The sequence below is a fragment of the Dendropsophus ebraccatus genome, chromosome 1 (genome assembly GCF_027789765.1).
Source record: "Dendropsophus ebraccatus isolate aDenEbr1 chromosome 1, aDenEbr1.pat, whole genome shotgun sequence".
In the NCBI taxonomy this organism is placed as follows: Eukaryota; Metazoa; Chordata; class Amphibia; order Anura; family Hylidae; genus Dendropsophus; species Dendropsophus ebraccatus.
The window spans coordinates 69,328,969-69,473,147 of record NC_091454.1 but is presented as its reverse complement, the minus strand read 5'-3'; the positions used below and the strand labels follow the sequence as shown (position 1 = coordinate 69,473,147).

Here is a 144,179-nt window from a genome sequence, read left to right as displayed (position 1 = left end):
GCAACCTGACTGGCAGAGAGAACAGTCTATCAGACTAGCTAACCAGCATCAGAGTTAACTCCGGAGTGGTCAGGAGTATCTCAGGCAAAGCGGGTGTGGCTGAACACACAGAAGGAAATAGAGCAGTGTTCAGACAAGGTTCAGGACACTGCACAAACATACAAAAACACTGAATATCAGCGCCATCTCAGGCGCGCAGCACGAGCCAAGGGGCGCACGGAGTTCGGTACAGGCACATTCATGACAGCGCCTCAATTTTCTAGCACCAGGGTCACTTTTTTCAACCTGGTAGAAATCCTCCAAAATGTCGATCCATGTCACAGCATTTAGGGTGTTAAATGACCAGCATGAGTGTGATTGATGCAGCTTTGGAGCCAGGGAGATGAGTGCATGTTGTTTTTTTAACTCCTTCTCCCTGGACACATACCATAATAGCTCTCCTGCCCAGGCAGTCTTGTTTTAGACATAGTTATTATTTTGGTGCAGAGCACAAAATAAGTATGTCCTAGTCTCCAATTAGATGCACCAGAAATCTATCTAATATGGACAGAAATTTCCCTGGATCATATACAGTGGTCCCTCAATTTAGAATATTAATTGGTTCCAGGACGACCATTGTATGTTGAAAACATTGTATCCTGAGACCAAAACTCTATGGAAAACTGGTAATTGGTTCTGAAGACCCTGTAATTTCATCCCAAAATGAGAAAAAAAAATAAGATAAGGAAAATAAGCAGAAAGAGCTGCTAGAGTCTACTTTCTTTATAGGGGACTGGAGCATTTTCAGAGTCCAGTACAGTTCCGGAAGGGTCCCAGAAAAATAAAATGAATCCTCACCTGGTGCCCAAAGAAACAAAACATGCTGGTACAGGTAAAGAGCAGTACAGAACATGTAGTATCACACTGTACTGTAGAGAGGCGCTACTAGACAGCCAATCACAGCATGGACTTCAGTAATACTGGGGGTTTACCAGTAAAATGGCCACTTTTATTGGTCAATTATCTAGTTATTCACATGTGCCCCAGATCCTGACTCTCTGTAGCATTATATGTTGAGTCTGATCTCAAGTAACGATGGTCCGTGGTCCAAGAACAATTGTATTTTGAAAATATTGTAACCTGAGGCCAATTTAAGTTGAGGAACTACCTAGAAACCATTCCCACATGCCTCAATTTGGACAGGAATTAAAAACTTGCAAACGCGTTCTTTCTGGTGGTCTACGATACAATGCACTATTTTTTTTATTTTTGCCAGAATTTAAACCAAGAATGTGTTGTAAGCAGATGAATAAGTTCTCCTCAGTACTGCATATTCTCCCTCTTCGTACTGGCTAAACCTCTAGCTATGCAGCCAGGCATTCAACTTTCACTTTCCCTACTGTGTGACCACACTGTTCACTTATTGTGAAGCTGTCAGAAATAAGAACCCTTAATCCTTCACCTCTGTCTAACACAGAACTGCCAATATGATACTTAGAGAGGGGATTCCTTCCCCCCAAGTGCATTATATTTAAAAACATTGAACCAGTTTCCATAGTTTTGTAAAGCTGAATTTTAGAGACATCTTTAGGAACAATAAACCTATTATGCATACAAACCTTGCCTACCAAACCTTCTTCTTTGTCACTTACAAACATTTTAACAAATAAGCTCCAGAACATGACCTTGTGGTACGCCGTTTGTTCACACCATTAACAACAACCCTCTAATATCTATCTTTTTGCCAACTGCAAAGAGCTATCCAGGAATTAAGCCTAATTTTACATAACTTCTTTATCAGCTCTTTATGTTGAACTGTATCATTGTTGAAGGCGATAAAGGCTTTGGCTTTGATATCCACAGCACCACAGTCATCCAACTTAGTCAATGATACCATTTATACCTTTCCTTTATTGAAGTTTACCTGCTATATTAAAATTGCATATTACAACATTGAAGGCTGCCTTCTCCAAATACTGAACAAAAGTAAGTATGCAAATGGTCAACAGTTACCTTATCCCCATTAACATAGTTAGTTATAGTACTTATTTGATGCATTAACATTAAGCCTATGTTCACACAGTATTTTTGTAGGATTTTGGTCAGTCTTTTTTCAACCAAAATCATGAGCGGATTGAAAATACAGGAACTGTGCAGATCTTTCATTATAATTTTGCCCTGTCAGTTCCATTTCCATTTTGGTTTAAAAAAGACTGACCATAATACTAACGGGAATACTGTGTGTTAACATAGCCTTATAGTGTTATTTGGTAAGATAATTAACAGAACTAGAGGTGAAGTACGGTTAGAGAAAGAACAGGGGAAGGACACAGATTGTGAGCCCTAGTCTGATCTAAGGGCTCGGCCACACTAGCGTTTTTCTTTGTTTCTAACGGATCCGTCTATATTAATTAAACGGATGAGCAGACTGATGCAAACTGATTGCAAAATGTTCATCTTTTTTTAATGGTCAGTTTGTATTTTGGCTTAAAAAAACTGACTTTTGTACATCAGTTTGCATCCGTTTGCATCAGTCAGCATCCGTTTTTCTATCCGTTTATTTTTCTTCTTTGGTTTCTTGCTGCTTCTGCGCATGCTCAGTGCAAAAACGGATGAAAAAAACGGATGTGAACGGAAATACCTTCCGTTTTAGATCCGTCCTCATTGACTACAATGTAAAAAAAACGGAAGTGCACTTTCCGTTCGTGATCCGTTTTTTTAAGCGGAAAGAAAAATACTGCAAACGCTATTTTTTCTTGCGTTCAAAAAAACGGATCTTGAACGGATTGCATGCAAACGGAGCACAATTAGGGCAAACGGAGCACACTAAAATAGCATGGGAATCTATGGGGATTTTAACGGATCCGACAGTTTCCGTTTTGCTTACTCTAAAACAGAAAAGGTAGACGGAATGGTGCCGGGTGGTCAAAGGCTAATGTGAATGTAGCCTAACATGTCTAACATCTTGCTTCCTTCTCACATTGTGGCATGTTATATGGCCTTAAAAGCGCAGTCTCAAAAGTATATCACTAGCATAGGACCGCGCCGAGGTCCGAACAGGCACAGTCATAATAATACTAGACTTATATAGAGACAACTGTAGCCCCTGCCTGCTAGAAAAGAAAACATCTTGAATGACAATAGTTTATTGAAGTATATTTTAAAGATGTAGTTGTAGTGAACGACATGCACATTCATAATTGCAGCTGGTAAATGAAGGCTGCAGACAACCTGTCTTTGACTCTTGTTCCTAATGACTCAAGTACCTAACACCAGCATTGTGCACTAATCTCCCTCTCCACTTTGCTCTTGCCAGTTGTTGTAAAGGGTCATTCTGTAATAATCATGAGGTCTGACATATGCTGCAGTTTACTACTGCTGAAAAACAGTCTGACAATGTAATGTATTCTACAAAATGAAAACCACCTGTTTTGTGACCATTTCTAACTTACTATTAACCAAGCAATTGAAGGTCAATAATCATGAAATGAGCATGTTAACCCTTTGTCATGGGCAGTAGCAGTCATTCAGATATTTAAGCCTAACTTTGATTTGCACCTAGTTCAGACAATTAGAACATTCGGCACCAATCTACTGGAAATCTTTGCTATTAGGCATAGGTTAAAGGGGTTATCCAGCGAAAATCTTTTTCTTTCAAATCAACTGGTTTCAGAAAATTATATAGTTTTGTATTTTACTTAGAATCTCAAGTCTTTCCATACTTATCAGCTGCTCTATCAGTGCCCATAGAGAGACAACCCAGTGGTCCAGCGACACTACTGCCGCCAGACCTAGCCCCCTCCACAGCAACAATGGCTGCTGCACGCCACCACACCAAATTCTTCTGATGATACTAAAGATGATAAATTTATTTGACTGATCTACGAAAAGCTTACGAAAGCTACAGGATTTTGTATGCCCTATAAAGAGGTAATCCAGCAAAAAAAGATTTCATTTAACCCAACTGGTCTCAAAAAGTAATAAAGATTTGTAATTTCCTTCTATTTAAAGAAATCTCAAATCTTTCAGTACTTATCAGCTTCTGTATGCCCTGCAGGCAGTGGTGTATTAATTCCAGTCTGACACAATGCTATCTGCTGCCACCTCTGCCTGTGTGAGGAACTGTCCAAAGCGGAAAGGTTTTCTGTTTCAATGTTTTTATTAGGTTTTTTAAGAACAAATTACAAAAGGTTTTCTATGGGGATTGGCTCCTGCTCTGGACAGTTCCTTATTAGGACAGAGGTGGCAGCAGAGAGCACCATGCAAAACTGGAAAAAAAACTATACTTCCTACCCTTTAGCCTTGGTGTTTAAATCCGACCAAGGGAAACATCTGTAAAGTTTTCTCTGCTCTCTGTGTTTGTGTGAGTTTCCTCCCAAAACATACAGATAGGTGAATTTAAATTGTTAGCCCTAATGGGGACAGGGAGCAACACTGTGAATCTGTGGAATATTATTATTATTATTATTATTATTATTATTATTATTATCATTATTATGTTTATGGGATCCAAATGCTGCAACCCCACACCAATTACAAGAATACGGCTTCCAAGTCCCCTAGAGCATGTTTGCTATCACTCCATTTAAACTCTATGGTGCTAGTAGAGCCCTTGGTGGCTATCTTCTCCACTTCTACATGGTGACAGTGTGTATGCTCAGCAGCTGTGACACTGAACTAGAGACATTTGGCACTGACCAACTATTTAGTAGATAAGTAATACGTTTTCATCATGGGTAAACCTTTTTTTATGTATTTTTGTATTGTCATTGGTCAAACTTTTACCAACACTTACCCTATCCCGTAGATTGTTTAATGGTGCGTTCACACCTACAGGATCTGCAGCTGATTTTCTGCAGCAGATTTCATTTAAATAACTGAACACAGCAACAAATCTGCTACAGATCCTGTAGGTGTGAACGCACCCTAAAAAGGTTTCCCCATAAAGAGTTTAAAGAGGTTTTTCCATATGCAAGCGTAACGAATATAGCTATACCAGCTAACAGCAGGGACCTTTCCGATACAGATCCATAACACAGCCAAGTGCATGCAGCCTAAAAGTACAGAGAGACATCTAAAAAAAAAACATAGGAACTAGATTTAGGTTAGCAGTCTTAGTTATATGCAGTCACCATTTACAAGTATCTTGTGTTCCTGGTTGTTTCCCACTAACTCTGAGGACAGTGATGTGGATGTTCTCGTACAAGCCACATTGCTTCAGTGTGAAAGCTTTACAATGTATCTGCATCCTGGTATCCAGGGAGGGTAGACACAAATATTTAGCTGGCATTTCTTACCGCAGGGCTGGATTAGTCCTTAGAACAACAGGACCACAGCATGGGGAATGTTCTCATCTGTGTATCTGGGAGGGAATATGTAGGTCATCCCAAAATGAACAAATGTCCAACATTGGTGATTACAACAAAATACATAGATGATGAGGGAATACATCTAATGTGCTTGAGAACTGGCAGCCGGTTGGCAGCATACAGCCCTGCTTGAAAAAGACCCTAATGTTGGATTGAAACATTGCAGCTTAAAGTGTTACTGTCGTGATTTTTTTTTTTTTTGCAGAAATCAATAGTCCAGGCGATTTTAAGAAACTTTGTAATTGGGTTTATTATCCGAAAAATGCATTTTTATCATGAAAAAGCAGTTTGAAGCTCTCCCCCCTGTCTTCATTGTTCTCCTATGGAGAGAGCTAAAGAAAAGACCAAAACAGGACAACAAAGAATTAATCTACAAATCCCTCACCCGTTATCTCTTCTGACCATCACCAGTGACCTGTCTGAGCTCAGATTACAGCTGTCACCCAGCTCCGGGCCTGTAATCCTCTGTTATCTGCTTTCTGCTGCCGGCTAACTCCCTCCTTCCTCCTCCCCCCTCCCCTCTCCCTAGAGCAGACAGGGGACGACTCCTGCAACAAGTCACAATTTTCAGATTTTTCAGAGTGGATGAAAAAGAGGAAGGAGGGGGGGACCTGGGAAAAGGCTTTTTACATGCAGATAATGGCAGATTTGGCTAATAAACCCAATTACAAAGTTTCTTAAAATCGCCTGGACTATTGATTTCTGCAAAAAAAAAAAAAAAATACGACAGTGACTCTTTAAATTTGAGTGAAATAAACACGTATGCCTTTTGAAAATCGGCCGTGTCACAGAGGGGGAGGGGGGGATATTGGAGCGCTGGGCCCGGCAACAGTGCATAGAGCAGGCCCAATTGAAGATTAAGAAAGCGGGAATCGGGTGGCGGTTTAAAAAATGGACTGCGCCACCAGGTTGTACGTGCAGACCAGGTAGTGTACATTTATTTTTCACTAAGCCAAGTGGTACAATTGCTGTAGAGAGGACATTACACCCCCCCCCCCCCCCCGAAATATAAACAACCCCCAGTGCTTGATCAGTTGAATATTAGTCAGACAATAGGGGAGTGACATCCCTGATCACAGCAAAGATGGCCAAGATAAAGTTTTATCTTTCCAAACGCAGTGATCAGGGATGTCACTCAAGCCAGTGTGGGAGGAACAGTGGTGCGGGCAGCATGACTGGAAAGAGAAGGGTAGCATAAGTGTGACTGTATAAGGCTAATTTACATATGGTGCAGGCATCCTTTAAATGCAATTTCTGTGGATTGTGCCATCTAATTTACAGTCAGAAGACATTGTCTGAGTAATATGTACCTGATCTATAATAGGGGCTTTGTATATCGCTCTGGGATGGTGACAGTTCCTCTTTAAGTGAATGATGGTCTTTCATGTTTTGGTAGACTAGGCTGTTATGGTACACTTGGGACTGCATGCCCTAATAGCCCAGCTTCAACCTACTGACCATTCCTAAGCAGGATCATGCTGGCCCACCAGAGTAACAAGGAATCCTCTCATGGGCCAAGGCTCTAACACAATAACAGGCCCTAGTTAAAGTATTCAATTCTGAGCCCATCACTTACCATTACGAGCCATTTTCAATTAGTTTTTCTTATTGATTATATGTCCTGTATTGCATTTATGATGCAATAAAGAGAAGACATGGACATGTTCTGTTTAAATGGAGTGTGAGCCCTGACACAGTTTTCCTGTCTATGCCTTACTCTTAAAGAGGTTTTCCAGGCAAAACAGATCGATGGCCTATCCACAGGATAGGTCATCAATCACTGATTAACGAGACAGCACCCCAAGACAGTGAACAGGACCAAAAGCAGTTGGCTACATTCACTCCATAGTGGTGGAAAGGGTAACTGCAGCTCAGTTCCTGCTCAAGTGAATGGCAGCTCAGCTGCAATAACCTGACCCAGCAAAAACACAATGACCAGAGCCAACTGAGTAGTGGTAGGGATGCTGGTTGTCGGCACCCCACCAATCATTGATTAATGACCGATCCTGTTGATAAGCCATCAATACTGTGTTTCCTTTGTACATGGCCGCACAGTTTCGAGGTATGCCTCAATCACTTTATTTTTAAGCCCTACTCACCCTTCACTGCATCTGCGTTCTCCTTACATAGATGCAGAAAAGTAGAATGGCAGAGCAGGAAATGTCAATGTCAGGGCAGGATGGTACGGACGCAACAAGACTGTGGGCCCTGAGTCTGAACCCACCCACTGTCCCTACCTACTTGCCTCAGTCGGCCCTAGGCGGCCGTGGACAACCCCAAAGGCGTTCCCTACGCTGTATATGTGGAACACTCAACAGGACAGACAAACAAACACAATAAAGGATAGTGAACAAGCCAAGTCAGAACCAAACGGACAACGCGATACAAAATCAGCAAACAATCGGATAGTCAAAAAGTCAAGCAGGAGGTCAGATAACAAGTCGAGGAAAACAGAGGGATTAGAATGGGGATCGCAGGAGTAGACAGGGAAGCTGGGACCAGGGAGTTAACCTAATAGCCAGCGATCAGTAAATGACCACTGGCTCTTTAAATACAGGACCAGGAGCCTAGACCAGAATGTGATTGGTCCGGACTCCTGAGTCCTGACCACAGTTAGCTTCAGTGCTGCAGAATGAGTGGCAGAGACGTCTGCCACTCACCCTAAGCACTGATACCGTCCAGCTGAGCACTACACCGCTCAGCTGGGCGGCCTTACTCACTGGAGCCTCTGTACTCACTCACTGGAGCCTCCGTACTCACTCTCTGTGACGCCACGCGGCCCCGGCCGGGGAGGCAGCACTGCGCTCCAGCCGGGACGGACGTCGCTGGAGAGTTGTCAGGTAAGTTCCTGATAGTCAGCATCCCAATCCCCCTTTTATTCTCATTGCCTGGAGACCTACAGCCTGTGGTGAGGTGATCACCTACTCTGGTCTGCGCTATGGTATGACACATCTGCCTGGAAATACTGTTCCTGCAGCTTACAGGCTGCAGGCCTGAAGCGAGGGAGAGACTTACTCATGCATCGAGAGAGCCTGGATTAGGTGAGAATTGTGGGTTTTTTTTCAGTTGGTCACAGGGAGGCGTTGTTACTATATGGAGGCATAATTACTACGTGGAGAAGCACAGCAAGGGCATTATTAGTATATGGGGGAGGGGGAACAGCAAGTGCTATTAATACTATATAAGGGACACATCAGTGGCCATTATTAATATATGGGGGCACAGCAGGGATATATTGGTTGGGGGGGGACACAGCAGGAATATATATCAGTTATATTTGTGTCGGGGGGTCAGGTGGGGTTGTGTGTGTGTATGTGGGGGCGAGGAGTCACATTGGGTGGTGTGTGTGGGGGACTACAAAGCCATCAGCAAAACCATGCAGCAAGTCACATTAATGGTAAGAAGTACTTTATTCTACATTAGAAGCAACAGCAGAACAACAGTATTAAAAAGGATTCAGAGACTTATTGTACTTTAAAAGTGTTGGTCTTACATAAAATGCACACTTTTACTTTTATTTAGTTATATTCAGATCGTGTAGCTCTTTTTTTCACGGAATTACGTTTTAAAAAATTTGCCATTTTTGGCTCTCTCAGCCAAAAAGGTTCCCTACCCCTATACTGAAGAATAAAAGCATTTTCTATGTTTTGGAAGCACAGTACACAGTACAATGTGTCTCCCTGACCTAACAGCTATCTAAACGTTTCAGCAATTTGGAACCTTAATTGCAGATGACAGATTCACATTAATTCATTAACTTTTTTTTATTTACCTGTGGTCCTATTGCTATCTTGTTCTCTCTCTCTGTAAGTTTACTCAACAGCACAATCATGAGACACAGACTGATACCTTTAGCAAGTGGAACTTAGTTTGCATTCAGAGAAGTGCTTGGGATTTTTGGAACCTGATACTACCACTATTGTTTGCTAACCCTCCTGGTCAAGTGGTGTCACTGACCAGCAGTGATGTATTCACCCAATAGGATCAGGTACATGAAGGTTACGACTGAACGCCACCATGCATGTGATTTGTATAACGCATCATATATTGCCTAACATGCTCTTCACAAATCATTGTCTGTCACATTCTGTTACTTATTTCACTGATAAATACTTTGTTCCCGGTTCATTTACTCTGGTCAGGTCAGTGCATTTATTACAACATGTTTATAAAAGTGAATCTGTCACCCCGTGACCACCTAGCAGGCTGGCGGCACCATTGGATAGATATCAATAAAAGCATTCAGTACATGCTTTTGTTACTTGTGTCTTTGTTTTTATTTTTGCCTCTATTCAGGCCTTGAATAGTATCAAGGAGGCAGGCCTAGGGTTCTCTAAACCCAAAAATTGCTACTCCTCACTTTGCAGTAGTTACAGTGCCCATCAGTGATTATGCAAAGAGCAGGGCATACCACACTATGAGATGTAGTGGTGCTAGGGATCAGGGAATGATAGGCCCCACCTCCTTGACCCAAATAGAGACCTTTTTTAACAAATGTATCCTTTAAAGGCTTTTATTGCTATCTATCCAATAGTGCTGCCAGCTTGGTAAGGGGGCCGAGGGTAGCAGATTCATTTTAACATCATTGAAGTATTACTGTCTGCAATTTATATAATTTTTTTTAGTTAACATGGAAAATACAGGACTTCCTGTGTTTAGACTTTTTTTTTCAAAGAGTCTAAACAAAGAAAGTCCCGTGTTTTCCAGGTCACCTGAGCGCTCACAGAGAAGGCAGTCGTGTGATTGATGGACGCGATGAGCTGTGACACTCTGTACTGGCCGGGACTTAGTTGTTTTTTTTTTTCAACCAGCACAAGACTAAAAATCTGCCTTCAGTAGACTGGACATGGATTTCAGAAAAGTATAGCTTTGTTTTAAGGTATAATAAAAAAAATAATGAATGTAAATTGCATAAATGCTCTATAATACATCACCTGTAGATTTAGATTTTAAAAGTTAGAAAGACAGTGACACTTTAAATCTTACTTTTATTCTCAGTATAGTTAAATGACCAAGAAGATGTAAAGTTGTCCCTGCTAGTCTAAGTACAAACAAGGAGAAAATATACAACATACGTTGTAGACAGATTTAGTTGGATTCAAACTAATTTTTTTTGCCACAAATTTGGATTAAATTATCCAGTAGACAAGTGTTGTGAAGTGGGGCCCCAATGTCAGGGATAAATCCGTATTGAGCCCTGCTTATAATCACTGGAGACTACTGAGTCAGGTGGGAGTTCCCCAACACTCGATATCCAGAGTATAGTCAGGAGTATAGCCTTATGAAGATAGGATACAGATAAGATGTTACACATTGGGAAATTTGCAATATCCCACCCAGAACAATTACAAAAGAGCACAGTTGTTTGTGGTGATGCGGTATATAAGCACACTTTTTTGGGTTCCCATTATATAATTACTACGGTTCTTCAATGGGATTCTATTCCATTTCCAATGCATTTCCCCCAAAATCGATGGATGGGTTCATCAGGGAATATGTGAAATACGTCATGAGCAGTTTTTAGTCACTGTCTCACTGAAGCGGTTCCACCTTGTCTCTGGTATTGGTATACCATTGGGTAGTAACCTGGTGGGTCTTTCTTATTGAGGATGTGATTGAGGAGTAAGAAGATGCTCAAGTCCATCAATGTTTTGTCAGGGCTGGTGTAAGTCCGATCAGGTCATCAGGCTATGATGAAAGCTGGTGTCTGTTGGCGTCAGATAAGAGTGCAGTCTCCAGTTGTGATAGGCCAGGCTCAACAGGAATTCTTATCTGACATCTCGAAACACTTTTCTATTACATATTGTGCTCCCACTGTATGGGAATCGACACCAATTACCTGTAAAGTGTATTCACCAAATTTTTTTTGTTTGAATCCAACTACACTTTTCTACCATGTATGTCATTGTTCTATGTTTTCTCCTTTTTTCATTCTTATATGAGGGGTGGTTTATGCATGTTTTGGTCAGTGCTTTTCTGTCCTGCTCTACACATCTTTCATACTTTTACTTATCTCAAGTGTCTCCTTTATCTTAAAAATATCTTAAAAACACCGACAGCTATGTCTTCTGGTGCTCAACCAAGCATGAATGTTTATTTCAATGGTAAGAAGGCAATAAACCACTGCCTGATTCTTCTAGCGGCAGCTGGTCTTCCATAGCTAATCTCCCCCAGCCCTCCTCTTGCCTGGTGAGGGGCTGCTGGCCATTGCATCCAAGCAGTAAATGAATGAAGATGCGGGGGCACAGCTGTCTCTATTAATGTCTATGGGAGTTATAGCTGAGGAAGAACAGCTGAGCCATCTTGTAGAAGGCGTAGAAAGGCTGCCCTCTTGTCTTTTGCGTCACTTCGGAGAAACGGCTCTTTATATATTTTTCATGGACTAGTAAAATATTTTACAGTTTAATCACACACTAATGGTTGAAAGTTTGGGCAACATGAATATCCTGACACACTCCCTTTAAAGAGGTTTTTCCCTCTGAGACATTTATGGCAAATTCATAGGATCACCAGATGTGCAACCAAGAAATGCAACCCGCATCCATCAGACTTTTATAGCATTTCCTGTAGATATGCAATAAAATTCTGAGACGGGAATACCCCTTTAATCTCATACTGTTTATAAATAGGGGCAAATACAAAGGCCTTAGTTCTGACACTTTGGGTACACCACAATGGTTAATTTAAGTATGAATGATAGACCACAACTCTCTGCAGAAAGTCTTAAAAGGAGAAAAAGAAACCTCAGGACTCCCCTTGTCTTTAGAGTGTTTCTGTCCACTCTAATTTAGGATGTTCATCTAGGCTAAACTAATTCTTAGTTCCCAAATAGACATAGATACATGTAATATAACTTCATGTGTCATTTGAAATCTCTTCTACTACCGTATTAGATAGCCTGATCACTATAGTAAATGAGCGCCAATCTGCTAGATCAGCTCTGGCTTACAGAGCCTATTACACGGCTCAACCATCGTGCAGCAAGGGCTGCAGCTTTTTACTTCAGTGAGTGGCTCTGAAGTTGCATTGACGGCTGTGGGGAGCAGGGAAAAGACAGGAAGACACCTGGGAGGTAATGTATGAACTTTATTATTTTCTTTATAGATTCATCAGTCGTCAGCTGCGCATCTCTATTACACATAGGGATGTGCACCCGGCGGCTGATGATTTTATGTCAGGACCAAAAAAACATGATCAGCCGATTGTTGATCATTGCCATCAAATGTGAAATTTTCTCAAATGTATTTTCTAGTTTCACCACAAGGTGTCAGTGTCTTATATATATGCTTTTATGTACTGCACAGCTGAAGCCAACAAAGGGTTACTGTTTCCTATATATTATGCATTTTTTATTGTCTAATATGCTCTTTCTTTCTAGCCTATCACTCGTCTTCTTTTCTTGCACACATTCCTTTCCACTACTCGCAGGGTCTCTTACATATCCCTGTGGAAAGTAGTCACTGTGTGGGAGGAAGTGTAGCTGCAGTCTTACCCAGATTCTTGTGGGAGAAGGATACACAAAAAGACGTCCCTGCTGCAGCTAAGCCAGGGCCTGGCTCTGTACCACCCTATTAGGATGGGAAACTCGATACTGTAGGGCAGAAGGTGGTCAGACATTATTCTAAACACAAGTACAAGTAAACTTCTCAAACTCAAGTCTCAAGTATCTATCTAAAGTTTTGGCAGAGCACAAGTATTACATTCTGAGCGGCTGGCACTCCCCTTTATGAGACCCATGTGACCCAAATTAGCAGGATATACCTGTGCTCACATGTCAGTACCTCCATGTTTTTCCCATTCTGTCTGCAGCAGCAGTGGTGAGTGTAATACCATAATTATACTTGTGTTGTTTGGGGGCAGCCTTCTCCGCCGGTGGTGCCGGGTATTGGTGGGGCATTTTGGGTTTGGTCCTGTGACATTGGGGTTGCAGGGCCATTCCATGGCCTCCCTTCCCTGCATGTGCACGCTTTGCGGGGTTGACAGTCGCTGACCGACACAGTGTGGAGTTAGCGTAGGGACTAGTGATGAGCGAATACTGTGATGAGTGAATAGTGAGATATTAGAATATTCGATATTCGTATGAATATTCAATAAATATTTGATAAGCGTTCAAATCCCCCAGCTTCCGGTTTCATCCTCCAAATGGTCAAATAGATGTTTTTCACTAATTGAATACTTGTTCCCATAGACTTTAATGGGATCGACTATTCGATCGAATATTCGAATATTTGCGGAATATTCGTACGAATATCGAATATTCGAATATCTCACTATTCGCTCATCACTAGTAGGGACCCGTGTGAACCAGGAGACCTGCATGTGGTACACGGGGCAGTGTGGTTTGATCAAATTATATACCGACATCCTGGCGTTGGTTTGTAAAATTAGCCGAGCAGTATTAGTATCAGCCATAGGTGTGATGTGCAGTAGCTCCCTTCTCTCCAAGTCACATATTACATTGGGTTGGGACTCCCTTGACAAACTCCTCTCCTTTATGCTGCTCCACTCTACAAGCACCGCTACAACTACCTCTACTATCTCCTGCTCTTCCAAGTATCTCCGCAGAAAAAACCAAGTTGAGCACTAAAGTCTGTGTCCATATTATCTATTTGCAGTCAAAGTGTTGTATATTATTCAGAGACTGCACAGTAAAAGCTGTTCTATTTTTATCACTGGGACTCAGTCATCTCTCCATCCGCACCAGCACCTATACACATTCGCTACACACCTTGGATCATTTCCCCCTTTCTGTGGGTGGGGGTACCAATAGCCCAGGTGGGTCAATTGCCACTCCGGACTACCGTGACAGGAGCCCAAGGGACCCATTAAAGCCCGGCAGGTCACCTACCCTTTGGGGGAACAGTACAAACCGTCCAAAACCGTACAAACCATCACTGACTAAATACTATACTGCCACATATACTAATACTTGTCAAGAACTGCAGGGCTGTCTAAATGATCGCTGTGTGGCAGACTCTACACAGCCAGTGGTAATTGCTATCAACGCTCATTCTGCTAATAGTACAGTGAGCTGTAAGTTAAATGATAGCTACAAAACTATACATTTATTTTAATAAAGTTATATTACAAAGCAATATAACTTTATTAAAGCAATGTATTAGCAAAGAAAACGTTTTTGAGCCTCTGGAGCTCTCCTTTGATGCTGGTTAGCCTTGATATTATTTAGTTATGTCTATGGCTTTTTTTCTTGTAAATTAAATAAAAACTGATTCACCATAAACAGCTTGATATAATTCTTCCAAAAAATTGATATTCTGCTATAAAATAAGGAACTGAGAGTATGATTTTATGGAAGTTCTTGCACATTAGTCACAAATTTCAGCGATTTTAAATGATCATGCCTTACTCTATAACTGACTCATCTCAGAGAGGAAGCCTAATATGAGACATTCAACACACCTCTCTATAGTGTAGCATGTAAAAGCTAGAACAAGCCAAATCTAATACAACTCCAAAAACAAAGTTACATCTAGTACATTCTGTACATGCCAAGGCTGTAAATGTTTTTTTTTCTCCTTAATAGTCCTACTATATTCGGAGTATGTAGAACTTTGATAAGTGTTTGAAACAAATGTAACTATAATGGCATGGTTAAGACATCTTAAAGAGATTCTTTACTTGTCAGTTTGTGTAATAACTTTCCTGGGTGCAAGGCTTAATGCACAATGAGACATTTCAGGCAAAATTTAAGCTGATATTGTGGTTGATTCTGCCTTAAACAGAGTAAATCCACATCATTGGTCGTATAGTGGAGTAGGTCGCACCTCCCTGTGACAAGATTGTAGGGTAGCTGATCACTGTCATAGTAGCTCAAGGCCTGCACTAAGGCTCTGTTACTGCTGACATTGCTCTATTGCTAAAGCATGCCAGGCTGTAGCAATAAAGTACAGATCTAATGGATCAATTTAATACTATAGTATTACATTGATACCTATGAACAGTTAAGCAGCTGCCCATAGGGTAACTGATATCAAGACAAAAATGCTAATTTTTCTTATACAAGTGTATTGTAAAGTAGAAAAAGGAACACACATACTAAATGGAAAATTCTAAATTAGATATCTTCAGTCAACTTAAGGAGGTTCCACCAGATTGAACATAGATGGTTATCTTACTAATAAATAAATTGCACCATACAGAATCAGTAGTAAATCATACACAGTTGATTAGGATTGTCATAGAACAAACCACAATGCTTAACTGTGCTGTACCCTTCTCACAAGCTGTCACTGTAACCATGAATGATTCTGCCCCACTCATTTACAATGTGCTCACAGTGTGCTGTAAGTGACATCTCAGCATGATGAACACAATGATCATAATTAAACCTTGCACAACAACTATTAACTCTGCACATTAGTCATTAATCAGTAAATGAGGATTTTACCTAATAAAATGACAAGGTTTATTTACATAATTTTCATTTAGTCAATGATGTCTGCATATTGCTTCAGTAGAATTCTAGTCTGTGTTGTCTTCGTTATCCACAGAGATCTATAGCATGCCCAGCGTCCATAGAAGCGATTTGTCTATGTAGACCTTTCCATGTTTGATGCCACCAATAGAGAGGAAGCAGGGGCGTAACTAGAAATGGCTGGGCCCCATAGCAAACTTTTGATTGCCCCCCCCCCCCCGACTGACCACTAAACGGTCAAGTGAAGTCATAACTACATAACTGCTAGCTCTGGTCAGGAGTGCTTGAAGTTAAAGGGACATTTGCAAAACCCAGGAGACCAGCAGGGCCACCCGGTGCTGCAAATGATGACGGCTCAGGGGGCCCAGTGTATTGCAGGAGCAGGCCATGGGGCCCCCTGATGCGGTGGGCCCCATAGCAACCGCTATGGCTGCTATAGTGGTAGTTACGCCCCTGAGAGGAAGATCCTCCACAGCAGGACAGGGACAGTGTAGGGATGGAGAAGGGATTGTGACCTACGTTACCATTACTACGTCATTACCAAATCTACATTTAGTGTCGAGCCTTGGAATATTACCAAGGCTGAGTCCATATAAAGCTATCACGATTGACATTCTCTCTATGATATAAGGGAGCAGGCAGTAAAGCAAGAGCAGTTCTACATACTGAAAAGAACATTGGTCACAAATAACATCATTACACATTATGCAAATTTTACAAAGACAACACAGTGGGAAACCTGTTTGTACATCACAAGAATCTTGAAACAAAGGCATAGTATATGGGATAAGTGCCTGGTGCATGAATACAGCTCATGTCATGTTGTCAATGACCTACCTCTTGTCAGTACCAACATAACATGTAAGTCTAGAAAATAATGTATATAGGATGGAGAAAAATATTCAGATAAACCTGTCATCCAGTAAGTAAATAAGTAAGGGACGCATACACCTAGCCACCTGAAGCTGCGGTTGGAATGATAAGATAACAAAAGTAGTAATGCTAAATAAATCAATTGTACCATTAACAAATCACAGATGCAAAAGGTATTAGCTCTAAATGACACTGCCCAAGCTGCAATGTAAACTAACGCCAATTGGCTTGGGCTGCACGAACATTCAAAAATAAATGTAACTGCCCATGATTCATAATGTAATTTCACATGCAATAAATACATACAATATATGTATATGTATAATAATTGAAAGTCTATTCGACCCATGATGGCCAGAGAGAAGACCAAACATGATGTACAAAGGTATAAATTATGACAAGGCATATTTGATTTGGAACTATGATGTGCTATCACATTCAGAGAAAGGGTGGTACCAGGGACTGTCCTTTCCTTGCAACATATTTAATGTCACCCTGTAAAATAGCAGCTAATATGTCTTCTTGTTGGAAGATAGGCAAATTACATTTAATTATACCAATTATTTGTTTGTACCAACTATAGGGAGTGAAGAAAGTAAAAGCACATGTCTGTGATCAGTCTAGCTTTCCTGTCTTTGTGGAGCATGCCACACCAGAATTATTTACACATTTACCTTCCTATAGTGAACATCTGGAAAGATATGGCTTCTACATAGATAGCTTTAGCATAAGATAAAATCATATGGTGGTCATTCTTCATTCATTCATTTTACATCCCACTGGGACACCAGCAGTTTTGGATCCTCCGCTGTAACTGCTGTGTGTGGGTGTGTATGTCTGTGTCAGTGGAGTGTGTATTAGTTTAGATCCTGGTCACAAAATAAAATGGGATGGTGTTGTTACATTTTTATATGGGCTAGAAATATACATAATACGGACTTCACTATTAACCTGGGGACATACCTTCATTAACTTTGATCATTTCAGGAAGCAAGTATTTCTTGATAAACCTAGCACTTATCAGAAGGCAAATTGTGTCCTTACTTGGTATAAAACACATACAGACCCTTCTGAATAAATAAAAATTAGTGAATTTCATTTAAAGTCAGTAGGTTTTCCGGATTTCATTGGTGAATCCACTTAGTTTTGTTTCTGGAAAATCTGGATTCCATTCCAGGTGTGGGGCCCACTACCTCAGTGACAGAAAATATTAACCCTATGGTGTCTCCTATAGTGTATCCATGCTGTTCAAATATCCCTTTTTCATTGTGTGTTTTGATAAATGTCCCCAAAAGAGTTGGACATTGAGTAGGGACGGGGGCTTATTCAAATGTTTGATATGGGGCCCAGCTATTTCTAGTTACACCCCTGTACAGGGATATCATGAATAAATACTGACTTCCCAGAAAAGGATACTATATAACATTCTACATCTAGTCATTCAAAACATACCATCAAAGCTATTCCCGTTAGTGAATAAACAAGAACTGAACAGGCCTGTGCAGATGCACATATATTTCAAGAAAAATCCAAACACGTATTCCAGTGACTAGTTGACAGGGGAATAGCCAAATGGTCCTGTAACAGAACAGCCATAATTTGGATAAGCAATCCTTACATGGCATAATTCACAAATACGGAATGTCTAACTGATAATTGACTTACAGATAACCAGGCAAGTTCTATTACTGTGTCCACTCCCTTTATTTGGTACAAACAAATTGGTGTCATTAGAAATAATTTGCCCATTTTGCAACAAGATTCTAGCTGGCATTTTACAGGATGGCATTAAATATGTTGCAAGGAAAGGTCATTTGGTGGAGGTCACTTGGTGCCACCCTTCTGTGAGCAATTGAACCCATGTAATCGTTGCCAACAGGAAGAAATTGCAATGGTTGTCTTTTCTAGTGGCATTGCCAAGTTCAGAATAATGAGTTAAGGCCCTATTACATAGATTGAGAAGATAAGAAAACGAGTGCCGATCTTACATATAAATTGTAATTTACCTACTACAAGGTTCTACTAATGTGTAGGGAGGGCCACACAACAATCTAGCAATCAACTGAACAATAAGCAAGCCTTGTTATAGGCTCTGGAAATGTGCCTTTTGCTGCAAAACCTCTATTGCACAGATAAATGTGCAACCAATAATTTTTTAGCATATTAAAATAAAGCGATCAGCTGACAAACAAGCTGGCCCTATTACACAGGGCGATATCTCCCTGTTCGTCTTGTGTAATGGGGCCCTTACATTAACTATTTCCAAATTTGTGGTCTATGTCATGAAGTGCATATATTCTAACTTACTATATGTTGCGTGTACTTTATGAAAACGTAAGGTCGGGATATCTGAGCACATCATTGTTATTGCCGAAATAAAAGTTCCTGATGTTTTAGGTGCTGCCAGACTTTTTGATTCTGTCCACCATGGTGATCTAACCCATTTTATGCCATTAAACAAACCCATAGGCCAGTAAGAAACTGGGTTCTCAGGGATCTGCTGCAGTGTGAAGAATTCAGGACTTCTCAGATTCACCCTAAGGGGCTTAATTTGAATTCTAATTTTTTAAAATTATTTTTTCCAGGATGTATGGCTTTATCATTTTTATACTTACACTGCTTATTGCTACAGTATGTGGTTTATCAGTTTTCTACTTAGTTGTAACAATTTAAAGGGAATGTTCCTATGATAATTATTGTGTATACAAACTATAATTGGTCTTGATTGTAGATTAGCTTGCATGTATTTTTATGGTTTATTGTTTTTTCTCTCACCTTTTTTATTTGTGTGTTCTGATTCTCTCACAGGTAGCTTAATATGAATTTTGTGATAACATACCTTTTATTTTGTATTTTCTCTTATAGGGTGCGTGCACATTATGGAATAAATATTAAGAATCATTGGCAATTCTATTTCTATTTAATTTTTTTGCGATGTTTGATGCACTTTCACAATGAAGATTACTTTGAAAATACCTTTGGTAAAGGGTGAATAGGCTGCTTCATTCGATTGTTTCATATGCATGATATATGTTGCTTTATTTTCTCTATGAAATGCCTAACATACTTATACATCTTCAATTACTATATAGGCCAATTCCATCCTAGATAATACACCTTCAGTAACTGATTACTGAACGATTGATCGGCCGACAGTTATCTCTTCAATCCGGCCCCCGTCCTCCCTGTACAAAGGAGCATTCGGCTCTGGCTGTGGCTTATCTCTCCCAGAATAAAGGAGTCAGGCTGGTGATTTTCCAACAAGCACAACCCCTGTCTCCACTGACATCATCTCTCGGTGGTGAATCAGGAGATTGCCCTTACAGCAAAATCTCAGTTATCTTGTGATTTATTCATAAGTGTGAATTGATCGTTTATATTACTACAGTTTGCATAAGGGATCCCCTTATATATTGTACAATATTGTGACAGATATTTGTGACTGTTGTTCTTTTAATAGTTTTCAGGATGTAGGACTGCTTTAGTTTAGTTTTTTTTTCCTTTCTTTTTATGGTTGTTAATATTTACTTCTATTTTTATTTGGTTTTACTCACCTTATTTTTCAGTGGTATTGGGAGTTTCAATGTTTCAAGTTCCGCCCCCCCCCCACACACACACACATGTGACAGCGCACCAGTCAGAATTTTCATAGTGTACCCCGCCATGCCAGTAAAGTGATCGGTATTGTTTGAATTCATGTTTTGCCATACGTCCTTCTGATTGGATAGGTTTTACATTTTACCCTCCCTATTTCTCACACTCTATGACTGGGAGCAGTAGCACTTGAAACACATTAGAGGTTTGGGGAGCTACTAGTCAGCTTTTTTAATATGATATAATAAAGTTCATTGTTCTTATTATGAATGGATCAACATTCCAACATTCCAAAGGCCATTAAGCTCCTTCTTGTTTGTCTGTCGAGGCTTTACGCACTACATTATTGTTTGGATTACAAAATTTAGCTCAGGACTTAGGCCACATTTTAGTGAGTTGTCTGTAACGTTTTTTTGTTCTTTTGGTCTGTAGATACCACTGAGCAGTATACTTCAAAAAGTATACATTATTTTTTGTCAAGTTTAGTGTTTCAGAGAATATCTCCAAAGCACCTTGAAATACTTGACAAACATTTATTAACTAAATACTTAAATGTTGTCCAGTGGTATCTTCAGGCCAGTTTGTACTCAGGGGACTATAAGAGGTGTCCAATGACCCCCTTACTGTGATGTGTCTTCTCTACCCCTGGTTAAGAACCAAGATATTGCTTCCAGGCTCTAGCTGATCTGTGTTGTTATCTAAAAACGATCATGTTGCAAAAGAGGAGTGTCTATACTAACAGAACTTCTGTAGGCCATGTTCACATGGTGTAAGAGACCGGCCGTTCCGTGACCCGGCCAGGTCACTCCAGTACCGGCCGGATGATCTTTCGGCCCGTAGTGTTCTGATGCGGGTGCATCTGTGCGCCCGCATCAGAACTTACCACTGCTTGCTATGAAGCTTGCGGCTCACAGCTTTCTGTCAGCTGTTTGCGGCGCCGCTAGGGTCCCGGACGGAGTATATACTATGTGTATAAGCTCAGGCCGGGACCCCATAGGCAGCAAGCCAACATATTTTTTCATATTGGCTACGGCCGTTGTTGCAATCGGCAACAACGGCTGTAGAAATATGAAAAGATATGTTGTGTGAACATAGCCTAACTGTTAGGAACTGGACAGCAGGACAAGACAAGACAGTGAGCCCTAAGCTCAGCCCCGCCCACTGTCCTCTACCTACTTGCCACAATCCGCCCTAAGATGGCGGCGAGCAACTGGGCGGCAGTCCCTGCACTGGCTAGGTGGGACACAAAGACAAGACAGACAGACAAAACACAATAAAGAATAGTCGACAGTCCGGGTCACAACAATCAGGCAGCACAGTACAAAATCACAATCCTATAATCAGAGTCGACAAACAAGCGATATGGTCAGGGGCAGGCAGCTAGCAAGGATAGTCAGAACACAAAGCAGTAGTCAGGAGATGCAAAGAAACAGAATCCACAAGCAGGCAGAGACTAAGTCAATAACCAGCAATGATATCCAAGACTGAGGTAGTTATATAGGAGGCCAGGGTTCTGATCCAGAACAAAATTGGACCATCCCCCTGATCTCCAAGCACAGACAGCTGAGAACAAAACAGATCCACTGGCAGGAAGACCTGTCAGTCACAGCAGAACCAAAACACAGATTAACCATGACATGGCCAGACAGAACTCAGCAGGTGAAGTCGGGTGTGTCTTCCAACCCAGGTGAGCAATAAACCAGAGTTCACACACAGCAAAACAAAACAAAACACAGAAACAGGATACAAGAAAATCAGCGCCTTCTCGGCCGAACAGCACGTGCCGAGGGGCGCATAATGCTCTGCAGAGATACCATCCTGACACAAACATTACACTGTAAGCGAGATTGGCCAAGCCCATACATGGCTCGATTATTGTCCAGAAAGGGCATATATATATATCATTAGCAATGTTCGTGCAGCCCTTGCTTTGGTGTAAAAATAATTAAAATATGTACTTACCTGTCCAGGCTCCCCCGATGTCCTTCAGCCTTGTTCCTGTGTTTCCCTGTCATCACAGCCACCTCGGTGACTTCTGATCCCGTCTCTAAAGTGACAGGCCACCCAGCTTATCACTGGCCAGTCATTGGCTAATTGGCTGAACCCTAGCATCAGCTGTGCATCATATAAACGTGTCGATGTGCCGCCGAGGGACAATGATTTTTAAACGCGTTTAAAGGACAACAATCAGCTCTTGTTTATTTCTTTGGCTGATTGTTGCCTTTATTACATAGAGCGATAATATGCTGAATTGGCCCGATTCAATCGCCTTAAGTCTGATTGTTCGCCTTAAGTGTGTCTATTCCACTGCTAGATAATACCGTGTCGGTTTAAACTCCCCTGCCCTATGAACACCTGTCTCTTTGTTATTTCTATATACCATTTATCTGTGTCTGGATATTATGTCAGTCTTAAAAGAGAAGCCTGGACAACAATGTCTATTTTCAGTAACATGCTGCATTACCACAGACTTACCCTTTCACAAATTCATATGTTCCTTTCTGTTCCTAAAGGAATGATGGGACATGAATGACCGTCCTGTTAAGATTGTCCATAATATAATGCTCAAACACAAGTGGATCTGGAACATAAGTTCTAACAACAATTGATTCATTAAGTGAACCTCACAAGTGGTCAGCCTTTTAAGTAAAGACATTAAACATCTGCCAGATTTACAAGAGAACAAATGAAGCCCTTGAACGGAAGAACATTTAGGGATATGTGTAATAGCGGCTATGCACTGTATTATTGCCTTTTAGTTTAATTACAGCCTAAACAAGAACTAATATAAGTGTCAGTTATGATGACATAATTGTAATTCTGCATACTGATCCTCCCTCTGCAATTCTACACCTTGAAACATTAGTTCCCAGGGCACTTAATATAACCTTCAAAATAAATGAATCATCTCTGCAGTGTGTTCTTTACAGCAGATGAATACTGTCTTTCAATCATAAGAAAAAACACACCATAGGCCAAGGCTTTTAAAGTTTATTGATAACATATTAAACATATTAAAATGGAAGGTATAAGCAAAATAATGGGCAGGAGCAAAGGTGTAAGTGAGAATTTTTATGCCTTTACTAATGAGTATTATCACTGGAATATCAAACACTGTCTAAAACCTTGGATATCCCACCCAGTGATTTCTATGGTTGTCCACAAAGTTTTAAAAAAAGATAAATGGTCTCTCATGTAGTCTTTTAATGAAAAGATTATACAATGCATACCATCACTTCTGCTTCCAGCATACATCTTGAAGTTGATCTTAAGCTATCTGGAAATTTGTAAGTTGGTCCATTGCAATATCTGTTGGGTTCATCAAATTCCTGCACTTCTGGTATTTAATAGGATTGTATGCTCTAAAGCTATGCTAATAGGCAAACATATATTGCTTATATAATGGTTTTGTATTATACCTGTGCTACAATAATATACATTTTGTGGTGCTTTTCTTAGGAGGAAACATTAGGAAGACCCCTTTCGTCATGTTGAGTATGTCATGATAATTTGTGAAGCCATTACAAGATGGTGCTGACCTTCTAAATGCGGACAAATGTGGACCCCATGATCCCCATAATCTTGAAAGGTAATTGTATACCAGCAGGATCTACTAGTAATATGTTGGGTATGAGATCTAAGTAAATACTGAATCGTATCTTTAGAATTTTCCGAGTCATGTTTTAGAGGTTTACATCCGAGTACCAGTTTTTTTGTACGGGCCTGTTGCTCCTTTGTTCTCCTAGTTCCAAATGACGTCACTTGTGCGCCAGGGAGCTGGGAGAACAGACATCAGGGGACTGCACCAGGCCAGGTGACTATGTGTAAGGGGGGGGGCCTCTTGTGGCTGGAGGTGCAATGTTGCCTCCAGCCACAAGAGAGACTGTCAGGGCAAAGCCAATGGCTTCTTGCTCTGTCAGTCAGAGCGCCGCAGCATTTAACTGTGAGTGTTCATCACAAGCTTTCACAGTTAAAGGGCCTGTGGGCCCCCTTATTGCGCAGGCCCCATAGCAGTGTCATAGGCTGCTTTTATGGTAGCTATGCCACTGGCTGCTCTGCAGGTATGGATTATAAGGAGCCGCGTTCAATGTAAATAGGCTAATCAGCTGGTGTCTTTCAATGTGGAGCTGAATCCCTGAATGGGAGAAGATCACAAGTGCCTCTCTTACGCTGAAATATATTCCGTGTTTCATTTCATATTACTAAAAATAACAGCAAGTAATCTATGGTGTTGTGTCATTTATTGTTGGATACATGGATTATAAAGAGGGCACATGAGACAAGTCTCCTGGAACACCATAATTTTGAGGTCCAAGGGGCCTCCACTACTTACTGTCTCTGGCCAGGTTGGTTCTTTTGATGTATGGCACATTTTCTAGTTATGACCCTAGTAGTCACTTTATTTAGGTAGCGTTAATAATGCTCACCTATAGGATAACCATCTTTCAGGAAAAATGGTGCCCCCCCCCTCCCAAACGCTGTTTGAAGATCCTATACAGTTAACAAGAGGTGGAGACGATCATGTATCTGTGTGGCCATTGACTTTGAAGTCTACGAAAATCATTGTCTTAGCTGTCTTCATACTTCTCATGAACATCAATGTGGCTGTGATTCTGGTTGAGGAGACCTACAGCTTTCAGAAGTATGATGACCACCCCCATCTTAATTTTCCCATGCTTCTATGCTTTTGTAGAACTACAAACATTTCTAATAGGTTTTTTGAGTAGTTTTTCATATTTAATTTTTTTTTCAAGTTTGTTTATTGGCTGATCACAGGCCCTGTTTACAAAGGGCAATACCAGCCCATTCAGCCAATAACTGTCCTGTGTAATACAACTTTTAGCCTAAGAAAGCTCCATCCCACGCCTGCTGCTACTCTTTTGCCTTTTAGTCACTCAATTTCAGTAAAAAACATCTATTGCTTTGACATGTTGCAGCCTATGCAGCCTGGCAATTGTTTTTCTTTGTCATTATATCTACTCTTTTTATTTAGTTATGGAAAGTGATATGGAATAATATTGCTCAGGATTGTAATAAATCCTATTTACATTAGGTTACATTATTTTATACACTAAATTAAAGCTCTTGCATGAGTGCTGACATCTGTCCATCATAGAAATGAAGGAAAGTCTTGGTAAATGCTGCCAATTGTTAAAGTTTACAGGATTTCTGCCACATTTTTCCCTCCAGCTGTCTCTGTAAATTCCAGGATTTGGTCACAGTCTGGAAACTCCAGTCGCTGCACAGAGTGTTGTTGTTTGCAGGAAACTGAGACAGAATAAGTGTACTCTTGAAGCCCCAAATCTCTACACACCCTTAAGATCACCTGCATTATGGTCTCATAAAGAAAAGCTTAACATTCTGTAATATTCCAGAGATTAAAGAAGATCAGTATAATATCGAGGCCTGCAGGAGGGAATATTTAAAACACTTGATCACTGCCAGTGAAGCCTTAATCATATATTACTTCTGTTAATATGTACACTTGGAAACATGCAAACAGATTGCCCTTCTCTAAAGGCTCAGCACAAGTATCTGCTAAATACTGTAGAGGAGGAAAGCTACAAAGATTTGCCTAAGGTGGATCTTCATCTTTGTTATCCTGATGTTGCTTCCAAAGATGCATAGTGAACAAGGGGGACATTTATCAAGACTGTCATATTTGTACGTGAGTCTTAATAAAGCCCCACCTCCGGACACTGGAGAGACCTGCACCTGTCACGGGCTTGCACAGAAATCTACACCTACTCCGGAGCAGGGGTAGATTCTGCATAGTTAATGCCTGTTTACAAGCATACACCATGACAAGTTATGTGCAAGAGGAGGCCATACCTTCTGCCCCCCTGACATCCCCCTACCACCAAGCGGCAGTAGCTTACGGCTAGCGTATGCCACAGAAAGGTAAGAATTTGTGCCTTTTCTGTGGCATACGCCTTGGGCACAATTTTATAATTGTGCCCCAATATGCTTACATATGCTTTATGTTTCCTATACCAGTACAAAATCGGTATCCTTTAGTGCAGAGCAAGTCTAGACATATCCATGCTCTATTATGTGGCACCTTACAAAGCACCATCTGGTAGCATCCTTCAAAGTTGCATAGGCTCTGTGTGCCTCCATAAGGCCTTATAACAGTTACATGTATTGTAGTTACCCAGTCGTGCTCCAATGTGGTCATGTCCTCTTCTGTCTTGCAGCACCAAGAGCACTGCTCAGATTACCGGGAAGCTGGGATGCTGGACCAATCGTGCCCCCTTGTCAGACTTAAACAGACGTCTGCTGGCTTCAATCACCTGTGATTGTTACTCCTTATGCTTCATACATGTTGTTCTTCTGCTTATTGGATTTACTGTGTCCTGACCATTGGCTCATTTTACTGCTTCTGGTTCTGGCCTTGAAGTTCCTTCCTGGCTTTTACTCTGGGTTTGGCTTCTGACTCTGGTAAGGTTACTGACTTTGCCCCTGATGTTACATCCTGTCTCTGACCTTGCCTCTGGTTCTGATTTTGTCTCCCACGTGCCAATTGGATTCTGAGCTTACTGACTATTCTTCTCTTTCCTGTGCACGTAGGGGAGGACCGTTGCCCATTTGGGAGCCATTGCCTAAGTGGGAGTCTCTAAGTTGGAGATTTTCCTGTTTCTGATATTACATTACTCCAAAAAAGCTAGATCATTTTGATGGTAGAGCCTCTGTGTGGGAAATTACTGAATTCTGTGTCCACAAACTGTAAAGGATATATAACATTATTCAGGTTAATGTATTAGAAGAAAGACTTTCAGATCAGGTGCTTGCCCTGTGTGTTATTGTACAAGGTGAATTCCTATGAAGGGTGTGTATTTGCCAATGCTCCATGCACATGCTTTCATCTGATTTTGTCTGCTTCTTCCCCTTATCATTTGCCTTTGAGATATATTGTGAAAAAACATTGACCTTTGTGATTGTAGTAAAAAAATCTGTATACAACATGGGGGAAAAGAAACTCCTAATCTATAACAGTTGAAGGTTATTGGAGGATTTTTGATGATCTAACACCAGTGCCAAAAAGACTATAATAACAAGTAACATTTTAACATACTTGGGGTGCTTCCTGTGGGAGCCATATTCTTTTCATACAATATGTCGCTAATCACTATGTCATTCATGTTTTGTGCCTGATTTTGTTACCTTACTTATTCAGCCTGCGCTCATGATGTTTACTATTACTTGCTTTTTTGCATGTCCATTATCTTAGGTATTACCTTTAGATATATTATATTGGCTAGTTGCAATAGAACTTTTCTCTATAGGTTGCACAGGCTTAGTGGGTAATGTGCAATACATGAATATGCTGACATTATTTACTCTTACTATCCTATGGGTTTAGCTGCTATGGTATTAAGTACTGTAATGCACTGGCACATTATTTTGTGTTGCATTGCAACAACGGCTGTGATTGGTACGAAACGAAACGTACGTTTATGTGAACATGGCCTTAGAAATACGAATAACTACTAGGTATCTGTACTGATCAACTGATGCTCCTTGTCCTCTGTGTTTGTGTGATCTATCTCCTCTCTGTTTTTAACATATTTTTATGACAGTAATAAAAGATTATATATTTCATATATAAGTCCATAGCGCTTGCATTTTTTCACCTAGAGACTTATTTGAGCGCTTATTTTTTGCGAAACCAATTGTACTTTGCAATGACAGGCATTTATTTTTCCATAAAATATGCTGCGAAACTGGAAAAAAATCATTTGCGCTGTCAAATTGAAAAAAAAAAAAAAGAATTTGTTTTGATTTCGGGGAGTTTTGCATTTACGCTGTTCGCCCTATGGTAAAACTGACTTGTTATGCATGTTTCTCAAGTCGTTACGATTACAATGATATGTAACATGTATAACTTTTATATTATGTGATGGCTTTTAAAAAATTCAAACCATTGTTAACAAATATATGTTCCTTAAAATCGCTCTATTCCCAGGCTTATAGCGCTTTTATCCTTTGGTCTATGGGGCTGTGTGAGGTGTCATTTTTTGCGCCATGATGTTTACTTTCTATCGGTACCTTGATTGCGCATATGCGACTTTTGATCACTTTTTATTAAATTTTTTCTGGATTTAATGCGCAAATGCCCAATTTTGCACTTTGGAATTTTTTTGCGCTGACGCAGTTTACCATTTGAGATCAGGAATGTGATAATTTAATAGTTTGGGCGATTACGTGCGCGGTGATACCAAATATGTTTATTTATTTGTTTATTTATTAATTTATATTTATAAAATGGGAAAAGGGGGGTGATTTGGACTTTTATTAGGGGAGGGGATTTTTTATTAATAAAAACACTTTTTTACTTTTCTTTTTACATAAACTGAACTTGGGGGACTTGTATATACACAGCATTGATCTCTCATAGAGATCAATGCTGTGTATATACACAGCAAAGATCAATTACATCGGTCATAGATTACTTTGGTCTGCTGCAGGCCAAAGCAATCTATTGGCGAGCCTGGATCAGCGTCATTGCGACGCTGAGGCCCGCCGGCCAGAAGAACGGATCTCCGTCCCACTAGACATTTTTTGACGGCCTTCGCCCTGGGGTAAAACTGTCTTATTTTCTATGTTCTTCAAGTCGGTACAATTACAACGATATGTAACATGTATAACTTTTATTTTTATTTGATGGCTTTTAAAAAACTTAAAACCTTTTTTAAAAAATATATGTTCCTTAAAATTGCTCTATTACCATGCTTATAGCACTTTTATCCTTTGGTCTATGGGTGTGAGGTGTCATTTTTTGAGCCATGATCTGTACTTTCTATTGGTACCTTGATTGTGCATATACGACTTTTTGAATACAATTATTACAATTTGTCAAGATTTGATGCGACCAAAAATGCGCAATTTTGCACTTTGGATTTTTTGCGCTTATGCTGTTTACCGTGCGAGATCAGGAATTAAATAAATTAATAGTTTGGGCGATTACGCACGCGGCGATACAAAACATAATTATTTATTTTTATTTATAAAATGGGAAAAGGGGGGTTATGTACTGCAAAGATCAATGAGATTAGTGTTCTATTGCTTTTGGCTGCTGCAGAAAGCAATAGAATGTCGAGCCAGGATCAGATCAGCGCCATTACGGTGCAGACCCCGGCCTGCTACAAATGTGGGGACAGCTTCTCCACCACCACGTCGCGGGGGGCATCCCCTCACTAGACACCGGGAAACTGAAAACCCCGCATTTTAAATGCTGCTGTCAACTTTGACAGCTGCATTTAAAAAGCTAATTAGTGGGCACGGCAATCGGATCGTGCCTGCTAATAGCCACGATCCCGGGCTGCATAAAGTACCCGGGATTGCAGCGGCTCAGAGTGGGGTCGCCACTCGGCCCCCCCTCTGAACTCCCTTAACGACGTCAGGGCGTAAATATACACCCCTGGTCATTAAGAGGTTAATCCAAGATCTGTCCTGGGGTCTGTTTGGCAGGTGATGCATTATGATGTTATTGGTGATGTTATTGTCCTGAAAAACAACTTTAAAATTTGCAGCCCTGTGTCAAACTGGCGTGGCCTACAGTGTCTGTGCATTAGGCTGGCACAACCTCTCCATCCCTCCCCCCCCCCCGCCCTCTTCATCATTAGGAATGCTCCAGGCAGGAACACTGCACATGTACTTGATCGTTAAGGCACCTGTGCAGTGTTCACACAAGTGATGAATACGAGAATATCTGCCGGGAGCATTTCTAATGATGAAGAGGGCGGGGAGGAGGGACAGAGAGGTTGTGCCAGTGCAGTGGCCCAGAACAGGCCATCTGTTCACTAGTTTGTATCTACCTCTTTATTATAATTAGTCTTGTTCTGGGAAGGCTGTGGTTCACTGCAACTGTGTGTTGTGTAAGCCCCTGCAGTATTCAGGTTTTGTCATTACACCCATTTCTCATGTATATTTCACTGTATATGCCTAATGGTGATAATGCAAAGGCTGGTGATCACGTGACCGTGCCCTGTTGCCATGGTACTCCCAATAGCCGTCGAGCTTTAGCTGGGGGATACCATGTGCCTTCCTGCTGTACCTCAGTCTATTCCCTACCGCAGAGGGGATAGGTTGTGTTTGTGACTCCTCTTCACCTTCAGAAGAGGAGCTTTGGTGTGCTCTGCTGCTACAGTCCACTGGCTGTGTTCCTGTCTCAAGTCTCAAGATCCTCATCTGGGTGTCGTTTCCAATTATCTCCTTCATCATCTCAAGTCATCTACCGCAAGTACTCATTTCAAGTCTTTCTCACCCAGCATCCCCGTTCCACTACTACTACTACCCTTATCATCCGGCACGCTCACCTACAGCCTATTGCAGCATCACCCTTACTCTGCTTATCCAGGTTAACTGTATTCCCAGTTGCACCCGGAGAGACTGTTGCTATTGGTTACCACGGTTACAATAAAAAGATCCTCACCATTGTTACTGAACCCTGGCATTGGTGTATTAATCGGTGCCCCAACTAGGAACATCGAAGAATCGCATGCCCAGCCTCCGCATGGTCAGGAGCCCGGTTCTCAGATGTGTTGCCCTCGTGCCAAAACCGTGATAATCCTCTGCTCAGCAGCTGTTCCGGCCAGTAACTACACCTATTAGCGGAGTGGCCCCTAGGGGCCCGGGCATCGCACCAGCCTAATACACAGACACTCTAGGCCACGCCAGTTTGACACAGGGCTGCAGGTTTAAAAGTTGTTTTTCAGGACAATAACTGCATCACCTGCCAAACGGACCCCAGGACCATTTTAGATTAAGAGCAGCAATCCGAAGGTACAAGCCCTTTGGGGGGGGAGGACAGATTGTGGGTACAGAGTCACTTTAAGTGTTACCTGCTTTTGAGAGTGGAGTATGAGTGATGCATGAATGGGAGAACATGCACAGTATTGGGGATACACCATAGCAGCTAGTCTCCACTGCTGATAAATCCTAAACAAACTACATAATGGCCAGACATAGTGCTGCTCTTTATGTACACATAAGACAGCTTATCCTGAAAAAGTTACCTGAAACAATAGGAACACTTCAAGCCACTGACTTTGCTTGGCTTTCATTCTTGTGCATACTGAACCTGATCATGACTCTAGATTTGATCCTGGTCATGACCCTGGTGTAGTTCCTGCATATTTCCCCTGTCTTGCCCTTTGGATTGTTTACCTTGCACCTATTGTTTTACTCCTGGCTCCTGCTGTTCCCTGACTACACTTCTGTCACGTGTTCTGGCCTGTTGTATCTTCACTGTTCTCCTGGCAATGACCTTTGCCTGTGTTCCTGACCTGATTAGAGTATCAGCTCTACTGCCATCAAGTAGTGACTTTATAGGAACCGTGACCTGGAAGAGCTGTCAAGAAAGTCATACAGGCATGCAGGCATTAAGGGTGAAGAGCAGGGATATTCCACATGCTCCGCACCCCGGTCTAGCCAGCACTAAACCAATAATAGCTCTGATGGTAAACATAACAGGAGTGCAATGTGTAATACTTGAGCAGTGATGACAGTATTATAGGCTTTATTTTATAACTCTAATCATGTTTATTTTTTTTAAAAAAAAATCTAATACTATTATTAAATATGGTAATAATCTATTATTTATTACATATTTAAATTACAACAAACATTGATTAAATTACCAACATTGATAAATAGAATGAATTATAAGCTTTGATCATACAGAATATATTCAGAATAGTTCTGCTGTTTTTTTTCTTATGTCATTTCTTAACTGCTATGAATGGAGACACAAATCTGATCTGTTCATGTGTTTATCCCTGTGTCCCCTCCCTACACTGTCAGCTCTCTTGTAGCAGGAGGCGCAGGGATAGGATTAGCCATATTACCAGATTGGGAAAGGTTCGTGTGTAGGTTGAGGTCACTCGGGGGACATTGACTACTAGTATAGCAAGTCTGTCGCAGTTTTAATTATTGACCAGAAGATTTACTAAGCACATCAATTGTAAAGAATTCAATGTACAGACACCACTATTTGTTATACATCAAAGCACATCTGAAGCAAATATTTGGCTGTTATTTTTACAAGTTGTTAATTCGGATGAGCAGAAAGAGAATGTCCTTCTAAATAACATAAAAATATATACATTGTTCAATATAGGTATTGTGATCTTACAGTATAAATCAGTTAACCAAAATAGAGTATGACCTGACCTAGGACTATTGATTTCAGTGGCCATGTTATGCTTGAAGAAGTTTTTCCAAGTCTGATTAAAAAATGACAGCCTGTTGGGGTTAAACATAACAGAATGCAGGATATTTATCATCCCACTGACACTATTTGTTACTTCCTGTAGAAACGACGTCCCAAAAACACTACAGCCAATCACTGGTCACAATGGTTTCATGCTGAAAACCACCGAGGCCTGTGATTGGCTGCAGGGTGCTTTGAGAATGACATCAGTAGAGAAGGGAGAGTATGTCATGCAGGAAAGTAAAGAAAAGCAGTGAAAAGCCTAGAGTGGCGTTGCTAGACACAGCAAGCAGAAGACAAGTGAGTATGGTGCGTTTTACAACCCCAGCATGCTGTCCTTTTATTTCTATATCATTAAATTTTCTAACACAATGGCATTGTTCAAAGTAAAGAACCCCTCTAATCCAGTATCATGTACATTTTAAAATTAGATAGGTACGTGCCACCACAGAATTACTGCTGCAGTCATGGGGTAACTCTCAGCGGTGTGTCCCTGTTCACCACAGGTATAGGAGAAAAAAAATACAGATAAGGAAATGGAGAGAGAACCTCAAAGTGAAAGCATACTATGTTGATATATTTGTAACAATATCTAAAATCTGTATTCATAAACCTCATGTGTAAAAAATAGATATAGATAGATTATATTATGGTAAAACAAAGGTAAGTTATGTATTGCATAGGATCACATAAAAAACGCATAAAAACGCATGGAAAATGCATGGAAAGCGCATGACAGTGTGAATATGTCTCTATTTGTGGGGGGGGGGGGAAAAGTAAATTGAGTGAAGATCCAAGACATCATGGTGCTGATAAACAGCCGGACACACAATGTGTCAGATGAACACACAAACTTACAAAAAGCCAAAAATTTCCAAATCTAAGTTTAGACCGTGGGGAGTTTGGAATTCATATATACTTCTAGATTCAAATTGAGACATTCTAGTAATATGATTGCTACCCATCCAATTCTTCTTAACTGAAGAATTAACAGTTAAGAAGAATTGGAGGTGTGCCAATCCTATTACTAGAATGTCTCAATTTGAATCTAGAAGTATTTATGAATTCCAAACTCTAGCCCCCCACAGTCTAAACTTAGATTTGGAAATTTTGGGCTTTTTGTAAATTTGTGTGTTCATCTGACACATCGTGTGTCCAGCTGTTTATCAGCACCATGATGTCTTGGATCTTCACATTTTTTTTTCACAAATAGAGACATATTCACACTGTCATGTGTTTTCCATGCATTTTTATGCGTTTTTTATGTGATCCTATGCAATACATAATTTACCTTTGTTTTACCATAATATGAATTGTTATTATAGCATTTTCACTTATTCTTTTGAATTGTATATCAAGTTTGCGCTCATACATTTGTTTTTTAGGACTTAATATAAGAGAAGTACTGTGATCCAGTCCAAGGGTTATAAGAGACCCCCACAGCAAATCCTGACTTCCAAGCCTGCTTTTACTTTTTACATTTTATCTTTTATATAAAATACAGTTGATGAACTACTAACCATTTCGCTACTGATGAGGAAAAGAGCCTTTCCGAAACGTGTCTAGCTAGCACCCCAAGCACTTTATAATTATTTCCAGGACTACTATACCTTTTAGTTCCAGTGTTCACTTTTGCCTGCTGCTCACAGCTTGTTCTGATTGCCGGATCTCCTCCCCTCTTTCACCTGTGATTCTATGAGCCGTGGCCACGGCACGCCGATGTGCATGTGCAAGTGAGATTCATTGGGAGCCTGACTGCTAGAGACCCCACAGCACGTCCCGGAAATCTCCGATCATCAGTAACTCGCCCACGAACTGTTACATCGGACCGGTAAGATTACATTATCACCAGCAAATTGCCTACGAACTGCTGCATCGGACCGGTAAGATCACAAGATATACAGCAAGCATTACCGATACTGTGAGATATACAGACAGAATAGACTTTTAGCTATTGGCACATTGCCATGGACATCTCCTTATTGCCTATATAAGAACGGATGCAATATTTTTATATTGTTTGTGTATCTGTATCTATTTTATATTTTATATCTATATCTATTTTTTACACATGAGGTTTATGAATACAGATTTTAGATATTGTTACAAATAAATCAACATAGTATGCTTTCACTTTGAGGTTCTCTCTCCATTTCCTTATAATGTGCATTTTGTTAACTTTTACACTACATTGATACAACCAGACAATAAATTGTATTACTGAAGCAGACAACCCACTAGCGATACATGCGTGGGTCGCTGATTTAGTAGCCTAGTGATTGCAGACAAAAAGATTGGCCAATTCATAGGAGCAATATTATGCAGCATCTGTGCAATGCGTACATTACATGCAGCTCATCTAAAGTTCGTTCTGAACTGCCATGGCAATCACTGTGATTTGGTTTGATTTTGATTGACAGGAAACATGATCAGCTTTTCATCGTCATTCCCTTTGCAAACACAACTAAACCATTTGGCTTCATATGCTTCCAAATATTAGAATCCTCATATGCTTATAATCATGGAGTAAATGTATACAAGTAATTCCAAAATCATTTACTTATCCATTAAAAGTTATCCATGTTATGTCAATGTTGGCTAGCGTTACATGTGTTTCCTGGATTATGGCCATAAGTACCAGTCCTTTTGTGGCACACAATCTCAGAAAACGTTAATGTTCTACTGTTTTCAACATAATGAATACTATCACTTAAAAATATCATGCACTTGGCAGGACCTAATAGAAGAAGCTAATGTTACATTTATTTTTAGGTTCTCATCCAAAGCCGCACACACAGTTAAAGCAAACATGGAAAATACTTGGAATTCTACAGTGGAACAGTTCCTACTCAGGGCTGATCAGTGTATGAGTAATTTGGGAAAACCCTTCCTTGTGTCTTTCATGTGCAAATCCACTAGACAACAAGATTATTAGTAATATTTCATGTGCCTATGTGTTTTTGAAAAAGTTGATGTTTTGGATATGAAATATATTCAGTCTGAAAAAGAAGAATAGATTCTAAATATTTCATAAATAGCAATACAAAAGCAAATATAGTGATATAAATTTTTAATTATGTTAAGTATGGATGCTTCCATTTTGGTGTTTTAGGCTAAATCCACTGACATCAGAACATTACAACATCCACCTAATATTGTGTGAGTCTCCCTTATGCTACCAAAACAATCCATCATAGCATAAAAGCCACAAGATCTCTGGTGTTCTGTTGAAAGTGTGATACTTCATTTGTGGCTCCATACCAGTTTTCATCATGTGCCATAACCAAGCCAACTGCATCAACAGGACGGTGAGGAGCAAGTACAGAAGGCATGGGAAGCATTATCTCACACAGGATGCCCTCCCATGAGGACAGGCTGGCCTGTGATCCTCCTTCTAATTTCCCAGTGCTAGCTCATATTGGGTATGGATAGCCTTGATGCCACCTAGCACAATGCCTCAGCTATTCTGATCTATAAAGGATTTAGCAATGACACATCCAGGTCAAAGTCTGTTGCCCATTTATCAACACCGACTCAGTTAATAATGTGGACGTGCCTCTGTGTGCCAGAGGGCATCATGTTTCTGTATAGTTCAGCTAAGAAATTCAAGCTATATAAAGCTGACATGGTAGTACTATTACTATATACTGTAGGAGTACTGGAGGGAAACTGAAATAAGTGGAAAAGATAATAGTGACACCTCAAGTTTTTTTTTTTTTTTATTTCCTGTGTAGAAACCATGCATTTATAAGCTATGTGAACGCACCCTTACTCTGTTAAGCTTACATTTGGAGCACTGTTATTAGATAAGGATACTGAATACGGAACTTTTATTGTTTTGATGTTAGGGGGCACTTTTACTGTGAGGAAACTTTACATAGGGGGCACCAAATGAGACCCTGGCTGTCTCACTTGGTGTCTCAATCTCCCCTATCCTAACTGCACAGCTAAAGGTATGAAGGGTTAACTGTGTCTTCTGTACTAGAGTTATGTTGTCCAATCAAGGGTTTGAGTGCCTCATACTTCTTCACCTATCACACACTCCCAATTCACCCTTTCTAGCACTTTCCCCATCTATAAAAGGTTAGTCCTGGTCACCCCAATACAGTATAGGATAGCTAGTTCCTGGTGGAAGGTTCTTCCTTAGTGGATGGTGGAGAGAGAGACACAGTCAAAACAAGAGTTCCTGCTGAAGCTTATAACCAGGCCTGGCCTGAGGGCCAGGGCCTTGTCAGGGACTACAGATTCTTATGAGAGAATTTCTAGTAACCCAAAGGTGGGGTAACTGTCATCTGGGATAAATCTTGCCTACACCTGGGATAACCATCTTGGATCTAGTCAGGACTATCCACAAAAGGCATTAGTCTGCAGTGGAGCAAAGTGCATAAGCTGACAAATTCCACTGAAACCTGATCGACCTACTTGGGAAACCTTGAAGGGTTAGCTATACCCAGTCATTTAACCCTGGGACTCATACTACCAGACCTGACACTCTATGGGCTCTTCTGGCATAAGGTGGTCTTCTTTCTCTTTATCAGTTTTAACAAGATTTTTCACCAAGTCACCGACATAGCACAAGTTATCCTGGCAGAGTTATGCACTTACTGAGCAAGGCCCAAAGACAGACCCTTACCTACTATACTCAAGCTACACTTCTTTATCTGCACTACAAGAACCCAAGCCAATCCTTCTGCATTGTCTACCAGGAGAAAGGATATTGCTTTTTTGTGATTATGTTTTGCGCATTTTCACCTTTTCCAAGTCTTAACTTGTATTGCACTGAAGATTCCAAAGTTATGTGTAATTTTGTTTAAGTGCTTGACTCTGTGCTCATTATTCTGCTTTGCACCTGCACCCCCACACACCCAGTGCTACCTTTTTTCAGAGTCTAGTGCTAGTATACCCAGGGGTGGGCATACCACTCCTGGCCATCATTAATAGGGCCTAGTTAGTACCACCAAACCTAGCTAACACCACTGATAACACCACCTAGCAACCCCAAGTTACAGCATGGAGATCCAGGTTGCTATAGGCTGCATACTCAGGCCTCTGGAATGGATGTACAGGCAGTCCATCTAGTGGGCAACCCTGTCACTGAGCATTCCTCCTAAAATCAGTGGTGCACAGTCATTTTAAGTGAAACAGAAGCTGACAGAAGATTGGGAAACAGAAGCTGACTGACTGGGCTGTACTCCAAATAAACTATCATTACATCTTTTTCAGAAGACTGAGCAGACAGATCCCTGGGATTGTGGAAATGTTAAATTACATGTTCCGTGGCTTTTCCCTGAGATGTGACTGTCTTGTAGGGCATTTATCCTGACAATCCAGTGAAGCTCATCCAGTAAGAGCTCAATAGGCTTTACATTTGATAATTGTAGCAGCCAGCCCCTCAAAGACAAAACTCACCCCCCACCCCCATTTTGACAGAATGCACAAGCGCTCCTCAATATCCTGGAATTTGTTCATTCTCGTGTCTTTATTGATTTGAAGATTTCAAACTATTGATTTGAAGATTTCAAACTAGTCTCATCAATCCACACATGAGGAAAGAAAAAAAAATAGTCTAGTTCTTAGACGGTGTAGACAAAAAATTTGAAGGGCTTTTCCGTGAATTTGACATTGATAACCTATTCACAGGATAGGCCATTAATGTTGCAAAGGGTGCTCACACCTTAATGGAAGCTGTTAAGGGTCTATTTACACAGAAAGATTATCTGACAGATTTGAAGCCAAAGCCAGAAACAGACTATAAACAGAGATCAGGTCATAAAGGAAAACCTTAGATTTCTCCTCTTTTCAAATCCATTCTTCGGCAGATAATCTTTGGCAGATAATCTGTCAGATAATCTTTCTGTTTAAATGGACCCTAACTTAGTGCCACCACTACACAATGGACTGAGTCAACTGCTTAATTGTTTATATGCCAGAGCTGGTGTAGGCCATCAATATCTGATTGGCAGAATGTCAGAAAGTCACATTGATCATCTGTTTGGGAAAGCTGCACACAATGAATTGGCAAGAAGCAGCGGACTCCATTCGTTGTGTAGTGGGGTTATGGATTACTGTAGTGCAGCTCCCATTAAAGTGTTTGCATGCTGATGATCATATATTGATGTGTAGCCACTGAATCACTAAACTAGACAATGGGGCGTGACTTAACTGTGACTCTGCGCCTGTTTGAGAATCTGGTGCATCTTTAGCCTATGTTCACACACTGTATATTTTCGTAAAAGATTTATATGGAAATATACGTCCATTGCTGCCTAGGAATCCCAGCCTGAGTGTATACACATAGTATACGCTTCGGCTGGGATCTCTCGCGGCGCCGCAAACAACTGACATGTCAGTTTTTTGCGGCTGCTATTCATTGAATAGTGGCCACAGAAAAACCTGTCAGTGCACACTATGGAGCATGCGGCTCCGGCCACTCACTCCATAGTGTGCAGTGGGGAGTTTTGATGCGGGCGCGCACGGATGCGCCCGCATCAGAACCCTGCGGATGATCTTTTCAGAGACCCGCCATTCCGTGTCCCGGCTGGGTCACGGAACGGCCGGTCTCTTACACTGTATGAACATAGCCTTTGAGTGTCTTGTCTAAGGGTCCTTTTCCACTAAGCGATTTTTCAACGATTAAATCGCTCACCAAATTACACGGAACAATGATCGTTATTTCTGATTGTTCTTGTGGCCATTCTGTGGTTGCTACTACAAACTCACGAAAAGCCTCTTATTACACCGAATGATGCGCAAACAATTTGCAAACGGTCACTGATAAAAATAGGTCGAAATTCTATCAAGCGACCAACGATTTCTCGTTGGTCATTTAATTGTTGTCTGCTATTACACAAAATGATTATCGTTCAATTACGAACTATGTAGCGATTTTTCAATGATAATCGTCCTGTGGAATAGGGCCCTAAGTTTAGACTTCTTTATAGTTGTCTTACTTTCAAGCCATAAATGTGTGCCAAAACTTGCCATCCTTTGTGCCGCATGGCATTACATTTAAATCATGTGCACTTTTCATTCCTGACAGGTCAGTGTTTGTCTATATGTGTAATAGGGCCTTTAGCGCCTGTTTCACCAACCTTAAAGCGACTCTGTACCCACAATCTGACCCCCCCAAACCACTTGTACCTTCAGATAGCTGCTTTTAATCCAAGATCTGTCCTGGGGTCCGTTCGGCAGGTGATGCAGTTATTGTTTAAAAAATCACTTTTAATCCTACAGCGCTGTGTCTAACGGCCGGGGCTTACATTTCTATATGCATTAGGCTGGAACAACCTCTCTGTCCTTCCTTTCCACCCTCCTCAACATTTACTGCTGTTTGAGCTTTGCAAAGGTGTATGAACGATCCAGCCCATGTTCATTATACAAACAGGTGGGGAATAGGGAGCAATCTGCCTGGAGCATTCCTAATGATGAGGAGGGTGGGGAGGAAGGACAGAGAGGGTGTGCCAGCCTAATGCATATACAAATGTAAGCCCCGGCCGTTAGACACAGCACTGTAGGATTAAAAGTTATTTTTATGACAATAACTGCATCCCCTGCTGAACGGACCCCAGGACAGATCTTGGATTAAAAGCAGCTATCTGAAGGTACAAGTGGTTTGGGGGGGTCAGATTGTGGGTACAGAGTCGCTTTAAGATTCACATAAATTAGAGGATTTAAATTAAAATTGACTTGTCCTTTCAGTGTGGTGTTATATAATTCCTAAGGATAAAACATATGGAAAATGTTAGAAAAACAGTAAAATAATAGAGGCTTTTGCAGCACCTATTTTTCATATACAGTATATATAAGTGAACATATTAGAGTACATTCATGGGGTGTTTTATATATATATATATATATATATATATATATATATATATATATATATATAAATTGTGCACTTTGTATTTGTAATGGAACACATATGCAAAGCAGAGCTAAACTGTCAGTGAATCAGGAGCATCTACAACACTGTTGTAATGTATTACTGGTCTGGCCTATGGTTGCTTAAAAAACTGTTTTGGGGAGTAGTTGACACATTTTTTTTAAAATCTGGAGGAGAAAACAGCTATCATTAATCATCAGGTCAATCATTAGTCATCTAGTCATCAAATAGTCAAATGTATTTCTTTTCAACTCTCTAAAGCCAATATTTTTCTTTGCCCATGATAAAGAATTGTTGTAATTCGGCATCCAGGCTTCGGATGAACACTGGGAATTTGGAATATTTTATTGACTTCAGTCCAGGCCAAATGTTCAGGTTTTTGGTGATCTTAAAGGGAAACTGACAGCATAATAGACGTCTCCAACCTGCTGTTATGTTTTCATGGAGCTAAGGACGCTGAGATTGAAGGTAATTTTCTTACTTTCATTAAAGTGTCACTGTCGTGAATTTTTTTTTTTGCAGAAATCAATAGTCCAGGCGATTTTAAGAAACTTTGTAATTGGATTTATTATCCGAAAAATGCATTTTTATCATGAAAAAGCAGTTTGAAGCTCTCCCCCCTGTCTTCATTGTTCTCCTATGGAGAGAGCTAAAGAAAAGACCAAAACAGGACAACAAAGAGTTAATCTACAAATCCCTCACGGGATATCTCCTGTGACAGTCACCAGTGACCTGTCTGAGCTCAGATTACAGCTGTCACCCAGCTCCGTGCCTGTAATCCTCTGTTATCTGCTTTCTGCTGCCGGCTAACTCCCTCCTTCCTCCTCCCCCCTCCCCTCTCCCTAGAGCAGACAGGGTACGTCTCCTGCAACAAGTCACAATTTTCAGATTTTTCAGAGTGGATGAAAAAGAGGAAGGAGGAGGGGACCTGGGAAAAGGCTTTTTACATGCAGATAATGGCAGATTTGGCTAATAAACCCAATTACAAAGTTTCTTAAAATCGCCTGGACTATTGATTTCTGCAAAAAAAAATAAAAATACGACAGTGACTCTTTAAATCCTCTGATATATTAATAAGCAAATTAGGGCAGGACTACACGCCTCAGTGCAATGATCTGACTGTCTGCCCACTGCCTCCTTAGGAATATTGAGGTAGTACTCTGCAGTGATGCCACTGAGTTGCTTATTAGGTAGGTGGATGGGTGCACTGAGGGCTGCAGTACCACCCCATCCACTTAATTTACATATTAATAAAAGGGAGGATTTAATGACAACAGCACTGAGGGTGAAGGTTGATTAAAGGTGGTGTAGCACCCTGCATACAGCTTATCAGTAAGGATGCCATGAAGTGTAGCCCCACAGATCAGATATTGAACTTAGGAAAACCCCTTTAATGGTTTTTCCAAACACCACAGAACTATTAAGCTATTGTGTTGTATTTAATCAATTCACTGTCACTTCACAGTATATAGGTGAAAAGTGACAGAAATGGATTGTAATCAGTTAACAAGAAAAGAAAACCTTTAACATACATGGAGTTGGTCTGCTTTATGTTGACAGGTAGAACTCACATCTAGTATATGAACCTTAACACACAAGAATGAAAAAACCTACAATACTCTCACCATGAACAGATACCTTGCAGCCATATAATATGCTTGCTGGTTACACAGCTTCTTTGGAATCAGAAGACTGTCAGAGTGCCAGATGACCCTTGGTCAGCATGGTAACTGTGGGTAATGCCATTCCTTGCTACTCTGAAGCTTGCTGGCAAGAATCAGAAGACATGATATCAGACGAACTGTGAGCGTCTTAGTATGCCAATAAACTACTAAAAGGCTAGCTACCCTTCTCCTAGGTAAACAATTCTTAAGTGGACACTATGACTTCCTTCATCTTCTTGATGTAACTTAAGATACACAATGTATATTTGTCAATTCTTATCAAAAAAGTTAAAGAGGTAAGGGGTTGTGTATGGTACTGATCAGGTCTAAAGGTTCTATTACACCTAACGATTATCAGCCATACTTGGTCAATTACCGACTGTTCCAACAGATAATAATTTGGTGATAAAAGACCACGATCAGCTGCCATGCACAATTTCGACTCATCATGGTCTTTAAAAATACTGAAATGGGATGACCATCACAGCGATGGTCTGCTGCTCGTTGCTCAGAACGCTGCTGAATTCAATGGGCTGCCCGAACAATCTAATGATCGTCCGGGCAGCCCCTCCTGCTTTTCCCCACCCACTCTCTGTGCATTTAATAGCACAGGCAGTAAGCAGGGAATGAGGGGGAAACAAGTGCTGACCTGATAGGCCGATGCTGGCTTTTCCCTCAATATTGTGCCATGTAATACTGCCTTAGATCCCAGGTTTTGTGCCTGCCTGGGACCCGAGCAACAAGCAATGTGCTCAATTATGCAGCACTAAGTACATAGTTACTCTAGTCAAACAAGCTTTTATAGTGCAAATCCCTTAGCAGAGCATGGGTTTAAAATTATATATGCCTGTACAAGAAAAAATAAAGGTCCCTAAGGCACGGTCAAGACCTGGAGTTTGTAAGCCCTAAATGTATGTACATAGACAAACACATGAGGGATTACTCTGAATCCTCTTTCCAGAAAACACCTAAAAAACACTTCTATGAAAAAAAAACTTTGGCATTACTACATAGGCACAATCATTTATAATAGCTGCGTAAGTAGGTTGACAACAAGTGAGTTATGACACCATGTGCTGGTATGTTATGGTACGTACTGATAATGGATCTCTATGCTCATGCAACTTCCAATAATGAAACAAAGGAAAATAAGCTTCTTATTTAACAAGAACAAGAAGAAAGATCAGAAGCAACATGAGAAAATATTACTTTACTGAAAGAGTAGTAGCGCTTGGAACAAACTTCCAGCAGATGTGGTTGATAAATCTACAATAACAGAATTTAAACGTGCCTGAGATAAACATATATCAATCCTGAGATAATGAGAGAGGAATTACTAAGGGCAGAGTAGATGGACCCAGCAGACAATCTTTTATGTTTATAACAATATTTTTTAAGTATACATATATCAGTATAGCATGAGAGTTGAGCCATAAGCTGTATCCATGTTTTTCAGGACTCCTTAGGGCTGCATTCAGCTTCAGCAGCCACTGGTAATCAAATGCTGCTCGATCGGGTTTGTAGAATGCACAAAGTTTGCTTAAAGAGGATGTACCACCAGGTACATCCTCTTTAACCTGAACCCAATAATCGAACGGCACCGGCACGGGGAAGCCGGTGCCGCGGTCCGTTTTTCCCTCCCCTCTATGACGCGGCTCCCTTAGAATGAATGGAGCCGCGTCATACAGGGGAGGAAATTCCCTCCCACTGGGGGCGGCCCAGCCGGCCTCCAGTGCTTGAGTATCCGTGGGTTCAGGTTAAAGAGGATGTACCTGGTGGTACATCCTCTTTAACTCTTTATAGCACTCAAAACATGTTTTGGGACTACAGCATTCTATTTACCAGTTCAATGCATGTCTCTGATGAAGGGCAGTTACAATGTGAAAAGTGTTGTTTTGGCTGCTATAATTAATTACATTTTGTGGAATGAGAAGGCTACATTCCTATGTTTCAGAGGCTTTGCTGGCTTAAAGATCCATTTTCAGCATGTACTAGCACTCACAAACACATGGTATACTAGTAGAGATGAGCGAACCGGGTTCGGGTTCGAGTCGATCCGAACCCGAACGTTCGGTATTTGATTAGCTGGGGCTGCTGAACTTGGATAAAGCTCTAAGGTTGTCTGGAAAACATGGATACAGCCAATGACTATATCCATGATTTCCACATAGCCTTAGGGCTTCATCCAACTTCAGCAGCCACTGCTAATCAAATGCCGAAAGTTCGGGTTCGGATCGACTCTATATACTAGACACCAGCTGATATCCTTGGTTATGAGGGAAGATCTGTGGCAGTGACTTGCCTAATGCCTGACACAAGGGCTTCCTGAAAAGATAAGGTAGATCATCAATAGATGAATGTCTTATGGTACTGTTTAGATTTCCTAGATGGTGAAACACCTTACATGGGTATTTTAGTGATAGATAGATAGATAGATGATAGATAGATAGATGATAGATAGATAGATAGATAGATAGATAGATAGATAGATAGATAGATAGATAATTCTGTTTTGCATTTGCTTATTATGACCACTTTATCAAATTGACAATCCTGTGGATATACTAGAGGAAATTATTATGAAGCCTACTCACCATCTGTACAGTATCCATCCACATACATTTTTGTTGCATCACAGCCTACTTTGTTATCATTGCACATCAAAAATTATTTGCGAAAGGAGCTCCTGATACTTTGCTAAATGCTGGACCATGATAGTGAAGACCCATACCTGGCAATTAGATCCTTAGAGGAAGTAAAATAAATGCTGTCAGGGATCGGTTACTGTGAGTAGTTCCTCCAACATTTGTCTCACCTGGTGGAGTTTAGAGTGTTCAAAGATGGGTGGCCATTCTCAATGGCAGTTGCCTACTTTTATGATTCTGTAAAACCAATCTTCAAATTCAGAAAGCTGGCATTTGATGTTCTACATGAAAGAGGGTGACATTTAATGATTATACGTAGGATGCAATATTAAAAACGTACATTAAAGTTTATTGGAGCAGATGTTCATGGGCATTTGCTAGATTTCAATGATTAAAGATAACCAGCTAATCCATTTATAATGCACTTTTTAAGCTTGAGGCTGGGTTCACACTACGTATATTTCAGTCAGTATTGTGGTCCTCATATTGCAACCAAAACCAGGAGTGGATTAAAAACACAGAAAGGATCTGTTCACACAATGGTGAAATTGAGTGGATGGCCGCCATATAACAGTAAATAACGGCCATTATTTCAATACAACAGCCTTTGTTTTAAAATAACAGCAAATATTTGACATTAAATGGCGGCTATCCACTCAATTTCAACATTGTGTAAAGAGATCCTTTCTGTGTTTTTAATCCACTCCTGGTTTTGGTTGCAATATGAGGACCACAATACTGACTGAAATATACATAGTGTGAACCCAGTATGGGACTTCCTCCAAATTATTAAATAGTAGAGAAAAAAAAGGGAACAGGTGAGAGGCGGCGCCTCGTGTGATATCCTACAGTAAGGGAAAAGGAAGGTGAGGTAGGTAGGAGGCTCACCTTGTTGCCCCTTGGACTTAATGCATATCACCCCTGAAATGGGGTACCGATGTAGAGTCCAAATGGTCCTGGTGCCAACGACTGCAAGCTAGTATGGAGTAGCAGGCTGGGATGCTCCCTGAGTGGGGGCCCATGTAAAATTGCAGGAAAGGGAAAAAAAAGGAAAAGTTACCAAACTCCTTGAAAACACCAGCACTGTCTTCACAAAGTCATGGGACCAAAGTTTTAGATGAAAGACACAAAAAGTGTTTATTTATGATAGCACAAATATAACGCGTTTCAAGAGCATAAGCTCTCTTCATCAGATACAGGGCACTGTATCTGATGAAGAGAGCTTAGGCTCTGGAAACGCGTTATATTTGTGCTATCATAAATAAACGCTTTTTATTTCTTTCACCTAAAACTTTGGTCCCATGTGGACCGCAGCCTTCCTGTGAACCCACGCTGGGGCAAGTAACAGACTTAATCTTCTACTCCAAGAAGCACAGGTGTATCAGGCGCCGGTCACACACAGGAGCACAGTGTATCATCAAAAAATTTTTATTTCGAACCGCATAAATCACTACGCGTTTCAAAGCCAAACCGGTTTCTTCCTCAGGTGCACAAAAAATGAACAGATATAGCGATCCAGAATTCTTAGTAAGCTAATAAGCTAATAAGTCTTCACATCCCTTTATTTTACCCTCCACATGGAGAAACATTACCTCTTTGGTCTTTTATTTTACTGTTACATCGCTATGTGAATTATCCCTGTGCATTAGGACAAAGTACAGAGCTCAGACTGAAGACAAAAGTAATCATAACCTCATCATGTTCTAATCTTGCTGCTAAAGGTGGTAGATTTTCTTTTTAGTAGCCCACCTTTAATCTCTTCCCACAGTATCACATACTGACACCATTTTTCCAGTGCTTTCTGGCATATGGACATACCGGTAGATCTTCAGATGAAACAGGTACAGGAGCCGCACTCAGGTCCCAGCAATTAACCCCATAGATGCTGCAGTCAGTGTGAGTCAGTCTCAATCCTCGGCCAGCTGCTAAGTCCGACAATGTGGGCTTATAGACATTGTTGGATTTGGCCAATCAGGAGAAGACGCAACAGGGGAGTCAATCACCCTGGCTATATCTCCTGATCACAGCAGCTGTGATCAATAACTTTTGACATGTCTGATGCTATGTCAAAATTTGCTCCATTTGCTCCAAATTAAATTAATAATAATAATATTATTAATAATAATAATAATAATAATAATAATTTTTCTGAATATTTAAGACAACATGTCTTAACATTTTCAAATCCCCTCATCATTATCTGAAGGGTACAGATTGATTATAGAGCCCTGCTGTTTAATTTGATGCTTTGTACCTCAGTTACTAGAACTGTTTCAAAATACAACACAGTGAACACAGCACAATAACTATTAGAAAGAATGTCACCCAATATACCGGTGAGAAACTTGCAGCAGAACTCATTGTTCTTACAATTAGTCGTTTTGTTTCAAATACTCAAAATAAACAAAAGATTTATTTAAAAAAAAAAACTTTTGAATTAATTGTTGCATTTATGTAACACGTAGAAACACCATGCAGAGTCATAAAACAAGGCCAGCTGAACCTCACGGCCAAAGGACAGGACTTACAAGAACATCCTGTGCTTACTTGACCTCTGACCCACATTCCTTAGCTTGGCAGGACATCAAGGGGGCCATAACAAGAGGGAATAGAGACCTGACGCTGTCACTCATTCTTTAGTAAAGCAAAACAGACCTGTATGTTTGAGCTACAATATCTGCTTACATTATAGTGTACAAATGACACATACATAAACATGGCACACTATCTGATAAAATCCTTTAAAGAGGGTGGGGACAAACACTATCATCACTGTTTTTGATATTGGAGAGATATTTCAAGACATAGTATCACCAGCTTGTCACTTCATGAGCTGTGAAACATGTATTATCCCATACTCTGTCCCTGGAAATGATCAGTGAACATAAGAGCTAAGAATATTTCAGCCTTACCCATGCCCTGTTATTGGCAGATGTCCCTTGGCATGGACGGATAAGAGAGTCATTTTTATGTTATTTGAATCAGTGTCAAGATGGTGACTTCCTCCGTTTCTTATTTGACATAAAATGCCATTGCCTTATCTGAAATGGCTACATTTGATCATTGCAGTAACATTTTATAAACAATTACATTGACATTATATAAAGGCTTAGTAACAAAGAATATGGCTACTTAAAGGATGGGTGAACAAAAATTTACTGTACATTGTGGTATGTGACCTATGGTCCTTTGTATTATCTTTGTATTTTATCAGCTTGTTTCTATGTTGAGTATTGACAGGTGTAAGTAGTATGACCTTTATTTTGTTGCTTACTTCCATAGAGAATACCTTTGGAGTCTTTTTGACCTTCAAGCTAAGAACATGATGTCTCTGCTGTAGGTAAACCCCCCTACCGTCCCAGCTTACAGACTGTATGTTCTGAAGACCTTGCCAGAGAATCTGCCCTACCAGACACAGAATCCACAAATAGCAATGTAACTGTACCTGGGCATTCACATGGGAATAGGGTGGAAGTCAAAATGTCAATGAGCATTATTATCTACTGACAAGTAAACAGCGAAGAAACGCATTCTTATGGGTTTCTATATCAAGTTGTCATATTGTTAAACATTTAAATGTAAAGCCTGGAATTGTAGAGTATTATAAGGTGCCATTTTACATTGTAGCCTCTAAAAGTTATGTACTGTACATGGGGAAAAAACAATGGCAAAAAAACATCGGCCCAGACAATACAAAATCACTGACATAGCCCAGATTTATCAACCTGACAGAAACTGATATAACTGCCCAGAAAAACCAATCACAGTTTATATTTCCAGAGCTGAAACTGAGCTGAGCAGATACATTTGGGCCGTGGTTAAACTTGATGGACTTGTGTGTTTTTTTGACCGTACTATCATATGGGGCAAAAATTTCTCCAAATGAAAGGGCAGCAAAATGTAGTATAAATGTGGTGTACAGCATGAGGGCTTCTGATGAGAAGATGAGAAAAAGAAGAAAAATCCCATATGAACTGCTAAAGTAAAAGGCAACTGACCAGCAGTTGCCTATTCAAATCTGGTGCTACCAGGCAGCAAGGTACGATGATGCGTCTGATTGTCTGCCCAGTCAAGTCTGATTTGCCCAGTGTCCCAGCTCCATGACAGGCTAACCAGCCTACTGTCATTGCTACAGAACAACACTGCCAACACCACAAAAAGGCAGAGACCTGGACTACTGCTGGACTATGGCAAAGTAAGTAAATTTCAGTAGTTGCATCTACCATAGCTATCCTCCTCTTCCTTGGCTGCACTATAGGACATTTGGCATGTGGCAATATAGTTACCAAAGATCCTTCAGGGAAAGTTATACCTATAGAGAATGGCCCCCAACCCCATACTCTTCAGCCTACCAACCAATCTGCTGCAGAAAAAGGACTTACATTTAACTGTGTAAGATGCTTAAAAAATATCATTTTCACTTCGGTTAACTGGCAGCAGTAAGGGGTGACACGGCCCCCTCTGCTGCCACCAATGTTTGTGTCAGGAACTGCAGCAGCACAGCAATGTATAGAGCAGGGCTCTGTTTCCCCCCTGTTCTATATGTTCTTACATACAATACATTGGTGAAAGCTGCCCAACATGATCTCTGTCTCTGCACAGCGAGTGGTAATTGCATTCACCACTCACTCAGCTAGAACCAGGGACCCTGCTCTGTATATCGCTTTGCGCAGCCCCGCCCGCCCCCCCCGCTCGCAGCCCGGACCCCGCTCATTAGCAGCCCCCTGCGCCGGCTCGATCACCACCCCGCCGCTCTTATCGCCACCCCTGCAGTCGCCGCTCTGATCGCCACCCCCGTTGCCGCTCTGATCGCCACCCCCGCCGCTACGATCGCCCCCACCCCCCCACCGCTGCTCCGGTCGCCCCCCCTTCCCCCTCCGCCGCTCCGATTTCCCCCGCCGCGACCATACGTTACCTGCTCCGCGTAGCAGGTCTTCGACATCCCCGACTCCCCTCTTCAGTGCACTGATTGGCTGAAGAGGGGAGCCGGGAATTTCAAACAGCTCCTCTTCAGCCAATCAGTGCTCCTCTTCAGCACTGATTGGCTGAAGAGGAGCCGGCGGCAGGGGGGGGGGGTCGGTCAGAGCGGTGGCAGCGGGGGGTGGCGATCGAAGTGGCGGCGGGGGTAGCGATCAGGGCGGCGGGGGTGGCGATCAGAGCGGTGGCAGGGGTGGCGAACGGGGCGGCGCAGGGGGCTGTGGTTGACCGTGGGGCCGGGCTGCGGATGAGCAAAGGACAGGGCTGCGAGCAGGGGGCCAGGCTGCGGGCGGGCGGGGCTGCGGGCGAGCGATCGCAAAACGATTTTTCCGTACGATATATCGTACCGTCTAAACGCTGATCGTTATGAAAAAAAAAATTGTTACTCCGACATCGTTAATCGTACGATCGGGCCAATTATTGTTTCGTGTAAACGCAGCATTAGAATTAGATGAGAGCAGAGGATGAGGAACTTTAGGGCAAAGGTAGCCCTGCAGTTCCTGACACAAACATTGGTGGCAGAAGGGGGGCCGTGTCGCCTCATACTACTGCCAGTGAATGGAAGTGAAAATGTACATAAAAAATTATACAAAGTGATAAAACTTTATTAAAGCGATGTATTTAAAATATATTTTTTGTATCCAGAGTAACTCTTTAAATATTTGCCTTCAAATGACTGATATAATAACCACAGATTAAACGACCCTTAACATTGGTCACTTTGTTCCTGAGTTAATAACAAATCAAATGAAAGCGCCACATGTAAGACAAGCTAAATCTATACAGAAATCAGACTATGAGCCTTGCCCTCAGCTTATATTTTATGAGTAAGTTATAGTGTCCCTCAGACATGATAGAACTGTGTGCAGATGATAACATTGCTGCAAGTTTTAACACATAGTCAACCTTTGGCCCAGTTCTTTCACAACATGTCATCAGACAGAAACACGAGACTTTACACTAGATAGTAAAGTAATGAAATGTTAAACAAGAAGAAGACATACAGTACCGTGCCATAAATACAAAACAAAAACTGTATTTTCTGATAACTTTGCCATTCAAAAACCTGGCAGGTACCCTGAGACATAATAAATGTGTCCTTTCCTTGTGGTCATTGGCACTGGCCATGTATTTCACTAAATAAACGGAAACAGAATACAGTGGTGCCTTGGATTACGAGCATAATTCGTTCTGGGACTGTGCTTGTAATCCAAATCCACTCTTAAACCAAAGCAAATTTTCCCATAAGAAATCATAGAAATGCAGACAATTGGTTCCACACCCCAAAAATAATCATTTATTATTCTGAATAACATGTAGGATGAAGCAAACATTCAGAAACAGCAGAATATGTGATATTATAAGTTACTGTGCAGTAATGGAGAGGATAGGAAACACAAGGGCTGACAGAGACTGTAGGGAGCATGAAGGAATGAGCAGGGTATATTTGGGCACATACATGCAGCACTCTCTGTCCAGGGAGAGAGGGGTTACAGCTATGAAGAGATTACCTCCACAGTCCTGTCCCCTGATGTAAGCCCCACCCTTAAGTTGATCTGTTATGATTTGGAAGGTGAGGGAGACTTCCTGGGTCAGAGTACAGGGCTGTAGACCCCGCTATGCAGACCATGCTTCTCCTCCACTCGCGCTCCCACCCAGTACAGGAAGCTCTTAAACCAAAGCAATGCTCTTAAACCAAATCACAATTTTGAAAAACTGTGAGCTCTTAAACCAAAACGCTCTTAAACCAAGTTACTCTTAAACCAAGGCACCACTGTAGTACCAAACACAAAAGCTCTATAGAATATACATGCAAATATCAAGCAAAGTCCAGTATGGACAGGATAAGACACAGCTAAGAGATCGCAGGGCAGGGTGTCCAACCATTGGGGATTCCAAAATCCCCACTGAATGAAGCTGCAGGCCACATGTGTAAGACGCAGCTCCATCCGTTCTCTGTGGAGCCACAGAAAGCAGCTTTTTTTCTCTTTTCGGCAGCTGTATAGAGAATGAATTGAGCTGTGGCGTACACGTGTGTCCCCCAGCTCCATTCAGTGGGGATTTTGGGGGTCGCCGTTCTAGAGATCACAGAGGGCCCCAGTGGTTGGATCTTCAGAAATCTTTTAGTTATACTCTATTCTGTGCATTCTGTGGATAGGGTTTCACTACCCCAGATGGGAATACTTGACCTATTGCATGTTTAGTATATATTTACATAGTACTGTCAGATTCAGTCGTTTTTTCTTTTTCCCATAATTGCGCCATAACTGTGACATTTTGCATGGTAGAAATGTGATTTGACCACACCATGAGAATATATCTCTCAAAGTCTATATTTCATTTACTGCTGGAGGCTAAAGGTGCTCAACTTGTAGTGTTCTAGTCTTACCTCATCCACCAGGCACACCTTTCCTTGCAGAACATCTTGTACTTTCTATGTTATAACTACAAATTTAGTGCTTCATATAGCACACAATCCACCCTAATCTGGTTAAGATTGCCATTTGTTTAGATACATACTGTGTACAGAATACATTGGTCTGAAGGCAGCCATTCAAAAGAAATAATGTTTGTTTATTTGTTTAGCCAAGTTCTTTTTTTTTTCTTTTTTGACTACTGAACTCATTTTGCCTGTTTATTTTAAAAGGGAGCAGGGAATAAGCTGACGTCAGACCCCTCAGGTGAATATTTACTAAATAAGTGATAGCCCATGCCCCTATTGTAATATTTCCTGGTCCCTCAAATCCCCTCTTGGCTCACAACTGAGAGAGTCTAATGTCCCTATAAGCCACTGCCATAGTTTACCCACAATGCCTCTACAAAGGCAGGTCACATGTTCCCATACACACTAGCCACACTCAGGAATAGCACTTTACCTATCTTTTTTTCTGTCTACTGGTAAACTAGGAACCACTTAATTTGAGCTCATGAATACTAATAATACTTCCCCCTTCCCCCAAAATGACGTCCAGGGAATTCAAGAAAAGCAGTGCCATTCTGCATCATGACGTCCCTGAACGTCATGCTTTCCCTGCCTCCCCTCACTGACCCTAGCTGAGATCTGGCGGCGGGAGGAGGCTGGCGCACATTGCACATTACTCCCGTCACCACTACCCAGAGGGGAGCCGTGCTCCCCCCTGGGCAGTTAACCCTATAGACGTCGCGGTCGTTGTGACCCCAGCGTCTATGGGAAGATTTGCTGCCTCCCACCGATCGGGCGGCGGGAGGACGCTGCGGCACATTGTCTTCTTCCATTGCCACTGCCGTGATCCTCCCCCAGGCCCCCCCCCCTTCCGTCTCCCACTATGCCCGTTGTTTTAACTGAAAACAGCTTTTTATAAAAGGTATGCAGTGTCCCAGAACAGCCCTTCTTATGCTCACACTTTTGTTATAACCAGTTCTGTTCTGGAAAGCTATGGTCCACTGCAAACTGCGTGTATTGTGTCACCCCTGCAGTGTTCAGGTCTGCTATTCCATTCATTTATTGCATGTATATTCAGGTATCAGTGTCTAATGGTATTATGTAGCCTCTCAGTGTTCAAGCATGGTACTACTCATGTATATTTCTCTGTATATGCCTAATGGTGTGATGATGCAATGGCTGAATGTCACGTGACTGTGCCCTGCTTCCATGGTAACACCAATGGTCATCGAGCTTTTGGCTGGGGTTACCATGTGACTTCCTGTTCTACCTCAGTCTATCTCCTATCCCATAGGGAATAGGTTGTGTGTTTGTCCTCTCTCCCTGCTAAGAGAGAGGCCTGCGTGTGCTCTGCTGCTCCAGTCCACTGGCTGTGTTCCTGTCTCAAGTCTCAAGATTCTCATCTGGGTGTCGATTCTTCAGTCATTCTTCAGTTCCTCTCATCATCATCTTCTCTAATCATCAACAGCAAGTATTTCATTTAAGTCTCACTCCACCCAGCATCTCAACTTCAGTTTCACTACTACTCCCATCATTCAGCACGCTGCTCTCACAGCCTATTGCAGCATCACCCATTACTCTGCTTTATTCAAGTCTGCCTTATTCCCGGTTGCATCCGGAGAGACTGTTGCTACTAGTTACCACCGTTACAATAAATATACAACTACCATTGTTTCTGAACCTTGGCATTGGTGTGATAATTGGTGCCCTGACTAAGGACAACGAAGAATCGCATGCCCAGTATTCCCGCATGGTCAGGAGCCCGGTTTCCAGCTGTATCACCCTCGTGCCTACACCGTGACAACCTTATACCCTACAGCTGCCCCGGTTCCTGCCTGTTAGCACCATCTATACTGCGGAGTGGCCCCTAGGGGCCAGGGCATCGCATAACGATCGCATTGTGTGCCCCCAAGAGTGTGCCGCAACCCCAAAGAGACTTTGCAATATCACCATGGGTGTAATTGAAGTGCCTCGGGACTGTCCACAAAATGACCGCTGTCTTCTTCAGTTTCTAACTGCGCCATACCCCGGAGAGGAGAGGGTTAACCGTCAAGCTGCTAAAGAGCGGGAATCGCCCGGCGCCATAGACTTTGCTGCGGTTTCTCCTGATTGGCTACTCAAGCCAGATGACGTCACAGTTGCTGGGCAGATTGGGGAGTCGAGCTTTCTGCCTTCTCTCTCCTCCTCCTTGCTCCTGAAAAGCCCGCCAGTGCGTAGCAAGATGGCGGCCCGCGAGAAACGTTTGCCTGCAGCCGCAGCTCCCGAGCTTCCGGAGAGCATGCCGTTACGTAATCCTGCCTGCTTGCTAGCACCACGCCCATCCTACAGCGACACCAGCTGGGGCGCTGCCCCGTTGGACGATGAAAGTCACAGCCGGGCCTCCACTCCGGCCTCCGCTAATCAAGACGGGGAATCCACGCCGGGTGCCAGCATCTCGCCGAAACCGGACCGTTCCAGTGCCTTCTCTACCGGAGGATCCACGTCACCGGAGGGCGGTCCGTCCGTAAGTGACCCGACTTTCTTGTCCCCCGTCCCGGGTCTTAAGGTAAAGGATTCGGCCAAGGCTCCAGTGTCCCCGGGTCTGTGGCGGCCTCCAGGGCGTGATTCGCCGCCCCTGCCGCAATGGATGCTCTGGCGTGGGCCTAAGATTATACAGCTGATCAAGGACATTCAGCAGGCCCTTGCTGCCCTGTCGCCTGCCACTAAAGCTGCGACCACCATGCCCACTGCGGCACCTGCAGCTCCCACTACAGCAGGGCAGTCCCCAAGAGCTAACACTGCCTCTTCCACAGCCGTGGCTAAAGCCACCAACGCTTCTACTACCGTCACCTATAATGTGGCCCCTGTCATTTCACCTATAACTACTGTGAGCCCCAGCATTGTGGTCACCACTGCATCCAGCGATGCTTCTGCTCCAGTCCCTCCACGCTTCTATTACCCGTGGCAAAAGAAAAAGAAGAAGCCTAATGAGGTTCCTCCCGCCTCTTCACAATAATTCGCTATAGAGACCAAAGTCCTTAAACTGTTCTTGTTTTGTTGTTGTTCCTGTGTGATTAAAAAGTTCTCTGCAACGTTATTATCATCCAGCTATGTGCTGATGGACACTGCAGGTACAGTTTGTGAACATAGCCCAATAGTATTATACTGTATGATGATGGTTCCCCCTTTACTACACATCTAGACCTGACAGAAAACATGGGATTCAAGTAAACTGAAGACTACATAGACTTACAGCCATTTATTTTCCTTCACCTGTCAATAGCCAAGGGGAGAAAGAATAGGCCAACCTTTAATTAAGACACAATGGCTTTCCAAGGAAGAAAAATCATTTCCCTAGTACGAGAGCAATTAAAACCAGCCTGTTGGCTATGGTCATCTATTCTGTGTAATAATTGCCATTGTAAATAAGTAGCTAAGACAAAATGGTCTTACTATTCCGGAGACTAGACGCGAAACAAATTACAATGCTAATCATCCTGTCTACATTTTGGTGGAAGCAAAGTGAAGGGAATAAGTCACAACCTGCCATAGTAACCTCTTCTCAGGTTACTCAGGTCAATTCTAGACTGAACAATACATTGTTTTATGTTGTTGGAATTAATAATAACATTTTAGAAAATTTTTTAAAAAGTGTCACAGTCAAAGAGACATGTGAAACCTTTTGATCAGTCAGGGTCACAAGTTTTTTTTTTTATTTCATAATTTCTGGGTCAATAAGTCATTGACTAACTTTTACCAACAGATTGTATAGCGCTGTCTGCTTCTGGCAATGTTCTCTGTATGTGCAGGCGCTGTGGCATTGCAAACAGCTGATCAGCATAAGTGATCAGTGTTGGACCCATACCAATCAGATATTGATGACCTGTCCTTGAACTCTATGATGTACAGTGCTATGCAAAAGTTTTAGGCAGGTTTGAAATTCTTCAAAGTAAGGATGCCTTCAAAGATAGTAGTAATAGTTTGTCAGTTAACAGAGTTAATGGCTCTTACCTTGCAACATGTTTTCTACACCTACATAAAATTTTTGCAGAATTTATAATTCTATTAAAGTGTTCAAGAACATGTTCTCTATATACTGAAAATTGACCGTAAAAATAACTTTCTTTAGTGGGTCCAGATTCAACACTGGCATGTTGATATTTGGAGCCACATATGAAGATATGCATGTCTGTCAGGGTGTTTAGTGTAATTCTACATATCAAACAAGACTTGACAATGACATCTGATAACTTTTTTTTTAACTTCGCTTGAACTTTGAAACTGGGTGGCGCGCTGGGCTCCTGCCTCTGCCAAAACACGCGGCCTGACAGGGGAGCCGACGGCATCCCTAGCAATTGTCTGGGTTGCTGGGGGCGTGGCGTCGTTCATTCATTCTGCTGCAGCCGGGGCTGCCTACCCCTGGCTGAGTGGCATGGCTTATCTGGGTCTTGCTTGAATGATTGGCAACCGGCACCGCCAGTGAATCTGCAGTATGTGTCCTGGGGCTGGAGTCTCGGCCCCAATCAAGCCTGGGGCTTGGACTCCAAGCCCTATGAGTATCCTCCCTTGCCTGCGATAGTGTCTAGTTTACTAGTGTATCTTGACCTAGCGTTATTTCATGCATTGTATTTCTGGTTATCTGACTTCTGACTCTTGATTTTTTGACTACCCCTTGGATTTCGTATTGTACTGCGCCGCTCTTTAGTTATTGTCCCGGACCTTTGACTTTGCGTTTACACTACGGATTCGGCACAGAGATTTCGCCGTCTTTGATTGGGAGGGCTTGAACACCTCTGCTATCTGATCAAAGGATTGACATGTCAATTCTTTGAGCAAAGAGGCACGCAGAGCGGAGGCGCATGAGCCCTCCCATTTAAAGACATAGCAGGAGGGATTCGGAGCGGAGTCTGCGGACGGAGGTTCCAGGTGGCCAAATCTGTAGTGTGACCATGCCCTTATTGAGTGTGTTTGCCTTGTTTCGTTCTGTGTTGCACTTAGATAAGATCAGGGTTTGCCGTCCAGTTGTCCGTTGCCACCTAGCACTTTTGAGGCAAATAGGCAGGGACAGCGGGGCGGGTGCCAGCGCCAGGGCTCACCTGTACTTGTGTCATCCTGTCCCTGATTCCTAACAATCATGCTCTTGCTGTAATAAATGCTTCTGAACCTGCTATGAATAATTTCTATTATTTGGTACACCTGCTGTATAATAAAACATATCATATTTTGGGGAAAGAGAGCTCCTTGGCATCACTTATTGTAATGCTGTGGTGGCTGAATACAGACACAGCATCCCATTCATAAGGATAGTAAAATGTAAGCATATTTATATTCTGTTACATATAGATGAAGAATGGTGCTTTCCTATGTAATATTGTTGATGTCCATATGTGGCTATATTTGTACATCTGCAATGTGTAAAGATTTTTTCCTCACATGCCATAGACTTGTATTCTAAGTCCACAGAAGTTATCGGTTGCTGACGGCCTGAAGCTGGCAAGGTTCCACTTGCTCTTACAGAATATGTGAGCTTAGAAATGCAGTTACACAGGTTACCAAGACACAGTGATAAACACAATACTATTAACCTCTCTAGCCCTGAAATGATCTGAGACTGCAGAGAGAGGGAGAAGCGGTTATGAGACAGTAGGCCGTACTCTGTCATTCTGACATGACTGAGAAGGGCAAGGAGCACTTGATTTAGATACTTCAGACAACTTGCTCATTTTATACTCTCATTTTTTACTTTCACAGTTCATAGAGTGTATATAAAAACCTTTATCCAAGACAGACAAAAATGGGCAAAATGTTGTACAGCTGAACTTTTCCAAGAAAGTCCCAATCTAAGACAATCTGTCACTCACTATGCACATTGCCATTTTTTCTATACCAAGAGTTCTTCTTACTTGGCTCAGCACTAATAGGCATCTTTTATAGTGCTTCTAGGTGGACAGTTCCCTGAAGAAGCAACAAAACAGGCGATGGGGCTGTCTGTGTGGTGACCTATACAAATAGGTGAGTGCTGTGGGGATGAGGACTGGTCTGATGTTTACAAACAATTATAGTTTGGACTGCTTATTTGTGAGTTAAGAGGGCTAGTTAAGAGAGTACCTTGATGAGGTCTGGTCTGATGCTGATGCTTAAAGTGTTTACATATGAGTTAGGTGGACTAGTTAGGAGAAATGCTTTGACCCCCATACTTATTGTGAAGTAATAACACCCTGAATTTTGGTGTGCACACAATCTTATATTAATTTGATTGTCTATTGAATACTTTTGTTTTTTATGTAAAGAAAAAAATTAGCATTCGTGTTTTTATGTAATTATGAATAACTAAGAATCATTATTTGTAAAGTATGCCCATTTTTATTCTGTGATAAATGCTTCTAGATGAGGCCTCCTTGCACCTTTCTTTCCCAGTAGAGCTTGGCCAATCACCAGCGGCCTGGCGGTCACTGCAGACTGGTGGAGGAAGATTTAAATGGGCATCTGCTCCCAGCAGGCACCCCTGTTTGTGCTCTACCTGCATCACTAGCATTTTCTTATTGTGACCTTTGACTTCTGGACCTCTTGCTTTTGCTGGCTTCTGAATCAGAATGTTCACTTTGCTATCCCTGACGCACCCTGCACTTAGTAGCCTAGGAAAACGCTGCCTAGTTGGGGACTGACTCCTAGGCCACAATGTCCAAACAGGGGAGGACAGTGGAAGGGCTTATTTATCCCCTTGGGTGTTACAAATATGCCTAAAATTGACCTGTTCAGATTTCTATAATTTGTTTTCATTATTCCACTTATGGAGCTTTATTTTTCCACCTCAGGACTAACTTTTGGTGCTGTGATTTCTAGTTTTAATCAGTACAATTTCAACAAAGATGGACTTTTTGATTGCTTTTTATTGTTCTTTTTTTGTGATGTGATGTGACAAAAAAAAATCAATTTTGGTATTTGGTATCTTTTTTCATGCATGACATTTATCGCACAGGATCAATTGTCTGGACAATTCTAAATGCAGCGATACCAGATACATTTTGTAGCGATAGCGGTATTTAAGGTACTCAGTGACAGGACAAGCTTCTGTCACCGAGTAATTGAGACGATCGCTTGTACTGACGGTCGGGGGTAATCCACTTACCTCTATCCTGTCGGATCGGCCATCTATGCATAGAGTCTGCTCTCAGGCAGGCTCTATGCATAGATCACTGATAACTGATCTATGCTATGCTATGGCATAGCATAAATCAGTATATGCAATCTAATGATTGCATGTTTTAAAGTGAAAAAAGTTTTTAAAAGCATTAAAAAATGATTGCTGATTTTTTAAAATTATAAATCAGAAAAGAAAATAACAAAAAGCGATCAAAAATTTTCTGTTACACCAATATGATATTAATAAAAACTAGAGATCACGGCGCAAAAAATGACACCCCAACCAGCCCTGTAGGTGGAAAAGTGTTCCTCTTAGAAGGCGGGGAGGAACATTGCGTTAATTTGATCTGGACATCCAGGCACCAATGGGCTCGGTCTTAAAGGGGTTAAAAAGAAAAAGCAGACACCTTTTTTTCTCACACTTTTTTTTTATACTTAGTGTGAGCATAGCCATACTGTGTTTAAATGCTGCTGCCAGTTTTGCCAGAGGCCTTTAAACAGTCAATGGCCTGCACAGAGCATTCACTCTGTGCAGAGTATTGGTGGTTGTTCTCTGCTGCCAAATGCAGTAAAGAGCTGCCTGATATGGAGTAGGCAGGACTCTTAAACCCACTCCATACACTCCTAACGGCCTCATACCGTACTGGTACATCATGATGGCCTAAGGGGCTGAACAGGATAATAAACTTTAATAAACCTGATGCATCCTCAGACTGTCTAGAGTGAGTGGGCCAAGAGTGAGATAATCAAAACTGCAATTGGTGCAATTTGTGCCAAAACGTTGCCTTAATAACTTTTTTGCAATGTCATTAAAAAGGGGTGTGACTTACAATAAAATGGGCTTTGTTAAAAAGGGGGTGGCCTAAATATACCAATTTTTGCCAAATATTTTTGGCATAAAACTAGCCAATATATAGTGCAAACTTTGAAAAGACTTTGCAAAGATTAGAATTTTAAATAGCCTGAGCAGTGGCGGATTAAATGTACCCTGGGCCCCGGGCTGTCAACCCAACCTGGGCCCCCCCCGGTCAATCTGCCCAAATTATAATCCGCTACTGACCCCCCCCCACGCTGTCCCCAATAAACACTGCCTGCCTCCCCTCCCTGCTGGCCCCAATAAACATAATGTTTGGTCCCTTGCTGCTACCCCCAGTAAGCATTGTCCACCCCACCTCCACTGCCCCCAATAAACATATTGCCACCTGGTTTCCTGCTGTTGCCCCCCCTCCCCCCCAGGTCACAGCAGCACAGAGGTTGTCAGGAGAGGAGAGGGCTGATCTTATAGGGGAGGTCACAGGGTCACAGCAGCACAGAGGATGTCAGGAGAAGAGGATGCTAATCCTATAGGAGAGGTCCCAGCAGCACAGAGGATGTCAGGAGAGGAGGGTGCTGATCTTATAGGAGAGGTCCCAGCAGCACAGAGGATGTCAGGAGAGGAGGGTGCTAATCCTATAGGAGAGGTCCCAGCAGCACAGAGGATGTCAGGAGAGGAGGCTGCTAATCTTATAGGAGAGGTCCAAGCAGCACAGAGGATGTCAGGAGAGGGAAGTGCTGATCTATAGGAGAGGTCACAGCATCCCAGCAGCACAGAGGATGTCAAGAGAGGAGGGTGCTGATCTATAAGGGAGGTCACAGCAGCACAGAGGATGTCAGGAGAGGAGGGGGCTGATCTATAGGAGAGGTCCGAGCAGCACAGAGGATGTCAGGAGAGGAGGGTGCTGATCTTATAGGGGAGGTCACAGGGTCACAGCAGCACAGAGGATGTCAGGAGAGGAGGGTGCTGATCTATAGGGGAGGTTACAGCAGCACAGAGGATGTCAGCTGGCCCCCTCTTCCCCCCTTATAGATGGTCCCCCTCTTCCCTCCCCCCCCTTATAGATGGTCCCCCTCTTCCCTCTCCCCCCCTTATAGATAGTCCCCCTCATTGCTGGCCCCCTCTTCCCTCTCCCCCCTTATAGATGGTGCCCCTCTTCCCTCTCCCCCCCTTATAGATGGTCCCCCTCTTCCCTCTTCCCCCCCTTATAGATGGTCCCCCTCTTCCCTCTCCCCCCCTTTATAGATGGTCCCCCTCATTGCTGGCCCCCTCTTCCCTCTCCCCCCTTAAAGATGGTCCCCCTCATTGCTGCCCCCCCCTTATAGATGGTCCCCCTCATTGCTGCCCTCCCTTTATAGATGGTCTCCCTCATTGCTGCCCCCCCTTATAGATGGTCCCCCTCATTGCTGCCCCCTCCTTATAGATGGTCCCCCTCATTGCTGCCCAACCCCCCTTAGAGATGGTCCCCCTCATTGCTGCCCAACCCCCCTTATAGATGGTCCCCCTCATTGCTGCCCCCCCTTTATAGATGGCCCCCCTCATTGCTGCCCAACCCCCCTTATAGATGGTCCTCCTTATTGCTGCCCCCCTTATAGATGGTCCCCCTCATTGCTGCCCCCCCTTATAGATGGTCCCCCTCATTGCTGCCCCCCCTTATAGATGGTCCCCCTCATTGCTGCCCCCCTTTATAGATGGTCCCCCTCATTGCTGCCCCCCTTTATAGATGGTCCCCCTCATTGCTGCCCCCCCCCCACACAGATAACACACAACAAAAAAACAACAACACAACAGTACTCACCTGCCATCCGTTCCCCCGTCGAGCCTCCCGGTCTGTCCCCATCTGATGCGTGGCTGCCGGGGGTGTCCCGTCCTATCCCCGGCAGCTCGCGCATCAGAGAGCTCCCCGTGCGCCGGAAGTCATAGCCACAGGCGCACGGGGAGCTCACTGATGCGCGTGCTGCCGGGGATAGGACGGGACACCTCCGGCAGCCGCGCATCAGCCGGGGGACAGATGGACTCTTGTGGCCGCAAGCAAAATAATGCTTGCGGTCACAAGAGAGTCACCCGCAGTAGCGGATTATAATGTGGGCGGCGTGGCATGGGCCCCCCGGAGCCTCGGGCCCCGGGCGGCCGCCCAAACCGCCTATATTATAATCCGCCACTGAGCCTGAGTGATTAATCCAATGCATTCATAGACTGTCTAGTCTACACTCTCTAAGATCTAGACATGTTTTTATTATTCCTCCTGATCAAGGTCCTTGGCTAGTGGTAAAATAATAAAAGTTAAAATAAATCTAAATTGTTAACTTGGTTGTAATACTAATAAAGCTGATAACATATAGTATTCTCTGTTTGTAGAGTCTGTGGTTAGCTATGAGGCAAACACATCTAATATCATATTCTTTACCATGTGCTGCATTATAGACATTTAGTCACAACAACTTCTAGTTGGACCCAAGAGAATGGGAGAAGTTTACAAAGGAAGCAGAAGATGTAATGTAGTATTCCGTCAGCAATGCAGCAGCATGGAGCAATGTTTCATGATAATTAGAAGCCTATGGACTTGATTAGGAAGCAGATTGTGGAAAATCACTGCCTGATATCCTCACAGCTGCTTCAACAATATTTTGACATCTACATTTCTCAAGGAGCAGTACTTGAGTTGAAATCCAGGGATGGAGCCTTCGAGAATATGTTTTCAAGTGCATAACCGTACTTAGAGATGGGAACCTCTACTCTTAGGAACAAGCTCAATAACGCGTTTAACACTTCACATATAAACCATTATGTGGTTAGAAATTTGGTAGTATGTCTATGAAATCTGCTATACACATGAAGGGTGAGGCTCTGTAATAAAGAACAAACTTGATTCCATAGGTCCAAGTTTTGTCACCCAAAAGAGAGGAGTTTAGAATGTCTTTTCACATACATTATATTTTATTTGGAGTTGCTATTAAAGGGGTTATCCAGTGCTACAAAAACATGGCCACTTTCTTTCAGAGACACCACGACTCTTGTCTCCAGTTCAGGTGCGGTTTGCAATTAAGCTCCATTCACTTCAATGGAACTGAGCAGCAAAACTCCGCCCAAGCTGGAGACAAGCGTGGGGCTGTCTCTGGAAGAAAGTGGCCATGTTTTTGTAGCACTGGATAACCCCTTTAAAGCTAAACATTTGGCATACTGATAGGTGGTAGCCAGTCATACATAGTGGAATGCAGGAGCTGACACAGAAGGCCTACTTGCTCTTGAATCTTGCTACTTGCTCTTGCTGCTTTATTCAGACATTATGGCTGCCTGTAACATACTGTATGTGTTTTTACTACGAAATGATGCAATGTAGTTTTTGGCCATGGTGTTGTATATGTGAAAGACATTTACTAAGGAGTTTAATTTGAATCTTCTAATAAGGATTGGTGTATATTTTGTGCCAATATCTTGTAAATTATTTATTAAAATGTAGCACTGCCATAGTAAATATGTAGTAGGCTAGTCTCAAAAAGGTTACAGGATGCTGCATCCAGGGGACCAAGAAGATAACTATAAGTACAGATGTGATAATTGATGAGAACCAGTCATTCAAATTTCATGACATCACGCCAATAGTGGAACCTGAACAACTTCAGAATGGAGATACAGAAATCTGGATAGGATCTTCAATTGAAGAAAGGACAGAGCTACCAGAAGATCAACCTTAAATCAGAAGATCAACAAGATCAAACAAACGCATTCCAACTAAACGCTTATCTTATGTGGTAAGGACACTTCCAGATTCAGAACCAAAGTCATGGGAAGAGATGCAACACTACACATGAAAAAAAAAAAAAAAAAGGAATAAGTTGAAGAGATGGAATCCCTGATACAACCCTAAACATGGAAGCTTGCAGAGCTATCACAAGGCAAGCAAGCAATTGAATGTATATGGGCTTTCAAAACCCACCATGATTCTGAAGGAAACTGTACAGATTCAAAGCCAGATAAACATGAGATGGAACACAAAAATAAACAAAGTTCTATTAGAAGAAAGATTTGAAAGAGGTCAAGCAGATCCATGTCTATACAAAAGATGTGTGGATGGGAAAAGGATGTACATTCACCACAGATTATGTAGTCATAATTCATGAAGATGAGAAAGAGATTACAATAATGAGTAAAATTCTTAACCAACATTTTAAAACAAAGGGCCTTGGTGATATAACATATTACCTGGAAATCTAGATCAAGAAAGAAGATGCAAGCTTTCTTCTTAGTCAAAGTGCCAAAATTATTGCAGTTCTGAACCATTTTGGAATGTCAGAAGCTAAAGGTGCATCAACTCCTATGGATCCATCTTATTTGAAGTTGGAAAGACAGGGTGATCTGTTACCCGACAATGAAAGGTACAGACAAGCAGTGGGGGCACTTCTGTATATAGCAAACATGACTTGCCCAGATATCGCAGTACCAGTTGGAATTTTCTGCAGACATGTAAGCAAACCACGTCAAAGAGACTGGAACGCTGTTTAGAGAGTTCTTAAACATCTGAAGAAGACTGTAAGCACAAGTTTAAAAATATCAGATCTGAAACTCACAGGTTATGTAGATGCTGATTGGGCCGGTGATGTAGAGGATCGCAAGTTGTTACTTAGCACTAGCAGAAAACAGGTTTCTGCTGCTTTGTCCTCTACTGAAGAGAATATGTATCTGCAGCCCACGCCGGTCAAGAAGTGATTTGGATGAATCAACTCTTGGAAGATCTTGGTAAACCATTAAGGGCCCTATTACATCCACAGATGTTTGACAGATTATCTGACAGATTTTTACAGCCAAAGCCAGGAATGGATTTGACAGAGGGGAAATCCAGTCTTTCCTTTATTACTTTCCCCTGTATACAGTTATGTACTTGAACAGCCATGTATATTAATAGAAGTTCAAAGGGGGCCTGTCATGTTAGAAATGCATTTCAATTGGCAGATATGTTATAAAGCAGGAAGAACTCAGTCATCTGATATATAGTTTTGTGGGGAAAGTTGAAAGATATTTTGTCATATATTCCTATAAATACTCATTCTGTGATAGGTAACGTGGGTGGTCCTACTTAGAGAATGACTGCTGTGAGGATAGAGATATGCTAATAAGTTAGATATAGATAGAGATGCAAGTCTCTGGGTACGACCACCCACTTGACAAAGAGCAAAGATTTATATGAACAAAGTTATCCTGGAAGTTTTCCCAAACTACTGTATCTATTAGCCCGCTTAGCACCACCTGCAGATGTGATTGCATTGTCAATGTGACAGGTTCCCTTTAATGGTGGAAAGTCCCAGGTAGAATTGTATATATATAGCCAGTATAGAACTATGCTGTATATTCCTTCATTTAAAAACAACATATTGACAGGAGCAAAAAAAATAAAAAATCATTCTGCCTGAGGTTTCAGCTCTGTAACTGCAATATTCAGAAAGTTCACATCATAAATCTTCCATTTCCAGATTCATTTTTCTAGGTAGCAAACTGTGTTGTTTGGTAAATATTTTGTCATATGCTGGACTGCCGCTGTCAAGTCAGAATGCGGTATACAGTGACAGCAAGAGCTGCCAGCCACAACAAATTGACAAGCAATGTTCCTTCATACTTAAATAAGCAATTACAGAGTCTTCTGTTCTTCTACTTTCAGAGGCAACAAATGAAGCGCTGCTGATGTCAAATGGCCTTATGGGCGAAATATCATGGATCTCATTTTAGTTGTAGTATTAAGGCCCTAATACATGAAGCGATTACCGACCGTTACAGCCGATAATCGTCTTGTGTAATAGAAGGCAACGATTAGCCGGCAAGAACAATGTCGGCTGATCGTTGCAGTCGTTTGTCTCTCAACATGTTGAAAGACGAACGACTAATATAGCAACGATCCTATGCCGTCAGTCTGTGGGATAGGAGTGCGGCAGCAGATCACTTCCATCTGCTATGGGCTGCCCGGACGATCTAGCAATCACCCGGGCAGCCCTCCCGCAGCTCCCCGCACCCCCCCCCCTGTACTCACCCACTCACTGCCACCGCGTGTAAAAGCGATGGCAGCCAGCTGGGCTTTAGAAAACATAGAAGGTTGTTGGAAGAAAAAGACCGCCTGGTCAGTCTAGTCTGCCCTATTAGTACTTCCTTTCTTATTATATCAGGATAGATATTAGAGATGAGCAAACCTCGAGCATGCTCAAGTCGATCCGGACCCGAACTTTCGAAATTTGATTAGCGGCGGCTGCTGAACTTGGATAAAGCCCTTAGGCTATGTGGAAAACATGGATATAGTCATTGGCTGTATCCATGTTTTCCAGACAACCTTAGAGCTTTATCCAAGTTCAGCAGCCCCAGCTAATCAAATGCCGAAAGTTCGGGTTCGGGTCGACTCGAACCCGAACCCGGTTCGCTCATCTCTAATAGATATATGTTTACCCCAGACATGTTTACACTCATATATTGTATATTTACCAACCACATCTGGTGAAAGTTTGTTCCAAGCATCTACTACTCTTTCAGTTAAAAAAAAGTAAAAACGTTTTCACACATTGCTTCTTTGCCCCTAGTAATCATTAGACTGTATAACCTTGTTCTTGCATTTAGTTTCTTACAAAAAATACTTCCTTCTTAAAGGGATTGGCCACCTTTTAGTAAAATAGGTCAGTACAAAGTATTAGTAAGTGTGCTCAATGTATATACTGTATAATGTATGTACTGACATATATATATATACTGTACCTCATAGAGCTAAAATCAGACTCCCCTTCACCAGGCTGGGCTGCAGGGCCGGCGTCAGCACCCGGCTAACTAGGGCAAATGCCGGGGCCCACAGCTCCTCTAGGGGCCCACTCCTGTTTGTTACTACATTTTTTTGTTAGTAAAAAAGAAAAAAAAGTGTAGTAACAAAGGGGACTGGGCCCCTAGAGGCCGCATGTGACAGTTAGGGGCCACGCCGATACATACTGGGGCCCCCGGGCACCTGTCTTCCTTCACAAATCTTCCCTACAGCCGAGTAGGAAAGGACCTTTGAGTGTGTAGGACCTTTGATGATGTCACGGGTCATGTGATCGGACACCTGACCTGATAGAGGGCAGCACGGTAGGCTCTGCAAACTAAGTGTTCTGTATGTGCTGGTTTCTAGTTGTTTTGTGTATAGAGGTCCTGCTGTAATATATATCTATCTATCTATTACAACAGGATATATATATGTTACAGCAGGACCTCTATACACAAAACAACTAGATATCTGTATCTATCTATGTATCTATCTATCTCCTATCTATCTATCTATCTATCTCTCTCTCTCTGTCTCTATCATATAAACATGGTGAGACCCCTAGTTCTCCTATATACAGGTCCTGCAGTGATGTTCAGTGTGTATGTATATATATATATATATATATATATATATATATATATACACTGTATATCACTGCAGGACCTGTATATAGGAGAACTAGGGGTCTCACCATGTTTATTTATATATATATATATATATATATATATAATCATGCTGGTGCTGCTAGTTCTCCTGTATACAGCTCCTGCTCTGTGTGTGTGTGTGCGCTTGTATATATACACATACACACACACACACACACACACAGCAGGAGCTGCATGCAGGAGAGATCAGGAGATACAGGAGGAGAAAGATATGCAGCAGCCGCATGTTTCTTTTGCTGCAAATCTTTCCTCACCTGTCTCTCCATGATTTGCTCCTCAAAGGGGCCCGCCGAGGCTCTGTCGCCCAAGGGCCCACAAAAAGCTGGAGCCGGCCCTGCTGGGCTGCCCTGCTTTGTTTTGTTTCTGTCCATAAAATGGCTGACATGGAGGAGCATGTGACCATGTCCTGTCCACTGTGTTCTCCATAGACATATACAGGCTCGGTGGTGGACACTAGGGGGCGGGGCCTGGTCACATGCTCCTCCATGTAAGCAATCTTATGGACTAAAACACCACAGAGCAGGGCAGCCCAGCCTGGAGGAAGGGAGTCTGATATTAGCTCTATGAGGTACACATGAAGCTGCTGTCAGTATATACAGTGAGTACACTTACTAATACTGTACACTGAGCAATTTTACTATAAAGTGGCCAACCCCTTTAACCCTTATTTAACACATTTACATGACTGGGCCTGTGACACTGTCAGTTCACACCCATCCTTCAAAATGATTGACAGCTGGTTCATCTTTGGCTGCACAGGATTTCTACACTGTCAATCATTCTGGAGAAGGAAGGGCAGCAGCCTGAAGCTACAGCAGTGGCCATAGAGCTGGGTAGTGGCTGGAACTGTAACAGACCCTCCTTTGTGACACTGTCAGCTCAGAAAAAACAATGTTTTTACCGAAGATGCCAGTATGCAATTCTTGTTTAATAGACATCTGGAAATCGGCAGCACAGATATATGCATAGCCCTGCTGTCAGTTTCCCTTTAAGGGTTATGTTAGGGTGGGTTCACATTGAGGAATTCCCGCGGATAAACTCTGTATCTCGCGGATAAACTCACGGATGCACGCCTTTCCGCCGGCTCCATAGACACCATTTTATGAGCCGGCTGATTCCGCCGAAAGAACTGACATGTCAATTTTTCGGCGGAATCAGCCGGCCCATAGAATGGTGTCTATGGAGTTGGCGGAAAGGCGCGTGTCCATGAGCATGTACAGCTGGCGGAATTCCGCTGAGTTTATCCGCAATAATTCCTCAATGTGAACCCACCCTTACACTGTGCAGCTGTATGATTTTTTGCCGTTTTGAAGCCAAAACACACACTCAGATTGCACTGCAGGTGCTTTGCAGTTTCCCATACTGAAATGAAATTCTTCCATTACTTACTATGGAAAGCTGAAGTGATGCTGTTAGAAATTACAATGCAACTGCATTGCAAGGTTTAGATCATGCTCCATTTTTCCCTCATGTCATCCAGAGTATAATACTACCTTCTTATTTAAGGAAACCTGCAAGTAAAGGAAAAAAAAATAATAGTTCCAATGGCTCACAATTACTGGAGCCATGAAATGCCAGTGGGTAATTTTACAGAGAACACATTCTTCAAGGGAGAGTGACTATTGAAAATGAGCACAATTTCCACCAAACAACTGGCTTGTATACTGTGCACAGCATTTATTTTGTGTTTAAAGGGAAAGTAACACCAGGTTACATGCACCTAACCTGATGCTATGTCCCTATAGTGCACAGGGTGTTGTGGATGAAACTAGTTTCCTTACCTTGATCCTCAGAGCTTTTTTCAGTAAATTTCTACTTCACACACTATGTAAATTAGGTGATTTGGTGCATGTGGATGGGGCCTATCACCCTCAGTGCTCCGATCCACCCCAGCCAGCCTACTCTTTTTAATGAATATTAGGGCAGTGCTCTGCAGTGTACAGAGCACTGCACGTAAGTATTCATTTGTAGAGCACTGACGATAAAAGTAAAGAAACTACCTTCTTTCTCAGTGCCCCGAGCAATATAGGGACATAACAGCAAGTTAGAGGTGTCTAACCTGCTGTTTGTGTCCCTTAAAGGCACTGTAATACCAAGGAAAAGCAGCACAGGAACACAGCATTAGATAAGTACAAGCGTCAACAGACTGGTCCCACAGCCAGTGTACAATCATTTTCAAGAGTCAAGAAAAAACATGACTTTTTCAACCAATTCAATGTTTTGGCTAAACACACCTTTTTAACGTCTGTTATTTTATGGTTTGAACATATGTTGCATTGGTAAATCAACATACATACAGGTCGTGCTAGGAGGTAAGAATATATATATGGAGAACAGTACATAATGAGCAGACATAATGGGTCATGTAAAGTACAAGGATAGCATTTATCAATGCTGTGGCCCGGGGTCAGATGTTATGTGCAGCCAGTGGGCTCTGGTGTTTTCGGGCAACTTGTGACCTGGAGTGGTGGTACCCACCCCCGGACACACAGGCACCGGACCTTGGTAGAACTAGTGTGAGGTACAGGTGCTGGTGCAAGAGATGACAGAATCCAGCACTTGAACAGGAGTTTAACTTTACCTCAAACTTCAGTGCAATACACAATATACAAAGAAATCTGCTCACAGTTGCTAGTACAGCAATACTGGAGATAGACTTTTGAGGTAGTGTCAGGACTGTGCGCTGGTGCTCCTCAGTTCAAGCTGTGTAATAGTGTGTAAGCCCAGCAGGCAGTGCTGGCTATTAGTGTTCCTGCTAGGCTAAGTGTGTTCTTGCTTTGACTTGTAGTTCTCCTGACCTTTTTGCTCGTTCTTTGACTTCTCTCTCTGCCACCTGCCTTGACTTTTCTGCTTGACTTTTGACCCTTCCTTTGCCTGATGATTTTGTACCTTTGCTGCCCACCATTGCCGACCCGGACAGTTGACCCTGAATTATTGTGTTTGTTTGTCTGTCCTTGTTTTGTGTTTTCACTTGTTACAGAGCAGGGACTGCATTCATGGTTGTCCACAGCCGCCTAGGGCTGTCCATGGCAAGTAGGCAGAGACAGTGGGTGGGAACAGTATCTGTCTTACTGCCCTTGCCACCATCCAGTGCTAACAGGTAGACTTGAGAAAGTCTACCTCAAGTAGACAGGAAGTAGAAGTAGAAAGGAAAAGAGACTTGTGTACAAGGGTAGTATAGGGCCCTTGTCTAGTTAGTAACAGTACTTTGCCAGGGTGTGTGTGTGTCTGTGTGTGAAGAATACAACTAAATACCCACAGGAACTAACAGGTAAGAGAGCACCAGCATGGTAGAGTGGGGGCACTCTACCTGTAAACAGACGTAAACCTTCATAAATGAGGAGCCGGAGGACGCCATACCTCCTTCCCGCTTTATCACACCCACCTACCCCTACGACAAGGGAGGCATGGCTTAAGGGCTGAAGATGCAACACTGTGTGCATACATGTTGTTTTTAAAAAGCTGTTTAAAAACCCTTTAGTGCAATGACAAGGTGATTTTAGTGGTCTCATTTCTGTTATTAAGCCCCTGAGAGTCCCCTCCATGTCGCACAGCTATTTAGCTATTTAGCGGCTGCTATGGGGCCCGCTGCATCAGGGGGCCCCATTGTCTCCTTCTGTAATACACTGAGCCCCCAGATATGTCATCATTTGCAGCACCAGGTGGCCAAGCAAACATACCGGGTTCTTCAAATGTCCCTGTAACTGCAAGCAGTCCCGACCACTGCTTGCAGTTATGACTAAACTTGAAGGCTAAGTGGTCAGTCGGGAAGGGGGGCCCAATCAAAAGTTTGCTATGGTGCCCAGCCATTCCTAATTACACCTCTGGCAGTACAGTAAACTAAGCAATGACCTGCTGCTGAGATGAGAGGGAAGCAGGTACATAACCCAGGCTCTTTCACTTGCACATAGCAGTGGTCTTGTCCCTACTTCCTGTATTCTGTCCTGGTTTGTGTGTTATTAGACATCAGACATCAGTTTTTATAAGAGTGAAAAAAAACTAGTGGTCAAAGCTTTAGAAGTGTTTAGACCCAACTAATATTAAGAGGCTATCCAGTTCTGGCAAACTCTGAAGATTATAAGGGGTACCTGACAAGTGCCTGAAATATATGGCTTATGGATTTTACTGGACACTGTTTAATACTTCATCTTCCTTGCTGCGATGTTAGGCCCCTCCACTTCCTTCAACTATGGCTTCACCAGGCAACCTTCTATTAAAAGGCAGTTGTCCAAACTGTGCAGCTTCTTTGTTTATATTAAAATGTTTAAAGAAGTATAATTCCTGCAACATTAGCAATGCTGTGGAGTTATTGGTCAACCCATGCAGACTTGGTTTTGATGATTGGGGCTTACAGACACTCTTTTTACACTCTTCTGTCCAGATGTAGTTTGATTTCCTCTTGTGATCAGCCCAGGACAAGTGATCCCTGCATGAGAAGGTCTGCAGATTGTATTTGTTGGGATCGATACTTCAATGCACATAGCTATATAAACACAATCCCTCAGCATGTAGAATAAATGAGCAAATATTGATTTTCCTTCAGCATGTTGGGGTGTTTGCAAACTCCTTCACTCCTGACCATGGTCGTTCTGGTTTGTGCTTTGTAAAAACAGATCTTTTTCAGATCGTATTTATTATCAAAACAGTTATCCTGCTGGCTGCTGCTGAACATGTGCTCTGCAGAAACCATCTAGAAAGCCACAATCAATCAAGAGTTTGCTTTGCTTTGGCGCCCTCTGCTGGGTAATTTGTTACTTAGCAGTTCGTTGACTTTCATTGAAGCATTATATTACAACCATTGTTGGTATTATCTGTCAGTCAGTAGAGGTGGTTGCTTTTTCATTATAAAATTCTTTATTCATTTTTTTATATTGACAAAAATACTAAACTTTCCGACATCTCATTTACACAATATATATATATATATATATATATATATATATATATATATATATTTATTTATTTTTATTTTTTTCATTCAGCATCCTTGGGGCTTTATAGTTACTGAACTGTCACATTATGTGAAACACTGAGTCAAGTAAAGAACTTGCAAATTCTAATATAAAATGTTAACACAAAGGCTTCCGGCACTTTTTGTGCAGTACTTTTTTTTTTAACATTTCATGCTTTTAGGTGACAGTTTTCTAATAACAAGAGTGTCTTAGTACATGCATGTTTTGGGTTTTTCCTAATGCAAATCATGTCATTTTTCATGTTACTCGAAGATTTATCTTCAAGAATGTAGTGTTGCCTCTCATGGCTGGCGTTTTCAGCAGAGTAAAGCTCACCCACACACAGCAAGGGTTTCCTAGGAATATCTCCACCAGATTGCAACACTTCCTTGGCAGATTTATCTCCAGTCAAGCATTTCTGGAAAGACAGTTTCAGCAACCTACGAGTGTGCAGGATCTATCAGGATCTACATGCCAATTTGTAATAACTGTGGGAAAAAGCTGCTGGATGCCATATAAAATGTGGATGCTTCCACGCCCAACCATATCTTCTCTTGTATCCAGGGTAAAGCTAGCCCAGCAAGGCAATAGAGCCTCCTTTCAGTTGGACAGTTTTCCCAGATAAATGTTTGCTCTAATAACTGTATCATTATTACATTCACACATATAAGGTTGCATTTGATTACTACTACTTCTTAGTTTGTTATAGTCTTTGTCAATATAGTATGTTCATTCTATGGGTTAATATAGAATATGTGACAGCTACAGTTTATATAATGGCAGACAGTACAGTACCCAGTTCTGTCTGGTATGTGAATCATGATACAGCCACTTTATTCTTACATGTACAGTATATATATATATATATATATATATATATATATATATGTAGTGTAGGTTGGATCTGCGGTAACGCAGTGCGGGATGCACAGTCCTCACGGGGTCCGACCCTCACCCCAATTGTATTCCAGAAAAACAAGCGAAGGACAGCATCTCCTCTTAAAGTGCTTATAGTTTTATTGTGCCAGTTTCCAAAAACAAAGGTGCAACGTTTCAGCTCTATGAGCCTTTGTCAAGCATATAACATGATGATACACATCGCCATTTTATATTACACATACACATACACATGTACATACAATGTTATATATCCATATCCACGGAATAAATACATCTAAAGCTACCGTCATCTACCATGATTCTTATCATTACTATGACTCACTATTCTATTCTATAGACGACATATTTGTGATTTGGGAGGGCTCGGATGAGTCATTGACTTCTTTTTTGACGTACATTAATCACCTACATGATAGTTTGAAATTTACTATGGTCAAATCTAAGAGTGAATTGCAATTTTTGGACACATTGGTTTATGTCTCTGACAATAAACTACAGACAAACCTTTTTGTGAAGGAAACAGATCGGAATAACCTTTTACATTATACAAGTAATCATCCACAATCCATGGTAAAATCCCTTCCATGGAGTCAGTTACTGAGGGTACGAAGGATAACGAGTGAAGCCTCATGCCTGTCGAATAATGTCGACTCAATGTGTCTCAAATTTGAGGAGCGGGGTTATCCAAGTAGGGTATTGGATAGACATAAAAAACGATTGGAGGTAACCACAAGAGCCCAGACATTGTTGCCCAGAGATAAATCTAGGAATGCGAAGAGAATTCCATTTGTGTCTGTCTATAATGCATATAGTGGTAGAATATCACAGATATTGCGTTCCAACTGGCCGGTCCTAAAGGATGGTCTAGGGGATAAAATACCCGAGTTTAAGCAACCGCCTATTATGGCATATAAGAAGAGTAAGAATATTAGAGATTTCCTGGTACATTCAGATATTGGTACAAATAAGAGGGACACACAGCAAGTATTAGCTAGAGTCCGTGATGGTAATTACCCCTGTTTACATTGTAGCAACTGTGCGAATTTAGTAAAGGGTAACAATTTCCAGCATCCACACACAGGCAAAACATTTACGATCAGAGGTCGGTATACCTGCAATTCCAAATATGTTGTTTACATGATTCAGTGCCCATGTGGCTTGTGCTATGTGGGCGAAACTATAACTGAGGTTAAAACGAGAATGAACAACCATAAGAGCACTATTCGGTTGAGAAAGATAGAACATCCCGTGGCAAAGCACTTTATTGAGGCAGGGCACTCCGTGAGCCAATTTAGGTTTCGGGTTATTGATAGTGTCCCTCCATTGAGAAGGGGAGGAGATAGGGAAAAATTATTGAAACAGAAAGAGGCGAGATGGATAAGTACATTGAATTGTATGTGGCCTAGGGGTATGAACCAAGAACTAAACCTAAATGTGTTTGATTGACTGCATACTCAATTTGTTCTCATGTATATATGTCCCATCACTTTTTATGATTTTAACTGTATGTCATTTTATATATTTTTTACAGAGATTAATTTTGTATAAGATCATCGGATTTCCAGACCTGCCAGGCTGCATACTCTGAAGTAACAAGAAGCGCTGTATCTCCTTTATGCACTCGAATTTGGCACTCACAAGGTTGCTGAAGACTATTTTAATGGACAATAATTGGTGTTACCTTCTCCATTTTGCTCCCTCATTGACTTTTGTACAGAAAAAGAGGTTTTGGCGGGTCTCAAATAGTGTGAACATTCACTTGCGGCATTGGTGCGACATTTGAAGGTCGGAGTACGGCGCTATGATGTGCATAGCTGAATACAGCGGGGTGATCTTGAACTCTGGAGGGAGTGAGAATCTGCGGAGAATATGCCCTGCTGTGTTTAATGACTGTTGTTTGCCGATGCACTTGTTTACATTTTTCTACAAATGCCATAATCAATGGACGTTGAATGAGATGTGCTGCCGCGTTGGTGGATGTAGAGCCCGCGAGCGAATATATGGAGAGCAAGGAATGTTTACAATAACCAAGACAACAAGGGGGAGTTCCATACTGATGAAGCTGACGTAGGTAATGAAGCCCCATGTGATCTTGATGACGCCGGGAATCCCCCAATGATGTGGCTGAGTGTGCGCAAACGCTGTGAAGTTGTTTACAAACCGGGTGCCGGAGACAGCGTGAGAAATCATGATGATGCGCAGTCCTGTAGCCGGGAGGATCGGGTGATATTTAGAAGGTGGAATAGTGAGTCATAGTAATGATAAGAATCATGGTAGATGACGGTAGCTTTAGATGTATTTATTCCGTGGATATGGATATATAACATTGTATGTACATTTTTAAGTTCCGCCTACTCTGTATCGATTGGTTGTTTTTTAATTGTAACCCCTTGGTGATTGGGTATGTGTAATATAAAATGGCGATGTGTATCATCATGTTATATGCTTGACAAAGGCTCATAGAGCTGAAACGTTGCACCTTTTTTTTGCAAACTGGCACAATAAAACTATAAGCACTTTATGAGGAGATGCTGTCCTTCGCTTGTTTTTCTGGAATATATATATATATATATATATATATACACCAGTGAGTGTATATATATATATATATATATATATATATATACACTCACTGTATATATATATATATACACTCACTGGCCACTTTATTAGGTACACCTGTCAAACTGCACGTTATCACTTAATTTCTTATCAGCCAATCACATGGCCGCAACTCATGGTCAAGACATGGACATGGTCAAGACAATCTCCTGCAGTTCAAACCGAGCATCAGTATGGGGAAGAAAGGTGATTTGAGTGCCTTTGAATGTGGCATGGTTGTTGGTGCCAGAAGGGCTGGTCTGAGTATTTCAGAAACTGCTGATCTACTGGGATTTTCACGCACAACCATCTCTAGGGTTTACAGAGAATGGTCCGAAAAAGAAAAAACATCCAGTGAGCGGCAGTTCTGTGGGCAGAAATGCCTTGTTGATGCCAGAGGTCAGAGGAGAATGGGCAGACTGGTTCGAGCTGATAGAAAGGCAACAGTGACTCAAATAGCCAACCGTTACAACCAAGATAGACAGAAGAGCATCTCTGAACGCACAGTACCTCCAACTTTGAGGCAGATGGGCTACAGCAGCAGAAGACCACCCGTTACTAGCATGGTGTACCTAATAAATATAGCAAACAAGAACATTTCAAACACTCACGAGGAATACCTCAATGCAGACAGATGTTTTTGTTTGCTGACTCTAATCCAGTAACCTTCATGCAGCAGAAATGTCTACAGTTTACCAGGCACAATTGACTTTCTAAGTAATAATACCATGTTTATTGTGTCTTGTCACTGGATTTCTTTGTGATTAGAAAGAGACAATATAAAATAAGACTCATCGAATGAGGCCATTTCAGATACAACGCAAAGTATTTAATAAATAGCCGTGTATTCAAGGGGTTGTACAGGATGTACAGGTTGTACAGGATCTCTGTCCATGTTTCTGACCTACGGTGCTGAGTTGCTATACCAGACACAACCTATGAAAAGGTGTGGCAGTGTTTCTGGAAGAAAGCAGAGTGTTTAAATGTAGTGTCCCACTAAAATGGCTTCCTAAGTCTTTATACCACCAAGTTAAAGTAACTCCCTCAAGTGTCACACAAAGTGCTGTCAGCTGTGATTTTCACTTCAGCCACTAGGTGTCTCACTCTCCTAAGCACAGCTGCAGTATGTTTTCTTATGTTAGCCTAACTGTGTTTTCTCTCTCTCTCTGACCTAGGGACCTAGTGCAGTTCTGATCCAGTTCAGTGAAAGACTAACAGCCAGTATGCTGTGCTAAACCCTAGAAGTGGGGACTCTCTCAACATCCTCCTCTCTACTCCTCTGATCCTCTCTTTCACCTCTCATGACGCAACTCAGTCAGCACGACTGTATCACTCCTTCTACTCTCAGTACAGATCAGGATTCCGAAGTATTAAGTAACTTATCAAGTGTAAAGTATTGTATCAAGGCAAAGCTGTATTATCTGTTGCCTACTTCTTTTTGTGGGTGGCAGTGCCAATAGTCTGGGTCGGTCACTACTCCACTCCAGACCACCATGATAAGTACCCAAGGGACCCCGCAATAGCCAAGCAGGTCACTGACCACAGGGGAATAAGGTGCAGTCAGCCCATTAAACTAAAAGCAGATGTGCCGCCATACTTGTGTGCGCAACCGGCACTGACGTCATGACAACCTACCACCGGGCAAGGCTATATCTCGGCCAAATACCACAGGACTGGCGTCACGCTTAACCATCTGGCAAGTGACCGGTTGTACCTCCACACCGGGGGTCTACACCACACTGACACTATGCTCAACTAGTTGGGGTAATTTTCACTAGTCAGATCCACCCAGAGACAGAGACCTGGGACTTGTACTACCTCACTTGGCGGTCTCCGAACTAGTGCAGGCATAAGGCAGCCAGATACAAAGATAACTAAACATATGTACGAGGATTCTTTGTTCAAGTATTATATTTAACCGACATCCCGACAGAGTACTGTTACTAATTAAACAAGGGCTCCTACCCGGCCCCTTTAGTACCTTCGCACACAAGTCTTTCCTTCTTCTACTTTCTCAAGCCTATTTCAAGTATCTAAAGTATTATTGTACTTTTATTTGCACTAAGCACCTGTGAGACATTTCCTTTGTTATACTGTGTATTGCACTAAAGTTTATTCAAGTTATTCACTGTGACAAGTTGCCCCAAAACACCAGAGCCCACCAGCTGCACACAACACCTACAACCAGTGCCCTGGGCCACGGCATTAATCCTGTGCGTCCCCTTTAACTTAACCCCTTAGTGACCGCCATGCTGCCTTTTCACGGCGGCCACTAATGGGCTTTATTCTGATGCGTACGCCTTTTAACGGCGGGCGCATCGGAATAAATTACCGCCCGGCTGACACCCTCCGGTAACTGCCCGGAGCAGAGGATTCTCTGCTCCGGGCTGTTTAACCCGTTAAATGCCGCTGTCAAACCATGACAGCGGCATCTAACGGGTCCCGGTGGATCCCGGACGGCACCATGGGTCACTTATGTGATCGCGATGTCCCGCGGCGCCGTCTGGTCCTCCGATGTCTCCATGGTGATCCCGGGTCCTAATGAAGGTCCCCGGGGTCACCATGGAGATGCCTCATGCTGACATGCATGATACAATACATTGCAGTACATTAGGTACTGCAATGTATTTTATCAGTGATCTAAGTATTTTACACTAGTGTACAGTAATGTACACTAGTGTAAAAGTAAAAAAAAGTGAAAAAAAGTGCACCAAACACAACACAGCCCCCCCAGCCCCCCCCCAATAATGAAGATGCATTACATTTCCTATACCCAATAAAACGTGACATAAAAGTGATCAAAAACACAAATCCTATACATATTTGGTATCGTTACATCCGTAATTAAATCGCACGACACAAAAAAAAAAAACACTACCAGAATAGCTGTATTTTATCAATCCACTTTAGAATTTACGTCATAAAAGAGATCAAAAAGTCATATACATATAAAACTTGGTATCAATAGAAACTACAGATCTTCCCGCAAAAAATAAGCCCCAAACCAGCTCTGTCATGCAAAAGATAAGAACGCTATGGATCTTGCAAAGCGGCCACAGTTTTTGCGGGTTTTTGCTAGGAAGATAGTTTCCATTGCGCCAAAGTGATAATAGTTAAAAAAACTATACAAATGTGGTATCACCGTAACCGTAGTGACCCAGAGAATACATGTATTATGTTATTAGTGAGCACCGATACGGATTTTTACGGCGATCACTAATGGGCTGTATTCTGCTGCCATCAGCTCTTTATGGCGATGGCACAGAATAATGCAGCGGCGCCGGTAATGGGCAGAGTGTGGGCTCAGTCCCGGCCAGTCCCCTCACCGGCGATCGCCGTTATTAACAGTATAACGGCGGCCACCGATAACAGATATTGCCAGCGCAGCTGAATGCTTTCATCTCTTCTCGCAGTGAAACCACCCCAGATTATTCGTAACCACCCCAGATTACCCGTCACCACCTCAGATTGCCCATCACCACCCCAGATTGCCCATCACCTCCCCAGATTGCCCGTAACCACCCAGATTGCCCGCAACCCCCCAGATTGCCCGTAACCTCCCAGACAGCCTGTAACCATCGCAGACAGCCTGTAACCATCGCAGACAGCTCGTAACCATCGCAGACAGCCCGTAACCATTGCAGACAGCCCGTAACCATCGCAGACAGACTGTAACCACCACAGATTGCCACAGACTGCCTGTAGCTACCCCAAATTGCCTGTCACCACCCCAGATTGCTCGCAACCTCCCCAGATTGCCTGTCACCTCCCCAGATTGCCCGTCGCCTCCCCAGATTGCCCGTCGCCTCCCCAGATTGCCCGTCCCTAAAAAAAAAATCAGTTTTGGAAATTTTGTGAAAATTTCATAATTTGCTGATACACTTTTAAGCCCCGTAACACCCTAAAAAAGTGAAATATGTTTACGAAATGAAGCCAGAATAAAGAGGACATATTGATAATGTGACTTACTAGCTAATTTATGTGATATGACTTTCTTTTTTTAGAAGCAAAGAATTTCAAAGTTCGTAAATTGCAAATTTTTCTAATTTTTCATGATATTTTGATGTTTTTCACAAAAAACACAAAAGAGAGTGACCAAATTTGTCCACTAACATAAAGTACCATATTTTAGGAAAAAACAATCTTAGAATCGCTAGCATACGTTAAAGCATCACTGAGCTATAAGCGCATAAAGTGAGACAGGTCAGATTTTGAAAAAGGAGCCTGGTCATTAAGGTCCAAATAGGCTTGGTCCCTAAAGGGTTAATATCACCATAAGACAATAAATGCTTTGGCTTCAAACATTCTTTACATTTGATTTGAAGAGGCCTTTTATTTATTTTGTCCTGGTTTTCTAAAAATGGTTTGATATATGTTTACAGTAATTGTTAGATATATGTTTACAGTAATAGTTAGATATATGTTGTATGTACACTTACCAGTCCCTGTGCCCTCGCAACAGCCCAGTGACTGGGGCGGGACACAGCTGCAGTCACTGTTTTGCTGAGTGGGTAATTTTCCCCTTGAAACCTGACGTACTAGGAAGCTTAAAGAAAATGGTATCCTTCAGGGGTCCAGGAGCCTGTTGACTTGGCGCTAAGGGGGCACAGGGACCAGTAAGAATACATTATTTATTATATTCCCGCCATCCCCTGCAGACACTGTATTCTTTGTTTTTGCTGGAGTTCTCCTTTAACCCCTTAACGACATCGGGTTAAGTGTACGCCCCCGCAGGGTGGGCTTTAACGCAAACGGGCGTACACTTACGCCCGATGTTTCCCCGATCGCTGTGTGTTCACACACAGCGATCGGGGAAGATGGCCTGCTATGATGTATAGCAGGCCATCCCTGCTTGTCGGCACAGGGGGTTATTAACCCCCCCCCCCCCCCGTGCCGACGAACGCTGCTATATGCTGCAGATCAGCATATAGCAGCTAAATTCAGCTTTCCGGGTCATCGGTGACCCGGTGACCCGGAAAGCAATGGCGATTGGTGCTGTACTCACCTGATCTGGGCGTCCGGAGCGACGATCGACGGTGTCCTCTTCTCTTTGTCGCGTCGCTTCCGGGTTTCGTCGGGTTCAGCGTCGTCTAACTTCGGAAATCTTCGGAAATGTTTGTCTCTTCGGGTTCGGCGTGCCTCGGAAGTCTTCGGAAGCGTTGCTCTACTGCCCCCTAGCGGCTGATCAGTGAATATTATTCACTGATCAGTTGCTTTGGGTTAAAAAGTTTCCCCCCCCAAAAAAAAATTATTATTTTTTTCCTTTTTATGCACCCTAACGCCGCTGATCAGCAACTCCTCCTTTTTGGCGTAGGGGCATTTTTCCCCCGTATATCCTACCGCCACTGTCTGCTGATAAGTGCCGCACATAAGTGCGGCATTTATCAGCAGCTCCTTTCTTGGCGTAGGGATATTTTTTCTTACTGTCAAAAAAACATAAAAAACACTACATTACACCACACTACATGAAATAAAGTTTTACACTACACTACATTACACATTTACATACCCCATATACCAATCCCCGTATAAAGATGGCTCCCAGGGTGTTTTCGGCGTCGGACGCATACGTTATTATTGCCTCCGACACCGAAACAGCCAGTGAGGATGAATGGGGGGGATTCTTTTTCCCTCCATTCATCCTCATCCTCATCATCCAGTGACGTGTCTGGGGGTAGCGTAGCGTACGCTGCCCCCCAGACACGTTTTTTCCGCCAGTACCGTCCCAATAAGAGATCACAGTATGGAGTGAAATTCTCCAAATTCTGTGAGAGTACCTCAGGGACACCCAAATCCAGCCCCCAGAATGCCCCCCCATCCTTCGTGTTAGTGGGAAAATCATTCAGGAACTGATCTTCCCACTGCTGGATAAAGGTTACCACCCGTACAGGGATAACTTTTATACCAGCACCCCCTCTTCCGGTCCCTCGCTGCCCGAGCTACTGTAGCTTGCGGCACGATCCAAATATATCAGAAGCAGTAATAGGGCCCTAATATTTAGCAGCCATGAAATGGACCCAGCGCTTCTGGATATGAAGGACCCCGTATCACACCAGGACAACATTTTCCAGGTAACAGGGGGATCAGGAAGGACATCATTTTCCAGTGTGACATCTGTCCTGATCTCCCTGTCCTCTGCATACTGGATCGCTTCAAGGCGTACTACATGTCATTGGAGTTCTACATTTTCTAAATTCTGTCCCTTATTCCTATTTCAGGGGTCACGTTGATCTGGGGATTATTCTGATTGCCATTATGGAGTCGGGAAGGAATTTTTTCACAGTGATGCGGCTACTGTAACATAAACATCCATGTTTGCTTGTTTCTTTAGTTTTACGTGTTATAATTATAACTGTATAATTAACTACAGTACATGTGAACTGACAGATGGCAAAAATTGTTTGTTGAGGTGCAAAATTGGTGGTTTAAGGGGGCAAAAAACAAAAACACATTCTTTGAAAAATTAGAGGTGAAATGTGATTGGTTGCAAGCAGTGAGGTCATTCTTGGGCTTCAGTCTTAAGGTTCAGTCATTGAGCCAGACAAAGTGCAGTAATGCGAAATGGACGTTGCTCTTTCTGTTGTAATGCATCTGTTTGTTCAGGGGTGTCAAACTCAAATAGACAGTGGGCCAAAATTAAAAACTTGGACAAACTTGCGGGGCAACCTTGATATTCATCGAAGCACACAAGCAGCTTATCTGGAACTTTCAGAGCGGCGTGCAGCGTTCCTGGTACTGTCAGAGCGTTGTGCGTCACCAAGCACTTTGCACTACGATAAATAATATGATAAATCCCCACAATGGTGCCCCATATAGAACTCAGCCCCCCCAAATGGTTTCCCATATGGTGCCTCACATAGTTATAGTGTCCCATATAGTAGCCATCCCCCCACAATAGAGTCCCTTATAGTAGCCAGCCCCCACAATAGAGTCCGATATAGTAGCCAGCCCCAACAATAGAGTCTCATATATAGTAGCCAGCCCCCACAATAATGTCCCATATAGTAGCCAGCCCCCACAGTAGAGTCCCATATAGTAGCCAGCCCCCACAATAGAGACCCATATAGTATCCAGCCCTCCCAATAGTGGCCCATATAGCAGCCAGACCCCCACAATAGAGCCTTATATAGTAGCCAGCCCTCCCAATAGTGGCCCATATAGTAGTCAGCTCCCCACAATAGTGCCCAATATAGTAGCCACATCCTACAATAGTGCCTCATTTAGTATCCAACCTCCCACAATAATGCCCCACATAGTAGCCAGCCTCCCACAATAGTTCCCCATATAGTAGCAAGCCTCCCACAATAGTGCCCCATGAAGTAGCCAGCCTCCCATAATAGTCCTCATGAAGTAGCCAGCCTCCCATATTAGTCCCCATGCTGTAGCCAGAGCCTGCATACAATAGCCAGAGCCTGTAAGGGCCCTCACGTGCTGTTGCTCAAACCTTTACTGTATCTCCTGCACAGAGCTTTGACTCACATGCCAGGAGGAGAGGAGGGGGAGGACATGGATCTGCCTGCGGCCTGAACCTGTCACCCTGGACAGCTTCCAAACCCACCCTACCCCCTGGATATGGCCCCTATACTTACACTATCCTGCCGGTCCCGTATCTGATGCCAATGCCGCCGTGGAGAAACAGCCGTCCGCGCAGATGAGTGGGCGGTCGTATCTCCTAAGCAGGATCAGCATCAGGAGCGGGACCGGCAGGATGGCGTAAGTATAGGGGCCATATCCAGGGGTCGGGTGGGTTCGGGAGCCATCCATGGGTAACAGGTTCCCAGCGCACATTGCAACAGATTATAGTATGGGCAGTCCAGAAGACCGCCCATATTATAATCTGTTGCGATGACCTATCAGCGGGCCAGCTCTAGGAAATCAATTGATTTCCTAGGTGGGCCAAAAATAATGGCACTGAGGGCCAGATTTGGCCCGCGGGCCAGAGTTTGACATGACTGTGTTTGTTCATCTGTGCCTGACCTGAAATAAAGGATCCTTTTAATTGATCATTAAGTGCTGCTTCTGTATCTCTATTGTTTGGACTTTATCATACTTTTGTGAGCTAAGCACTGCTGAGTGGTAGTCCAGCCCGACACCGTAACTTGGACTAGGAGCCTGAGACGGAAAAGGTTTGAGTGCCCAATGTATGTGCACATTAGACTCTATAACCATATGGTCTGGTCATAGTTCAATTTGACAATATGAACAAACTGCTGTAATATCTATACAGACATAAGATCTGGTAAAGGATTTATTTGATTAGTACATTGTATTACATCTGCAAGTAGCCATAGGCTATGTTCACACTTCATTTAAAAAACAGAGAAAGGCGCCCACTTTTTCTATTTAAAAAGGTGTCCCTTTTTGCCGCAATTTAATTGACTTTAATGCAATGCATTGAAGTAAATGGAATGACGGACGTCCAATGCACACAGTGTGTTAAATGATGGACGTTGTCTGCATGGACGTCAAAATACTAATCATGGCAATTGTTTTCAAACATGTTTTGCAAACACCGGACGTTATTTTTTGGTTATTCATACAATTTTTTTTTGTTCACCGTCCTTTCATCGTTTTTACTATTAACTTCAATGGGCTTTTCAATTAAAGACACTCAAAGGCCAATTAGTCCACCTGAACTAGAATAACGTACCAGCAGCTGTTATTGCACTGATGGGTGGCCACATTGACGGATGTCATTTTTTCTTTAAAAAAATGGAGAGGAAAACACATTGTGGGAACATAGCCTTAAGGTAACGATTCCTCCTGGTGTAAAAACTTCCTTATTCTATTTTATTAAGTATAATATAGTAAGATATGTGTAGAGAGAGTCCAACTATTCACAGTAGAAGTAAATGAGTTTCTTGAATACTTCATGATACAAAATATTATATTGCATAGTGCAGACAGTATTTTATGTGTTTGGTTAGAGCTTATCAGGTATAAGAAAGTCTTTATAAAAGCTGTTGTTTTATTTCAAACCAAACCAGCTTCATCCATATAAGACAAAATGCGCCAGTGATATATATAAGGATTAACTTCTAGTATCATTAGAATAGCTCAGTTATGTATAATTTCCTAATGAAGTCCTCCGGGAGAGTTCTTGCACGGGTACTTTCAGTAGGTAGCTGGAAGGTACATAGCCCCTTTGTCCACTCACTTCCACCAAGCTCCACAATGGGCTTCCATTCTTGTCATGTGGCTCCAGAACAATCACTGGCTCCCCCTCTCTTATACTGACTTCATACTGGCTGCGAGCTGTGAATGAATACCCTGCAACAATCTGGAAATAAAACATTAGCAGTCAGTACTCAGAATAAACAAAGTAAAATTTAGTCTATAGTCTATAGATAAGCAAAACAGGTTCTAAAGCTTTCCAAAATGTATGGCTTGTAGTGGAAAAGGTGGTGGATTACCCCATTGGACTGAAAGAACAGGAGCATAAACTGCTATAGATCACAAGAGCATAAATAAAAATAAAAAAAATTGATGGATGAACTCCAATTACTGGTGCAGTATACTAGATTAGTGATCCACCATAGAAGAACACATGGACAATACACAGTTGCAATGACAATATTGTGTTGCTTAGTGGCCGCTTTCTCCGCCGGCGGCACCCTTGGGGTTTGGTCCTGTGACATTGGGGTTGCATGGCCATTCCGTGGCCCCCCTTCCCTGCTTGCGCATGCTTTGCGGGGTTAACCTTCGCTGACTGGCACAGTGTTGTTTGGTTAGGGACTCATGTGTATCGAAGACCTGCACGTGATACATGAGGCAATATGATTTGATCAAATTATATACTAACTTCTGATGTTGGTTTTTAATGTAGCTGAACAAGCTTTCGAATCAACCATGGGTGCAATGTGCAGCCATTTCTGTCCTTTAGGCTTGTGCACTGACAATATTACACATATGTTCACCAGAATCAGTTTGGATGGTATAATACCAGTGTGTTAAATTTCACATGTGACATTGGAAACATTTGCAATAATTGACGATTGGACATACAGTGGTGCCTTGGATTACGAGCATAATTCGTTCCAGGACCGTGCTTGAAATCCAAATCCACTCTTAAACCAAAGCAAATTGTTCCATATGAAATCATTGAAATGCAGACAAATGGTTCCACACCCCAAAAATAATGATTTTATATTCTGAATAACATGTAAAACAGATTAAACAAACATTTAGAAACAGCTGAATATGTCATGTTATAAGTTACTATACAGTATAGCAATCAGCATGTGAAGTATAATGTATAGTGAGTGCATAAACCTGAAAAACAGCAGCAGTTTATAGATACAGGATGAAACTGCAGATCCCCATAATGCAGGAGCGTAGTACAACAGGCTAGAATAGAGAAGCAGGGCTGCTGTCAAAGGTCTGTGTGGTCACATGACAGTGATGGGGAAGGGGTGTGTGTTCAGCATGGACCAATCAGGACTGACAGACTGCAAGGAGCATGAAGGAATGAGCAGGACATATGTGTGCACATAATGCAGCACTCTCTGTCCAGGGAGAGAGGAGTTACAGCAACGAAGAGATTGCCTCCACAGTCCTGTCCCCTGATGTAAGCCCCAGCCTGAAGTAAATCTGCTATGATTTGGAAGGTGAGAGAGACTTCCTGGGTCAGAGTACAGTGCTGCAGACCACCCTATGCAGACCATGCCCCTCCATAATTCGCTCTCCCACCCAGTACAGGGAGCTCTTAAACCAAAGCAATGCTCTTAAACCAAGTCACAATTTTGCCCTGTACCTTTTGCTTACAGCTTAGAAACTGTGCTGGACCCCTCTCCCTAGGGGAACTGCTTTGTTACTAAATAAAGGGATATTAAAGGGGTTATTCAGTGCTACAAAAACATGGCCACTTTCTTTCAGAGACAACACGACTCTTGTCTCCAGGTCAGGTACAGTTTGCAATTAAAGGGGTTATCCAGTGCTACAAAAACATGGCTACTTTTCCCCCTCTCTTGTCTCCAGTTCAGGTGTGCAATTAAGCTCCATTTACTTCAATGGAACTGAGTTTGAATTCCCAATCTGGAGACAAGAGAGAGGGAGAAGTGGCCATGTTTTTGTAGTGCTGCATAACCCCTTTAAGCTCCATTCACTTCAATGGAACTGAGCAGCAAAACCCAGCCCAAGCTGGAGACAAGAGTGGGGTTGTCTCTGGAAGAAAGTGGGAATGTTTTAGTAGCGCTGGATAACCCCTTTAATCTTGGGGCCATGGGAAGTAAAGGGAACTAAACAGTAGGCTGAACTTTCCTTGGAGGCAAAATCAGACATAATGGGAGGCTCATTTCAATCTATGCTATAGATTCCCATTGTTTCTAAGTAAGTCACTGGAATACAGTAGGATTCCCCAACTCCAGGACTTACCACCAGGTCATGTTTTGAGGATTTCCTTAGTAGTTGCTATAATTATAGTCAGAGCATTTGGTATACCACAGGTTTTCTATGCATGGGATATCCTGAAATAATTACCTGTTGGTCATCCTTGGGGTCTGGCTTAGAGCATACAAAAAGTAAAAATAGAGACCTGCAAAATATTACATTGCCCCATATGTATTTTTTCTTAGATCATATAAACTAAAAAAAGAATATGTTTGGAACAAAGATGATAAGTGTTCTGAGCAACAAAAGAATTTCCCATTGGTCACCAATCTTTAGATTCTAGGAACTGTGGCATAGATTGAATCATTAATGATAGTTAAAGGGGTTGTCCCACAAATTCCCTATCCTCAGTAAAGGGAATAATTAACTAATCGAAAAAGATTGACCACTGGGACCCCCAGCAATCTCCAGAAGAGGGATCTGATGCTCTTTGCTGAAAGGAATGGTATTGTGCATGCAAGATCTTGTTGCTACGGCCGTGATTGGTACGGAACGTACGTTGTGCTGCAGGCCGAGGAAATCCCGGCCAGAGTGTATACACAAGGTATACACTCCGGCCGGGATCCCTAGCCGCACCGTAGAAAACTGACATGTCAGTTTTCTGCTGCGCTATTCATTGAATAGCAGCCACAGAAAACCCTGTCAGTGCACACTATGGAGCGAGTGGCTCTGGCCGCATGCTCCATAGTGTGCAGTGGGGAGTTCTTATGCGGGGCACACACGTATGTGCCCGCATCAGGACTCTGTGGCCCTAAAGATCATCCGGACAGTACTGCAGTACCGGCCAGAATGATCTTTTCTGAGACCAGCCATTCCGTGACCCAGCCGGTCATTGAACAGCCGGTCTCATACTAAGTGTGAACATAGCCTTAAACTGCAAATAATGGGCTACATTGTAAGTCTATGGAGATCGTTTCCTGAAGAGAGATGGTGGGAAAAGAAGTGCCTTTGTAAGGACTGTACCTGTTAAGAGCCTGTTGCGGTCCTCGAATCATAAAGCCTGACCGAGAGTGCACTTTTGGCAGTATTATTGTGCTAATTTTGTGTTTCTTTTGCTCATCTTAAAGTGACTCTGTACTCACAATCTGACCCCCGCAAACCACTTGTACCTTCGGATAGCTTCTTTTAATCCAAGAACTGTCCTGCGGTCCGTTTTGCAGGTGATGCAGTTATTGGTATAAAAAACAACTTTTAAACTGGCAGCCCCATGCCCTACAGGAGTGGCATAGATTGCGTATGCATTAGGCTGGCACACCCTCTCTGTCCCTCCTTCCCGCCCTCCTCATCATTAGGAATGCTCCAGGCAGATTGCCTCCTATTCCCCACCTGTTTAGCCCGCCACATGGGCTGGATCGTTAAGACACCTGTGCAAATGTTCAGCATGGAGAAAAGGTTCCAGTGGCATTCCTAATGATGAAGAGGGTGGGGAGGAGGGACGGAGGGGTGGTGCAAAGTTAGGCCACAGATATTCTAAGCCACACCCGTAGGCTGTAGGTTTAAAAGTTGTTTTTTAAGAGAATAACTGCATCACCTGCCAAACGGACCCCAGGACAGATCTTGGATTAAAACCAGCTATCTGAAGGTGCAAGTGGTTTGGGGGGGGGCCCTCCTCATCATCAGGAATGCCCAAGGCAGAATTTATCCTATTAATCACTTGTCTGAACACTGCACATATGCATTGTTCAGACAAATGATATAGGAGAAATCCTGCCAAGGGGCATTCCTAATGGTGAAGAGGGTGGGAAGGAGGGACAGAGAGGCGGTGCAAGCCTAGGGCATGGGTACTCTAGGCCACGCCAATTTGACATGGCGCTGCAAGTTTAAAAGTTATTTTTAGGACCATAACTGCATAACTTGCCAAATGTACCCCAGGACAGATTATGGATTAAAAGCAACTATCTGACGGTACAAATGGTTTGGGCGGAGGGGGTGGGGGGGCAGATTGTGGGTACAGAGTCGCTTTAACTTTGTTGCTTTGGTGATTTCTGCCAGTCAATATGTTTTGTATGTTTTTTTTTTTATCAGATGTCTGTGGTTGGAGGTCAGGGGGATCTCCAATCTGACACCTGACCTCCTATAAATCTCCAGGGTATTAATCCCCTGCTGGCTATTAAGCCTAGTCTTCTAGCTAGCTAAGCATCCTTTGTTAGTCTCTGTGTGTATTCCTGCCTTTCTGACAACTGTATCTGCTCTTTGACTATCCTAGTTTTCTGTCTGCCCTGAGCTTTTGGCGTTCTTATTGACTAATCTTTGGATCTCATTTTTGTACCTTTGCTGCCCAGTAGTTGTGACCTTGGACCGTGTGACCGGCTACTTGTTAGTCTATTTGTGTCTGCCTTCATTGTGCTACTGTACCTAAAATAGCGACGGTTGCCCAGTTGTCCGCGGCTGCCTAGGGTTGATTATGGCAAGTAGGCAGGGTCAGTGGGTGGGGTGCAGGGTACACTTCCAACTTCCCTGTCTTCCCCAGTCATACCAGCTTATGTGTGCTTCTGTCAGCTTGTTTTAGAGATCGTGGGGGGGTCTGAACACCGTTTAATGAGGTGGCCCCACATGCTCGCCATAGTTCTAAAGCTCATCATTGGACCCACCCTTTAGGAAAGTCAGGAAGTTCTTCAAAGGCCAGCCTGATTATGCATGTATGAATATGCACAGGCAAGGCATCCCTAAAGGAGGCAGAAGGCGGGCTGAAGGGGTGCTCTGTGGGGCAGAGAAATACCCCCAGTACGTCAAACAAGCACATTTACATATTTGCTCTTAATCAAATAGCACAAAATGGAGGGACCACCAGAAAGAAGAAGCACAGCGGCGCAAACATCAGGTAGGCAACAGCAGGGGGATATCAGCAGGGGATTCATTTGCATGAACCTGCTGATAGTTCCCCTTTAAGGTAGCCACAATTTCCACCTGATCTCTTTACATTTTATTTTAATTGAAAAAGCATACACAAACATAGGATGAAAGGTACGTAGGAATATATCTGTAGGAAATATTGTATATTAGACTGTTGTGTTTATTCAGTTTACCTGGAATGCTGTACTAACATCCTGTGGCTGTAGGAAAGTTGGATATGGGCACGCTTGGGTTGTACTAGAATGTCTCCTTGTTTCCAAAGTCTTCATTGTCCCTGGGGAACTGTAGGTATGTGTTGGACTTTGCAAATGTGTTGGACTTTGTGTGGCTTGGTATAGCTGTAGTTTGCTGCAGGGAACATATCCCCTTAATCCTGTTAAAAAAATAAATAAATAAAAAACAGAAGAAAAGAAAATGAATAAAAAGAAAAGTTTTGTAAGAAAGGTTCGAAATATAAGACATCCAATAGAATTATTTTTTACAGTGTGGCAGGAGAATTATGAACTGGGATTCGTCCACATCAAAGTACAGATCGGTGAATGCCAGGGCCCAAAGTTTCCCAGCAGAACACTGTCGAGAGTAATACACTACTACCCTGTCGTCCTTCCAAAGAGCATCCTTGGAAAAAGACAGACCTGACCATCCACATGATTCATGCAATCAGACCACCTTCTTCCATTGCTCCATTCTATTTCTGCAATAGGGGGATATATAGAAACTATCAATGAACCCTGAGTGCCACAATCCTGTCATACATTTAGCATCTGTCATTCTTTCGACCACTTATATTAGATGTCACCCATACTAGGAACACACAACACCAGTCATTTGGGAAATGCCTTAGTGTCTTACTGTTAATACGCTCATCTCTACTTTTAGCCTTTATCAAGGTCATTCAGATCCCTACACTTTCCATTTTCCTGCTTTCAACAAATCAATCTCAAAACTTTATCACTTGTTGACTTACAAATCTCCTTGACACCAGATAACCTCTGTCACTCACTTCACCTGTCAGTGTTTTTATATCGGACCAAGATTCCTCTTTTAGGGTGCCTTCACACATACAGACTCGCAGCAAAAAACTTGCTGCGAGTTTCTGCGACGAGCCAAGGTCCTGGAAGGCCCCTATCACTACATACAAGCAGTGGTCTGAAAGACCGCTGCGTGTATGTAATGCAGCCGCCCGCTTAACCCCTTCGGCTCCCGCACCGCTGTCTCCATACATTACCTGGCTCTGGCTTCACGGGGTTCCGGGGGTCCTGCTCTGCCGCCCAGCCAATCAGTGGCTGCGGCTGGGCAACACACTGATTGGCTGGGCGGCAGAGCAAGACGCCGGGACCCCGTGCAGCCAGAGCCAGGTAATGTATGGAGACAGCGGTGCGAGAGCCGAAGGGGTTAAGGGGGCGGCTGCATTACATACACGCAGCGGTCTTTCAGACCACTGCTTGTATGTAGTGATAGGGGCCTTCCAGGACCTCGGCTCTAGAGAAACTCGCAGCGAGTTTTTTGCTGCGAGTCGGTATGTGTGAAGGCACCCTAAGGACTATACACATCTTGACTTTTCATAGTACATGTGGATTTGAAATCTCTAATGTTTTAAATTCCTTAGTAACCAGGCCAATTTGGGCCTCAGTCCCAAAACTGTTTTCTTAATTTTTTTCATTGTTGCATTCTTTTACTTTTTTTTAATCCATGTAGCAAGGGACAAGTTGGACTTTTTGGGTACCACTTTAGGGTTTATATAACTTACTGATTAAATGTTATTATATTTTGGGTGGGGAAATGTGAAATTAGTCTTTTAGCATTCTACATTTCCAGCATTCACCCTCAACATTTTAGTCAGTACGATTACAGCGACACCACATTTATACAGCTTTTTAGGTTTTAATAGTTTGTCACAACAGGAACACTTTTTATATAAAAAATAAATACATATATTTTTAAATATTTAATGTTTTACTAAACTTGCGATTCTCGATCCTGGGAGTTAGTGTGGGAGCCTGGCAGCCGAGTTCCAGTGAGCAATCCAGACATGGAAGACCTGCGCCAGGCTGCTGCTTTAATAAGGCAGCGTCCTAGTATAAAGCCCCTTGAGACAGCACTTGAAAGTAAAAAAAATCTGTGGCTTTATTCACACCCCTGCGACTTTTTTGCTATACACAGTAGCCTTTCTCAAGCGGCTTGAGAAAGTCTACTGTTTATAGCTGAAACGTCGCAGAGGTGTAAATAAAGCCACAGATTTTTTCACTTTCAAGTGATGTCTCCTTCTATTGCTTTTGGATTACCTGGACATAGAGCCCAGTCTGATAAGGCGTACACTATCCTAACTTTGTTTGCATTTTGCCAGTGCTGTAATACTGTATGAAGTAAAGCCCCTTAATGACTGTTGTAAAAACGTGTATGGGCTGTCACTAACAGGTTAGATTTGCTTCTCACTATGTAATGCAAAAATGTTTGTTGCTTTTTCTATAAGCCGGGGTTTTGTGAAAAGCTTGAAGTCAATATGAAATAATGAAAAGTCAAATCCAAACAGTATTTTTCTTAATGGCATAATGGAGTTTTTAGACTCAATCCATATTGTTATTTTTTCTACTCCCTCCGCCCCCCCCCCCCCCCCCAATTCTTCAATAGAAATCTTAAAATCACATAAAAAACACAGGGGTTATAATACAAAATTTAAAAAGCCAATACTATTACACACTAAAGTGAAAATAAAAACAGTGAAAAAAGTTGAGATACAGTAAAAGCTGCTGGCAGTTTTTTTTCTGGTGTTTTTCAGCCCAAAGAAAAGCCATGCAAAATATGTGTCTGCAGAAAGCCTAACACACAGAGATTTAATAAGATGTGATTTTTATGTTAGTAGCTTGATATAGGTAGGGGGGGGGGGCAGTACCATTTTTTGTGTCCCTTTTTCATAAAGGAAATTATTATATAGGGGAAATATTATGTATTAACCATTTATGGAGTATTCCAATTTTCATTTGTGGGATTTCCTTTTTTCTACCTTGCCCTGTGGAAGCCCTTATGTTTTCATTTTTCTACTAGAGCCATGTAGCCATTTGTAGCTGTTTTGCAGCGATCATCAATTTATTGTTGCTTCCTGAAATGGGTTGTCTCTGGTAGAATAATTCTTTTGAGTATTGATAAGGTTATAGATTTCAATAGTAAACAGATTGAGTGTTCATATTTATGACCACATACCTATTCATAAGAAAGTGACATATTAAGCATAAATATTTTCTATTTTGTGTTGATACTTTATAATTTATCTACCCAAGAACAAAAAACACTACTTTGTGGACTGTCGAAATGGACCATGAAAAATGACAGTAGAAATGGCAGAGAGCCCCTGTGACACTCTTGTCACACATAGTCCATGTGCTGACCTTTATTGAAATCATTGGCTTATAAATCAAAGACTAATGCCAGATCTGCTTGACCTTCTCTTGTGTGAGCTCTTTGTGTCATCTGACAGGTATCTATTGGAGTTAGGTGTCTATTAACAGCACTATAAAAATACACATGAAAAGAGCTGTCACGTGAGGATTAATGATGGGACAAATATAAAGGTACAACTTTTCATTTCCTCTATAGTGAGAATGTTCAGGTTTGACCGAGTTTATTTTAACTATGTCATAGATGTTTATGACAGGAACAATAATTTACCTTAAGGAATCATACATTGTGAAGGTGAATAATATTTTAATAATCTCAGAATATTTATGCAAAGTGTAATGCCTTATGGCTATGGATATCTTTACATAGACATTTTTTTTTATTAGTGCACTTAATAAGGTGAAAAGACACATTTTAAAGAGGTCCTTATTAAAAAAATGTTTAGTTTGTGTTCTTCAGCGTCTGTTACCACTAAGGTCCATCAGAGAAGCAACTGTCTGACGGGTTTGTTATTAGCCTTTTTTTAAAGACCTATGGAGAAAGTGTTTTTGTATCACATGTTTTTTAAAGTTGTCCATAGCCTTTACAACAAAGATTTGTCTTTTTAGTTTCATATACAGTGGGAACAGAGGCTACAGTTTCAGTAAAGGGTAAGTTCCTGTGTAATACAGAGACAACAAGGGAGATTTATCAAAAAGGGGCAGAGCAATAGTGGACTTGGTCTCAACAATATTGCCCTAAATAGTTGGAGGGTCTGTATCAACAAGGCATATTTGAGTCTCCCATAGACATTTTCTATCCCATTTTTACCAACTACTGTAATAAAAAAAACTTTTATTATGTCTCAAAATAAATGGGTATCAGAGTAAAGAAACAATAAAAACATATCCTCTATGTGGACTTCTTTTATGTTTCTTGATATTACTGACATTGAGAAGTCCCCCTCCCCCCCACCCACACACACAAACTTTTATTTACTCTATGGTACTCATCATATTACAATGATTGTTAGGGCCAGTTCACACAGAGTACAATCGGTGGAATCCCGCTTGCTGTCTGTTTCAGTGGGACAACTCAGGCGCCTCAGCTTCTGCTGCTTTCTGCTCAAAGAATTGACATGTAGAGCTGTCCCATTGATTCTGCAGTGGAGTTCAATAGCAGCAATATCAAGAAACATAAGAGAAGTGCACATAGAGGATTTGTTTTTATTGTTCCTTTGTTTTGATTCTGACGATTTTACTCTGTGTGAACTGGCCCTTAGGATGCTGTGTCACTCATTGATTTTTAGCAGTTGTTTTTTAGAAAAAATATCCAAGAGATTTAAACACATGCTCTGTGGTCATGTTATTTGTCATATTTTTTTTTATTGGTATGCATATATGCTTGATGTACAGTACTTCAAAGCATGAAGACCTTCTATACAGATAGATAAGTTTTAGATATACAGTATACATTGACACTGTACAAGAATAGTGGCATCCATAATTTATTTAATCTGCCACCAGAGACCACTTGGTGGCAGTATATTACTAAAGATATGCTAACAATAGTGCCCAAATGTCAGCACAGTGAATATACTTGTTCACAAATCAGGACAATACAGACAATGGGCCTGACTTGGTCCCTCAGTCTTTATAGTAATGTTGGTAAAAATACCTAGTATGAGTTGTAAATAGAGAAAAAATGGCCTTCATTTGCTAACAAAATAATGGCCATCCCAAAAAGACGGCCATCACTTCTACCGTATGTGAACATAGCCATAAGGTGAGTGAGATATATCTGAAGTTTAGGTGCTATTGTTAGCACAACTTCAATAGTATACTGCCATTAAGTGGCCTCTGGTGGCAGATTAACTAATCACTTATGGCTATGTTCACACACTGTTAAAATGACCGCTGTTATTGTACGAATAACTACCCTAATTTGTTGTTAAATGACGGCCGGCCAATTAAAAAGGCGGTCATTTCCATGGTGTGAAAACATAGCCTATGAATGCTATTATCCTTACATATTGTCAATAATCAATATTATCCTACAAAACTATTTGGATATTTTATACTTGTAGAAGATCTTCATCTTTTGAAGTGCTACACATCAAGCATATACTGTATAAAGACCATAAAAAAAGTTTATGGCCTCAACAGGGACAGACTGTCTGCCTACGATCATAGTTATTGTATGTACTGCTCCTCCAGTACATGACATAAAGAGCCTAGCTATATGTGAATAAATACCCGCCAATGTAGCAAAAGTGCTTTATGTGGAACATGGACAACAAACACAACCACAATAAAGCTTTCTGTATGCTTTTCTGATGCACTTTGTAAAGCTAACAAATCACAGGTAATGTTATTTTTAATGTATAGTAAAAGGTGGGGGGAAAAAACGCCTTTTAAGGTAGCATCAACATACCCTTAAAAGGCATTAATAAAAGCTATTGCATAAATTGCAAGTTCCCCAAAATAGTAGAAAATATAGAGGGCACTCAACAATAAATTTTCTTTACTTTATCAAATCTTCTTTTACATCTTTGTGAAGTACAAGTGCAGGACAAACATGATGAGGACGCCAGAGCTTCTCAAATCAGCGCGGCCGCATCTGATTGAGAAGCTCTGGTGTCCTCATCAGGCTCGTAAAGTAAAGACATTTTATTGGTGAGTGCCCTCTATATTTTTACTTTTTGCATACATTATATTTCTGCCTGTTCAAGAAAAGTGAGCACCACCATATATGCTAGCAAAACCCTATTCGGTTTCATGCTGGGATTTTTTCCAGTACTAGAGTAGTGCCGGTCGCTGTTTCTCCTTTTGATGATTATTATTATTAGACCAAAATAGTGCCATTAAAAATATAACTCATCTCACAAAGAACAAGCCCTAATACAGCTACATTAAAAGATTAAAGAAAAGGTTATGGCAAATGCAGCATTGGAAAAATGTGACGGTTCCTCAAGGAAAAAATTAGGCAGGTTCACAAGGGGTTAAACATTAATAAACAGGATGAAGAACTACAGATTCACTGTACAATCTATCTTTATATTGTACCTCCAGTGTCAACAAGCCATCTGTTCTTATTTCCTTTGGTATCTGCAAACTGGATGACGGCCACCACATCACCGCGTTTGAGTGTGAGTTCCATTTCACGGGTACCCTTCACAGCGCTCATCACTTGGTAGACCTTTTGAGGACCATATTGTTTCAGTAGTTGCTGTGCTTGACGTTCGATGACTGGAATGTGCTCCTAATAAAGGTGAAAGAATACATTGAAATTAAGTACAATATTTACTGCTCTATTAAAGAGGTTTTCAGGCCAAACTAGACTGATGAGCTATGCACAGTCACCGATTAGTCATTGATTTGTGGGGTGCCAACACCCGACAGCGTCACCAACCAGCTGTTCAGTGCCCGCATTTCACAGTTAATGGAGCTTGTTTCTGTCCTCCAGCTGTGGACAGAATCTAGTAATGTTTGACACCTACCCCAGGGTACATAATAAAAAAATCATATGCAACGGACAGGGAAAATGTATTTGAGGCCAATAACATTAGAGCTTACCTGTGGTATTGGGACTGGCAATTGCTCATCAAATTTATTTCTGAATTCACTCAGCTGTAAAATCGAAAGACGGATGCAGTCTTCAACCCATTTCCTAAATTGGGGCTCGGGGGCTGTACTGCACTGCATCTATAAAACAATATTCTAATTCATTATATACAGCATGTGCACTTTTAATTGTTTAGGGCTTTAAATACTTTAGGGTAGCTTCACACATACCGTATCTCAGCGGATTTGATGGTGCGGATCTGCCGCAGATCCGCAGCAGATTTGATCTAAATAACTGAACACTGCATCATATCTGCACCATTGAATCTGCTGCAGATCTGCAGTGGATCCTGTATGTGTGAATGCACCCTAAAGGGAACTTGTCATCAAGAGAATGCCATGTACTCTATCAACATCATGTTATAGAACAAGAAGAGCTAAGCAGATTGATAAATATATAGGAAAAGATTCAGTATAATGTAAAATCCCTGATCATTCTGTGTTAAGGAGTCCAGTGTACAGTGTCACTCAATGATAGTATCACTTACTGGACTCCTTAGCATGGAAACATCAAGATTTAATTTCACTGAAAAAAAGATTAGATATGTACAATTTGTTAAAAATTTTACCATACAAAGCATGTCAAGTAGTGATGAGCAAACATGCTCGTCCGAGCTTGGTACTCGTTCGAGTATGCTGGAAGAGATTAGGGACAGAGCTGCTGCTGGTCAGGGAGAGCACTAGGGAGGGAATTAGCGTTTCAGTAGGCAGGGAATACTAGCAAAACAACCAAACAGCCCTTGTAAGAGCTTCAAATTGTTTTTAAATTGTATTACTACAGACTGCTGGATGGGACTTGCAGTGCAGCTACCACGATTTTAGCAGCACACTGTGGTGATTGGCTGCTGGCACAAAGGGGACATTAGGTGTTGCATACAGACCCCTCAGCACTATTTTATTGGGATCAGTACTATATTTTCTGATTTCTGTATTTCTTACACAAGCCATATCTAAGTTCACTACTGCTTCCACAGTGTAAAGGGGGTGTCACAGAGTGTATATAGGTGCAGACACCAACAGATTGTATCATCACTAATGTCAAGTCATCTTGACAACAAGCCCTAAAACATATTTGAGTGTTTTTTAAGTCTGTATAAAGGATTACATAAATGGTCAAAATGGTGGCTGGGTCAATAAATAAATCCTATGCACAAACAAAAATGTAGAATATCTTAAAACGAAAAACACAAAAGACCTTTTATTATCTTTATAATATTTGTTGATAATTTTAGTTTTTAGTATTTAACTACTATTTTTGATTTAATTTCCTCTTCCTCCCACTCCCCTTCATTTTCCCTTCTCTGCCATCCACCATTTCTTCTACCATTTCTAGAAGCCCTATTAAACAGCTCAATACACAGCCTGTGGGAGAGGCTGCCTGGACGATCTTCAAATCAACCCAGTGTCCCACAGAAGAAAACGGCTGCTCCTATTACACGAAGCGACGGACAGCAGACCGTCGCTACCATGATCAGGGATTTTAGAACATGATGAAAAACAATGATCAGCTGACATCATGCATGTCTGCTGATTGTCACCTTTCAACATGTGCTATTACATGAAACTATTATTGGCTGGAACGGATGGTGTATGGCCGATAATTGTTTGGTGTAACAGGACCCTAACTCCTGACTTGCTTCTTTTCTGTCCCATCTTTCTTTGTTCCCTCTGTCCCCCTCATCCTTCCCTCCTCCTTCCAACCCTTCTTACCTTTCTCGCCACCACACCCTTCCCTTCCTTCCTCTTTCTTGGTCTTCCGTACCTTGTTCTCTTATTCCCAATCTTTTACCATCCTTCTCATTCCTCTATCTTTTTTCTTTCTTCCCTCACTTTCCATAATCTTTTAACTCAATTCATAAGAGAAATCGACTAGCAAATCTTCATTTTGCTGCATAGGAAATGTAACGATTCATAGCACCCACTGAAATTAATGGACCATGTAATGCACAACCTGACTAGTATAACCTGAAGGAGAAACACTGGCTTTAGTGGTTTCAAGTCTACCTATACAACCCATTTATTTGCAGTCTATGTTGGACTTCAAATATTACTCTTGATCTTAGAGCCTGAACGATGTTCTTCCTTAAGGCCCTACTACACCAAGCCATTATTGGCCGCATTTGTAATAGGTATAATAGATAGTGTTAAAAGGCAATGATCAGTTGCCATGCACGATGTTGGCTGATTGTTGTCTTTCAACACGTTGAAAGAAAACAATGCCTATAGGAGTGGCGGCAGCAGACCGCTGCTATCTAAAGATTGTCCAGGCAGCCCCCTTCCCCCCCTCCCCCTGCTCCTCCCCTTTCAATGTCAGTGGATGTAATAGTACCGGCAGCGAGCAGGAACAAGGAGCAAATGAGCGCTGACCTGACAGGTCGACGCTTCCTTGCTCCTTTAATATCGGCCCGTGTAATAGGGCCCTTAGACTACAATTTCATTGATAAACAGATGCACAGCCCTACTTCTAAGTGTGTAAATAATGAAAATGTAAAACTATATATTTTGTGTTTGTTTTACCTGGGAGGAATGCTCTTCTGCTGCAAAACATCCCTGAACAGCTAAATCTTTCTGCACAGCAATGAAACTGAGGAAAATATTATGAAGTAACTGATATGACAGCAAAATGCAGCGAGGCAGCTCCGATAGTAGCATGGAATGAATGGTCTTATAGTTGTTTTGAATGTCCTCTTCTTCCCATGTCATCTTTCCAGTTTCACTGTGCTTCTCCTCCAGGTTCTCATAGTCTAAAAGCTTATCCATTCTCTTTCGGATCAGGTTGTTTGGTCCCTTTAAACATTCTGAAAGGTTACTAAGAGGCTGCAGGACCATTATTTGTAGTCTTCTTTTCTGCAAGTAGCAGGTGATATAAGTTTATAAAGATCAAAGTGAAAAGAAGAAAGTTAACCTATAGATAACCATGTACATATCCAAGAAATGATGTGTCCCTGCAATGTGAGTGCAATAGTGCTAGGGGATCCAAACCTAAGAGCTGTCATTTAATAGTAAATTACCAGTTTGGTAATTTCATTTCTTTTATTAACAGAGACATTGACATTTTCTATTTTGTTTTGGTGGCCATTTTGCAAAAAATAGGAAGTGCAGCCATATTGTTGACGCCTTTTAAATTACCTTCTAAAAAAAATAATCATTTTATTATAAAAAAAAAAAAAAGGTCGACAAAGAAAATAACATGTTTTTGAGAGTTAAATCAGAAGTAACGACTAATGATCTTGTCACTTTTACAAAAATGGCTGCATAACAGAACAGAAAAGTCTAAATGTAGTTACCAAACAACAGGGTACGAATCCCTAGCCTAATTGGTGAAGTGCATGCAGTAATAACAGTATTAGAAGATGTCAGATAGGAAAGTTGAATGGCTAGGCAGATAGATGGGTAAGGGTACTATTACACGGGCCGATGGGTGCCCGATAATAACTGTAAACGAGTGCCGATTTGGTAGACATGTAGCGATTGGTGCCCAACAGTTATAGGTCCAAGCCTATATATATTGATCATCGGCTGATCGTTGTGTTTATTACACGGAACGATAATCGGGCGGGTAGGGCCGATTCAGCCGATTATCGTTCCGTGTAATAGGACCCTAAGTCTGTAAAATGAGTACATGTGAGCCCTTATCCTTGTGGAAAAGGGGTTTCTACATACTTTACTATTGGTTTTGAGTAGCAGTTTGCTGCCAGCCGACTGGATTTCTGAGCCTTACAAATTACTTACAAATGTCGGGAAGATACTGTTGCAGAGCTCCAATGTGTAGCCATTTAATGGATGGATTGAACCTTGCAGGTACTCGAATGGATATGTCTCAGGCTGGATAAGAAAATATTCCTGTGAAAATAGTAAGAAAATAGAGCTATAACTTCAGATAAAGGACAAGTAATGAGTGGTCATATAAAGGCATGGGAAGTGAGAGTACAGGAAAAATGTACGTCCAAAAATAAAGATGCTTGCTTACTATAGCTGAAGAAATTGTTTTCAGTGACATTTATTGCTACTTTTAAGTGCCCAATATTCCTAATAAGCGAGCATCAATCTGCTAGATTGGCACTCACATAAAGAATCTATTACATGGCTTGATTATTATGCAGCAAGGATTGTGTGTGTGTATGTGTATATATATATATATATATATATATATATATATATATATATATATTGTTGGGTGGGGGAGCATGGCCGAAGATGGCCCATTCGGGGGTAAAGGTACGTAGTTTAACAGATTAGTACAGGGGAAAATCTTCAATTTGTTTTCAGAAGACCTGGATCTTAGCACCATCCCCCAAACAATGGTATAGGTTGGCATTTGAGGCCTGACATCTATGGCATGCAGATGGAATTCGTCCCATTATGTAGTTTTGATGCGGAGATATATACGCACTATGTGTAGGGTAGGTCTGAAAGCCTACGGACGGCCTGACAGGCCTTTATAGTCCGGGAGAGCAATGGGTTACGTTTATTTTCCTCAGGAAGTTGGTCAAGGGGTGCATGTAGAGCGTAAAGTAGAGTGTGGACTCCCTAAGCTACTATCTATGTCCCCATAGTGTGTAATCAGAAGACCACTCTCTGCCATTATGTCATGAAAGCATGTAGAGCTTTGCTGCAATCTGGCATTTCCATGTTGTTGCATTATTTTTTGTCAATGAGTATAAATTGATAGCTGGTAGGAAGACTATACAAGGTAAAAATGCTCTATATGTAATCAAATAAAATAAGAGCAAAATAGATGGATCATGTGGTCTGTTTCTATGTTTCTATTACCTCCACATTCTTCACATAGAACACAACATTTTCTTCCATTTGACTAACCAGAGATACCAGTCTATAAAATCTATCGGCAAGACTGTCAAACTCCTTGTCTTCTCTCTGCCAAAAAAAAACAAAACATCTTTCATATTCTACAACATAAAATGGATCATAAAATGCATGCATTAACAAATGGCATCAGCAGACGGCAGACCTCTAAAACAATAAAAAAAATCTATATAAAATAATAAATAATGTTTTGGGTTTTTTTAAATCCCCAGCTTCTAATACTGGTCTACATTCAGTGGCGTAGCTACCATACAGGCTGACCACTGTTCTCCATCTGGCAATCAAGTAGGACAGGAAAATGTCCGCTGAAAAACGCCGCTGTCTACATTTAAAAAAAAAAGTTCTGCTGCCCTTAATATTTTTGCTGATTTAACCCAATTGAATGGTGCTGATTCCATATTTGAAGGCAAAAAATGTGGAATTCGTCAAATTTTTTCACAAATGAGAAATGTTTGATTAACCAAGCCATTTTTAATTTTTGTGCTTTCACTGTGTCCTCCTTGTGTTTAAAAGGCCATAGTGCTTGTGTTTTTTCACCTACAGACCCACATGAGCCCTTATTTTTTGCAGTACCAATTATACTTTGCAATAAGATGCTTAATTTTTCCATAAAAATATGCTGCGAAACCAGAAAAAAATTATTTGTGCAGTGAAGTTAAAAAAAAGCAATTGTTTTTATTTTGAGGGGTTTCGTGTTTACACCGTTTGCCCTATGGTAAAACTGACATGTTATCAATTTTGCTCAAGTCAGTACAATTACAATGATATGTAACTTATACAACTTTTATTTTATTTGATGGCTTTTAAAAATGTCAAACTTTTTTTAAAAAACAAAAAGTTCTTCAAATTATATTATATAAGATAACTTGTAACATCTGTTTCCTCCAGTCACGTTTGGTTTTTCCGCAAAACGCTGTTTACTTATAAACTCTTGTAGTTATAAGGTAACATTATATATAATTATTTTATTTGTAAATGCTGTGTAAAAAAATAATAGCGTACAGAAATATATGCTAAATATGCAGTAGGAATAACTAAATGGAAGAATAAAGAATAAGTAGTTTAAAACTGTTGACGTCGGCATTTTGTGGCTATATACGGCTATATACTGTATATATATATATATATATATATATATATACAGACACAGACACACACACACATTATACAATGAAAGAATGGCCTGCTAGAGAGACATTCAAGATTGGTGAAAAGAATATCAAGAATGAACCACTTGTTAATCCTCAGAAACTGCTGGTCCCTCCACTGCATATAAAATTGGAACTCATGAAGCAGTTTGTTAGGACTTTAGATCAAGATGGGGAGTGCTTAGAGTACATCTGTACCAAATTTCCTGCTCTTTCTCAAGAGAAGTTATAGGCTGGTGTATTTAATGGCCACAAATAAGACTTCTAACCAGAGACAAAGAATTCCTTAATACCACGAAACAATAGAAAAGAATGCATCGTCTGCCTTTTCTGATGTCATTACAGACTTTCTTGACAACTTTAGGGCAGAAAATTATAACCTTGTAGTTCAAAATTTATTGATCTCTTTTTAAAGACTCAGGGCAAACATAAGTGTTAAATTGCATTTTCTTCATAGCCACCTGAACTACTTCCCTTCAAATCTCGGAGCTATGAGTAAAGAACAAGGAGAGCGCTTTCACAAAGACATCAAGACCATGGAACGAAGATATCAGGGCAGATGAAGCCCAGACATGATGGCACACTACTGCTGGTGTTTACAGCATGACAACCCTGATAAGAACTATTCCAGGGACTCAAAAATAAGATTTGCGGATGGGAGATCCCTTCATCTCACCCGTCCAGGCCTCAGCATCGCACTGACACAAATCCCGGCTCGGCAATCTATAGATCTGGGCTGATAAATACAGTGTAATATAGTGTAATAAATACACTTTTAGCTTTTTTAAAAGTTCTAATTTTAAAAAAAATAAAAGTTATATAATATAAGTTACATCGTAATCAGTAATCATACTGACTTGAGGAACATAGAGCTGCCGTAACCCAGAATTGCCACTGGTTTGACCAATTTTTTTTTTTTTTTTTTTTTTTTTTTAAGTTGGATGTTTTTTTTAATAGCATTTACACAGATGTGAGAACATACATATACGTTCATATTAATTAGAATTTATTGAAACAAGGTTGAACAGTCCTACCTTGAGTACCATGCCAGTCTGTTGTTTTAGGAACAGACTTATTCGTTGAGACTTCTTACTTAGAGTGTGAGTGCTCAGAGTTGACATCTTTTCCATTAGAGACCGCTGTTCTACCCGCAGGTACTTTCCAGCTGTTCAAAGGAAAAAAATATATAAATAATTGTTTGAGCATGATATTTAATTTTGCATTATCCAGTCATTATTTTGTCACTCGAATCCCCCGGGGTCCAGCTGCTTCCTGCTTTTGAGGCGTGACGTGACAGGCCAGCTCAGCCATTCTGCGGCTGTAGCAGTGTTCCCTGAATGGCTGAATGGCCCATCTAAAGTCCCGTTTTAAGATCAGGCCAGACACCGGAGGACCGGAGCAGTGAAATGTGGGTCGCAAATTGTAGCCAGAGAGGTAAGTGAATGTTATTGTTTTCACCCACCCCCTTCCAGGGCATTGCCGAATACCCCTTTAATACAACATTATGCTATGCTATAAAATTTTGATTGGTTGTTGCCCAGCCTCATGGACCTGTGGTGCCTGTAACTTTTCTTGTGTACCATAAGACTATGGCTTCCCACTGCGTAAGAAATCAGAACACAGCGCTATTTCAGGAAATGGAGCTGTGTTGTAGTTTCAAATCAACAAGTAACTGCACAAAAATCCACATGATGGGTCACAGTGTAGACATTGCTTTAGCACCATAGAACAACCTTCTACTTGAATGACTCCTATATGCTATGACATTTAATGAGCACTTAGTTGCAGTCTATATGCACCTTATTATTCACATGCTCAGTTATTAGTAGAACAATGATGGTGTTGTTTATTGAAATATTTTTTTTTATTAAAAAAAATACTAAATCTGCTCCTCTAAAGCAAGATGGCCTCTTCAGGGAGGGTATGAGAAGAGCAGAGGACACCTTTTGATATAGTAGTTTAATATTTTTAGCAAAAAATGCTACAAAACACGAAAAAAAGTTAACAAATATGTTTTAGGCTTTATTCATGCAGTACAGTCAAATTTGGTGATATAACACATTGCAAAGGGAATATATTGCCTAGATTTGTTTTCAGTGAGTAGAACCTGATACTGAAACATGTTCTTATTTTCTAATTTCTGACTTTAATTTTCTATTTTTTTTTCTTGTGCAATATTTGGGGGGAGGGGGTGCATCTTGCCTGAGCTTTTCTTACCAGCATTTAGTAATATGCTTTACAGCAAGCCTATAATAGTAGTCTGAAAATACATTCCATTCAAAATTACGCTAGTTAAACGTATCTCACCAACTTCTTTGCGTCTCTTATTTTCATTGATGTTGGCATTCACCTCCTCCATGGTGTTTTGGGCTCTCTGAAGTGCATCCCATGACTCTTTATTCTGTGTATCTGTGCTCAATATATTATGTAGTAACAATGGATACTTGGTGATACGTTGCACAGGCATGATAAGATAGAAGCTGAGATCTGTGTAATGAGATGAAGACCCACTCCTTTGCGTAAAGAAAAGGACAATTGTTGATTATATTGCATTGTACGTATAGGTTTAGTGCTTCTTTTGAAGCGTTGTTTAACTTAACAGTGACTTCTAGAGGTTCTACGAAAATAACAAATCTATCTAAAACATTTCTTTTACAATCCATGTTTTTACAGCACAATACATTCAGCTTCAAAGAAGCCATAAAAAAGGAGGACAATTAGAATCGAAAAGTTGAAGGAAGATGAAAGTGGAGAAACGGTAAAGAAACTGCATGAGCAATGTGGACCAAACCATGATTACTGGTTTATAAAGCATGGAAAAGATTTAAAGGGGTAATCCACTCAAACATAACTTCTGATATGTTGCTGCCAATGGTGAGGCTAAGGGCCCTATTACACCAACAGATTATCAGACATATTTTTTTAAGCCAAAGCTGGAAATGGATTTGAAAAGAGGAGAAAATTCAGTCTTTCCTTAAACAAAGAACTGGTCATAGTTAGAGATGAGCGAACCTTGAGCATGCTCGAGTCCATCCGAACCCAAACTTTCGGCATTTGATTAACGGTGGCTGCTGAAGTTGGATAAAGCCCTAAGGCTATGTGGAAAACATGGATATAGTCATTGGCTATATCCATGTTTTCCAGACAACCTTAGAGCTTTATCCAACTTCAGCAGCCCCCGCTAATCAAATGCCAAAAGTTCGGGTTCGGATTGACTCGAACCCAAACCCGGTTAGCTCATCTCTAGTCATAGTCCATTCCTGGCTTTGGCTTTTAAAAAAAATAGTCAGATAATCTGTTGGTGTAATAGGACTCTAACAATTCATTCCATACTTGTTATCTATTTGGTCTCCGTCTCCCAGTTCTCAGCTGCTGCTTTCTGATGAAGCACAAAAATCTGTGTGTGAGCTTTTTTCTCTGTCTCCCCCTCCTCCCTTTTGAGATAGCTGATGTAAACAAGTCCCTGGCAAGCAACATTACAGCTTCTTTGTAATGCTGAGAGGGTTATTATGAGGTCAAGTTGCTAATGAATTCACTGTGATTAATCCTTCCAGCATTACAAAGAAGCTAAAATGTTGCAGAAACAGCCTGCCAGGGACTTGATTACATTAGTTGTCTCAGAAGGGAGAAGGCGGGGGAGAGAGAAAAGCTCACACACTGATTTTTGTGTTTTCAGCAGAAAGCAGCAGCTGAGAACTGGGAGAAGGAGACTAAATAGATAATAACAAGTATTGAATGACTTATTAGTCTCACTGTGGGCAGCAACATATCAAAAGTTATGTTTGAGTGGAATACCCCTTTAAAGGATGTCTGTCTGTATAAATTGTCATGCATCAGAGTAAGCAGGTGACACCATGTAGCTCCTTTGGCTTTTTTTTTTACACGTGCACGATCCTGGCTACTCTATGTGCAAGGGACCGTAACATGGCTTCATTCCAGTGAATAGAACAGTGCCACATTTCCCTGCATATAAGGTGGCTGGGATAGTCTATAAAGTAGAAGCAGTCCTTAAAGCGATTTTTTACAACCTTTTAATCAATGGCCTTTTCTTAGGATAAACCATAAATGCATGATTGGTAGTGTGCTGAAACCTGGCACCCCTGCCTCTCAGCTGTTAGACAGAGCCGCTATGCTCGGATGTACAGTGTGAACAGAACGTGAAGCCTTGAATTCATTCATGTGTGGATGTCATGCTGGGTTACTGCAGCTAAGCTCTCATTGAAGTGAATGGGAGCTAAGCTACTTTAACCTGGCACGGCTACTATACAATCAATAGAGCCAAGCCTTTCAGCTCTGTCAGCACCCCACCGATCAGATATTGATGACCTATGCTGAGGATAAATCATCAACAAAAAAGTACTGGTAAAAAAAAAACCTTTAACTAGAAATGCAGCACCTTCATACTGAAGATCAGAAGCTGTCGAGACAACAACGTGACCCTCATCAATAAGAAACAAATGGCATGTCATAGCAATATAAAACTAGACATAAATTAACATGTTTAGCTACATCATAAGGAACAGAGTTCAATATCATGATACATGGCTCCATTTACAGTTCTGAAAACAATAGTTGTGTGTTAGTGATACTCACAATGCGTATTTCATTGCATATTGGATTAATTCGCCTACATGTGTTTCTTGGTAGTGTTGAAGCAATGACGTGGTTCTGGTATATGCAGAACAATATACAGTATATACATTTTCCATATCTTTGCTGTATTCCTGAAAGAGACTTCCTGAAAATCAGAGAATGTCCATAATGTCAATAACAACATTAATAATAATCGTACAAGTTGGACAAAAAATTATTTCCTGTCTATACTTACCAATACAAATAAGCTGGTTTTGATGATCATGTTCTGTCTTTTTCAGTTCATTGAGAAATGATTCATGGACTAGAAGGATTTCATTCAGATTGGAGAATAAACATTTCACATCAATATCAGGAATCTAGAAGACCACAGATCAAAGTAAAAAATTGTTAAGTTGTAACATTTCTTTACATCATACTAACTAGATTAAGTCACTCCAAGCTGTCCAGCAAAAACACATCACTGCACCCCACCTGATTGGCTACCACTTTCTGGACTTCCAAGTGTATTACACTCACCATCTTGCTTTTAAGATCTCATCCTGCTTTCTTACCCTCTTTTCTTGGCTATCAATTTCATGGACCATCAACAAAGCATCATGTGGATAGCTAGAGCCACTACCATCTCTGCCTGCTGAAGTACACTATAAAACCCCTCACTTCTACAGTCCCCTAAATAAGCTAAGACACCAATATGTATGTTCACACTGCAGAAAACAGGTGAAAAATTCCAAGCTAAAACCCTACGGCGCACTGCGCTCGGAAACTCTCCCTACCTCACTGCCTCAATGTTAAGTATAGGGCGCCTCTGCTCTCCGCAGCTCTCTGCTGAAAGAATTGACATGTCTATTCTTCAGTGGACATATATATATATATATATATATATATATATATATATATATATATATTGTATAACTAGCTGCATAATGGATTAAAAAAATACTGGAGTGTCCCTTTTAAGGTTAGTTCTTAAGTCAAAATACACAAATGACTACCAGTTTCTTCTAAAGCACTTTCCTACTCTGAAAAAGATTTGGCATCAATATTTTGGTAATGCTGCATTACGTATATAGAAGTCATCAGTGCAATGAACTCACATACCTCCTCCATCTTGGGCTGAATTGTGCCTATAAGAAGTCGCAGAGATTTCACATAAGCTACTTCTGTGGAAATCAGCTCTTCAACAGCAGGTTGAACAATTCTTCTAAAACCCTCCACTTCATCATACACAGGTTCCTCAATATGAGGGATGTTTTCATATATTCTATCCTCTTCTATTTGATGTGTGTCCTCACTGCCGTTGACATCTCTCTGTGTGTTAGGGTTATCCATGTCCTCAAGGAAGCTGCACAGAAAACAAGGTTACAACTCCTACAATAATGATGACTGTCCAATTAAAACGGCCGTCATTTTGACAATGCTGAACATAGCAATTGACTGTTTAGTTTTTTATAAATGTACGCCTATATTTGACAGAAAATGTGGATCCTTACATGAATAATATAATTGATAAGCAGACTTTAGTCCCTGGCTCACCACTCAGTCCCGGTCTGTCTGCACTGAGCACTGAGACCCCCCCCCCTCCCCCACCCCGGTCACAATATTTTATTTTTTTAAATTACAGTAACACTTTCAATTCTTGGAAACCTCTAATATTATCACTGCATTTCAGACATGTATGTCTGACTGTCTCTCCCTAGCCCATATTGCCTAATACTTTTTTGAAAACGTAAAACTTCAGCTGGAACTTCTATAGGGCAAAGATTTTCTACATTGGCGCTTGGCTCTGTGCCAATTTAAATATGTGAAGAAATATGATGAATATATGGCAGAAGGAAAACACAGGCAAGTTTTATACAGGTATATATTGAATGTGCAAACATCACTTTAATGTCTAATTTACTACTGTTCTGCATCAATTTCTGAAATCAGCACATCAGCCATAGATTTATAGCCAAGTGCCTAGTATGAGAGTACATTTTGTCCCATCAGGTTCACAAATGATAGGACAAAGCAGATTTTGAGTATGACATGCATCACCTACCATGCAAATACTATCTGTAATGCAAACTCTCATGCTTGTGACCTACCTAGTCTGAGGATAACTAGGTCCTACAGGGATGTCAGTATCCATCACAAATACAGAATCATCAAATTGCTCATCAGCAAATGGATATGCTTCATATACACTTTCTTCATCGTATGCAGAGTTATGTTCTGGCGATGTCTGGATATAGGATGGAGAATCATCAAAACTCTTTTGAACACTTGACTGTGAACTACTTGAATGAACTGAAGACCTGTGAACGAGAAGAGTAATTTTTATACCATGTTTAACATATATATGAGATTATTAAATAAGATATTGTTTTAATTGTTGGACAAACATCTAGGTTACTTAGGAAGGATTTCCAGACAAGAGCTTGATCGATAAATTGTGCCTTCTGAAGGCACTGCAAAGGAGCGCCGATGTCGCTGATAAAAGGACCCTTGGTCAAATTCTACAAAAAACATAAGACTGTGTTTCAAAGAAAGATAATAATAGTAAATACTACTACAAAACAACCCAAGGCAGAAAGACCCACAAACAAGCAACAACTGAAGACAGCTGCAGCATAGACCTGGTAAAAAAAACCAAAACCCAGCACTGTGCACACAAAAAAATGTCACATCGGCAGGTTTCCTACTGTAACATAGAGTCAAAGAGGAGTTATGGCTCAGCACCTGTGCATGCCTCACCACTCCTTCCTTTTCCCTCTTCTTCATCAATAAAATGCTGCTGGCCATCTGCTCGCTCAGCTGTCAGCCAGTGTCTCTGATTGCCGCTCAGTAGCTCTGTAGCCAGTTTATGTCTGAAAGAAACACTCAGATATAGCTACATTTTTGAGCCAAAACGTGTTGGAGCTGAGGTCTAGGGGTAAATCACCTGTCTAGAGCCCACCAGCAGTTTTTTCTTTCGTTTGAATCCCCTGATGGAAATGAAATATAGGTATTTTCTTTTTCTTATTATTGCAGAATTTTTAAAAGAGCAAAGAATTCCCAATCAGGGCCAAATTAGCTTTAAAATTAGTTTTTTAATACAATGATGAAAATAAAACAAATAAATATATATATATGTTTTTATTTTTATTTTTCTCATCATTGTATTTAAAGAACTATACTAATTTGGACCAGTTTGGGAATTCTTTGCACTTTTGAAAATGATACAATAATGAAAAAAAAAAAAAATAATTATATTTCATTTCCATCAGGGGATTTGAGCCAAAGAAAGACCTGCTGGTGGTCTCCAGACAGGTGACTTATCCCTAGACCACAGGGGTCTAGGGAGGGACCAGGGGATTCAACTATATCTCATTGCAGATCAGTCCTCTATTGGAAGATACTGACTAACAGCTAAGCACAACCAAAGTGCGGCACAAACAGTGAGCCACAACTTCTCTTTGACTCTTCCATACAGTAGGTGACCTGAGATTGTGCATAATCCACTCCAGGCACAAATTATCAAAAGGAACCATGCTCACAAGGGGACTACCAGCTACATTACACTGTCAGCACCTTAGGTAGGGCCCGGGTGCTGACAGATTCCCTTTAATTAAGTAAAGAAAGACAAGAGGCTATTAAGTTCAACCTACAGAAATCCTACTGGGTTGATCCAGAGGAAGGCAAATACTGTCACTGTCCAAATTCCTCTGCATCTGTATACTGTAACATATACCATACAGTGAAGATTATTGTGGACATACTCTTTATCTTTCAAATGTTTAAATATGAGGGTTGGTCTACAAGAGGTTAAGTTCTCAGCTTAGCCATTAAATATACTTGTAATATCTACAGAAATGTGCTTGCCTGCATAAATAAATGTCAGCTTATGTATGTCATTAAACATAAAAAAGGAATCGATGTGATACTATTGCTGTGAGCTATACTTTCAGAAGGAAATAGGTTGTGCTTGCACAGCAGGAATGTTTTTGTAATGCAAAGTCCTTTGTTAAGCCTACTAAAATAAAACTTCCTGGTTCTTAATGTTTTAAAAGCAAAGAATTGTATTTCCTGAATTGTATGACGCTTTAAAAAAGTACAAAGGGAGTCAGGTTTGTCATTCCGGGCACCAAATCCACACCCTTCTGCATAGTACCTGTGTTTGTTGATATAGCAGCAGGCTTATAACAAGGTTCCTATATGAGCTGCATGTAAGTTGCCCAGCCTGGTTCTCCTCAGTTTTTTATGTTCATGTGCATGGTTACAAACTTTGAATCCTGATGGGGCTTCTTATTTACATTATATCCCTACTGAGGTTCCACTGTTACTTATAGCCCCATTTATTATAAATTAACACCATTTACTGCCATTACTGTAGGAGATCTAGAAATTGCTGAACTAGTCCAAGGACTAACCGGAAGATTGCCACAATATGCTTAAAAACATCCTAAACTCTTCGGGTTCAGCAACGTTTCCCATTTGACTCACGGCAGCTGAAGAAGTTGGATGTCGCCCTAGGAAATCTTAGAAAACATACACAGCCGTAGGCTATATCCATGTTTTCCTGGCAGCCCTAGCGCGGCATCCAACTTTTCCAGCCACCGGGAGTCAACTGTGAAGTGTTTTGGTTTGGAGAACGTTGCAGAACCCAAACAGTTCAGCAAATCTGCTCACACTAATCCTGTTCTTTTTTCCAGCTTTGGGCTATGTTCCCACAATGTAAAAATAAGGTAAACGGCTGTTATTAATATTCATATTCATTAATAATGGCCAGTGGCGTAGCTATAGGGGTTGCAACGGTCGCCATGGCGATCGGGCCCCTAGCTAAAGGGGGCCCCCTGGGCTCCCTCACCACTTCCTGCCTGCAGACAGCCTAACACTGCACTGTGGGGTCCTGATTCCTCCCCATCACCTGTTCCCTGCTCTCCTCTGCAGTCCGTGCAGGGAGGAGGGGAAGGGCGGGAGAGCATGGTCCGGCAACAGGAGAAAGAGGAGGGAGGAGGAGGGAGGCCAGGAGCTGCTGACTAAGTGAAGTTTCCTCACAATAAGTAAGTGTCTGTGGTGTGTGTGTCTGTGCTATGTGTGTGTGTTTGTGTGCCTGCCTGCCTGTCTCTGTGTATGAGAACTGTGGATGTAAATATGCTGTGTGCAAGTGTATGTGTATAAAGTGTGTTTCTGTATGTAATGTGCTCAGTATGTGTATTGTGTGTGTAAAGGATGTACAGTAATGTGTATATGATGTATGTATATATATGCATGTACAGTATGGGTGGGTATATGATCCATGTACAGGATGTGTATATGATGCATGGACAGTATGGGTGTGTATATGATGCATGGACAGTATGGGTGTGTATATGATACATGGACAGTATGGGGGAGATTTATCAAAGGGTGTAAAATTTAGACTGGTGCAAACTGCCCACAGCAACCAATCACAGCTCAGCTTTCCTTTCAGCACTGCCTAAAGCTGAGCTGTGATTGGTTGCTGTGGGTAGTTTGCACCAGTCTAAATTTTACACCCTTTGATAAATCTCCCCCTATGTGTATATGATGCATGGACAGTATGGGTGTGTATATAATCCATGTACAGGATGTGTGTATGATGCATGGACAGTATGTGTATATGATGCATGGACAGTATGGGTGTGTATATGATGCATGGACAGTATGGGTGTGTATATGATGCATGGACAGTATGGGTGTGTTTATGATACATGGACAGTATGTGTATATGATGCATGTACAGTATGGGTGTGTATATGATCCATGTACAGGATGTGTGTATGATGCATGGACAGTATGGGGGACATGCATCATCCGGCGTACTGATAATTTTCGGCGTAAAGTGCCGATATGCGAATAATTTTATTCGCAATTGGCCGATTTGCGAATAAAATATTAGCATATCGGCACTTCACACCGAGTACGCCGGGGGGGTGGGGAGGGGGTGTGGAGGGTGCGGAACAGGTTTTTCGGCTGTGCGCACTGACGTGCACGGGATTTATGTAGAGGCAGTCCGCCTCTACATAAATCTCCGTAGCGCCAGAGATGCGGGGACATTTATAAGTCTGGCGTAAAAAACGCCGGACTTAATAAATGTCCCCCATGTGTATATGATGCATGGACAGTATGGGTGTGTATATGATACATGGACATATAAAGTATGTGTATATGATGCATGGACAGTATGTGTATATGATCCATGTACAGGATGTGTGTATGATGCATGGACAGTATGGGTGTGTATATGATGCATGTACAGGATGTGTATATGATGCATGGGCAGTATGTGTATATGATGCATGGACAGTATGTGTATATGATGGATGGACAGTATGTGTATATGATGCATGGACAGTATGGGTGTGTATATGATGCATGGACAGTATGTGTATATGATGCATGGACAGTATGAGTGTGTATATGATCCATGTACATGATGTGTGTATGATGCATGGACAGTATGTGTATATGATGCATGGACAGTATGAGTGTGTATATGATCCATGTACAGGTTGTGTGTATGATGCATGGACAGTATGTGTATATGATGCATGGACAGTATGAGTGTGTATATGATCCATGTACATGATGTGTGTATGATACATGGACAGTATGTGTATATGATGCATGGACAGTATGAGTGTGTATATGATCCATGTACATGATGTGTGTATGATGCATGGACAGTATGTGTATATGATGCATGTACAGTATGTATGTAAATGTGTATGCATGTACAGTATGTGTGTAGGTGATATATGTGCAGTTTGTATATGCGTATGTGTAGTCTATATAACAGTGTGAACAGGATGCTATGTTGAAACACATACAATTCTTCTTTTCAAATGGTCAAATCTTTATGATTAGCAAATTCCAGCAGCACATACAGATGTACTTTAGTAATAACACCCATGTATATCACCCAGTGCACACGATGCGGCTTCAGAGAACATCTATTCCTCCAAGTTCAGTCTTTGACATCTCAGGCGTTGTTCACAGAGGCGAGACTAAAGTTTCCATGATACATGTGCAACATTTCAAGCCTTAACAAAGAGAGCGTTTTCCCTTGAAACGTTGCACATGTATCATGGATCATCTCACCTCTGTGGACAACGCCTGAGATGTCAAAGATTGAACTTGGAGGAATAGATGTTTTGTGAAGCTGCATCGTATGCACTGGGGGATATACATGGAGGTTATTACTTTTGTAAGTCTGTTTGTACTGGCATTTACTAATAATGAAGATTTGAGCATTTGAAAAAAGTATTGTATGTGTTTCTTTATGGACTGGTATATATATGTGTATGCATGTTCAGTATGTGTGTATATGTGTATGCATGTACCGTATGTGATATATATATGGCGTATGCATATACAGTATGTGTGTATATGATGTATATATGCATGTACAGTATGTGTGTATATGGTGTATGCCTGCACAGTATATGTGTATACAGTGTATGTATATAGTGTATCTATGTACAGTATGTGTGTACATGTGAGCCCTAGAGAAGACCAGGAACCTGGACAGGTTATCCCTAGAACTACAACCTCCATCATGACCTGCTGAGAGTTCATGATGAGAGTTGTAGTTTTACAGCATGTGGTTCTCCAGGTTGCAGCACTACAACCTCATTATGGCCTGCTGGCGGCTCATGATGGGAGTTGTAGTTTTGTAGTCTTCTGTCTCTCCAGGTTGCGATACTACAACCTCATCATGTCCTGCTGGCAGTTCATGATGAAAGTTGTAGTTTTGCAACATGTTGCTCTCCAGGTTGTAGTACTACAACCTCATCATGACCTGCTAGCAGTTTGTGACGGGAGTTGTAGTTTTTCAGCTGCAGAGTCAAAGATTGGTACAAAATGATTAGAGAATGACACAGTACAGTCCAGTTAATTATAGGGGACAGTGATACAGTGCATGAGGAGGAGGAGGCAATAGTACAGTACATGAGGAGGAGGCAGTGGTACAGTACATGAGGAAGAGGCAGTAGTACAGTACATGAGGAGGAGGCAGTGGTACAGTACATGAAGAGGAGGCAGTGGTACAGTACATGAAGAGGAGGCAGTGGTACAGTACATGAAGAGGAGGCAGTGGTACAGTACATGAAGAGGAGGCAGTGGTACAGTACATGAGGAGAAGGCAGTGGTACAGTACATTAGCAGGGAACAGTGGTACAGTACATTAGAGGGGACAGTAGTACAGTACATGAGGAGGAGGCAGTGGTACAGTACATTAGAGGGGGCAGTGGTACAGTACATGGGGTGGAGGCAGTGGTACAGTACATGAAGAGGAGGCAGTGGTACAGTACATGAGGAGGAGGCAGTGGTACAGTACATTAGAGGGGGCAGTGGTACAGTACATGGGGTGGAGGCAGTGGTACAGTACATGAAGAGGAGGCAGTGGTACAGTACATGAGGAGGGGGCAGTGGTACAGTACATGAGGGAGGAGGCAGTGGTACAGTACACGAGGGGGAGGCAGTGGTACAGTACACGAGGTGGAGGCAGTGGTACAGTACATGAGGTGGAGGCAGTGGTACAGTACATGAGGTGGAGGCAGTGGTACAGTACATGAGGTGGAGGCAGTGGTACAGTACATGAGGTGGAGGCAGTGACAGTTCATGAGGAGGGGGCAGTGGTACAGTACATGAGGGAGGAGGCAGTGGTACAGTACACGAGGTGGAGGCAGTGGTACAGTACACGAGGTGGAGGCAGTGGTACAGTACATGAGGTGGAGGCAGTGGTACAGTACATGAGGTGGAGGCAGTGGTACAGTACATGAGGTGGAGGCAGTGACAGTTCATTAAGCCACGGCGGCACGTTAGAGGGCGTCACCTTAGAGTCATCGGATATAACTATTTTTGTCCTCTGACTGCGCTCATCCGATGGGATGGGGGGGGGGCCCCAAGCTAAAATTTTGCACCAGGGCCCATCAGCCTGTAGCTACGCCCCTGATAATGGCCATTGTTTTGCAACAATGGCCGTTATTTGCACTTATTTTTTTTAACATAGCCTTATAAAGACAACTATTTTGCTAGCTTGACCATATGTCACACTAAAAAGTGAATTCAACTTCTCTGTATATGGAAATCTTCCATAACAAGTAAAAACTGAATGATATTATTTGTACCTGAGGTGCCAATTTTAAAAGAAAGTGTTTTGTTTTTTGTTCTTCACAAGCAATAAAAGTAACTTCACAACTTTAAGGCCATGTTCCCACATGCCAGTAAACACATGCAGATGAAATCACACCCCCAAGCATTCACCAATGCCCTCGCAGAATGAATGGGATTATCTATAACATTGCGTGGCCATTGGTAAATGCATGGGAGCTTGGTTTCGGTGCATGCGTACTTTACAATATAATTTACTGTGGAAACTAATTGGATGTAGACAAACATGTTTTGCATACATTGAGAATGTGACCCTCTCTAGGGCCACATTACATACTCCATGGAAAATACTCCATAGCATGTCATAATATGGAGATATTCCTCTGGGGGAAAAAATGCTTCTTTTGAGAATAGGGGCCTGAAAGAGAAATTATAGGACAGCACACATAATAGCTTTTTTCTGTAATATAAACATGTGTCTCCATGTAATTCCTTTGTACATGACTTTGTAGTGTGCATGGGCCTTATCCACTAGACCGCTAGAGCACACACAGGTTTATAGTAAAGACAACTTACAAATACAATGTAAAACATCATTTTGGTGAGTGGTAGATATATAAGGAGTCAAATATCCTCTCCAGCAACAAATTGGTAGCATTTTTTTTTGTTAGAGACCACTTATAAAAGTTACTCAGTTCTGCATTTATGAAGCAAATGAACAATAAAAAAGTACTTATATTAAACATTATTCACCTATCTGCATTTATGTTTGGCTGGATCTCATATTAGTGATAATGGATATTAAAAATAATGAAGGACATTTACTAAGGAATCTAATTTGTGCAACTATTCTAATGAGGATTGGTGTATATTTTGATCCAATACCTTGTGACCGATTCATTAAAATGTAGCACTGCCATATTGAATGTATCTAAGTAAAAAGACGCTCAAAAAGTCGCAAAATTTAAAAAATTGCGGAAGAATATTCACCTGGTACTGACCAGAGGTAGGCCTGCACCTGTTTGTGTGACTTTTTAAAAAGTTGCAAATGATAAATTGGGCATTATTCTTGGATTATGGGAACTTTTGGTTGAATACTCAAAACAGGCAGGCGCAATAGTTGCATCCAAGAAATATAGAATACTGGTTCATAAATAGAACTTAGACCAAAAATGGGTAAAAAATCCAAATATTCACGAAAATTAGGCGCAAAGCCCTTGATAAGTTTCCCCCAATGTCTCTCATGCATAAAATATCTTCTAAAAAATTTTAGTTTTGCCTTGTGTAGTCAAGAATTGAGGTGGTACCTTACCGATTAGATGATTTGCTTAGAGAAGAAAAAATGCCCTCTAACTGGTTCTTAAAGGCTTTGGAATTCCCATGGTTTCCTATATTAGAAAGGTTTACTTTGTTGTTGCACGCATGATTGCCAGTCACGCTATCATTACGTGAAGGAGAATAGCCAGGTGAAATGATAGAGTTCCTGCTCCTGTAATTTAACTTGCTAACCACTCCATATGATTGGTTACTGCTTGTAGAAAGTCTGTCTTCACATCTGTAAAACAGAACAAATTAGTTAAAACTTTTAGAAAGCGGTTCATAATATCTTAATGGCGACTAGTGGTGCTCAGTGACCACAGCAATCATTAAGTCTGTAAAGTAACGTAAATAAAGCCCCTGTGCTCTGCAACATCACCAAAACTTACTCTCTTCACTCAGCAATAGTTATTGACTGCAGATACTGATCAATGGCTGTGTTATAACCACTATCCTTCTTCAAAGCCTTGAGAGAGCCTTTGGTGCATGAAATGGCTGTAGGTCTGTATCTGCATCCTGAGGGCCCTATTACACCGCTCAATATTAAGGAGCAAGTGAGCGCCAACATGTCAGGTCAGCGCTCGCTTGCTCCTCGTACCCCGCTCACTGTCTGTGCTATTCCAGAGCTGAAAGTGGGGGACTGCCCGGAAGATCTGTAGATTGTCCCATAGAAGAGAGAAACAGTCTGCTGCAGCTGCTCCTATTACACTGGGCAATGGCCAGCAGACTGTCGCTATCGTCATTGTGTATTTAGAACATGCTGGAAGACAACATTGTGCACATCGGCTGATCGTTGCCTTTCAAAATGAGCATGAAATGGAATGGCAATTGCCCAAGTACAGCCGATAATCATTTTGTGTAATAGGACCCTAAAACTAATGCTAAATACAGTAGAAATTTAGCTGAAATTGGTGAGTGCCATTACTTTAATTACTCATAACTATAATGAAATATAATACTCACTGAGCACCACTAGTAATAATATTGTTTATTTATATACAACGCCAACAGATTCCACAGCACTTTGCAACTCATGAACATGACAATCAGACATTATAGAATTACACAATAATTATTCAAACGAGAGGTGCTTGCAGGAGCTAATAATCTATAATCACTGTCAGCACTTCCCCATTGTATGTCCAGATGCACATAGTGTTTGCAGTGTACACCAACTGCATGTCATAAGCGAGTGGGATCAATGCCGTGTGTGTATTTTCAATTTTAAAGGCGTGCTCTTCTACACTCTTCTTTTTTCTTGTTTTGATGTCTTGCTATCCATTTCATCTGCCCTCTCTTCTGCAGCTATTCTTCCAGACTCCCGTAGATACATTCATGCACCCCTGCTGTTTCAATTGGCACCTAGCAATTTTAATTCACACCTCTTTTTTACACCTGACCTAAAACACTAAACACACAATGTATCAATCTGTGTGAAACAAAAGCTGGTGTAATTTACACTCAGTAACCAACCACAGCAATGAGCGCTGATAAACTGAAACCTAAGCTGTGATTGGTTGCTATGGTTTCACACAAATTGAGTGTCTGGGTGAAAGAGTGAAAGATGCTGCAGACTTCTATTAAATAGAACGTGTCACCTGTTACCATGGAAATAGTATCCAATTTATCAGCATCGTGTTTTAAAGAACTAGGTGCCGAGCAGATGAATGTATAGTTGTGCAAGAAACTATTTGGAGCTTATTGGTTGAAATCTTTGCCCCCTGTGGACTTAGGGCCCTATTCCACCGGACGATTATCGTTTAGATTATCGTTAAATTGTTCAAATCTAAACGATAATCGTTTGGTTGAAATGCAGTTAACGATTAATGACCGAACGAGAAATCGTTGATCGCTTTATAAGACCTTACCTATTTTTATCGTTGTTCGTTCGCAAATCATTCGCATTGAATAAGACGTCGTTCGGTCGTTCGCAGTACATACGAACGCAATAACGAAGAAATAGCGGAAAAAAATGATTATCGTTCCATGGAAATGAGTGAACGCTTTCAGGTCTTTCGCAATATCGGTCGTTTGAGATCGTTAATCATTAACGATTATGCGAACGATAATCGTCCGGTGGAATAGGGCCCTTAGGGGTCCAGAGGGTGGTCCTAATCAGTGACTGTCTGCTATTGCTGCAGGCATACTAATAGAGGGAACACTGCCAATCACTGACACCACCCACTGGACCCCTTTGCCCAGAATGAACAGGGATTTTAAGTTTTCCCATAAAACTAAACATCAATCCACTCAGGTTCTTCAGCTCTATAACAAGATGATTATAGATGTGACTGCTTGTAGAACATGACAAGTTCTCTTTACAACAAAAAAAAACTAAAAATAAACAAGTGTTTGCTTGTGTTTTAATTTTCTTTCTTGTTTTTTCCCCTTTTAAAACAACATTGCAGTCCACAGAGGAATACAGAATATTTTTGATGTTTACTGTGTCACTGTCGCTATAACTTATAACCTAAATCAACAGTAGATGTGATATGAAACAAGTTTGTAATTTACATTGATTGTTTGTTTTTTTTAGTTATTATGGAGAACACGGCACTTCCTGCGTTCTGACTCTTTTTTTTTTTTTCAAAGAGTCTAAAGACTGTAAATCCAGTGTTTCCCAGGTCCACTGAACGCTCACAGAGAAGGCAGTCATGTGATTGATGGACACATTTGGCTGAGTGCCTCATTGGGTAATATGCCAGAGCCCAAGAGGCCGTGGTATCATAAACTCTTAGGGGGACATTTATGAAAGGGTGTAAATATACACCTGATGTAAACAGCCCACAGCAGCCAATCACAGCTCAGATTTCAGCTCTGTTAAAATATAAAAAGAGCTGTGATTGGTTGCTGTGGGCCGTGTCGTTTTAAATTTTAAGGAATAGTTTTTAACAGCCCATTTCAGTTGAATGTAGGACTGGGCCAGATTTCCATATATTTAGTGTAAAACATGGGAATGTATAATGATCAGGAAAGAATTTTCCAAAGGAGGCTTTGGGAAAATCTTTTGCTTCCTTGAGATTCTCGGTACTCCTGCATGGGGCCATGAAACACTCAGAACAAGAGAGATAAGGACCAGACAGCCAGTCCATATGAGCCTCAGTATTAGATATGAAGGCCCTTGAGTATAGAAGTTCTTGTTATCTCTGCAATTTGCTTTGTCATTGCTACACTGCAAATATAACACAATTCTGGAATTTCCCCAATTTTACTGAATTCAGCACAACTGTCCTAAAGGGAATATATTATTTTATGTTGATTAGTGCATAATACTAAAACCAGTTCTTTTTTTTTATTTGTTTCTATTTTTCTTATTTTTAATTTCTTTTTGTATATTGTTATGGGAGTGGCTATTTTGCCTGAGTGGTTTTAACAGCATTTAGTAATATACTTCACAATAAGCCCCATGGACATCAACAATGGACAGGAGCTGTACCATTTAAATGAATGGAAAATATTACTGAACCCATAGTTTGTGACCTTTAAAGAGGTCATTCCACAGGGAGAGGAAGCTGAAATGTGAGCTTCAGCTATTGAAATCTCTGGTGTCACTTTTCACTGTAAGGCTATGTTCACACAACGTGAACGACTGGCAGTTTCCGTGACCCCGACGGGGTCACGGAACGGCCAGTCTCTGCCCAGATCATCCCGGCTGATACTGCAGTACCGGCCGGATGATCTTTATGGCCGTAGTGTTCTGATGCGGGCGCATCAGCGCGCGCCCGCATCAGAACTCCCCATAGGACACAATGAAGCAAGCAACCGGAGCCGCTTGCTTCATTGTGTGAACTGACAGGGCTATGTTCCCCTTTCGCACAAAGTACAGTACAATGGCCGTACTTTTACGTAGTGTGAACATAGCCTAATGCTGTATAAATCACTTTACAGCTTCTGCTTATCCCCACAGACACAGCAGGAAGTTTCAGCTTAGTTTTAGGTCATTTTTACACGCCATAAAATAAAAATAAAATATAGCTGTGCTTTCAATATAATAATGCGCTCCATTGAAACAAATGGGAAATTGGCCAGCAGTGCACACAATGTATAGAATGATAGCCTTAAAATCATTACAACTGTCCAAATAATAAACATGCTCATTATTACCTAACTGATTTTGCAAAATACGGACGTTTTTCTTTCATCTGTTTGCACATTATTTTATTTTTACTAAAAATTGCTAACTAAATAACAAAATTTTTTATTATTTTCAAAAAATGACTCCTTACCATTTACAGGGAAACTGACCACACATAAATGCATGTATCTTTGCTCCATGTTTCCCATTGCTGATCACATGAACAGTTCATACTTACAATTCTGCACTGCTCTGTGATCTGACGTGTTCATGGAAAACAATCTTTATCCCATGCTAACAGTGTCGCAGAGGTGTTTCTGTAGTACTCTCCCCGGCCGATGCTTTATCTTCAGGCCACCGCCCCACCTTCTCCAGAATGATTGACAGACAGAGCAGAGGTGTGGCAGCCTGAAGATACAGCATCGTCATTTTCATGAACATGCCGAATCACGGAGCAGCGTAGAAGGTAGGTACGCACTGCATATCTGTTCTGTCAGTTTAAAAAAAAAAAAGCTGTTCTGTCAGTTTTTTAAAAAAAAAAGCCTTAAAGTTGTGACTATTAGGTGTCTCACTTCCCTGAAAACTGCTGTCCACTGCCTGTTGTTTGGGAAAGCAGAGAAACTAGAACAGAACACAGAAGGTGGGGCAGGTCTTAGTAGTTCTAGCAGGGGAAAGAGCCTGGACTTTGTAAATGCAGGATGAGCCACACTATGCCTGTTGCCTCTTGTCTCTGACCACCTATACATTTCTAGAAGGCTGTTCGCTGCTAAAATAATTGTGTTCATGCTATGTACACACTGCAGCCCCCCTCCCATTTGTCACCATCATTATCATCAGAGGTTCACTGCTTAGACCAGGGCTGCTTTTGTGATGTAATTTCTTCCTTGTTATGATCTACTGTTTATTTCCTTTCTGCTCTCAAAGCACCTTGCAAACCCAGTGCATGAATAACCCCACCTATGCATAAACACACACACGTCATCCATAATAGTGTATGTTAAATCATCCTTCAGCATTGTGCCAGCCTGTTCACCCCAGGGCACTTTCTCTAACACCATGTCATGGCATGGCAGAGAAGAGAAAATTTACAAGAGCTTGTACTTTCCTGTGACAGGCTAAAGATGTAAGGGACACAAAGTTCATGTATGAGTACTGCTTATAATCAGCCCAACATTAGAAATGAAGAGATTGATAAATAGCTGTAAGGAGGGAGGGGACTGTCAAGAGCTCAATACCAGCATAAAAATCACATTTTTGCTACTGTAAAGGTTTAATGGAACAAAACCACATAGATTTTAATATAACAAAATTATGTATTATTTCTACATATATACATATTATGTATATTTCACATATAGTGACCTGTATAGGAAAGTATAGTGTAGTGGAAACATTGACATTAAGGGTATAAACCCACACACCGTATATGCAGCAGATATGCAACAAATACGCAGCAGATTTGTTGGTACAGATTTGATGCTGTGTTCAGTTATTTAGATCTAATCTGCTGCGAGTTTGCTGCGTATCGCAGCAGTAAATACGCTGCATATACGGTGTGTGGGTTTATACCCTAACAATGATTTCACAACAATAGGTTGCAGAACTCATAAAAGTGAATAGTAAGACATGCCAGACTTTAATTGGGCTATTAAATAATATGTAGGAGAATCACTGCATATGAATGTCATTATCATAATGTCAAACAATTCACTGTAAATATGGATATGATGTGTTCAATTCATGGCCCGGCTCTACATGTATAAAATGCTTTCTTGTGTAATAGATTTCTAATCCTGCATACTGGAGCTGGAATTTATACTGTGGGCAGGGCTGAGGATATAACTGATGTCTTGTGTCAATCTGTGCAAGCCAACAATGAGGCTTTATGGGCCTGAGTCATCACAATAACAGGATATTGTTGCAGAAGAAAGCAAACAGAAAGCTTTTATGACTGCCCAGTGAATGAATACAGTTCTGAATGTTTTTTAGAAGCATGTATTATTGTCAAGCTATTGAAAATGCAGTATTAGAGTAACTAAAAACATTACCCTTTCTAGAATAAAATCATATTACTAGGTCAAAATGTAACAGGGAATCCATAATGATGTTGAATTTTTTATACTGGAAATCACCGAAAATTATATTTTATCATGCCAAAACATGTTAAACATGCCAAATAAGTTGCCTACAGTATTTTCCTGTATTAAAATCAATTTTGTAAAAAGTGATCATATGCTGAGGTGCACAATAAAAGCGCAGCCTGATCAAATATCCCTTACAGACACAACACCCTCTAGACTGTAAATTCTGTTGGTGGAAAATATAGGACTTAAAGAAGTTATCCACCTAAGAGCGGTAAAATGAAATGCTGGCTGGTCTTACTCACCAAGCCCCCCTGAGTATTTTGAGTCGTCTCCTGTCTTTCTAGCTGCTGCCATTCCTGAGTTTCAAGTTTTTCCAAAAGCCAATCTATAGCCAAGATAGGAAACTACATTTCCCATCATGCACCTCCCTGATTGGTCCATTTGCATACTCACCCCTTTCCTGCCCACTGCTGTCATTACTAGTGCACAGTAAACACAGGACTGTTTTTTCAAGGATTTTACATCACAACACCCTAAAATGTAATCCGTACTAGCTGGTGATGAAGCAGAGCTTATGTGCGCATGGTCTAGCTATGTGCTGCATAACGGGCATCTGTTTACCGGGGGTGTGTGGGGGGGTACTCTAAGAACATCCATAACACTTACAATATGCAGAGCTATGACACAAAGACAGATACATATACCTGCATTCACTGACAGCAAGCAGAGATAGAACTACAACGCTTCACATTACAGAAACCTAGGCTCAGGGACACATGTAAGTCTATGGAAGCAGCACTTTTATCAGTGAACAGGTGCATGGATATGATGCAGATAATGGGGGAAATTTATCAAACATGGTGTAAAGTGAAACTGTCTCAGTTGCCCCTAGCAACCAATCAGATTCCACTTTTGATTCCTTGCAGACTCTTTGGGTAATGAAAAGTGGAATCTGATTGGTTGCTAGGGGCAACTGAGCTAGTTTCATTTTACATAAATCTCCCCCAATGTCTCCTGGGGTCGGGTTACCAAGTAGACAGCTAACCTGGCCCCCAGAGAGGAGATCACGTGTCCTGTGACTACGAATGGAGGGAGGGGAGAGGGAGCAGAGCGGACCCAGAGTAGAGGATTTTAGACATGCAGAGCAGGTAAGAATGAGGAAAAAAAAACAGGAAAAGGGTGCAAGATAGGTTATACGTGTATATTAGACATAGGGTGGTATTGGGAAGGGGGATTGTTTAGAATATTGTTTTTGTTATCCAGATAACCCCTTTAAAGTGCCCATTCACAGGTAGTAGTTGTCAGACAAATTTTTATTCATCCAACAAGTGAGGCCTTACATCAATCCCATCCGACAACTTTGGGATGTTGCTATTCAGATATCCTTATCGATCAGTGTCAGATCCTGAATGTGCTCTTTTGGCTGAATGGAAACACCCTCCAAATTTTTGTGGAAAGCCTTTCTCAAAATAGTGGATACTTTGCTGGTTTCCTGCTGATTTTTATGCAAACAGAGATGATATAACAGACAGCTAAAAATGCCTATACTGATGCACATATGTTAGGGGACATCTCTGCTCCAGGGGGTTAGGTGACTACTTACACCTATCCACAAAGCAAGGTAAATATGTAGAGATCAAAGCATCTATAGACATATGTAAATAAATATTTATAGTAAAAACTATGAATATATAGATTGATACTGATTTAGGGTAGCTTCACCTGTACCGTATCGCAGTGGATTTTCTGCTGCGGATTCGCAGCAGATTTGACTAAATGAATGAACACAGCATCAAATCCGCACTGTAAAATCTGCTGCGGATCTGCTGCAGATTTGATGGTGCAGATTTTATGCTGTGTTCATTCATTTAGTCAAATCTGCTGCGAATCCGCAGCAGAAAATCCACTGCGATACGGTACGTGTGAAACTAAAGGAGCCTTTTACATTGCTAAATTGTTGCTCAAACATCGCTGGGTCATTTATTCGGCCATTTACATCACTAACAGCCACACATCCTCTATTCACACAGGAATATGTATGGCTGACTAACACAATGTTTTTTAGGGCAGTTTAATCCCGTCAACCACCCAACAAAAGATGACTGCTTGTCTGATTAGCTGATTATCGCCCCATGTAAAAGTCTCTTCATCTGTTTCCACTGGGTATGTTACCTAAAGCCATATATGCACTGAGGGTTCACTGATGACTACACTATTCTGTAATGTGTACACGATAATTCTCTCATTTACTGTGACTTCCACACACTACAAATAAACTATACACATGGGCTTGCATAGAGCATCCATTCCAAATCGCTAAAGACTGAAATAATGTCATTCAGTTAGTGTCCACACCAACCGTGCCAGATCACTTACCACCATCTATAGCCTGCCATTGCTGAATTTTGAAAGCCGGGTCTCTGGTCCTCCAGTCGGCCCTATGATCGCCCTAACCTGGTCAAGCAGCATGTAAGTAAGCTCCCCTGCTAGCCAGGGTTTCTTTAAGGCCTCTGAAAATGTTCCATGGTAACATAAGCAGCAGATCATGTAAATTGAGAAGTGAGGCCACCTTGGATCGAACTTGTTTTTCCAGCTTATAGCAGAGATCTGGAGAATTTGGAGGGAGTGTCAACATAATAGTCATAACAACTTTTACCAAAGTATTCCTGAACAATTTTTGCTGTATGGCATGACGCATGGTCCAGATAAAAGAGATCATCGCCATTTAGTAATACCCCTGCCATAAAGGGGTACACTTAGTATGCAAAAATATTTAGGTAGGTGACTCACTTCAAAGTAACATCTATATGACTGCCAGGAACCAAAGCTTCTTAGAAGACAATTAGCCAAAGAAATACACTGATTCTGCTGGCTTGCCTTCTAGCCACAGTGCCCTCCTGGTGCAACCCTTCTGTGCTACACTATGTGCTCATACACCTTTCATATCCAGCAATAACTTTTTTAGCAATGTGTACTACAGTAGCTCTTCTACTTGCTTCCCATGCTTACTTCCTTGGACCACTTTTAATAAATACTTGGCACTGTTTTTGTGTCGTGTATTGTAGACACATTGGGGGAATAAATAAAAAAACCTGTAAAAACCTAAATTGCCTGGTTTTGCCCACAGCAACCAACCAGATTTCAGGCTTCATTTGAACAGAGCTAGTTAAGAAATTAAATCTGAGCTGCTATTAGTTGCTGTGGGCAAAACAAGACAGTTTTGACAGTTTTCGTTTTCACAGTTTTTATTTATTTGCTCCACTAAAGGAATATACTAATACTATCGAATATTTACATAGGACAAACTTAAATCTGTATTACACAGTCAGAGATGCAGTGTAAACAAGTGCCGATCCTTTACATCTGTATTCTCTTACCCTGCATATTACTTTGCTCACAATTGTGCAGCCCTTTCATTTAAACAGCTTTTGGACGCACATCAGCCAACAAGTAAGCGTCTACTTGCTGGCTCTATTACATGACGCAACATCTGCAGATATAATTTGGCAGATAATCACTTCATGTAATAGGGCCTTTAGATGAAAAGTGTGCCAATGTGGCATATTTATCACAGTGCCTAAAACAGTCTGACAAATTGGGTGTATGTTTAGGCTGTCTAGTCTACGTTTGCACATGTACTATTTTCAGTTTAGACCAACTATCATTTGACATGCATATTCTTTTGGCACACAGCATCACATTTAAGGCATGCCCATATTCTGCTATTGCCACTCCTCCTTTCTTATAAGCCACAACCGTTTCCAGAGGAGTTGCATTTTACTGTTGATTTTGGTGCAATATACATAAAATGGGGGACATTTATAAACTGTATGCTGGTCTTAAATTAGGCCCCGCCCCCAACTACACCACTGGATTCACTAAGAGGCCCATACATCTTAGTGAAACCGGCCTGACCAGCATCTGCCATATGTTCTGCTGTGATTTACTCCTGCAAGCAGGTATAAATCATGTTACGTCTGGCATGGGAAGAGGCAACACCTCCTCCTGCCTTCTCACACCCCCTGTCCGCCCATCAGGCATACGCTAGGGGTGCAAGTTTAATAAATCTCCCCCAATGTGTTTTATCTGCTGTGCACCATGATTTAGTTGCATTTGGATCCAAAATTCTTGTTCAAAAATTTAGGTCATTGCTCCTATTTCTACTATTACTTCTCTGCCTGTCCCACACCTAGAGAGATTAGAGACCATTGACCAGTTGGGTGCTGTCACTTAAAGGGGTATTCCAGAGAAAAAGAAATATTTTTAAATCAACTGCTAACAAAAAGTGATTCAGATTTGTATATTACTTTCAGTAAGTCACTTAAAGTGACTGTACCACCAGGCCCAGGCTGAAGCACTGGAGGCGGGCCGACCCACCCTTAGTGAGAAGAAACCCCAGCCCCTCCATTACGTGACTCCATTAGAATCAATGGAACCCTATCATAGAGGGGCTAGGGTTTCCTCCCACTAAGGGTGGGTCAGCCGCCTCCAGTGCTTCAGCCTGGGCCTGGTGGTACAGTCACTTTAATAAGTCATGTAATGCCAGTCTTCATTCCTCCTCTTCTACTGACACCAGTGCAGTGCACAGCAGTATATGAATAGTTCACACTGCGTTTTTGCAGTCGGTTTAACAAATCGGTTTTATGGTTGACCATGTTTTTCTGTACATTAAAAGTAACCATTTAAACGGAATGCAAAAACGCAGTGTAAACCCAGCCTGAAGGCCGTATTACATGGCACCATTTTGAGGAAGAAGCCAGCACCGACCTATCAGGTCAACAATTCTTTCCACCTGTTCCCCACTTACTGCTTGTGCTATTACATGTCCAGACAGCGAGCGGGGAGGTGCAGGCTGCCCATATATATTCCAGGCTGCCCACACATATCAGCGGTCATGGAGCAACAGGCAGCAGACCGTCGCTGACATGATCGTGTCATTTCAACATGTTGAAAGACAACGCTCAGCCGACATTGTTGCCTTTCCACATGTCCCATTACACCAAACAATTATCGGACGGAACTGCCGGTAATCGGTCAAGTACGGCTGTTAATCACTTGGTGTAATAGGTAGAAATGGGTTGTATCTTGATATTGTCTTGCTTAGGCTGTGAAAATACACAAAGGTATGGCTCATTTTTACATAGATAGGAGCTGACATACCCATACACTGTGCCACATGGCATGATAGATACAGTTTATGTTTTGTCAGCAGAAGAACAATGAAGACCCTCCTCACATCACCAGCGTGGCTGGCACAAAGGAAAGGTAAGTTATTAATAAAGTTTTATTTCAGGTCTCTAGTAGAATTAAGAACTCAGTATTTATTTAACAAACACGTCAGGAGTAATTTGTTCGCATGCTCTGTATTGTACAAACATTAACGGTGAAGGATCCTAGTGAGCCATCACCATCTGTAAACAGAAGTAAGATGCTATCAGTACCGGTCACACGCGTCTCTGTCCTGGGGCAATTATCGCCCCCACCTTCCTGGTTCTCATCTCACTGGACAGGTTTGGTGGATGACGTTTAATAGGCATTCTCTGGCGTTTGCGTTCCCTTACATTACCTGAATATGTGGCTTGGAGATCCAGCTCTCATTAGTAAATGTCATTAACCTCATCTGCATTTCATGACTGTAGCTTACAAGATCCGTCACCCCCTCCTCTCCAACTCAGAAGAGTGGTGCACCTGCTACTGATGGACTGCTTCCTGTGTGACAACATTTCTCACATTGCATAGCATTGGCTTCCAGTTATGACACAGCCCTGGGATAAACCAGTGCATAGCTAGACTGCCAGGCTAATAAAACTATTCCTATAACGTCTTACCTTCATATATAGCGTGAATCCTGCAGAGTGCTGAACAACGCTGGCCTGTCCCCAGCTGTCAGGACGGTTAATAATAAAACTGGTGCCATAGCAGCTGAGTACTACAGCAGGGACTGCCTCCCCTCCCAAGCACAGTGAGCTGCCTGCTGCTGCTGCCATTCGTTTGCTGAGGGAGGGGACTACAGTGATCAGCTGTCTCTAGGAGCACAGCAATTATGTAACCTGCTCCTTGTGATACTAGCCTGATCATATCTGCCATAAACATAATCTGCTGTTACTTCTATATATTCCTAATATAAATCAGATTTCCCAAAATAATCTATTTTATGCTGTATACATCCAGTTTTTGTAATGTGTTATGCCATGTATTTTTTATTGCTGTTGTGGGTAGTATAATACATTGTATACAGCCTACAGGGCTGTATACAGTATATCACATTGTATGTGTGTGTGTGTGGGGGGGGGGGGGGGGGGATTTGGGGGGCGTTATTAAACAATGTGTATTGGGTGTGAATGCACCAGCAATAGTATGTGTGTGTGTTATGTGTATAGTGGATTATGGTTGCATTTACTTAATATGAATAGGGAGAATCTGTTATATACACTGCTGGTGTTTGTATAGTACATTATATTGCATATAACCTATTATGATGCATAGGTATATTATTGGGCAGGACTATGGGTCAGAACTGGTGATTAAACAGAAGGTGAAGAGAATAAGTCAAAACTAATAATCATAGCTGGAGAAGGATGTAAATTTGCTAAATAAATGTATATGCAAAAATATTTATCTTGACAAGTCCTACAACTTTAATTACATTAGTTGAGATGGAAATATCGCTTTAAGACCAAGAACCATTTTCAAATCCGACCTGTCTCACTTTCGATGGCAATAACTTTGGGATGCTTTAAGTTATCCAAATGATTCTGAGAATGTTTATGACTTGTTGTACTTGATGTTAGTGGGAAAGTTTGGTTAATACATTCAGCATTTTTTGTTAAAAACTTGAAAATTTCACGAAAACTGGAAAAAAGTGTTTTTCTAAATTTGAAATTTAGAAAAAGTTTAAAAAAAGTAATTCCACATATATTAGATAGTAGCTCACATTAATTATATGTCCTTTTTAAGTTGCCATTTGGGCCCCCTGAGCCAGCATCACTTGCAACCCCCAGTGCATCGAACCGGCCAGCTCCCATGATATTCATTAGAAGGAAAGGGCCTGCCAGTGCATCAAAATGCGTAACTAGCATAAATAATAATAGCACGAAAAGAGCACTGAGCATAGAGGTAAGAAACTTACCTTCATCCTTAGCGCCCAATATGCAAAAGGGACATATCAGCAGGTTAAATTCTGCTAACCTGCTGATAGTTTCCCTTTAAAGATCCTTATGACTTTTGATCTCATCATAAATTACCTTAGAAGATCATTAACCTGGGCACGGTATCTCACTTAGGTTCTCACAAAGGGGATGAAGTGAAACTGTACTATGTGTTTTTCCCCACTAGGTGTCACTGTCTGTATTTTCTAGTTTCTATGTTACACAGAGCTGAAGGAAGCACTGGGTTAAATTGTATTTGTCACATGTTTGTTCTTATACTGTCACAGGTGCAGGCATGTTTTCCCTCTTTTTCCTGTCTTATCATCTCTCCTCTTCTTTACACACACAGCCCCACCAATTACCAGTAGGTTTAGTTTGCCCCTATAAAAGGGAGGTTAGTTCCTGGTGGATCTGTTAGAGAGAGGAACACAAAGGAACAGTTCCTGTTGCAGTACAGTTAGGGCCTGGCTTAGGACAGGACCCTTAGGAGTTCTGGAGTTCTCTAGTCAGGAGTTGAAGAGAGAGACACAGAGAGAGAGAGCTTTTCTTTTGTGCAAGTAACACCGATAGCATACCGTACTAGACCCCTTAGGAAGAAGGACGTCCTGTGAGGATCACCTTGTCCACACCAGGGATACTTTCTACACGACACAGGGCAGCATACCTGAGTTAGGTACTGACCTCAGTAGGACAAATGTGGTGTGAGCTCCCGGTGATGATGTTATTATGTCGGAGGATTGGCTGGTCACTTGCTAGGTGGTTAGGTGTGACTTCACGCCGGAAGTGGTTGTCCGAGATACAGACAGACCTTGGAGTGTTATTTCATGATGCCAGGGCTTGTTGGGCACGCAGGTGTGATGACATGACTGCTTTTATTTGACAAGGCTGGTTGTTCCCCTGTGGTCAGTGTCCTGCCGAGTTGCTACTGGGTTCCTTGGGGTAGAGTAATCACAGATGGCCAGAGTGGTGTAGTGACCCTCTCGGAATGTAGGACCCACCACCCACAGAAAGGGGAAGTGTCCCAAGGTTGCGGTGTGTGCTGTGTCGTTGGGTTGCGAGGAATCACAGAGTCTCTTTAGCGTAAGAAAGGCTAGTTTACTAGTTGCAAATGTGCAGCAGGTCATACAGAAGTAACAGTCTGAAGTTTCTCTGGAGTTAGCACTGGATAACATACTTGACAATAGTTTCCAATAAATACTTGACAATACAGCAACCTGATCAGTAGTAGAAGTGTAGTGTAGGATATAATCGTGCTGACTGGGTAGTGCGTTGAGTAATAAGAAGAAGCAGAGTAGTAGAGAGGAGGATGCCATAAGAGTCCCAACCCATGTAGTACTGTCCTCTGCCAGGATGTTGGAGGATGTGGTAGAATACTTAGAAGAAGAAGAAGAAGAAGAAGAAAAACACCTGTGCCCGTGTATTGATTTTGAATTAGTCTTCAGACCACCTTATGCCCACTAGACTCGGCTAAACCTTCCTAGAGGGTGACACAGCCCCAGACCTCCCATCCCATACATATATATATACATATATGATGGTTATTGAGTCCATTAGCTCCTGATGAAGTGAGCGAAACGTGCATTGCGCTTGTGGGCCAGACGGGGGTAAGATCTCATTGTGTGTTGGGTGCCTGGTTACTGGTGTGTGGTCACATATGAATTGCAATTGTACATAGGGCTTCATTTATGGCACTCTCCTGACTAATTGGTGGCCAGCTGAGGAGTTACGTACCTGTTCTTCTCCATAAACAATACAGCACATTATACTGTGTAAGGGTGTTCTATATACCACTCCATTGCTACTAGCCCGGTTTCTGTAACCACCAGATGGCAGCGTTGCAATTGGCACATATTACATTGTAGTACTCATATATATTTTCATTGCTTTACCACACTGAGATCTTTCTCCCTCTCTGCCCTTTGTGTTATTTGTGTCATTCTCCATGAAATTTTCGAGCTTTTAATATTTTGTATATGATGTATATGAAAATAAAGGATTTGTTAGATTTCTAAATTATTTGTGCAATTTCTTTGGTTATCTGTATAGGTTTTGTTGCACTATAGATTGATTTAGGCAGGACTTTGTTTTGGGCCCCAGACCTTGTTACCTGGTATGAGCGGAATGCTGAGGGGTCCCTGCTGACACCCACGCTGCGAGATAGAGTTCATAGGCTTTGCGCAACTTTGCTCTATCGAGATCAGTTTCTAGCTCTTTGGCTTTCGTTGATAATGTCCTGCTCTGTGAAACTCCTTGTCCTCGGCATGGGTTGATGTTGTCTCTGGCTTGTCCTCTTCAAAGAGGGGTTTAACAGTGCATAGTGCTGTATAGCATTACTTGTAAGGAAGTTGTTAGAGGTGTACTGTCTTGCATCCTTCCCATACAGGGTTCTGACTAAGACTGAACTGAGGTACGGGGACCTAGCAGAGGGCAAGGGCCCAGATAGGGCCATTGTGGAGAGCTGTCTGGCTTGTGTCCTTCCTCCACAATGTCTAACACGAAAGACCTTTGCTCCACCTCCACCTGTGACTTACTTCCCCACCGTGACTAAAGTATGCTGTGACTGGGTGAGGAGTGCAACAGAAGAAATAAGAAGGGAGGTGATAGGAAAGAAGAAAACAAGACTCCTACTGGTCTACAGATTCAGGTGACACATAGAGAAACAATAACTCTTTACATCCTTCAGCTGTGCGGCTTCCAAATACATACATATAATACAGTGACATCTAGAGGCGAACTTTAGTACTACATTCATCATCACACAAGTACAATAAGTACAGACTTTTGCGAAGGGTGCATATATACGTAACACCCATGGTAGGACACCACACAAACCTGCAGATATTGCCTATGTATCCTACTGCAATGCACGGCTGTTCCAGGAAATCCTGGAAAGTCTGCTTAACCCAGCAAAGAGACCTGGGACCTCCCGACACTAAAGGGCATAAGGCGGTCAGATCAAAGATATCTATGCTAGAGTACGAGTATCTTCTTCTTCCTCTTCTGTTCTTCACTACGCTATCCCGGCAGAGTACACAGCTACATTGCATAGGGCCCTTAAGATGCTCCTCTACACTACTTTCCTCTTGTCTACTAACTACATCTACTACCTCTTACCTGCACCTACAGTTGCCAAAGTATTATTGTATTGCTCAGAAGATATTAAGTAAATGGACATTATTCTGGTTATGCTATTGGACTCTGGCCTTTTCTTACTGCACGCGCACACACAAAACAGGTTGGGAAGCAGTGCCTGGGGTCGGTGTCAATGCCACTCTGGGCTACCGTGACAAGTGCCCAAGTGACCCACTGAGCTGCCACAGCACTGCACAGGCTACCCCGGCTTACAGCCGCCCACCTTCCATAACAGGAGCTAGGAACTGAGCCATTAAGCAGACATCTTTCTATGAATGTGAGCAGAATGCACTATATGTAAAAAAAAAAAAAACATGCCCAGAGGGTTTTCTGGGAAAAATGGACTGATGAGCTATTTACAGAATAGCTTATCAATCACTGATCGGGGAAAGGGGGGTGCTGACACCTGCTACTGGTGCCAATCAGCTGTTTGGCACCACCCTAATCAGTGAATGGAGTAAGTCTCCATTTATTCTGTAGCAGTGGTGAGACGTAACTGCAGCTCTGGTCTCGTTCAAGTGAATAGGAGCTGATCTGCTGACTTTCTTGGTACTCTCCAGTTACCTGACCTTAAATCTGGCTTTACTACCCCCTGTATCCTGATTCTGCCGATATGTGTCCTCCTGCCTTACTGACCCTTGTCAACCTGCTGCCTGCAACCCTGCTAGTTAGACCTTGCTTTCTCTTCCATAGGGTCCTTTCTCATGGGCTGATATGCGGTTGTGTATGGGCGCCAACAAACGTTGATCAGCAAGATTAGCACTTGTAGTGCCTTAACAATTCTTAATACTGGAATTGAGAATCACTGGTCTAGACTAGAGATGAGCAAATTTACAGTAATAATGAAGTGAAGCGCTTCATTATCTTGGCAATCTGCTCATCAGCCGGCTGCCTTTTAATGGACTGCTGCTCTGTGCTGCTCCTTCCTGTGTGCTGGAAAAAGCTGGATCCAGTCCTGGAAAACTTATCCCAGCTTCCCAGCACCCGAGGAGGAGCAGCAGTGTGTTAGAAGGCAGCAGCCAGTTGATGAGCGGAATTCAGAGATAACGAATCGCTTCGCTTCATTATTACTGTAAATTCACTATTTTCTAGTCTAGACCATTGCTTCTCAAATCCATTTCTCATGGACCATCAAAAAGCCATGTTTTGAGGATTTCCTTAGTATTTTACAGGTGATAAAATTATAGTGCATCAGGTATTATCACATGTGTTCCTTGCAAGCCCCATGTCTAGGTATGACACAAAGTGCAGGGATTAAATCCAATAAGGAATATAAGTGTCACAACTCAGGTCACAGAGGGATGCAGGAGAGACAAGGACAGTGTACCCTAAGCTCAGCCCCGCCCACTGTCCTTGCCTACTTGCCACAATCTGCCCTAAAATGGTAGTGGGCAACTGGGTGGCGGTCCCTGGCCTGGATATGTGAAACAAAAGACAAGACGAACAAACACAATAAGAATTATCATCAATCTGGGTCACAACGATTGGGCAGCAAAAGTACAAAATCAGGATCCAATAGGCGTAGTCAAAAAACAAGCAATAAGGTCAGGAGCAGGCAGCAAGCAAGAGAGATCAAAGATACAAAGCAGGAATCAGGAGATACAAAGAAACAGAACCCACAAGCAGGCAGAGCCTTAGGGTACTATTACACGGAACGATAATCGGCCGAACCGGCCCGATATGGCCGATTATCGCTCCATGTAATAAATACAACGATCAGCCGATGACAACAATAATCAGCCTATGGTTATGGCTGTATTCCAGTTTTCCAGGCGGTCCTCCCACTGTATCCACCCTCTCCAAGGAGTCGGCAGACAGCAGGAATAATTTCCGAGAGTTCGGGTTCGGACCATCCCTAGTTCTGACCTATTTTGGCTGGGAGCTACGTGTAATAGCAGTGCATGGTCGGCGACTGACAATATACATTACCTATCCATGTTCCAGGGCTGCTCCTGCGGTCTTCTTCCCGGGTCCCACTCGCTCTAGCTTTAGAGCGGCCTGTCAGCTGACAGGCCACTCTAAAGCTAGAGCGCGCGGGACCTGTGGAGAAGCAGACCGCAGAAGCAGCCCTGGAGTGTGGATAGGTAATGTATGTAGTCTAAACAAGGGCTGCAAGGACATCGGTAACGATGGGGCCGTGTAATAGGCCCAGGAAACGAGCGACGATCTAGCAGATCGCTGCTCGTTTACAGGTATTATCAGGCCCCTATCAGCCCAAGTAATACCACCCTAACTCAATAACCGGCAAGGCACAGGCAGAAACAGAGATCTTAAATAGGAAACCAGGAACCCGGTCCAGAAGGTGATTGGAGGAACCAGCTGTCAATGACAGAGGCAAAACCAGGTTAACCATTACCTGGAAACAAGCAGAACAGACACGGGTGGGGCAGGGAAAACAATTAGCAGAACAGAACACATAAGACAGAGTTCAGACTGGGCACAAACAAAGGCAAACAAAACACAGAATAGTTTGAAAGTTATAGCCAAAAGCGCAGTCTCGGTCGTACCTTATGAACCGAGGACTGCGCCAAAGTTCCATCACGTGCATTTATAACAATAAAAGTAAAACTTTCACAATATTTTTTTCTGTTTCATCTTAAAGGGCAACTCCAGCGATTTTATCTTGCTTGCAGTGCAGTACATCTATTAAAAAATCTCAAGTCTTCCAGTACTTTTCAGCTGCTGTATGTCATAGACATAGATATTTAGGACATACAACTGCTGAAAAGTACTAGAAGTAATTGAGATTTTTTTGTAGAAGTACATTCAAAATCTCTGGCCCTTTCTGAAATCTGTTGATTTAAAAGAAAAAAACATTTAACTGGAGTTTCCCTTTAACCTAGAATACATGAGGCACTGCACTGCAGCCAGAATATGGGACCAGATCCCATATTACATTATGCTTTAAGCTCTTGATCTAAAAACCACACAATGGTGCATAATATATTCTCACATCAAGTACCTCCACACAAGACTATATTTATTGTGAACACTTACCTTCCTCTTATTAGATATGACTGGTTACGGAATATTCTGTTTGTAGCCATGATCTACCATGATCTGGTACAGGTTTATTCCTGAAGACACTTATGTATTTGCAAGAGGTGAAAGATTTCTTCCTCATTCTAATGGACTGACGCAACTGGCTGAGCTGCATTTTCTTTCCGAGAAGAACTGCTAATGGACTTAAGCGCAAGTTAATTCTGAGTGTCATCATTTACTAGATGGATGATTGATGGATGATTAAAGTTTGATGGAATTTTGTTGACTATAATGTTCAAGATAACATGATTTATAATAAAGAATATCCTCAAGGCACTAGCTTGTAAGAGGGGCCAAGTAAGATGTGATAGTAAGCCCATGTGGGCTGTTGTTGTTGTTGCAACTGTGTCACATTTAAACACATACATATACTGTACAATTAGCGTTTACCTGGGCATCCCCCCGCAGCTCCAAGCGCCCTTCCCCCCAGCTCTTACCCGCTCGCTGTCGAAACATGTAATAGCGCCAGCAGTGAGCATAAAACAAGGAGCAAGCGAGCGCTGGGGGCCTCAGATCGCCCTGTGTAATAGGGGCTTAACAATGAATAACCCCTTTAAGTATACACTCAGGACATATGCCTTGGGGTTGACTTTTTCAGACTCTGGTAACGAGTGTATTAAGTGTATTTGGACCCCACCTGTAATTTTGCCCAAGGCCACAGTTTGTCTGAAACTGGGTTATTTCTATACACTATCAGGCTATGTTCCCACTGCGTAAAAGTACGGCCGTTGTTGCCATTGGCAACAACGGACGTACTTTGTACGGTGTGGAACACTGCCTTATCTGCTATGGGATCCCAGCCGGAGCGTATACACATAGTATACGCACCAGCCGGGATCCCATATGGCGCCACAAAGAACTGACATTCAGTGAATTGCGGCCGCAAAAAGACCTGTCAGTTCAAACAATGAAGCGAGCGGCTCAGAGTTGGGTATAGGTGCTTGTTTACCAGGGAGGACTTGTTATGTGATTTGGTTTGTGTATATCTATCTAGACTTACCAGTCTTTGCATATGTACATATATTTGTAACTCCTTTTGTTATGTATTCGGTTTGGAAAATTGTCCGCTTGCTACATCATTATTGATTTACAAGTCCCATTTCCATTGTAGTGGGTATTTCCCTACCTGGTATAATTTATGTAGCTCCAGGTATTGTGGGGGCACATATGTTAGTTGTGTGGTGTCCTTTGGCCACCATTTTAGTTTTTAATTGTTGTTTCTGTTGCTAGTGTACTAATAAACAATTTCATATGTTAACATTACTGGTTGTGCAACTTTATATAGCTGTGTCGCTTTTTCTCTGTTTGGTTTGATATTTATATTTAGGACTAGCTGTTAGCACCCCATTAGAACTACACAATTTATCTCAGTTGTGCCCACCATTATTACATAGATTGTGAATGCGAGCGGCTCAGAGAGCGGCACCCACATCAGAACACTGCAGCCAGAAAGATCATCCAGCCGGTAGGTGATCTTTGCAGAGACCGGTCGTTCCGTGACCCTGCCGGGTCACGGAACGGCCGGTCATATACGTAGTGTGAACATAGCCTCACACTGCATGGCAACTGCAGTAAAAAAAAAAAAAAAAAAAAAGCTCAGTTTGTTTCTGCAGTCTCATTGGTCGGATTAAATTTTGAGGTTGCAAAGACAGGGAATTATTCCATTTTAGACCATTTTAATGCTATATTGTCACTCTCCATTAACATATAGAACAGACCATAACACTAGATATGCCTGCTATGGCTTTGTTACAGGTTAGCAGGATTCCATGCCCATAAAGCTCCAGCACCTCTGCACAGAGGTTTGAGCTTTATGCCATGCACATGTATACAGCCTTTTAGTAAATGCTAAGAGTGAAACAAAGCTGTTATGCTGCATACCTAAGGGAAACTGACAGAAAACTCCCACTCAGCTGACCCAAATATGCTGTATATGATAAAATAGTGGAGGTGAGGCACAATATGTATCTAATGCCATCCATAGCATTATAGCAAAAAGACACAATTTGAGGTATAGATACTATTTACGGGTCAAAGGAGTGCTACAATCTTATTATATCCCCCATCAGTAGGATAGCAAGCAGATCGGTAGAGGTCTGACTGCTCGGATCCCCCCACTAATCTCAAAAATAGGGACATAATCTGTTACGATAGGCAGGTGAAGACAAGACACGAGACAGTGGGCCCTAATCTGAACCCACCCACTGTCACCTGCCTACTTGCCTCGGTCGACCCTAAGCGGTCGCGGACAACCACGGAGACAATCCCTATGCTGAATAGGTGCAAAACATAAAACGCAGACAGACAGACAAACACAATGCGGAAAGGTCAACTAGCCAAGTCAGAAACCGAACGAGCAACGCAGTACAAAATCAGGAAGAAGCGGGTAGTCAGAGGGCAGGCAAAAAGGTCAGAATCCAGGTAAGGCAATATAGAAGGAAAGGGCAGAGTACAGGGAAGAACTGGGGAGCTGGGATCAGTACAACTAATAGCCAGCAAAGAGAGCTGGCAGTGATTACACTTTAGGCCCCGTTCCCACTGAGGAAAGGTAGCGGAATTCCGCGACGGAATTGTCCGCCGCGGAATGCCGTTAGCCTCCCGCTCATAATGGGAGTCTATGGGAGGTGCGCGCTCCTGCTCTGTACACGCTGAAGAATGAACCTTTCCTCAGTGGGAACGGGGCCTTATACTGGGTAAGGAGGCCAGACCAGCACACCATTGGTCAGACCCTCTGATCCGAGATACATAGCAGCTGGTCTGCTACAGACTGAGTGGCAGAGCGATCCGCCCCTCAGCCTGAGCGTGATGCTGTTCAGCTGCACAGGCTGGGCGGCCGCCACGAGTGACACGGAGCCGCGGCGTCCCTGGTTACCAGGGACGCTGCCGGGTCTCCGTGACGTCACCCGGCTCGGGCGGCCGCCTCGGTGCTGGGTCCTATCGCCGACAGAAGAAGCCGGGACCAAGGAGGACGCCGCAGGAGCCCTGGCAGGTGAGTTCCTAACATAATCATTTTCAGAATGAATGGTGTACACTTCGCTCCCAAAACATGACAGAGGCATTCCCCTATACAGTATGTCTGGAGATCACATTACAGTGACCAGGGTAGAGGTTCAAAACATTACAGGAACTGCTATCAAGGCTGTCAACTAAATAGTAAACCACTTTATAAATGGGAATCCTCAGCTGGGGAAAGTGTCAAGTTAGAAATCTCTTATTTCTTCATAATTACTTGAAATTTCCCTGCCCAAAAGAGCTGAACTTTGCGTAAAAAACCTAGAAAACTCCAGTTTTCATGGCCCATGTGATTGATTGCTGTAAAGTACATCTTTAAAAGCAGCTCATGCAAGATAATCATGTACAGAAAATAACATGAAAATCTACAATCAGAAAAAAAACAAGAAAATAATAGTTTCTTTAACAGATCATCTGTAGAGTAAAAACTTCAGTTATGGGGATCCACAGCAATGCCATATACCAAGGAACTGATCTATTACACGGCTCAACTATCTTGCGGCAAGGGTTGCATGGACTTTGTTAACAATGTCCATGCAGTGTTTGCTTTATATGGTAAATAATTTACCTTTCCATGCTCCCCGGTGTCCTCTGGCCTCTTTGCAGCTGATGCTGAAACTTCTACACCCGTCTCTGAAGTGACAGGGGGCTACACCAATCACTGATCAAGAGGGGACAGCGCCATGGTGAAAGGCAACTATCAGCCGAAGATTGGCTCCTCGGCTGATCTGTGTCTTTATTACTTAGGAATCAGCCTGATTCGGCAGATAATTGCCCCGTTTAGTAGGGATTTTATTGCTGGATCCTGCTTCTTACTTACCCAGCTACGTGCTCTGCTCTATGGCTGACACCCCAGTAACACAGATAGGCTGTTCCCCTTGTGTGCTTCTTCTCCAGGCAGAAGTTCTGGCCTGGTTACCTTTAGTGCTCACTCTCCACCCTTTGGCTCTAGGTCTGCCCTAATGGTGCATGCATGGGGGCCTAAAGGGCCAGTGCAAGCACACCAAAATCCTTCCCAGGCTAGTCATTGACAACGGTCATCTATTTATGAAGTCACTTCCCCTTCTGCCTTGCCTGAGCAGTGTTGTGGTTCCAAGTGTCCATTTGAGAGGGTTAGCGTCGGACTCGCCTGTCATTCTCTATGAGCGTTGGACTCATCTGAGGAGCGCGGCGCCGGGCTTTGGGCGCTCATATCTCAGTCACCCGACCACCTCCAGAAGCGGGACCCGGCGGGATCAGGTGAGTATAGGGTGCTCCAGCGGGGGTCGGGAGCCTGTCACCCCGGCATGGGGGGTGACAGGTCCTCTTTAGTCCTGTTTTCCTGTATACTGATCCACATCCATCTTTTGCTTTCTATTCTGCCTGATCCCTCTTGTCCAGTACCATCTCTCTTGTTGCCAACCCGGTTTGTTGACCCAGAACCTATGCTGCTTGCCTCAGCAGTAAAAGCCGATACTTGCTTAAACCCATGGCTTTATAGTATTGACTTTGCTATGGGGATCATTATGAACGATTCAGTATTACACAAATATGCCCTTTTTTAAGAGGGAAGTTGAGGACAGAGAGGATAAGATTTGCAGATCCATGGGTTGTTTCTTTCACATCTTCAGGAAGTATTAGTATGTGAATGTAAGAACAGGGATACAAATTCTCCTTGAGGAGATCAACATAAAGATGTGTGGAGACTTAAAGGCCATTATTACTCTACTAGGAATTCTGGGAAGAAAGAGTATGCTAAATATCTCTCTCACACCCTTTTGTAAAGAAGGCTTTCCCTTCATGTCAGTGCTTCACTCCAATTAAGAGTCTTAGAACAAAGATATGCCAAGCCGAATATCTCCCCAAGAGGTAAAATACCCATCTGCAGAAAGATGTTTCAAGATTATAGCCCTTCATCAGTACAGAGTAGGGTGCTGACTGGCTCTTGAGAGGCCTATTGTCGTTTGACCAAAGGGTACATGTCATGATGTTTTCTCCCCCAATCGGCATGCAGTCACTCCTGGTGTTGGATGTTTGGGTTACTATGAATTCAACCACACTGAGTCTGTCCTGTGCACGTGACCCATTCTGATAGGGCTTGGACATGGTATCGACCCAGCATGGTCACATCCATAGTTTCCCGAACCTCTGGCAGCACGAGTGACTGCACGTCTAACATGGGCTTCAATGTCCCAACCCTTACCCAAAAGAAGGATAAACAACTTCTAAGTTTGGCAAGAATGGGCCACAGTGTTTATTTATGTTTACATAAATACATTTAATCAATAACCAACCATAAATAGAATAAATAATTAAAACCAATTAAGTCAGAATAACCCAGAGAATCTAAAATTCAGTCCAACTGTCCTCCCAGTGTGAGCTGGTAGACCGCCCATCAAATTAACACCCAGACTATCCAAGGAAACCAATTAGGGCCGTCTTTACAAGGCTTGACCACATAGCTCAAATTTTCTTCCTTTCTCCTCACAGCTCCTGACACACTAAAGAAGCAGCCTGATTCTTCTTGCTTTATAAACTGAACTCCAGACCCGCCAGAACTGCCAGGACCAATCATCTTCCGTTCCTCAGTGAATTCTGCCCAGCAACACACCTGTGAAGAGTCTCGAGAGAAGGTTAGTACCATTCCGCCCACCACGGGTGGAGTGGAATAAACCATTCACCTGCACGCACACACCACAAGTGGGGGGAAGCCAGGGGGGCCCCACTAACAACCACCTCCCTCATACTAAAGTGACCTGAGAGGGGGGAACAAGGGGGGTCCATGACCATCCATGTTGCCCCTTCATATACATTTCAGGGGCCCTTTCATGGGCTTCAATGTCCCAACCCTTACCCAAAAGAAGGAAAAACAATATGCACTTCATCTCTCAGATATAGACCAGCCACAAAACCCTCCAGGTCAATATGCCTGTCGCTTACCCCATTTAACCTAGGCAGGAATTTCATGACTGCCCTATTTATGCGCCTCCGGATCTTGTCTATGAAAAAGGACTCTGAAGGAAGACCCAACACTAAATCCATAACCTGCCTAACTCTTAAGGCCCCCATTCCCTTTCCATTTGTCCTTAAAACTAGAGGAATCCCAACCCAAACTCAGGGTAGGAGGAGTGTAGGAGTGAGCTGCAGCTCTTCTCTGGGCCCGCACAGTATAAGAGTGGCCGAAAATCCAGACCATTGTCTTAGGACCTGTAAATCAAACACAAAGATTAGGACGAATATACAATTTAAAACAATCCGAAGACCACCTACCTAACAATTTAATTATGTCTCCAGACAGACCCAAGTTGGTCACCTCCTATGTGGGGAATACCCTGCACTCTCCAGACCCAAAAAACGCAACACCTTACCGCTTTGAATTGATAGCTAGTGAGGTGAGACCCTTCCCTGTGTAAAAACAAAGAACCCGCAGCCTCCGTCCGAACACTCAAATACGTACGCAATAAATGAACCGGACAAAACTGGGACCCACATACTGCATTAATACGCACAACTGCACCCCTACCTATTTGGTCAGTTTTGGACTTCTGAACTATTAACAATACAACAGAATCCTGAAAGTGAACATCAGCCAACAGCAGGGGCAGGG

The 144,179-nt window shown here is 41.9% G+C and overlaps 1 protein-coding gene across 2 annotated transcripts; it reads right to left on the bottom strand.

The window, feature by feature from the left end:
- Positions 1–84,107: 84,107 nt before the first annotated feature.
- Positions 84,108–137,613, bottom strand: ARHGEF37 (Rho guanine nucleotide exchange factor 37). Of its 2 annotated transcripts, none has more exons than XM_069972390.1 (15): positions 137,537–137,613; positions 118,096–118,338; positions 109,775–109,984; positions 108,786–109,029; positions 107,920–108,043; positions 107,685–107,829; positions 105,399–105,604; positions 104,126–104,256; positions 101,890–101,994; positions 100,849–100,959; positions 99,634–99,963; positions 97,069–97,197; positions 96,559–96,754; positions 90,292–90,491; positions 84,108–85,157 (listed from the first exon to the last, which is right to left on the bottom strand). In XM_069972390.1, the coding sequence occupies exons 1-15, from the start codon at positions 137,584–137,586 to the stop codon at positions 84,939–84,941; spliced, it is 2,643 nt and encodes an 880-aa protein (XP_069828491.1). In that variant the 5' UTR covers positions 137,587–137,613; the 3' UTR covers positions 84,108–84,938. The 2 variants fall into 2 exon arrangements, with proteins under 2 accessions (XP_069828491.1, XP_069828497.1); XM_069972396.1 differs by lacking the exon at positions 137,537–137,613 and adding an exon at positions 129,826–129,897.
- Positions 137,614–144,179: the final 6,566 nt, after the last annotated feature.

Bases quoted from the DNA above. Each gene is read 5' to 3' on its own strand.
- ARHGEF37 (XM_069972390.1), bottom strand. From the start codon at position 137,586: ATGGCTACAAACAGAATATTCCGTAACCAGTCATATCTAATAAGAGGA. The intron at 118,339-137,536 runs GTAAGTGTTCAC...TCTGTTTTACAG, and splicing joins TCATATCTAATAAGAGGAAG to ATGTGAAGACAGACTTTCTA. The intron at 85,158-90,291 runs GTAAACTGAATA...TTTTATTTCCAG, and splicing joins ATGTTAGTACAGCATTCCAG to ATTGTTGCAGGGTATTCATT.